General features: G+C 43.3%; 1 protein-coding gene across 5 annotated transcripts; it reads left to right on the top strand.

Moving 5' to 3' along the window:
- Window positions 1-38406: 38406 nt before the first annotated feature.
- Window positions 38407-132368, top strand: LOC147619051 (uncharacterized). 5 transcript variants are annotated; one of them, XM_086774270.1, is made up of 13 exons: window positions 38407-38686; window positions 51927-51998; window positions 70039-70108; window positions 103597-103718; window positions 103868-103916; window positions 104025-104086; window positions 104249-104308; window positions 105656-105779; window positions 111472-111539; window positions 130639-130682; window positions 130780-130843; window positions 130946-131008; window positions 131406-132368. In XM_086774270.1, the coding sequence occupies exons 1-13, from the start codon at window positions 38483-38485 to the stop codon at window positions 131610-131612; spliced, it is 1209 nt and encodes a 402-aa protein (XP_086630396.1). In that variant the 5' UTR covers window positions 38407-38482; the 3' UTR covers window positions 131613-132368. The 5 variants fall into 5 exon arrangements, with proteins under 5 accessions (XP_086630396.1, XP_086630399.1, XP_086630395.1 ...); XM_086774273.1 differs by having other exon boundaries at window positions 104246-104308; window positions 131515-132368; XM_086774269.1 differs by having other exon boundaries at window positions 104246-104308.
- Window positions 132369-144179: the final 11811 nt, after the last annotated feature.

Raw genomic sequence — 144179 nt, 5'->3', positions numbered from 1 at the left:
CCTTACCAGCATATTTGAGCTTCTTCTTTTCGTTTCGCACTCCATACATCAGGACTTTATCCCCAACCTTGATGTCCTTGTCCTTTAGATGGCGATCAAACCATTTTTTCCTCCTATCCTTCTCCACAAGGGCATTGTATACAGCCAATTGTCTTTCTTCATTTAGCCGCTCAAGGATATACAGACGTTCTGCTAAGGGATTACCATCCCAACCTTCTTGAGTAGCAACACGAAGACTTGGAATGACAAATTCCCACGGCATGACTGCTTCTTGGCCATATACCATTTTGAATGGTGTACAATTAATAGCCACTTTGTACGCAGTACGATAGGCCCATAAAGCTGTCGTAAGCTTTAGATCCCAATCCGTGCGATGAGCTTCAACTGTCTTTGTCAAAACAGAGATTAAAGTCTTGTTGGTACTCTCGGCTTGGCCATTCGCTTGCGGATAGTAAGGAGTAGATTTATGATGGGATATCATGAAATTTGTTGTGAGCTCCTTAATCACTTCATTTATAAAATGCGTACCATTGTCGCTCACAAGTTCAAAAGGACAACCGAATCGTGTGATTATATTTTCAAAGAGGAACTTGGCTGTTGTCCTTGCATCTGCCTTACGTGTCGCTTTCGCTTCAGCCCATTTGGTCATATAGTCAGTGGCCACAATAATATAGCGAGATTGTGTGTTTCGGGCCGCTGGACTAATTGGACCTACAAAGTCTAAACCCCACTTTTCAAATGGTTGGTTTACTTTGATCGGATGTAGGGGCATCTGATCTTTCCTCTGCGGTTTCTTGTATCGTTGGCATTCATCGCAACCCTTCACAAAGAGTGATGCATCTTGGAACATAGTGGGCCACCAATACCCTGATTGTAAGATCTTTCGCGCAGTTAAGTCTCCTGAGAAGTGACCACCGGCTACGCCCATATGTGCCTCTTGTAAAATGTATAGATACTCATCCTCTCGGGCACAACGCCTAAGAACGTCATCCTTTCCTCTTTTATAAAGAGTCTCGGCTATCAGGCAATAGGGTTCGCATTCTTTGATCAGCTTTCGAGCTAGATCTTTACGAAGCTCCTTGGGTGGAAAGCCATTAACCAAAAAGTTAACAATCTTCTCACTCCATTCAGGCATTGTCTCCACCATGAACAGGGAAGTGTCAGGTAAGTCATCATCAACCCCTGTAGGAGCCTCACCATTGGGTATGCGAGACAAATGATCAGCCATAACATGTTTCTTGCCAGGTCTCACAACAACCGTGAAATCAAACTCAAGAAGAATCAATAGCCATCGTGTGATTCTTCCTGTGGAGCATGGTTTGTTTACCAGATACAACAATGCTTGATGATCCACATAGAAAACAAACTTGGTGGCAAGGAGGTAATAACGAAATTTCCTTACTGCATATATCATTGCCAACCCTTCTCGCTCCGTAGTGGTGTAGTTCATCTCAGCATCGTTCAACTGGCGACTGGCAAAGCTAATGGGGTAGTCTAGCTTGTGTTCTCCAGGTTGAGTTAACACACACCCAATAGCAAAGTTTGATGCATCAATATGCACATGGAAGAGTAAATCCCAGTTAGGCATTCTCAAGATTGGAGCACTCGCCAAGGCCTTCTTTAATAGCTCATAGGCACGGTCACATTCTTCGGTCCAAATAAACTCGATGAGAAGCTTATACAATGGTCGAGCTATCTCGGCGAAGAAGAGAATAAACCTTCGATAATAACCAACGTGGCCCATAAAGCGTTGGACTCCCTTGTAGTTGGTGGGTGGGGGTAATTCCAGAATGACCTTGATTTTACTCTCATCAGTGGAAATCCCATTTTTGGACACTATATGCCCTAAGATAACTCCGTGTTTAACCCAGAATTGGCATTTGAAAGGATTCAAGGAGATGCGATATAATCTACACCTTTCAAATATTTTTCGTAAACACATCAAGTGCTCGTCCCAAGAGGAATGAACACAAAGATCATCTAAGAAAGCTTCACAGAAGTCCCTTAGATATTCCTTAAAGGCCGTGTTTATCAATCGTTGGAATGTTGCAGGTGCATTGGTCAGGCCAAAAGCCATGACGCGAAAGGCAAACACTCCAAACTCCGTGATAAATGCTGTTTTAGCTTGGTCCTCGTCTGCAATTGTGATCTGATTGTAACCCGAGTACCCATCTAAAAAGCTATATGCCTCCTTGCCTGCCACTCTTTCAAGCACATGTTCAGAATATGGCAAGGGGTAATGATCCCTTCTGGTGGCTGCATTAACCTTTTTGAGATCAACGCACACTTTGAGTTTCCCATTCTTCTTTGGCACGATGACTATCGGAGAAACCCATTCTGAGTGCTCAATTGGGTATATGAATCCACATTTTACCAGCTTTTCAATTTCCTCTTGTACAATCTTTGCGTACTTAGGATTCATTGGGTAGGGACGTTGCTGGACTGGTTTAGCAATGCTAATCATTGGAATCGTGTGTTGCACCACCGAGGGTGGAACACCCTTCATATCATGATATGTCCAAGCAAATATGTCCTTGAATTCTTTAAGAAGCTTCGTAAGTGCAGCTTCTTCCGCCTTGGTGAGGTCTTGAGCAATATAAACTGGTTTAGACTCCTCACCCGGATCTGCTAAGTCTATCTCCTTAACTACCGCAGGGCCATCGTAGACACCGCTACTCCCATTGGTAGGCGTTCGTTGGGCTTTTGTGTAGACTACTTTACGTTCCCTGTGGTGAATGATTTGAAATGCTCGGGTGCGGGGTGTAAGTCTACTGGTTCTTGTTGTGCCCTGTTTTTTTCTTTTAATTCCGCCTCCTTTTGTTGTTGAGCCAACTCTTGGTTTTGCCGCCTTCTTGCAGTACGACTTAGTTTCGGCTTCTCTTCGATTTCTAATTGGGCGACGTCATGAGGTTGCGGAATACACCACATGACACTTTGGAGGTATTGTCCCCAATTATCCGCTATCTTCCGATGAGCATCAATGGCTCCTACATAACTAAGCCATTCTGCAGTGGATCTTTCCTTGTTTATTGCAGTTCGTACATTAGCTCGATAGCGTTGGCGCTTATGTCTCGTTTTCTTCTTACCAAGTTTTTGATTTTTGTTTCTATCCGATTCGGACTCACTTGGTCGATCTTCACTTTCGGATGAACTGCAGGAGGCCACTGTCCTAGGCCTTGAGCACCTTGCTTCCACATTTGGGTGAATATTTGATTCATTTTCTCCATCAGTTTCTTCTTGAGATTCATACTCAGAGTTGCATTGGTCAGAGTCTTCGCTACTTTCAGTGTCGGTGGAGTTTGCCACGTTCTCGCCATCAGGAGTCATGTGCATAACACCTATCATGTTTATTGGCACTAACGGTGGCATATCTTGCCCCTCAGGTGTTACCCAACTTGTGCCTCTATTTCCCCATGTGTCTATGGTTGCCGCTAGGTGTACCCAATCCACGTTATCCGACTCAGTCATACCCGGTAGGACATCCATGTAAGGAGAATCTTTTCCATCATCAGTCTCTTTTTTGCATGTATAGCAATACCTTAATGGGGCGGAGTGAATAGTGGTATCTGATCGATTATCAATGATAACCTTGCTTCCTAAAGGATGCGCACGACCATTCTCAAGATCAACTCGAATGACAGAGTCCTGGAATTGTAGATAGACATGGTTTTTCGACCAGTCATGCACCATTTGTGCTTCCCTCATGAAAGGACGTCCTAAGATCATTTGATATGACATAGGATGCTTGGAGAAATCCATTACAATGAAGGTATGTTTTACCTTGTATCCCAGGACCTTGATCTTGAGGTCCCTTAACATTCCAATAGGTTTGGCTATGGTTCCGTTTGCCATCTTAACCACTATGTTTGTGACTTCGAGGTGAGGCCTTCCCATAGATTCCCAACAGTTTTTAGTCACAATGCTCACTCCAGCACCACCATCAAGGATTCCCTTTAGAGTTAATCCCTTGGTAGTAATGGGGAGGGTGGCATTAGATTCGTCACCTTCAAAGTACTGTCTTAACTTGTTCACAGGTATTTCAACGACCGAATCTTCATCTAGGTTGGGTTGTAGATCCCAATGCTCCCCTTCATCTTGAAGCGTGTCGGGTCTATCAATATTTGCAAATTGTGGTAGCCCCGCCTTTAGTTCTCCATTGAGAAATGCCCGAAGAGCTAAGAATAGCTCAGGATCTCCGTATAATTTGGATATGATCGTGGTTCTGATCTCAGAGGACATGAAATCCATTAGCTTAGACACATTCAACGGTACTTTTCGAGACATCGCCCCTTGACTAGGGACTGGTGAAGATGGAATCACTTTCTCTTCGATGGGGTCAGGCATTCCCTCACTAAACATTCTTTCCAGCAAGAAGGGTGTTTGCCCACTTCCGGATGTTCTATCCTCACTTTCTTCTCGAATGATACTCGGTATAGCTAACGGTTTATGGTTCCTGTGAGGCTGAACTTGCGTAGGAAACACTGTGTCTGGAATTTTGATTTTTCTCGGGTTTGGCTCCAGTTCTCTTTGTGTTTCTTCCACCAAACCCCTTAAGTGTTGCACTTGTTCAATCTCCTCAACTGGGTTTGGGTAAGTTCCAATCTTTTTCTTGAGGGTTTTTGGCCCACGTGGCTTGTCTTGGGGAGTCTCAGTCAGTTTGGGTGGTCGAGAGGGCATTAACTGACTTGGTTGTGGGGCCGAGGAAGTTTCCTTCTGTTTCCCCTTATTTTTGTACTCGCTTGATTCTCCTTCATTGAGCTCCCGAGTGGGTTCCTCCCTTAAGGTAGTGGCTTTGGTCCCCATGGTTTCTATTGAATCGGAATCATCTTCAGGATCATTCATATACACGGGGTCGTCTCCTGTCCCTATGTTAGTCTTTGAACTAGGCTTGGAGCTCGTGGCATTAAGCGATCTCTTCCGCCGTGTTTTCTTTTTCTTTGCCTGAGCGATTGATGCAGTATCCCTTTCTTCAAGAATGTAGTTTTGATTTTGAAGCATTGACCGTGTAACTACATTCGCGGGTACAACGGGTGTGGTTCCTTGTACTTGGTTGGTGACCTCAACCAAATTCAATGGCGTAATCTTGGGTGCATTAGGATTATGTGGACATTGAGCGATCAAATGATCTATGCCACAACGATTACATGTAAGTACCGGCATTCCCGATGTGCTCCCTTGATTTGGTTGCATTTGAGTAGCGATCTTCTGTAGCCTATTAGGGCACTCCGCTACACGATGCGGTCCACCACACTCATAGCATTGAAGAGGTGGTCTCCTCGCCAAGGTATTAAGGTTTTGCCCTCTTGTGGCAAGAGCAGCCGCTTGATATACAGGCTTGACTTGCCCGAAATGATCCTCCATGTAGTACTGGGGAATCATTTCAAACGTATCAATCCCATATGGAGCAGTGGAGTCTATCTCCTCTTCATAGTCCCCACATGCACTATGTGACTCACAACCCATCTGGTTTATTGGGGTAATCCTTGGATGTGGAGGTTGTGGTCCTAGCACTGGCGGTGGTAACGGCACAGACTGGACTACATTCGGATTCCTCGGAACTATGTGTTGTGACGGTTGCTCGATAGGTTGTGCAGGCATTAGCGCGGGTACTTGAGGTGTGTTTGACCAAGCTAGTGGTGCCTGGTTTGCCAACATTCGCTTAAGTGTTAGGCAATCTTTAGATTGATGGCCATACTTACCACATGCATTGCAATTCCCATTGAATTTGACTCTAAATGTGGGACATTCACTCGTGCTATGTGGTCCTAAGCACACCGAACACCATTGTTGCTCTCTCCTTGGGTACATATGGCTATTCTGAGGAGCTCGATTACCCCTAAAGTATTCTTGGAGAGCCTTAGTAAGGTCGGTCACAGACATTTCAGATATCTTGGGCTCCTTGGCAATAGGTTTTACCGTCATTGGCTCGTGCCCAGATACTTGCGAACTAACAGATTTTGTTTCTGAAGACACCTTTTTACCTGCAATCATCAAGTTGTCTTCTAACTGGATTGCATTGGCAGTGACTGCTTCCCACGTTGTAAGACCTCTAATGACTAGGCCATTGTAAATGTCCTCGTGGCGCAATCCTCGGATGAATCTATCGAGGAGTTGGTTGTTATTGAAGCGTTCATCGGGAGTGCAGCGAGAATTTAGATGTTTCAATCGACTTATAAAGTCTCTCACTGACTCCCCTTCCTCGCGTTCAGCTTTTTGGAGTTGAGATGCTACCCCCCAAAGCACACCCTCGCGTATGTATTCTTTCAAGAACAATCTCTTGAGAGTGGGGTAGTGAGTGCGCTCTTCAACCCTTAAGGTTCGATACCAATCTCCGGCCTTCCCACTCAAGGTTAAGCCTAAGGCTTTACACTTGTGCAGCTCATTGTGCTCTTCCAAGGAATCACACACGTGTTCAAAGACTTCAATGTGCTTCCTAACATCCTCGTTACCACTGAAGTTTTGAGTGACCTTAGCCACTTGTACTGCCTTGCTTCTAGGTTCTCTCTCAGGCATACCCCGCATGTTTTCTGCAATGGATCGTCCGATCGTCTGAGCAAATGCTGCGAGATCACCTAAGTGAGTAGGCATAGTTGGTGGAGGCACTTCTGGGATAGACTGGCTGATAGGAGTTGGCGTTGGTCTGAGTAGGTTGGCAAATGACGTAGGATATGATATGTGACTAGGCCTAGCTCCCCTTGGATAATGGTTATGATAAGGCGATCGTGGAGCATACGCCATTGGCATACTAAGAGGCGTAGGAGCTACCTGAGCATGAGTAGCGATAGGTACATAGGGTCGATAGGCACTAGCACGCACTGTTGTAGGTACTGTTCCACTAGGTAGTGGTGTCGTACTAACTACAGCGGTAACAGGTGCACTTTCAGCTATGCTCATCATTGGGGTAGGCATTGCGGATTCCCTAATGGAAAGTTGAGCCAAGGTTGGAAAGCTAAAGTTACTACTCGTGGGCTCAACTTGCATTGAGACTCCTGGCGAAACAACATATGAAGGGTCTATGGGACTCACCGAGGGAGTCTCCAATTGTGATAGGGTTGGTTGTTTGGCCTTGCCCGTATCCAAAAACCTCATAGGGCCAGTGGAAACTAGGTCCACTCCCCTATTTTGCCTCTCAATTTGGATAATTCTATGAATCACCTCACATATCATGTGTTGTTGCTCCTCTAGATTAGTGGCGCTAGATGTAGATCGTAGGACTTCTAACCAACCTACATGGTATGTGTAACCCGTGTATAGGTCCGTTAGAGTCTCTGTGTGTAGATCATATTCCCAATTTTCATTGAGAAATATCCCATCTAGACTTGGTGTGCCAAACGGTTCTCTTGAAGTGGACGCAATGTCACTTCTTATGGATTGGCTTCTAGGGACCTCTACTTTAGGAAGAGCATTGGAATGTGGTAGCTCAGTAGGGACCTCTACTCTTTGGGAGGGTAGGGTCTACATAAGATGTGAATGGCGAATCTACTACCCCTCCCTCCTCATTTACTTCGCTTGTCGCATGTTCAGAGCGTGTAGCTCTACTAAAGGTCTCTATTAGACGACTAAACATGCTAGATCCGGGTTGTGGGGCCCACACTGGCATGTTTTGGCTTGTCTCCTCAGGGTTCTTGGTAGGGTGCCCTTCCATGGCTTCTGAGTCAGAGGATGAGTCACTATCCACTATTCGTGGATCTTGGGTTGCACTCCCTTGGGTTCCAGCCGAAGGCCAAGATGCCAACGTGGAGGGATGGTGTGAGCCTGCGTAGACTGAAACGCTTTCTAGTGGCTCAGACTCCAGCACCCGACCAGAGCGTAGATGCATGTGACGTGGGTACCCTACGTGCGTTGGTAACTACCCTTGAAACTCACACAAGTGGTTTCTTAGGTGTTTCGCACCCCGTTTTTACTTGTTTTTGTGTTGTTTTTAACCCGTTTTTGACCCCCTTACCTACGGTCGAACTTGGACTAGGGCGTGTGATAGCTCGAAACGAGCGTATCGTTTAAAGGGTCCTAGTGTGCTTTACAGCACCGTGTTCGCCTATCTAGAGCTCCTGTAGTCCTCAAAACAGTCCGTTTCCTTTGGGGGAAAAGGGCAAAAGCCTATTTGCTTGTGGAGGAAAGGGTGAGGGCTTTATCCCACATGCTCACTTTACTCCTTGGGGAGTGGGCTACATATAGGGCACAACTTCCCATAAGCTCTCACTTGAGAGAAAGCTATGGAGGCTCACTCTCCTATATATATATATCAAAAGACCGAGACCGAGACCAAGGCCGGGGCGTGGGTCAATTGGGGTTCTTTCTTTTCAAAATTTTTTTCTCCAATTAGAAAATCTTTCCTCTCCACATGTTCGGTTCTTTCTTTGAAAATAAAATTTAATTTTTTGTTTTTTATTTTTTATAATTTTTTTTATTTTTTATTTTCTGTTTTTTTTTTGTGAGATAAGTTTTCTAGGGTTTCCTTAGGGTTCAGCCTTGGCCGCGGTGCAGTTCGCACACACAGCACAGATCTGGGGATTCAGAAATCCCTCTCACACGCGGAAACCAGATAACAGAATGCACGCCCACACGCGGAGCGGAAAAATAACAAAAAGAAACAGAAATGCAGAAGACAACTTGCAGAAACAGAGATTGAAAACCACAGAAACACCACAACAACAACACAGACGCCTTTCCTACAGTAGTGTAAATTAAACTTCACGCAGCAGCAGCCGAGCTGCAAACTGGAGCTTGGTGCAGGGCAACTCCCCGGCAGCGGCGCCAAAAATGTGCGCTTTTGTCGCACAGGTCGTAGCTGGGGACTTGCCGGGCACCGTATGCGAGCCACGGATGGCTGCAAGCATACAACCAGGGAAGGAAGCTCAAAACAGAATGCAAAAGGTGTGTCACTCACCGCTTAACTGCCGCCTTGAAGGATTCCCGCGTCGCAGCCGTGAAGGAGGAGCCGCCGTCGCGCCGCTCTACCGCCTCTCTGCCGCACCGTGCCGCTACACAGTGCTCGATCGCTCTGTCACTCTCTCTCTCTCACACGCAGGAGGAGGAAACCAAAGAGATAAGGCAAGAGCACTCTTGTATTCACAACACATGAGAATGAGGATTTTAGGGTTACATTTGACTCATATAGGTGACTTGGCCGTTCACACTTGGGCGCCCATACATGGCCGGCCGACCCTAACCCTTATCCTACTGATATCCAAGGTGCGCCTCTCATCGGCGATTACCCAATCCCTTCATCCTTAACATATGGTGCCGACAAGCCCGGCCCATGACTCAGAATATTTAAATTAATGACGTAAAATATAGTACGTCGCCATGTCCGCCATGGGTTAACATGGGAAGTATTACCTCCTCCTCTCCCACATTCAAAAACTGTACAATTTTAGGGAGGATTACTGTCTTGCTATAATAGTAGACGGTTGTGAAGCTGCATTCGGTGTTCTGGATGTAGAGAATGAGCACATAAGGATGAATTTCTCGCATTGGACGCAGAAGTGACAGAAAACTTCTTAGAGGCCCCAGAAGCAACGTCCTTGTGCTTTAAAAAAGCCAAGGAGAATGAAGCTTCTCTTCCTTTTTCAGAGGAAGAATTTCAAGCCCTTCAGCATGATATGGGCATTTCTGAGTTTGGCAAGGAACCTGTTCCCGAACTTGACCAAGAAAATGAAGAGGGCTCCATCAACCTTTGGGATGCAACAAAGTTGAAGGACGATGAGAACCAAAAGGTAAATTATTGCTTGTCTGTTGCCTGAATTAATTATTTCTTTAGTTTGTCTGGTTTAATTCTTATTTCTTCGGTCTTTCTTACTTTAGTTTGTTAGCAAGTACTCCAGGGATGCAGAGATTCCACTCCTTACACTGAAATCCCTATCTAGGTATACAAGGTATGCATTTATACCTTATAATATACATAAAGTCATGCTTATAGAGAAGTGTGCTGCCATCCGTATCTTTGGATACGGCCCTAGTTTTTGGCCTTCTCGAGCAGGTTATTTTCTATGTTATTCAATCTATGTCCTAGGTACAAGGGGCTATAGTCGTAAAGAGGTTTTTGTGTTATAGAGGGAAAATGCCTACCGAAGAGGGGGAGCAAGAATAGAAGAGACTCAAGAGCAATTAGCTCTTTTCGTTTTGTAAATATTTTCACTATAAATCTTCAATATAATGGAATGGTGTAGTTATTTTTTATTTTCATTCATGAGTGTGATATTCATTCACTCTATCCTCTTTCCTTTCACAATAATCTGACACTCATCCATTTTCAACACAAAGCTAACTTTGTCACCTTGCATGACAAACAAAATTAAATAAGCTTTGATTTTTCATAGACTTTTTCAACTACTTTGCAAGAGATAAAAGTTACTTACAATTATTAGGTAATCCATAGAATAAGATCATAACTTTCTGAGACATTGTAGATCAACAAATATATTGTTGAACTCGTTGTATAAGGAACCACAATTATTAGGTAATCCATAGAATAAGATCATAACTTTCTGAGACGTTGTAGATCAACAAATATATTGTTGAACTCGTTGTATAAGGAACCACAATACTACCATTGTTGCCTCACCTTTTTCCCCAAGCTCTAATGGTCAGCATATCATTGACACAGTGGTACTCTCCAATCTTACGTTGCACATCTTCATTGCATGTCCTCTTCTTTGCTAATCTTAATCTTCTTGGGGCAGGAAAAATATTTCATGTGATGCCTTGTTTGCAAAGTGTATCTTGCAGTAATTGATGGAGAGCCTGGTATCCTTTTGTGCTTATGCCCACCTCATCGCATGCATTCTGAACTTCCTCAATGCCTAAAATGTTAGTTATATCTTTCATTCTCATTTGCAAGTATATGGCGTACCTTCTTGTAGCATGGATCTCGAACTATCGAAAGAATGTCATGTTTTCTCACGCAGCTACGTAACATATCTCCAATATCATGAGGACCATTATCACAACACACATCTTTAAGAAAGGTCCTGTAATGAACTATCAAAGATTACTTATAGCAACAATATTATATAATGAATTAACAGTTAATGAAAAAAATCAAACAATAGATACACTCTAATAAGAATAACTTATAACCAAAAAGATGAATAGAAAACAAACCTTGATGCATGAATTCTTCGCTTTGAGAGCACCAGCACCAATTGCAAGTGTCTGAATGTTGTTCATTGTCCTCTTTCGCCCTCTGGCTCCCATGGGTGTGCTCTTCATATGCGAGATTGTATCCTATAACTTCAGGATGTGGTCCTCTTTCTCTTTGCCCTCTCTCTATAGCTCTAAAATATTATTCTGTGCAATTTTGAGAGCTTGTTGCACACTACTCAAAGTGACTTGCAAGCTATGAATTTGTGAGTTTAGAAATTGAACCTTCCATGCATCACATATACTTAAGCGTTTGCAATATCCAAGGAGCCCATTTTCACCCTCTCCAACAAAATGAATGAATGAAGGTAGGTCTATGAAAGGTGGAGAGAAATTTGAAGAAGGATCATTAGGATATAAATACCCATCAACCCAAAGATCCACATTACAATGACCCTGATGTCTTCTTTCTTGCTTCTCTTGTGCGTTTAGACATTCTTTTCTGATAGGTGCACATTTATTCAAGATGATGCGAATATGCAAGTCTACCTTCCTCACTCGTGATGAATTTGAGGTGTTTGTTATTTCTGTGAGTGCCATAGTAGACACAATGGAAGATGGTAGATAGCTTAGATCCCAAAGAGAACCTTGAAAGAGAGACCTACTACAATGAGAGAAGGGCTTGGGAGGGAGAGACTCTGAGAGAGAGAGAGAGAGAGAGAGAGAGAGAGAGAGAGAGAGAGAGAGAATCTTTTAGTTGTTGAGTCGGACAGAGAGAAGATGTGATAGTAATCAATGAAGAAAACGGTTTTTAGGTGGGCTTGCTATAAAATATAAATTTTAAATTGCTAGCCTATCCAAAAATTTAAATTTTTATTTTTATTTTTATTTTTTATGCATTTAAAAGTGAAAAAATAAAAAAATGTAAATCTTTTAATGACTATTGATTTAGAATTTGTGGGAACTTCAAAAACGCAATGAAAGTGTATTAAACGAGATTGTCTTTTAATGATTGTTGATATGAAATTTAGAGGGAACTTCAGAAACGCAATGAAAGTGCATTAAATGTGATTGAAAGTTATTTTGAGACAATTATAATTATTTTAAATTGTAATAAAAAATATTTTTTGGGCCCCTATATGGACGAGATTGATCATGTTTTGAGAGTTTTAGTGGCTAGAAAGAGAATACTAAAGTGAAAATCCTAGATAGGGAAAAGTAGAGAGATCCCCTACTTTCGAGGCCAAAAGTAGGCGTTATTATGAGGTTTGTCTCCTTAAGCCTCAGTAAAATTAGTCTTAATTCCTTAAAATTAGGGATCCTTACAAGGCCCTTTTTATGTTCAAATGCCTCCTAATGAACAAGAGATCAGCACCTTTCTAGGCCATGCATGCTTCAAATGTACAAAGCTCACACGAGGATGCTTGTGAGGAGTATGTGCCTCTTTCTCAAGAGGCCTGCAAGGTACAAGGGACACAAGGTTTAATTTCTTTTACTGACATGATGACTACTCCTTCCAAGGGAGCCTAGCAGAGGAAATTAAGTTTGTTGCACCTAAAGAGAATGTGTCATTGCCAGTGCATATCCCATGAATGGAATAGTCTTCTAATATTGCAACAACACACAATATCATACCCAACCAAAGCAATGTTAGTAATGTAAAGAGGCCAAAGGTCAACCCTGTAGTGTGGAATGCTCCTATGACATTCACACTTCTCAAATGATATGAAGAGATCTGGTCACATATTAAGAAGGAGAATTTATAGGCCAAGTACTGGAAGAAACTCTCAAATGCGCTGAGCTTGGAAACAAATTAAACCAGGAATAGAATAGACACTTTGAAGAAATAATATAAGAAAGAAAGATCAAATCAAAACTCTTGTGTAGCAACCCCAACTTCTTGGGAATTCTATGCGGTTTGTGATGTTATGTGGAGTAGTACTCCTAAATGCTCTGGATTGAATGGGACTATTAATATTGAAGTACCAGCAACAACTGATGAATCGCAACAAACCAACAGCAACTAAAATTGCTGAGATGAAGATGAGGAGGATCCACAAGTACATGCAACCAACACAACAGACTGGAGGAGCCATCCCCAGGTGTGGAGCTGATGTAGTCAACTTGGAAGTAGCTTGGAAGGGGTGAAGGAGAAGACGACCAAGGTATCAAAGAAGTCTACCTTGGCCAATCTTGCTTGCACGATGGGCGATGGGTTACAGGGAATGTGTGAGGTTCGAGGTTGAGAAGAAGCATAATGTGACATTGCAACAATTGGAGGAGAATAGAATTGCGTTAGAGGAATGACTCATGCAGATTAGGGAGGAAGAGGAAACCAAATTATAACGAATTGATCTTGCTACTCAATTTGAAATAGCAAAGCTTTTAAGCAAGTCTAGGGAATAGTGATTCAATCCTTTGTCATATCCTTCACTGGTAATAGCATCATTGCTTCAGGCTATTCTCAAATTATTTTCAACGTTGTGCAGATTGCTTGGATCTTCACCATAGGTAACAAGACTCTTGATATAGGTATATAAATATATCTTCCTTATTCACGGAATCCAGATGTGTTTATGTGGCTTATGTTAATGTAGGATTTTAGTATGCTTCAAAGGATGTCTATGTATCGATGCTCATCTACTTTTCCTCATTTGCATGAGTTTGCAATCGTTGGACTAGGTACATGCTTTTTATCAGTTGCCTTACAATGTTTTCCATAATCATAGCATACTTAGAGAAGGAGGGTTGGAGGTATGGGCCGAGAAAGTGGGGTGCTTTCCATGACAAGAGACCTTTTGGCGAGCCATCCACTCCAACATTTGCTCCGAGGCACAATTAGAGAATCAATGCAAGTTCTTCTATGCATATAGAATGTCGTCGTACGAGTCATTTCATGTTTTTCATGCTTTGATAGAGCCTCATTTGTCTTGCTCTAATAATCTAAAGACTATTTGAGACCCCATATCAAGCAAGCTTGCATTAGCAAAATGACACTATGGAGATTAGTGCATGGACATTCATCCACCCTAGCGTGTCCCAATTGTTTGGTGTGGGTGAGTCAAAAATCCATAAGTATATGGGTATAATTATGGATTTCTTGTATACGTGGGAAATGTTCAAGAGACATGGTATTAGTGTACCACGTGGTGATTGTTTCTAGAACATATCATATATGAGTTTTTGAAGCATTGACATCTTTGCCTAACATGTGTGGTGCTATAGATAGTTCTCACACATCAGCTTCAATGGAAGCCGTAAAAAGGTATTTCCCTGCCCAATATATGTGTCGACATGGATTCCCTAGTGTTATACTACAAGGTATTGTAGAATCTGGGAAGATATTCTTAAGTATTGTATGTAATGCTCCGAGGGGGATGCATAACTCAACACACTTTAAAGAGTGTAGGCTTTATGGACGCTTAAAGAGAAGAGAGGTACTTGATGTCCCTAGGTTGCAATTGCAAGGAGAATCCATACGGCCATATATTGTGGGGCAGATTTTGCATATAAGCCCACTGCTTTTTTGGTCAAATCTTATAGGTCAAAGGTTGGAGAACACTTATGAGAGAAAGTACTTTGATAAACATTAGTTAAAGGGCTAAGTTAAGGTAGATAATTCTTTTGGGATCCTAAAAAATCATTGGTGTATTTTAAGGGACTTAAATATGGCCATGCCTTTTGTACCAAAAGTAGTAGCCGCATGTTGTGTAATGCATAATTTTGTGCAGATGCGTGGTGAAGCTAAACCGCAAGATCAATTAAATCCTCATGCAAACGGGGGAGACAGTGGAAGGGCTAGCATGGGGCATCAACAAATCATGGGCATAAGGATGTGAGCTGCCTTGTTCTGTGAGTTCCATTTAAGAGTGCAACAAGGTCATAGGCTAAGCAGGTGATTTTGTTATTTCTAGTTTCAATCTTTGTATTTACTTGTTTCAAACAATTACTGACTTAGGAGTAGGTGGGTGGGAAGCCTCTTGGTCACAGAGTACCAAACATGCTACTTTGGGGTTCAATTCCTGTTAAAGCTTCTGGATCCAAGCTCCTATGGAGATAGTGATGACAAGAATGACTTAATCCTATACTAATTAACATGGTAGATTTGTCAATGGCAGGTGTGGAATCAAGCTAGGAAAATTTTGGCCACAAGTGGGAGCCATGGATAAGATGCTAAAATTTGAGATTAGGGTTAATAAACATGAGATTAGTGGTGAGAAAGTATTGATGTGGGCCTCATGTGGGCTGAGACTTAGCTAATGGTTGTACAAGCTCATGAGGAGAGGGGTGGCTCTGATACCATGTCAAGAGATAGAACATGAATCCTCAAGTATGCATATCTATGGTGGTGTGCTCAACCCTAATCATTGTGATTAAAGAATACTAATCATATGGTGGTGTAGCCTAATTAACAACATAATGAAACTCCTAATGACTTAATGAAGCTTGATTCAAGCACAATTAGGCTACAAGATGGAAACTTGTACTCATAGTAGAGAGGCTTGAGAGCTACTTTTGTTCAATAATTGGAATGACCCTTTTTATATAAGGAGGGTATAGCTCTTACAAATATTCTCATGTGGAAAAATGTCCAAGTGTGATGTGGTTACATGCTCCTGATCTTGGTCCTCTACTCATACCTTACTCTCAATGGGTGGCACCACAAATTTCAACAGTGTGATGAGCCTTGCCCTCGCACAATTGCTCCTGCTACTTCTCAAAGGGTTCAGGGCCAATAGAGCCAGCCTTAAGTCTCTCAAACTACTATTGACCAAAGAAGATGGGATTCATATGATGCACAAGCTTTGGCATTAATTGCCTTGTTAATTAAAAGGTCTATTGTTCCGCACATTCGCTCTTGTAAAACATCCATGCTTGCTTAAAACACTCCATAAATTATGTATCATGCCAAAAATGATGCAAGGATTGCCTTTCTGAGAAGGCAACTTAATAATGAAAATATGCAAGAAAAGGGGTCTATGAACAAACATTTAACAAAATTACAAGACTTGAGAGAGCAACTTTTCAGTATTGAGATGAAGTCATTCCTAAAAAGAATATGATTACCATCACCCTTAACTCATTACTGCCTGAATCTTATCTAGGATTCAATACTTTCCTCTGACTTTCTTTAAGAGGCAATGTAGCTCCTCTTACCTAAATCAAGAGCTTGTTAGCTTATTGTTATAGGAGGAACTGTCTAGAAATAATGTCTCTTAGAGTTTTAGCAATGATCATGCTCTAGCAACCAAGGACAAGGACAAGAAATTTAAGCAAAAGACCAATTGAAATAAAACTTATGAGGCTAAGGGTGATTCCAAAAAACCAAAAAAGGTGACTTGTCAGTATTACAAGAATCCTAGCCATGCAATTGAAAATTGCTTCAAACCTCAAATTAAGGAAAAGAAACAAAGGAGTCTAGCAAGGGTTTCAGTATTTTTGCCTCTAACAATCAAATTTCTAAGAAAGAGGAATCTCCTAATGTTGTTATCTATGAAGACTTCTCACTCATAGGCTGTTTGCACTTATAGGCTGTTTGCACTTATAATCCTAAATAGGATAAATGTCTCAATGCAACTATCGTTTTTAGTTGGTTTCTTGATAGTGGTGCTTCTAAGCACATAACTTCTCAAAGAAGTTTGGCCAAACATATGGAGACTGTGCAAGGTGGTCACACTCTTACGTGTGGCAATAATGCCTCTTACCTAGTCAAAGGTATTAGTCAAATAGAAAAAATAACTTCCAGCAAGCATGGAAGTTTAGGTTGATCAATTTCCTTATGGTAAAAGGATATTAGAAGTTCATCACGCGGGTAATGAAAAGGAGCTGGAGATTGCTGAAGAAAATTTGACTCCTCAGCAAGTGCAAGCATATAAAGCATCATATGAAAAAGCCAAAAAGGTGCTATATTAGTTGTATATTTAGTGTGGCATATCCTATGATTTTGCAAATAGAGGATGCACAAATTCCTAAGGAGGCTTGGGACACCTTAGTGAAGATGTATAGCATAAACACCTAAGCTCGAAAGATACACCTAAAGTAGGATCTGCATAATGTGCCAAGAGGAAAGCTGAGTATAAATGATTATTGGTGAAGGTTAAAGGGCTTGTAGATTCCCTTTCTCCTATTGGATCACAAATAGATGATGATGAGATAATGTATGTGACCTTCAATGGTATGGGCAAAGAATACAATCTGTTTTTGATACCTCATTTCTTGATTTTCAAGAATTGATTGCTCTTCTCATTCATGAGGAGATAAATATTGGGGGAGTTTCATCCTCTAGAAATTTAAATGAGCATGCCTTTTTCTTAAATATAAGTAGAGGCAGAGGAAGATCATCATCCAGAGGCCGATGTGGAGGGCCATTTTGGAAACATAAATCATGGGAAACCACAACAATAATAGGATTCAAATGTACAAATAGGTGGAAGAAACCACTCTAGAGCTAGGGGCTGAGGTGGTTGGTTGGCAAAGAAATCAGAGTGCAAATAGCATAGAGTGTTATTATGTGACAAACTAGGGCACATGTCAAAGGACTACTATAAAAAAGTAGAATGTTTCAGCAAGGTAATTATGCATCATCAAGTAAATAGGGTGGTGATAATAGAAGTGAGCAGTTGTTTTGTGATGTAGCATATGCTCAGTTCCACAACAAGAGATGTGCCAAGATCTAGAGATGTTTGGTATATGGATTTTGGTGCTTTAACCACATGACCAATCTCATGGTGGGTGAGAGTGGTGTTGAGACACACACAAAATGAAAAAACTAGGTTATGTAGAAATAGGTGATAATATTGTGTATCCCATTATACATGATGTTAGTAAAGTGCCATTGTCTATGTAGGATGGCAAAATGAAGTACTTGGCAGATACTTCATATTTAAATATTAATATAAAGAACTCAATTTTTGTTAGAAAGATTGTTAAGCAAGGTCTGCAAGTGCAGTTTAATCCTCAAGGATGTTTTGTGGAAGACTTAAAAAATCGATTTCGCTTGTTGTTAGTTGCAAAGGGTAACCAAAATGACAAGATATTTACTTTGGATGAGAACGTGCCTAAGGTAAAGATAGCCATGTTTCCACAAGGGATATGTGTCATTATAGATATTAATATATGGCACAAGTGCATTGGTTATGTGAATATTTAGTGGTTGAAGTATATGCATGCCCAAAATATTATTGTAGACTTACCAAAGTTTAAGGTTATGGTAGGGCAGAGTATTTCTCCAATGAGTTCTCCTCCAAAAAAATGGTGTTGCAAAAAGAAAAAAAAACAAATTGCAGAAGTGGCACGTACCTTGACATTTGAAAAGAATATGCAAGATTATTTTTGGATAGAAGCAGTAGTAAAACTACTGTGTACATTATGAACAGGACCCCCACTATAGTTGTTCATGGTATGATACCGTAATCGAGAACATGCATATGTGCATGTTCTCGATGAAGTGAGAATAAAGTTGGATCCAAAGATAGAGAAACGCATCTTTATTGAATATACTTTAGAGAATAAAGGTTAGTACGGCAAAATAAGATGTAGATGTAAGAAGTAATGATGGTGCCCCACATGTAGAGTAGTAATCACTTGTGCTTAGTGAACCTAAAGAGTCCTCTAAAACAGTGGATCCAGTGTGATGTAGGTACACATGTATCATGCAAAGGGAAAGAAAAGATAGATCAACCTTTTGTGCTTGATCTGTCAGTATATGTCACTCAAATGTGGATGGTGAGGCAGGTCGAGAACAACCTTAAATGTGCGTGATCTGTCAGTAGGTCACTCACATGTGAATGGTGAGGAAGGTTGAGAATAAATGTAGGTACACATTTATCATGCAAACAGAAAGAAAAGGTAGATCAACCTTTTGTATGTGGATGGTAACTCTAGTGGCTTTGAATATTTCCTTGATGAGGAGCTTAGCATTCTATCAGTGGTTACTCCTCCTTGTGTAAGGACAACCAAGGTTATTTTTTAGGACACTTGGTAATGATCCAATTGTACTTATATCTACAAGGGTTAGATACCATGTTGAGATATGATGGATATACAACCCATCATTATTCTTACATGGTTAAAGCAATACAAGAATTGGAGCCTACTTGTTTTTTGAGTAGACACTTGGAAATAAAAAATGGAAAGATGCCATGAATGAGGAGATGGCAACATTAGATGTAAATGCAACATGGGAGCTAGTACCTTTGCCTAAGGAAAAGAAGGCAATTAGATGTAAGTGGGTATATAAGGTCAAACATAATGCAGATGGATCATTAAAGTAGGTTTAAGGTGAGATTTGTTGCCAAGGGCATTAACTATGAGGAGACATTCAGCCCGTGGTTAGAATGGCAATCGTGTGAGAACTATCAATGCTATGGCTGCAGGGTTGGTCTTTACATCAAATGGATATAAAGAATGATTTCTTGCATGGTGATTTGCAAGAAGAAGTATACATGATATAACCACTAGGTTATAAGAGTGATGCACACCCAGATTTTATGTGCAAGTTATGCAAAGCCTTGTATGGCTTGAAGTAGAGACCCAGAGCATGGTCAAACAAGATCAAGGAGTATCTTGTTACCATTGGATTTCAGATACCTAATGTAGATTTTTCACTTTATGGAAAAAAGACAGATAGAGGAGGGACAATACTATTAGTCATTTATGTGGATGACTTGATTATCATTGGTGATAGTGATGCTGACATACATGATGTCATGAGGCTTTTGAAGAAAAAGTTTGAGATGAAGGATTTGGGTGAGCTACAGTATTTCTTGGGCATAGAGGTGGTTAGATTACCTCATGGCATTTTGTTATTATAGAGACAGTATGGCTTGAACATTTTGTCCAAGTATGGTATGACAGGTTGCAAGCCTATTTCAATGACATTGGAGTAGAACACAAACATTTCTATAGATATAGGTGAGCTTTTGGAGGACCCCACTATGTACTGGCACATAGTAGGTAGCTTGATCTACATGACCATTACTAGGCCAGCCTTGAGCTATGCTATTGGACTTGTGAGTTAGTTTATGTAGGCCCCTCTACGAAGCCACACTTAGATGTAGCTAGACGGATTCACAAGTACATAAAGTCCACAATTGATTATGGAACTTTCTATGAGGCTGGTACAGAGATTTATGAGACTGGACTTTTCTGTGAGGCTAGTACAATGATACAGCTACATGGGTACACAAATATGTTGAAAATACAAGTGAATAGGGTGTGTGCGGGAACAAGCCCTTGGTTAGAGGCTGTAAAAGAGGATGTGTAAATGTGAAAGAACCTGTGAAAAGGTGAGAAGAATCTACTGGGAGAGAATAAAGGGTAGCATGAGAAGATTTAGGAAGTGTGGAGATATTCTGGGAAGTGTGGAGATATTCTGGGAAAAGTGAAGAGGTGGAGAGAATCAGGGAAAAGAGGTGGAGTGAATCATGGAGAAATCAGTGGGATTTGACGCTTGATGTAAACTCTATAAATTGAGGCATTGCCCTAATGAGAATTTGCTGGTTTTTTAGTATCCATGCCTACATTAATCTATTTGCTAATTATCCACTAATTACGTCTTAATTATTTACTAATTACCCACTAATTATATCTTAATTATCCACTAATTAAGTCTTATTTACTAATTACCCACTAATTATGTCTTAATTATTTACTAATTACCTACTAATTACGTCTTAATTATTTACTAATCACTTTGTTAATGATGTTGATTCTAGTGTTTGATCCACCATAGCTCATCACAATGCTCAAATTTCAACATGGTATCAGAGCCATGCCTAGAATCCATCAGGTTTATGAGCCCATTATTAAATTAATCAAGATTAGTAGATAATTAGAAAATAATCAAAATTTTAGTTATTTTTCACTTCACCCCTTCACCCCCAGCCAGTGGAGGAACTCATTCACCTTGCACACTCACAATTAGGTCAAGCCCTTCTAGCACATGGTAGCCAACACATTTCTCTTCAAGCCTATCCAAACAGAAGCGCAAGCGATGAGGGAGAAAGCGATGATTCCGCTGACGCCTTTTTTCTGAGCTGTTTTTGACATTACTACTTCCACAGATCAAAGGTCTCTAATTCCTCTTAGCCCAAGGTGTTTTCAAGCATGCTCTACAAGCTGGTGAAGACAGAAATCAGTTTCATCAAGTCTACAGTGAGATCCAAGCTCTTCATCAAATCTGCAGGTGACTGGTAAAACAGAGATTAAGCTTTCAATATTTGGTCAAATCTTGTGTTTCTATGCTTAATCCTCTACTAGACTCATTGCTATTGATGGCTTTGAAAGCATTTGAGCTCATTTGAAGTCTAAAGCACTAGATCTGGACTCCTCGCATACTCTGTTTTCTGCACACAAAACAGTGGATTAATTTGCTAATTAGTGAATTAATCAGTACTAATCACTATATTTTGGTGCAATTGAGGGTTCAAATTAACCATTAAGTATCTGATACAGATCCCTATAACTTCAGATTGCAATTCGGAGTTGGTTTGATACTCCAACCATTCCGTACAAATTGGTTACCCTTGATTTAATGTAATTTCTGGGAAAATTATGCTGATAAATTTGTGATAATCATCATTTTGCATTTAACCCTTAGTTAATGCCTGTAAATCTCACTCAAAATCAAGATTATTCACAGCCAGAGTTGCATTTGGGAATGTGCATAAGAATGAATGCTATATGCATTATGTATTGGGCACATTGCATCAGTGTAAATATGGGATCAGACACTACCCTTGTCCAGAATAAGGCAAGAGGTAAGACCTCCCACATAAATTTGGGTTTGCATTGCATAATGATACAAGATAAACATCAAAAACCCAAAGGAACTGTCAGCAAATCATTTGAACATGTTGCTCACATGGAGCAAAAAGACCTAACGGACAAGCTCATGGCCCCAGCCATGAAAGAAGAAGAATATCTCTTTCCAAGAGGAAGATCCACACCAAGAAGATCTAAAGGAAGACGTGGACACGAGAAGAGAAGCTGTCCCAAGAAGACTGAAAGAAGAGACGGACGCGTGGAGAGATGCTGCCCCCACGACAAGAAGACTGAAGAAAAGAGAAGATGTGAGGCTCCAAAGAGTGAGGAGCCATGTGAAAATCTCTGAAAGAGAGAGAGAGAGAGAGAGAGAGAGGGAGACCCCATAACCCAATGTAACCTGCCCCAACAAAGTAAAACCACCTCTGAGCCACCGATGATGTAGGCCACGTGGTAGATAGATGTATGTGTGAGCACTTTAGTCAAGGTCGCGGGCACTTATAGTAGCCTTGGACACATAGAGAGAGAGTGTGTCAAGGAATATGGAGTTTAGGGACTTGAGGCCCTGGTCGCAGGTTGTCAAGTAAGAAAGAAACTTGATACAGGGTCCAGGTGTGCTAAGATAACTTGAGGGCTAGTATAATGATACAGCTACATGGGTACACAAATATGTTGAAAATACAAGTGAATAGGGTGTGTGCGGGAACAAGCCCTTGGTTAGAGGCTGTAAAAGAGGATGTGTAAATGTGAAAGAACCTGTGAAAAGGTGAGAAGAATCTACTGGGAGAGAATAAAGGGTAGCATGAGAAGATTTAGGAAGTGTGGAGATATTCTGGGAAGTGTGGAGATATTCTGGGAAAAGTGAAGAGGTGGAGAGAATCAGGGAAAAGAGGTGGAGTGAATCATGGAGAAACCAGTGGGATTTGATGCTTGATGTAAACTCTATAAATTGAGGCATTTCCCTAATGAGAATTTGCTGGTTTTTGAGTATCCATGCCTACATTAATATGTTTGCTAATTACCTACTAATTATGTCTTAATTAGTTGCCAATTACCCACTAATTACATCTTAATTATTTGCTAATCACTTTGTTAATGATATTGATTCTCGTGTTTGATCCACCATAGCTCATCACAATGCTCAAATTTCAACAAAATACTGATTAGGCTGGTAGTGGCACAGATAGAAGATCTACCAATGGCTTTATGTTTTTGTTTGGGAGTGCTGTTGTGAGTTGGAGCAACAAGAAACAACATAAGTTACTTTGTTATGAGTACAAAGACAGAGTACAAGGGGGCTACTATGAAGTGGATGGCTTGGTTTCAAAAGCTACTTCATGATATGGGTAAGCCCATGGATAGGGCCATTTTCATTTATTATGATAACATGAGTAGAATACAATTGGCTAGAAACCTAGTATACCATGCTAGAACAAAGCACAATGAAGGTGCATTATCGCTTTGTGAGGGAGAAGGTTCTAGCAGGTGATGTGGATCTGGTATATGTCAACATAGAGGATCAAAGGTAGCTAACATTTTCATGAAGGCATTGGGCACAGAGAAGCTCCACAAGTTTAAGAGCTTACTAGAGTATAGTGTATGGAGTTGAGCTCGAGGGGGAGTGTTGAGATATCAAGCTCAACTAGTGCTATAGACACTGATTACTTGGAGTACATTATGTGGAGTTGAGCTTCAAGGGGCAATGTTGAGGTATGAAGCGAAAAGTTATACCATTGATTAAACTAGTCGCGTGAATCGCATGATTAAACCATGTTAAATCCCATGATTTATGCAAAAATCGGGCGATTATAAAATTTGAATCATCGATCAAATTAGATTTAAATCGGTGATGAGTTGAAAGAAACGACGATTGATGTAGCGAACTGTTAGGTGATTGTAAAAGTTGGATTGCCGATCAAACTAGACTTGAATCTATGCCACGCTGAATATCAACCATGTGTCAACTCTGAAGCGATGAGTTGACGAAAATGATGATGGATGTAGCTAGCTATCGATGTTGCACCACAAAGTCATCGCGTGAGCGTGGGGAAGAAAGCTCTCTTTTACTGAGCTACTTAAGCTAGATGCACTACTTGTAGATGTTGATAGGGTTATTATAACTACACACACAAAGATGCCTAGTATTGTAATAGGATAAGATCTCCACTATGTCTCTCTTTCTCTCTAGCCTTTTCATTAGGGCATGGGATTTTTGTTGATTTTTTTGAGCCACCCTGTCATCTTGAACTACATTTCTCTTTAATTACAGAGTCATGATTTGGTGTGTAACGGAGTTATACTACACTACACTATGGTTCATGTCATTCTCACAATTTTGCTCTATGCTTTTAGTCTGATTTCTGTATGTTCATCACTTGCTTGTTCACAAGACCCTTCCTTGCCTACACATATTCACAATCGCAAGTCTTATTTGGTAATGATTATGTAGCCATGCTAAAATTGGAGAAACTCGCTACTCTATTAAATGTCAACATAAACTCTAACACAGAGCTTGGATCAAAAAGGTGGGGTCACTCTTAGCAGGGTCTCCTATGGTCATTAACCCCAAGGCCATTGAATAGCTAAAGTGTAGAAGGAGGCCATTGAATAGCTAAAGTGTAGAAGGAGGCCATTGAATAAGTAAAGTGTAGAATAAGTGTAAAAGAATGGGGTTGTCAAGATAAGCATCTCCAAGAGCTTTAGACAAGCATCTCAGGGAGCTTTCCTTCTCTGCCCCTAAGTATGTTCCCACCAAATATTTTCATCTATCAATGGAGGGAGCAATAGACATCCCTTCTACAATCGAGGAGGATATGGAGTGCTACAAGAAAAAATGTTTTGTGAGCCACTATTCTTTACAAATAGTTATAAACGGAGGTGAAGAAACTTAACCCTCATTTGCAAAAACTAAAACGGACCAATATTTATTTTCCTTGCATCAAGGAATTCCTATAGCAAGGCATAGCCCCGAAGACTGTAGCTTTAGGCTAGATAGGAGAAGAAATTTAACAAGAAGAGATAAAGAGAGGAAAGGGATAGCAAGACATGAGGAGGTTGCAAATGGAGATGAAGAACCTTAACCTAGTTTACATAAACCAAAATGGACCAATATTTATTTTTTTCCTTACATTAAGGAATTCCTATAGCATGACAACCCCAAAAATTGTAACTTAGGCCAGAGAGGAGAAGTGATTTAACAATTAAAGATGAAGACAAGAAAGGGATAAGAGGACATAACCCACATCTAGAAGGTCATCACACCACAATAACCTAAGACACAACCCACACCACTGAGGCTCAGATAATTCCAACACACCCCCAAAGCAAAGGTGGTGAGACCTAAATGCAAAATAAGCAACCAACCTCCAACTCCATCACATCACTACACAGAGAGGCGACCTAGCCATGCGTACATCCTATGCCATAACTATTCCCTCAGTCAGCTTATGACCGAAGCTGAGATTATTGCGGTCACCCCCCAACTCATAGCTAGGATAAGACTACATCTTTGCCTTTTATAGCATCAAGTCTTTACAAAATTTTAAAAATACATCCAAAATATGCAGATTCTGGGGGAAAACTGACTCAAAGATAAAAAGAAAATAAAGTAGAGGAAGAATCCCCCTTGATGCTGGCAAAGACCTTTTTGGGTGTCACTTCTAAGTAATGGATGCTTGGGTCATCCTTTTAGGGTCATAAGCCAAGGCAAAAAGCACCCAAAATTGGATGTGTTCATGAAGACATAAATGTCAACACATATATCTTAAAAAAACAGGCATCCATACTGACTTCTGAAGATCCCGTATGCATATCTCCATGAAAGAAGCATAGGATGTATGTAGCCCTTGTGGTTGTCCTAGTAATAAAGACCAAACAACTTTCTTGGCCTTTTTTATTACCATGGTTAAGTAGAAAACTTTCAATTACATCCACCACATTCATTCTCATAACCATCCCATCATATGCATTCTATCCACATTATATCATATCACTTCTATCCACATCATATCTCATTCATACACATCTCATCTCATTCATCCACATCCATCTAATCGTTCACATGTACGACTACTCACATCTATCCATACATTCATATCTATCACTTCACATCCACATATATTCATGTCACATCACATTCTTTCATATACACATCCACATCCATTCTTTCACATACATCCACATCCATTCTTCATATACATATCCATATCCATTCTTCACATACACATTCACATCCATTCTTCACATACACATTCACATCCATTTTCATCATATACACATCCACATCCATCCATTCATTCACATCTATTTGATTCACATCACATCACATCTCATCACATCTATTCACATCACATTACATCCATCCATTCATTCACATCTATCAGATTCACATCGCATCTCATCACATCTATTCACATCACATCTCATTTCTATGCAAGTTTTCAGTTTGATTTTCTTTTGAATACAAGGAGTATTTCTTGAATCAGTATCCCCAAAACTTCTTGATCGGAGTTCTGAATTTCATACCTTTCTAAATTGGTCACACCTTCTTTCCTCAAAACTAACGAAAGAGTTTGGTCTTGGTCATAATCTGATTCAAGGTTCGATTCGGATAAGATTTTTCCTGATCTATCTTTCTCAAAAAGGTTTGATAATTCAGTTACTATTTTACTGATTTTCTTTCTTTGAATATTCACTTAACTGATTTCTAAATTAGTTACGAATTCCAATGAGGAATAGATTAATCATTCATCTGAATATTTCGATCTCGATAGATTTCTTGAATTCTCTTTTTACAATCTGTGTGAATATAAAACGATAGAAATTTCTCTCTTAGAGTATTTAATTATTCATTTATCAAATACTCATAGAATTTAAACATAGAGTTTAAGAGAATTCTAATTTTGATATAAAAATTCTTTATGCATATATTTATGCATAAAAATCAACTTCAGTGGGAATAACTCTTTTATAATAAAAAATCCTTTTATGCATCTATTTATGCATAAAATCAAATTTAATAGGAATAACACTTTTAAAATAAAAAGAATTTCTTTATGCCTCTATTTATGCATAAAAATTAAATTTTATAAAAATAATGCTTTTATAATTGAAAAAATTCCTTTATGCATCTTTCTATGCATAAAAATCAAATTTAATAAGAATAACACTTTTGTAATTAAAAAAATTCCTTCATGCATCTTTCTATGCATAAAAATCAAATTTAATGAGAATAACACTTTTGTAATTAAAAAAAATTTATTTATGCATATATGTAATGCACCCAAACATTTTCAAAAGTGAGACACATCCGGTTTTATGCCTGTTAACTTATGTTTAGGCATCATACCATGTACAACAACTGCCTACAGTTGGGGTCCTATTCATGATTTAGACAATAATTGTGCTACTGTTTCTTCCTAAACATAATGTGGCATATTCTTTTCAGACATCAAGGCACGTGCCACTTCTGCAATGTGCCTATTTTTTCTTTCTACAATACGTTTTTGTACCTGCATGTAAACTGTCTCTTGATTCCCTGCTTTCCCAAGCAATTATTGAATTCATTGGAGAAATACTCTTCCTCACCATCTGAACTTAGGCATTTTATTTGTATGTTTTTTTCCTTCTCAACCAAGACTTTAAATCTCGAAAAGTTAGCAAACACCTCACTTTTCTCCTCCTTGAAATAAACCCACACTTTCCTAGTGTGATCATCAAGGAATGTAATGTAACACCTACAACCTATAATTGTTACAGTCTTGGTCAATCCTCATACATTTGAATGTATAATATCTAATGACCTTGGAATGACAAGCTTTTTCATGTGGAAAAGCATGTTTGCTTACTTATCAAGCTTTTTCATGTGGAAAAGCATGTTTGCCTACTTTTCAAGCTACCATGCTTCACATGCTTTATACATACCATCAACCTTAAACTTTAGCAAACCTGACTTCGGTCATTGTATATTCACATCACCAATGAGCTTGTGCCATATGTCAATATCTATAATGACACTTGTTCCATGCACAAGCATGGCTGCCTTAACCTCAAGCATGTTTACATCCAAAGTAAACATCCTGCCATTTCTATTACCCTTTGCAACCAAGCAACATAATATTTAGAAATGAAGTACATATGCCAAGTACTTCATTTTACCATCCTGCATAGACAATGGCACTTTATCAACATGTGCAATGGGATGCAAAATATCATCACCTGTTTTTACATAACTTGGTTTTTTCAATTTCTACATGTCTCTAAACCACTCACCAAGACTGGTCATGTGGTTAGAAGTGCCAAAATCCACATACCATATATCTTTAGATCCAAGTACATCTCGCATTAATGGAACTAAGCATGTGATGCATCATAAACAACTACTCACACTAGGAAAGTGTGGAAATAAGCATGTGCTATATAGTTGCCTTGCAACTTTCCACTTTTAATGTCATTCTGCTTTTTAAAGTAGTCCTTTTCCATGTGCCCTAGGTTACCATAATAATAGCACTCTATGCTCTATGCACTCTGATTTCTTTGCCCTTGGTTCCTCTGACTCCCCTACCTCTAGACTGGCTTCTTCCACATGTGTATGATTGCGGCTGCTGCTCTGCGAATCATTGGATTGTTGTTGTGGTTTCCATGTTGGCTACCACCTTGGCCGCCTTGACCATGACCTCTATCTCTACCTCTATCTAAATTGGAGTACAAGGCCAATTCTGTTATGTTTTTACTTTTTTATGAAGAAGAGTCCTCATGTGCATATACTTTTATTCTATGATCAGCATAGACACTAAGTCTTGAAAGTTGGGAACATTCTCTCTGACTACAATGGAAGTCTTGAATGGCTTGGAGTCTTTACAAAGCTCATTCACATTGACGCTAACTAAATTATCATCTTCCATCGATAAACTGATAGAACCAAGGGATTCAACAATTCTCTTGATCTTTAAAGCATACTCATTGATAGAAATGCTTTCCTTCTCAACAGCATGTAGCTCTTTGTCTAGCTGTAGTTTCCTTGCCTTTGTGTTGGTCTAGAATATATGTACTAGGTTTCACCATTACAGTTGCTGGAGTGTTGGTATCCTGAATGTGTTCTATCATTATGTCTATGACACTGATTAAAAGCTAATACATGAATTTCCTTGCACCCTGGTTCGAGTCCTTGAATGCCTTTATATCTGCTGGAGTGACATTCTCTTCGGGAAACTCATTATCTCCTTTGACATAGTCCCAAAATCCTTTATCTATCAGGAAATTGGTTATTCTGAACTTCCAAGCATGGAATTTGTTCTTATCTAGCTTAGCAGGGACAACTGGGCTGGCGAGGGACTGTGAGGAAGCCGTCTCAATTGTCACTGGCACGTAAAGCAGCTGTAGAGGTGGCTGGTAGTGCCGAAGACAGGTGCGAAGGGCCGGTACCATAAGAGCCTACGAGGGCTGTGGGCAGGTGACAGAGAAAGTGCCTTGGGTGTTTTGTGTTGGCTACAGTAGAGGTGCTGATGTGTGGGCTGGAGACAAGTGGGGCTCGCCTACGACACTTAGCAGGCAGCAGCTGGACACAAGAGTCGATGGGATGCAGAGGAAGTTGAGGGTTGCTGGTGGGGCACCCTCTGAAGAGAAACAGAGACCGAGAGACAGAGGCTTGGTTGTCAGACGCAAGGGTGAATTCCCTTGGCAGTAAATCCAGCCCCGAGTCTTGGTTTTTGGTGTAACTGTTGAATTTGTTTGAAGTGTGGTGAAAATGGGACTGGATTTCCCAAAGTTTTATGGTGTATGGAACTGTGTATGTTTATGTTGAATGATCATTTGTCTATCGTGGTTTTGAGCTATCTTTCTGGTGTGGGTGGGTGGTGAACAGTGAGAAGTGTTCCAGCCGGTGGTGGCTGGTGGTGCCCCCGCCGTTCGTGTGGTGTTTATCAAAGTTTGGGAGGTGAAGGGCTATAGAGGCGTGGTCTTTTTTCTTTTTATCACCTCACAATTACTATTACACTTGGGGATTTTTCATATTGATAAATGTTTACATTAGGAAAATTTGGGTGCATTTTCTTAAGAAAAGTTAGTCTTTTAGAAAGTTTAAAGAATTGCTTGCATTAGTTGAAACTAAGATAAGAACAAAATCAAATTAGTTTAAAATAAATCGAGGAGGAGAAGTCATGTTTGATGATTCTAGCTTCTGCAAATAAGAAAAAAGGCATAGAGTGACATCTCACCTACTGCCGCACAAGGATCAAAGTTTTGTGGAGATGGAAGGAATCTACTTAAATCCTTTTGGCCTAAGAGGCAATTAACATGGCTATATACATTTTAAAAGGAGTGTAATAAAGGCTACCACAAAGGGATGACTCCCTGATACATAAGAATAGTGTATTATTAAAGTGATAATGATAGAGAAGAATATTGTATAACTTAAGTGATATTAAAGTAATACAATAGATGGCAAAGGCCCACACCCGTGTGCTCCTATAAAGGTAGATTTGATGGATGATTCAGAATTACTAAGATAGAGGTTGTACGCTAGTAGAAGTTAGGAGTAACTCACAGTGATGGACTGATGAACTCTGTGTGTATCTATATAAGTAGGTATACGTAGGGTAAACTCACATTGATGATTAATGAGCTGTCTGGAGAAGGGGGTTAGCCGTATATCTATATAGGCATGTATATACACAATGAACATGAGGTTATGGTCATAGTTAGCTATTCCACCATCCATGATGTAGAATCAGCCCATGAAGATGAACTAGGAAATGCTACAAAGTGTCCCCATCTCCCAAGGTGATCCGGGTTCATCTTGGGCGCCTTGATAGAGCCCACAATGTCAGGATGGGGTATCCAAGAGTAAAGTCTACCTACTCCATGTGTGGACCATTATGAGATAATGGTCTAGTGTATAATGTAGCATGTAGCCTATTTGGTAGTATGTTGAATCTAATCCAAGCCACCTTTAAACCATATGGCCTCCTAGGCCACCTTCTCATGTAAATACTAGTGCTTGGGTTGCTCAACCATGGCTTCTCCTCATAATGGGGGATAATGTGAGGGTAGAGCATTAATATCCACCAACATTAGGACCATGGGTCTTAAAGGGAGGGAGGATACGTGACTTTGGCAACCCTTAGTGTGGCACCGTAATTATGGTAGGACCTGTAAGCAGGCTAACATGTCCTACCCTCATAGTTTTAAGAAAATTCACATTAATTTCACTAAAAAATAGCTAGGCTCACCTAGTTAGCCAAGGAATTTAACTTTGAGGTCTTCTAATGAAACATCACACCCTTATGTACCCCACATCCTTGGGCACACTAATTGTACATTAGTTAGTGAATTTCCCATGATGGATGGATATGCCAAAAGGGCAAGTGATTTTTAGAGAGTGGGATGAATACAATGCTCAGAAGGAGACTTGTTACAACAATAGGGTGTACTTCTTTTTGCTCCTCTTTACAACGAGCTGCACAATCTCCTTCTCATCTTCTAAGAAGAATCTATGTTTCACCAATGGTCAAGTTCTCGTGAGTGCAAAGTTCTTACAAGAACAAGTAGCCCCCATGTCATTCTATGGATTTGAAGCAATAGTAAATATTAGGTCCCAACAAGAGTTGCGTGTCCCTCTAGAGCCTACCTCTAATCGTCAAGGGGAGGAGTTCTATATGCTTAAAGACTCTCTTTTAAATAATTACTCCATAATAGTTGATGCTTCATTAAACTCAAACCCACAACCTATTGCCATATTAGATAGCCCACCCAAAGGACCAACTCAATCAAATGCCCTGACAAGATAACAACAAAACCGGTGCACCAACCTCATCCACAGTTGTAAGAGGAGAGGATAAGAGCATCTTGGAATACCTTTGGAGCATGAAGAAGAGAAACACATTAACAAAGATTTTGTTAAATTTCAAAGAGGTTATCAAGGTCATGGAGATTCCTAGGCAATATAATGGTGATATTTCATTTGAGTTCCCACCAACCATAGGATCATGTGTAGGAATTAACTCCATGGAGAAAAAGTATGATCCCCATTGGTGGTCAAATCCGCAAACCTCCAACATTGCTTTCCCTAGGGTGTGTCGTAGAAGCCATTACCTAGGTAGTTTGAAATGTGTGAATGAGCTTTGCCCATGCCTAAAGAACCATAGGTTCTCAAGCACATCACATTTTAGTTTGAGCATGCTAAAGGCACCGAACAACTAGAGAGGAGTGTAATAATGCATTTGGAAAGCTCCTTTGCCATTACTACTCAATTTCGGCGATGTGCATTACTATATATAATTTCTACATCTATTATATATGCCCTCCGATGAAACCATGAGCCGATTAATGATACACGTCAGTATCCATGAACATAATGTATGGGCAGGCACATCAAAGGCACTAACTAATAGGACAAAGCAAATGGTGTCAAGGGTGTTAGGAGTAGATCGCAATGTCAAGGGGGGCAAGAAAGGTACAAGTGTGTGTGGCAAAAGAAATCGTGATGGCAATCCTAGTGAAAGAAGGTGGTTCCTCACATTTCATTAACCCACTCACCATGACTGGTCATGCAATTAGAGACACCAGAATCTACATAACAAACATCTCCAAATACTAACATATCTCCTGTCATGGAATCGAGCATATGTTGTATCACTCACTTCTGTTATCACCATGTTTACTTAATGATGCATAGTTGCCTTGCTGCAACTTTCCACTTTTGATATCATTCTGCTTTTTATTAGCAATCCTTTGCCATGTGCCCTGGTGTGCCACACTAATAGCACTTTGATTTCTTTGCCAAACACTCACACTATATACTATTTACACTCTGATTTCTTTGCTAACCACCTCGACCTCTTTAGCTATCCTTGCCCCTCCACCCATTTCTTTGCCAAACACCTCACACTATATACTATTTACACTCTGATTTCTTTGCTAACCGCCTCGACCTCTTTAGCTATCCTTGCCCCTCCACCCATTTGTACATTTGAATCCTGTTGTTGCTATTGCCCATGATTGCTATTTTCAAAATGACCTCCATGTTGGCCTCTAGATGATGATCTCCCTTGCTCTCTATCTATATCTAAGTAGAAGGCCTATTCATTTGAATTTCTAGAGGATATTCATCTCCTTGTTGTGGATGAGAAGAGCAAACAGTTCTTGAAAATTATGAAAGTTTTCTCGAACTCTACTGGGGTCTAAAACTAACTGTATTCTTTTCCAAGACCATTCAAGGTCACAGACATCATATCATCATTATCTATTAGTGATCCAATAGAAGTAAGGGAATCTCAAAGCCATTTAGCCTTCACTGATTGATTATTTATACTCAATTTTCCTGTGGTCACATTATGCAGATCCTGCTTTAACTGCATCTTTCGAGCTTGGGTGTTTACACGTGTTGTATATCTTCACCAAGATGTCCTAAGCCTCCTTAGGCATTTTGTATCTTGTATATACACAATCACAGAATCTTACAAGGTGTTTACACGTGTTGTATATCTTCACCAGGATGTCCTAAGCCTCCTTAGGCATTTTGTATCTTGTATATACTTGTATATTATACACAATCACAGAATCTTACAAGGTTTCCTAAGCCTCCTTAGGAATTTTGTATATGCACAATCTCACAATGGTAGACAACTAATACAACACCTTTTTGGCTTTTTCATGCTATGCTTTATATGCTTGCACTTGTTGTGGGGCCGAATTTTCTTCAACAACAATCTCCGGCTCTTTTTCATTAATTGTGATGAACTCCCAATATGTTTTTCCCATAATGAAATTGGTCATTCCGCACTTCCATGCCTATAAGTCTAGCTTTTCACTCACAATCTATGATAGCCTATCAGTCATCTTTACTTACAGCAACTTACTAAACACTGTTTGCAAAAAACTTATACACTTGCAACAAACTTGTAATCTCCAACACTGCGGTACTGTAAACCTATTATAATGCCACTGTATGTGAATCACACATACATTTGCCAACACTTACAACACTTAGATTCTTTGCATAAACTATCCTATAACCAAGTTTCTATTGCAACTATCACCAAACCACAAATTGGGCATATACAGTAAAAATTTGACACTTTCAGAGTGCTAGCAAAAAACTTTTAGAGCTAAAACAGGGCCTGAATTGCGTATGAATCACGTTGAAAAGCATAAAAATTCAATTATCTATATTAACTCAGTTAACTATGTCAATTACACATAATATGGTCTTCTTCCTTCACACATAGTTAACCCAGTTAACTATGTTAACTACACACAATATGATTTTTTTTTAAAACCTAGGAGAATGCCTCAATCTGAGACAACTGTCTACCTGTAGCTCTAACAACCAACAAAGTTGTTGCTCCAAAATGAAATATTCTTAGCCATGTACCGCTTCCTTGCTTGCCTTGTTCTTGCCTCTTAGTTCTCACATGTACTGGAGCTTTGATACTATAAAGAGAATAAAGGGGAGAGGTGTTGAAAATGTGGTGCCTAGGTGCACAAGGAGTATGTATCAAGGGGGGGTGTGTGAAGGTGTGTGAACAGCCTCTAGTAGAGAGGAGATATTTGAGATATTGCTTGGATGAGGTGGCATCAATGGAGTCCACATGAAATGTAACCATTTGGCTATATTAAGAGCCTCAAGTATTGAGAAGAGTGTGCATTCTACCCTATCCAAGTTGTGATCATCTTGCTTTACACTAATCATCCATCATCCTTGTCATTAGCAACATTTCCACACTCTAATCTATGGCTTTCTTCACATTTCACCCACCATATCTCTTCTTTCCATGCCCAAACCCTAGTTTCAAGTTGGTATCAGAGCACTTATAATCCTTGAATCCCCTTCATCATTTTCCCAAAATCATTCACTTGAGGTCTCACACTAATCTCCTCATTAATCTAGCCTCATTAATCTAGCCTTAATATCCATCTTATCCCTTTCAAGCTCTCATGGTAGCCTAACTACCCACTGGTTTTTTCTATCAGTTCTCCCTCCACAAGGCATCTCTCTTCAAACCCTCTTAGAGGGAGCTAGCAAACCTCACGGCGACTCCACAACTCAGAGCAATTAGACGATGGACGCATGTAGCCGATGGCATTAGCAGATAAGTCAAAACTGCTTATTTTATGATTTGGGGGAAATCTTAAGTGTGGCTAGCACAGTGACTTTCACGACCATTCCACTGAGGGGAGGCTGCACCTAGGGGTCCTCTAGAAGCTCACCAGAGGGATTCTCAAACAAGGCAAGGAGCTGTCCACATTGGCTAAAAGAGCAGAGGGTACCCTAGGTGCCATAGCCAAAAGCTTGAGGTATTGTGAAGAAACTTAATTAAAATCTTAATCATAGTACTTCAAGTTTAATGTAGGCACAAGTACAAGTGATCTTTTCGGCTACTCTGAGTTGTTTGGTGGAAGGCTTGCTTAAATACCCTCTTGCATCCATGAACTCATGAGAAATCATGTCCAAGTTGCCTTGAAATGCCTAGATCTCACTAGAGTGAATCCCTTCATTGATGTGTGTATGCATTCCATCATTGATGTACATGAGTTGAGGCATTCTGAAAATTAGTAATGAATGTGGCATGTATGTAAGCATCCTCCATGCTAAGGCAAAGTGGTCATAAGTCTTCTTAAGTCAATCATTGTAAAGTGTAGACAATGCCAAGTACCACTGCATAGATGGGGACTTTGGTAAGACCCCATCATGGCACATGATGAAATCATCAAGTTTAGTGGTATTGGATTCCACACATGGAAGTCAAAGATCATGTATGCACGCATGAAGAAAAATCTATAGGGAATAATTCAAGGGAGGGACACTCAAGCAAGCCTAGGAACTGCATGGAATGAGAAGAATGAGAGGGCCTTGGGACTCATAGCACTTGCATTAGATGATGAGGTCATTCATCATATCACTGAGATTGAGAAGGCCAAGGATGCATGGGAAGAGTTAAACAAGTTGTTTGGTACATAGGCAAAACACTCCAAAGTTCATTTAAGTTCATTTACTCATGCAATTGTATCAACTCAACCTAGGTACTAGCCATGATCTAACAAGTCACATCGACAAGTATAAAAGCATTAAGCAACAGCTTGCCACCATTGACAAGACGCTTGATGATGATGATAAAGCTAAGGCTATTTTGCTTGCTAGCTGTGAAAGGAAAGAAGAGTATGCTAACATAGTTGAAATCTTGTCTAACAACTCTACTCTAACCTTGAATGATGTACAAGCCTCATTGCTTAAACATGAGCAAAAGATGAAAAGCAAATATGAAAATGGAGCGTCCTCATCAAAGGACTTTGGCACTTTATGCTGGTAAAAGGGAATTCAAGCCTAGATGCAATCATTGTGGCAAGTTAGGCCACACATTCAACACATGCAAATTCAAAGATAAACCAAAGCTTGAATGTACGGTGTGTGGGAAACTTGGACACACGGAAAGCAACTACTGGTCAAAGAATCAACCTCAACAAGCGAATGTGATGGAGGCCTCCTTTCCAAAGGAGGATATGGAAGCACTTTCTTGAAGCCATGGAGTTTTCACCTACCCCTTGTATCTTTTTGTATTGTTTCTACCCACTGGCACCGATGATGTAGCCATGGTAGAATGATGTAAAGGCCAAGATGCCTAGTTCATGTGTAAGGCCAAGATGCCTAGTTGTATGCTAGGTTAAGATGCCTATGATGTGTACCTCACACCTAGATGTGTCCTAGATGGCACCAAGGGGGGGTGTTGAAAATGTGGTGCCTAGATGCACAATGAGTATGTATCAAGGGGGGGGTGTGAAGGTGTGTGAACAGTCTCTAGTAGAGGAGATATTTGAGATATTGCTTGGATGAGGTGGCATCAATGGAGTCCACATGATATGTAACCATTTGGCTATATTAAGAGCCTCAAGTAATGAGAAGAAGAGTGTGCATTCTACCCTATCCAAGTCATGATCATCTTGCTTTACACTAATCATCCATCATCCTTGTCATTAGCAACATTTCCATACTCTAATCTATGGCTTTCTTCACATTTCACCCACCATAGCTCTTCTTTCCATGCCCAAACCCTAGTTTCAAGTAGAGGGAGAGCTTGAGTTCTTTATAAGCAAAAATACCCACACAAGAGAGAGAGAGAGACAAGAGAGAGAGAAAGCTTGAGTTCCTTGTAAGCAAAAACACACACACAAGAGAGAGAGTTCCTTACACAGGCAAAAACACACACACAAAAGAGAGATGGATGGCTGAATTTTCTTCTATATTATTCTCTTCTCTACAACATAATCTAAAGAGACAAGAGTATATACTATAAGGAAGAATACTCTCTTACTATAACTTTCAATGGTCGATCCATAGTGTGAACCCTACTATATGAGCTAGCATTATAACTATACTATATTCTAATAATCCAAAGTGGCTATCACACAGCCTGCCATCCCTTGGCGGCATATCAACCATAATCTCACTAACCATGCTAGTGGCACAAGTGTGGATGTTATCACCTAGGTGGGTCATCAATGTCTGTAGGTAGCACTAGTTGAGCTCGATATCTCAACAATTACCACAGCTTTTCTTTGTAATCACATATGCCCCTTCATCATCTCTCTTTATCAAATATAGATGTACCACCACCTCTGTCATGAGAGGAGCGCTTATACAACCAAAAGTTCCACCCTTGCCAATATGGATGTACATATCTTCGACAAACTTAATAAAGCTTAGTACATATCTTACCAATACTTTATAATTCATAATTTTCTTACTTAGCATTAAATAATTTATTCATAATTTAATAATTAAAATTGCATATACAAATTAAAGATTTTATGCGCGCTCCCCCCAACTTAATACATCTTAATTATACTTTATAATTAACATATTCTTAGTTAGCATTAAATAATTCATAATTTTTATAGTTGATCAAATAATTAAAATTGCATATACAATTAAAGACATTCTTTGTCCCAACTGAGTTAGTGTAGTGGTCAAGCTTGTGACTTGTAACCTCTAGGTTATGAGTTCAAGTCCCACTAGGCTCTCTCATGTTATAAAGGGACACCTATGCTTGCTTGATGTGCTTGGTTGCTCGGGCTCTTGCCCCTTGAACACTCGAGTGACTCCTCCTCCTCGGGTGGTGGATCACCCGAGATAGGAGGATCCATACGAGACCCCTCCGCTGTTCCAGCGCCGCTCGACTCATGCGGTGGTCATGGGGGATGCCTAATTCGTGGCTCTTGCTCGATGGTACGTGGCCCTTGCCCGACCATGATAATTGGCTAATTGTTGGAAGGGGAAATCGGCTCCACCCAGTTGAGTGGGCCCCGGGTGTGTACGAAAAAAAAAGACGTTCTTCTCTCTCTCTCTTAATTGTACTTTATATAATTCACATTTTCTTAGTTAAGATTAAATAATAATTGGCTAATTGTTGGAAGGGGAAATCTGCTCCACCCACTTGAGTGGGCCCCGGTGTGTACGGAAAAAAAATTAAAGACGTTCTTCTCTCTCTCTCTTAATTGTACTTTATATAATTCACATTTTCTTAGTTAAGATTAACAATTTTTATAGTTTATTCAGTAAAATTGCATATACAAATTGAAGATTTTATGCGCTCTCTGTTGCAAGCAGGTGGGTGACTGCGCTTGAAAAGAGGCGTGTTATCAGATGTGGAGCGGCACCGTGCTTCCCCGCGTGAGAGCTCTACTGTGGCATCATGGGCGCAGCAGCCTTCGGAGCCCCTCGTACCTCTGTCCACATACAATCTCTTCGCTCCAATTGTTTCCCAGCAAACGCTCCCTCTGCACTACCACGATCGGCGAGTACACTAGCTACCGCAAAATGAATATCGAAGTGGGTGGAACTTTGCAGGTAACCATACTCACCCTGTTTCATTTTCACAATCCCGACCGCAAAAAAATGATGAATGGAATCTTAAGGCAAGGATAATCTCTGGGTGTGCATAGCATAGAGTAAACCTTAAATCAAGGGTAATCTGAAGCATGCCCTTAATCATGTGTATGGCTTAGTGGACATGTGCATACCTCAAGCATGATTAAGGATTTTAATGCAAATAAACCCATGATTAAGGTTAATTTCAGCGGAAAATCAGTTCAAAGTATTCATGGTCAGTGGACAAGGGTACGCCTCAAGCATGCCTCAATGTCAAGGGGAAACTAATTAAGGTATTTGCATGAACAATTCCCAAAGATAAATCAATGAAGGTAATTTCAAGGGATAAGTAAATGGATAAAGGTACACCTCAAGCATGCCGTGATCATGTTATAATCTCAAGGGAGCACTAGTCAAGGTATTTGCATGATCAATTCTCAATGCTTAATCAATGATCAAGGGTAATCTGTTGGAGTAGAAGGTGCAGCCAAATACAAGAAACCCCACACACACACACACTTTTTTTTTTGGTGGAATCATAAGTATATTAGATTTACAAGATGACTATCCAAAGCAGATAGTCCCAAAGTACATCAACTGAAGATGTCAATATAAGACAAATATACATCATGATCTATTTGGCCAACCTGCATGCAATCGAAGAAAGATTGATGCAAGGAGTACCGAAAAAAAGAAAATGCAGAAAAAACCGCATCACCGAAAACTCCATGGTTGCGAACTTTCCATAGTGTCCATAAAGCCCAGTAGCGCACCCATGAGAAGAAAAGAGCGAACTCTGGTCTGGGCAAATGAAGACCAAATAGCCAGAAAAACTTTCCAAATATCATATTTGGAAATCTAGCCCACAGAAGCTGGATGAGAGGAAGAAAAAACTGACGAGAAGAAGGACAGCTCCAAAAAATATGAATGACTGTCTCCCTGGAAGCAGAGCATCTATGGCAAGTGGATGAGGATATATGTCTGCGTGCCAGAAACTGTCCTGAGGGAATAATAGCCAAAAGAACGCGCCACAAAAAGAGCTGTTGTCGAAGAGGAAGCTTCGACTGCCAAAGAGATCGCAATCGTCTTTTCCACCACCAAGATGACCGATGCATATGCTAGAAGAGATCTGCCCGTTCAGAAACCCAAGGCAATGGCAACAAATGTTTATACAGACCAGCAACTGTAATATCAGATAGCCTCAAGGGATGGCATGAAGAATCAAAAGAGGAGATAGTCCAATCTCTCTCGAATTTCCATTAGTGGAATCAGCAAAAAAGGCTGAAGCATCTGAATTATATCACGCCAAAGACGACGATAATGAGGTCCCAAGCCATAATGTGCAGCAGCCTGTGGAAAAGAAAGAGGGGAGCCATCAGGATGGATGACATCTCCCACAGAGGTAACACCCTTTGAGTGGAGAAAATATGAACGCCGGGGTTCTTGCACCGCCAGGGAAACTGTAAATGCTTTGGACCAGCGCGGAGAGAGTTGCCTTGTAAGGAGCCACGACCATTCCATTTTAAATTTGAAAGGACAAGCTTCCAACCAGCAAGTAAGCCAGAAATGAGAGGACAGCCCTTAATTTTGCCAGTAATGTAACCAAGAATAAAATCCCAATGAGTAGGTTGCCAATGGCCAAAAGCCGAAGTCGTCAGATGAAGTAACAAATGATGGATCATCGCTGTCCAAGGCTGAGTGCCTTCTAGAAATTGAAGCATCAGTTTACCTCTGTGGGCAAGAATATGCACCTGTAAATTAAGGATATTCAAGCCTCCATGCATTTTAGGGGTACACAAACGATTTGCCGAAAGCAAGCGTACACTCTTTTTCCCTTGCTTTGACCTCGAGAATATCTCCAAGATGGTGGACATAAATAATTTCAGCTCTCCCTGAGAAAACCTGATGAGAAGAAGGTAGAACTGAATATAGGCAACCAAGATGGATTGGAGAATCCGTAAACGAACATGCAATGGCCATGTTGCAAGTTTCCAGTATTTCAACTTTTTCTTGAGCTTTGCCAAGACCCAATCTGTTTGTTGACGGCGAGTGACTGTCCATCCCAAAGGATATCCCAAATGCCGAATCAAATGAGTGGAGTGAACTATTTCCCCTGGCCATAGCAAATTATGCCACTGTTTTGAATGCAGAGACAACAATTTAGATTTCTGAAAATTGATTTGTAGGCCAGCCGTAAGTGCAAACAAAGAAAGAGCCTGCATCAAAGTAGAGAGATCTTGATCTGTATTGCGAGGAAGAAAAAAAGAATCGTCAGCATATGCCTGAGCAACCAACTAACGTCTATTCTGAATGTCCAATCCATGAAGACTGCCAGTATCAACCAAATGATCTATATAAAGAAGCATGGGATGCGTCGCTATAGCATACAAAAGAGCACTTAAAGGGCATCCCTGCCTAACTGAACGATGCAAAGTCCATGATTCTGAGAGATCTCCTGACAATATACAAGCCGCCTGGCTATCAGCATAAAGCCAGTAAATGATATTCTGCATTTTTTCTGCAAATCCCAAAGCACGCATGGTTTCTTGAATGAACCCCCATTTAATAGTATCAAAAGCCTTAGCAATATCCACTCGCAATAATAAGACATCCTGCTGCGTGTATTTGGCATATTCAATGCCAATATAAGCATTTGCAATGTTATCTGTAATGTGCCTGCGAGGAATAAATCCATACTGTGCAGAATGGAGTCCATCATTCAAGCAACCCTTAATGCGATCGACAACCATTTTACTGATAATCTTGTATATCACCGGCATAAGGGTAATTGGTCTCCAATCTGCCAAAGACTGACATAAGTGTTTTTTAGGCAACAGCTTCACTAATCCTTTTTTCCAGGAAGCTGGCATTTGCCTTGTCTCCCAGGCAATGTTTACCACACGCAGCAAAGGTAATTTGAGGGTGTCCCAATATGCAAGAAAAAATTCAACTGTAAGGCCATCCCATCCTGGAGCTTTCCATCGGCCACAAGACCTGATTGCATCAGACAGTTCTTGTTCAGAGAATTTTGTTTCTAGTTGTTGCGCCTGAGTAGCAGAAAGGATGGGGGATACATGCTGTAATAACCGATGACGTGCATCATACACTTCCATGGCGTGAGAATCATCCTCACCAAATTGAGAGGAGAAATGGGCAACACAAGTCGCAGCCAATTGTGCTCGGGTGGAGGTCCACGTGTCATTTGAAATTAAAGTGCGACATATAGATGCAGCTTTTTTTCTGGAATGTAAACTCTTGAAAAATTCTTTGGAAGAGCAGCCTTTGTCCAAAAGCGCCTGTTGTCGTGCCCGTATTTCCCATTTGACAAGCTTTCGATGATCATTTACCTGAATACAGTGACAAGCTTGACATAAAGAAGTGACTTCAGCCAAAGTTAGGGAGCGAAGATGACTAAGCTCGATTAACGATTGGCATGTTTGCTTAGCATAAGCAACAGTCTGTCTCCAACCTTTCAGATACTGTTTACCATAATCACGGATGACTGATTGCATGCGAGCAATAAAAGCTGTCCATGCATAATCCAAGTCAATGAAAGATTGAGGAAAGAGTGGCTGACAGGCCTCAAGTATCAGTGCTTTGAATGCATCATGCTCCAAGTAACTATTATTGATGATAAGCAACCTTCGAAGTGGCAATCTGTCATCGGGCATGTCGTGCATATGAACTCTGAGCCATAAGGGTACATGATCTGAATATGTAAATGTATAATCCACCCACAATTTGGTCGTGAGAGTATCATAATGAAATGGATCAAGCTGATACCATCGATCCAAGCGAGCTTTGTAAGTGGATTGTGCATTATGTTGGAAGGTATACCCAGGCATCAGAGGCTGAGATTCTTTCCAAAGATCAATCAGATTAAGGGTTGCTACAAAATCTGCCCACGAAGACCTCTCAATAGCAAGCATATGTGTACGACCGGATGTATTATCACCAGGTTGAGGGGCATTATTGAAATCTCCACATATGAATGCTTTCTGTCTCCAAGGGTACAATTTCATTTGTTGCTATATCTGTCCTCTAGCCTGAGAGGATTGGGGTGCATATATTGATGCAAATTCAAAGATTTCACCCTGAATAAAGCACTGCATAACCATCCATCTGCCTTGGAGGTCATTAAATGCCATGACTGGCTGCAAATGATGTTTCACAAGAAAAAGTACACCCGAAAAGGCATGGTGGCCTGCATAAAAAATATCATAACCAGCATAATGGCCTTGCTGTCCAGCGTAGTGATGTTGATTGTGTTTCTGAAGAGCAACGATATCTGGCTGCATACGCTTCAAATATGCCCAAACCATCTTCCACTTTTTAGGGTCACACAAACCCTGTACATTGAGAGTCAAAACTGTGATATATGACATCATATTTATAGTGTATGTACAGTATGAACCAAAAAAGTTCTCAAGCTTGCATTTCCTCCACAGGGTCTACACCCCGATCAGGAGGAGGAATATCTATGAGACGGGTGGCTAGCAAGCTAGCAGCCTCTTCTTCGGGAAACAGAGTGCGACTTGCAGTTACAGTAGCCCTGGTGATGCCAATTCCAGAATTTTCTTCTGGGGTATGCCCACTGGAGGAGGCTCCATTCCAAGTTCTAGAAGGCAAAGGACGCCTGGGGATAATTGTCCTGCGTGGTGGCTGAGAAGTTTCTTGAAGTGTCTTTTCTTTTCCTTTTGGTGAAGAAGTAGAGGGATTAGCCACAGCTACATTCATATTAGAAGAGACTGGCACTTTGCCTTTTTCTTGAGGGATAACAGGAGTCTTTATACTTTTGTTTTTAACCCCTGAAGGACCAGGAGTGTCCTTATTCTGCATTGGGATGGGCAAGGCATCAGGCGGCATCTTATGGAGGACCAGAGGGCATTGAGATGCCATATGTCCAAACTTTTTGCACTCAAAGCATGCGCCTGCAAAAAGACCATGGCAATACATGAACCATCTGTTGTCCATAGAAGAGAGGGGAGTGCTCTAAAAATGTTTGCTTATGGTGCTCATCCACCATAATGACCTCAAAGAAACCTCTTGCCACATAGTGGACTTTGCGAACAAAACAACCACCCAATGTCCGTGTTAACCAATTCCCGACATCAGCAGCAACAGGCATCCTGGCTGGAAAAAAGATAATCACAGCATGCTTCGCATATTCTCGAATGGGATCTATGATTTCATCCACATCCACTGCAAGCCCCACCATAGGAACAGGATCTTTCCAATTCTTGCGTGTATCCTGAAATCCTTCATGCATTACATCATAGATCAGCCCAGCCTCGGGCGTCTCATGCACAGGGTCATCCTGACCCACAGCCTGCTTTTGTTTTTTATGAGCATAAAATTTTGTAGGAGAAGCCATGATGTTCTCTCTCTCTCTCTCTCTCTCTCTCTCTCTCTCTCACACACACACACACACACACACACACACACACACACACACATTGAGAAGCTGATGTACAGAGAGGAGAAACAAAAGGCAGAAATCGACTGGTTACAATAAGCAGACACAAAACACAGGAAGCGAAAAAACGGGTCGCAAGGAACAAGATGAAAGATGCAGAGAGGAGGTCGCAAGTCGTAGATGAGGAGGCAATCAGGTCGCACGTTGAAATCAGGACACACACACGTGAAGCTTATGCAGGCAAGCAGTACGCAGGTGAGAAGCGAGCAGGTCGCTGGCCAGAAGCGAACATGTTCTATCTCACACAAGCGGTACGCAGAGCGAGCAGGTCGCAGGCCAGAAGCGAACAGGTTCTCTCTCACACAAGCGGTACGCAGAGCGAGCAGGTCGCAGGCCAGAGCGAACAGGTTCTCTCTCACACAAGCGGTACGCAGAGCGAGCAGGTCGCAGGTCCACACACACACACACACACAGAGTAAGTCACAGTCATGAGAGTACAACAAGAGGCACACAACTCAATGCTATAGATAATGTGCAAAATACACATAATATGTGAATCCTATAAGTGAAATAAGGGCTGGTTCACATGCATAAGTGCTTAGGGAAAAAACCCCTCTTATTACGGAGGGTAAAAAGTGCCCCGGCAGGTCCTAGAGTTTTCATAGACCACTACCCATGACATAGATGCCTACATAATCTTTAGGGAAAACTTATCAAAGTACTGATGGTCTAGTCCTTTAGGGCAAACCTCAAACTTGCTATGTTTATGCTATGGTTAGGGACAATTTCAAGGGCAAAGTATTCACATGACCAATGGCTAAAGATCAATCAATGGTCAAGGGCAAAAAACTAATTGAAGTGTTCATGGCTTAATGGGCGAGGGTAAGACAATCATTGTGAGGACTTTCTAAATTGAATACAAGAACTAAAGATAATTAGAGAGCAGAAAGCTGAGTTGTTTGCATTGAGACAGAGGCCTTTCTTAAATAGAGACCGAAAGGTTACAAGTGAAGAGACACATCCCTGGGAAGGGGTGTGGCTCTTGAATCAATGGTTATGTCCTTTGGACTTAGAGATGTGTCTTTTAATGAATAGACATGTCCTTCAATAGTGACCCATGTGTAAGGGTGTGACCCTTCACAGGTGTCCTTTCAGTTAATAAGAGATTAAGGAGTAATTAAGGAGAGATCAAGAGAGTTAGTCACAATCGTGACATTCCCTCCCACTTAGAATAAGACTCCGGCTAAGAAGAGACGATTTTCTTTGAAAGAATTTCCGAAGAAGTTCTGGATATTCCTGTAAGTCTTCATCACTTTGCCAAGTAGAGTCGGAATCATTAAGATCTCTCCATTTAACCAAAAATTCTGTAGTGAGCTTATGTCGTGTTTCTTTCTGTCTGACATCAAGAATTGTCTCTGGAATTAAGAGTATGTGTTCATCTTTGATTTCTGGAACATAATCCAAAATATCTAAAACTGGAAAATCACCGTCCACAAACTTCTTGAGCCAAGAATATGAAAAGTTGGATGAATTCTACCTCAAGAAGGTGGTAACTCCAACTTATAACTGAGAGATGAGTTCTTCTTAATAATACAAAAGGGTCCATAATATCTTGGGCGAAGCTTTGGGAAGACTGATTTCACTGTCTTGTATCGATGAGGGGCAATATATAATAATACCAAGTCTCCTTCTTGAAATTCAATGTGACGACGATGCTTATTAGCTGTGCGCTGATATTACTCTTGGACGCTGACCATCTTATCCTTAATTTGTAATAAAATATCTTGCATTTCTTGAATGAGTTGGTCTGCTAAAGCCACTTTATGTTGAAGAACAAAGTTGGCAGGAACAAGGGGAGTATGGCCATAAGCTGCTTGAAAAGGTGTCATTCCAATAGCTGAATGATAATAATTATTATAAGCAAATTTTACCAAAGGTAAATATTCTTCCCATGAAGCTAATCGAGACTGAACATAATGACGCAGCATTTCTTCCAGAATCTGATTAACTCGTTCCGTTTGTCCATCTGTCTGTGGATGATAAGCAGAGATAAAGAGTAAATTTGTACCAAGAGACTTGAATATTGAAGTCCAAAAATGTCCTGTAAACTTTGGATCTCGATCAGAAACTATAGATTTTGGCAATCCATGAAGTTTGAAGATATACTGTATGAACAATATTGCAATATCTGAAGCTTGGGCTGCTTTCTTACATGGAATGAAATGTGCGATTTTAGAAAATCTGTCAACCACCACAAGAATTTGTGTATTGCCTTTAGAAGAATATGGCAATGAAGTGATAAAATCCAAACTAATATTTTCCCAGCGTTCATTGGGAACTGGAAGTGGTTGAAGAAGACCAGCTGGCACTTGTCTGCTAGCTTTTATACGTTGGCACGAGAGACATGCTGTAACAAACTTAATAACATCTTGCTTCATTTGAGGTCAATAGTATGTAGCTATTAAAAGACGATATGTCTTGTTGATGCCTGGGCGTCCAGCATAAGTGATCTCGTGATGTTCTTTCACCAATACTCTTTGAACATGAGTATCATGAGATACACAAATACGGTTTTGACAATATAATAAACCATCCACTATTGTATATGCTCCATAAATCTTCAAGTCGGAAGGAGTTGCATTCTGAGAATTGAGAATTCGAAATGCATTTCCAAAATCACGATCTTTTGAATAACGGTCCTTGAAACTTTGAAGTATATCCATTTCAACTGTAGAAATAGCCAAGACCGAAGCTGGCCGCATACAATTGAGGGCATCCGCAACCACATTGGTAAGACCAGGAATATACTCAATTGTCATATGAAAATTGGCTAAGAATTTGACCCAACGCGCTTACCTAGCATTCATAATTGGCTGCGTGAAGATATATTTCAAAGAATGATGATCTGTTTTCACCACTGAATCCGCACCAAGGAGATAATGTTTCCATGCACGATAGGCATGAACAATAGCTAAAAATTCCTTGTCATATACTGGGTATCTGACTTGAATTGCAAAGTGCTTATGACTGTCAAACGCAATAGCACGTCCTTGTTGCATCAAGACGGCACCAATGGCAATATCAGAAGCATCCGTGTAAACATCAAAGGGGAGAGTAGGGTCAAGAATAGCCATGACAGGAGTTGTTGTCAAAGTTGTCTTTAAATTTTCAAAAGCTTGTGTTGCGGCTTCAGTCCATTTGAATGTAGGAGTGGACTTTAGAAGTTCTGTGAGAGGAGTAGCTATTTCAGAAAATCGATGAACCTTTGTGTGATAGAAGTTGGCAAGTCCCAAGAAAGAACGAACATCATGGATGTTTGTGGAAGTTGGCCAATTGACAATAACCTGTATTTTCTTTGGATCCATGGAAATATCGTCTGCTGAAACAACATGTCCAAGGTACTCCAAGGATGTCTTGAAGAATTCACTTTTGCCTGGATTAATATTAAGAGCATTGTTACGAAGCACCTGGAAAACGATCTTAAGATGTGCCTTGTGTTCTTTCATATTACGACTGAACACTAGGATGTCGTCAAGATAGATAATGACGAACTTGTCCAGAAGAGGACGAAAAGATCATTCATCAGACTCATAAATGTTGCAGGGGCATTGGTTAACCCGAATGGCATGACCAGATACTTGTAATGACCATATTTTGTGCGAAAAGCTGTCTTACATTCATCACCTTCGCGAAAAGCTGTCTTATATTCATCACCTTCGCGAATGCGAATCTGATGATATCCAGACTTAAGATCAATTTTGGAGAAGACCTTTGCATGGAGCAATTGATCAAACAATTCATCAATGCGCAGAAGAGGATACTTATTCTTGATAGTTAACTTATTAAGGGCACGATAGTCGATGCAAAGGCGCATAGACTTATCCTTCTTTTTCACCAAAAGTACTGGAGCTCAAAAAGGGCTGTTGCTTGGTCGAATATATCCTTTCTCCAAAAGTTTAGTAAGTTGTCTCCTGAGATTCCGTAAAAGAAACTCGATATGAAGCACGAGTAGGTGGAGCACTGCTAGGAAGGATATCAATAGCATGGTCGACTGGTCGCCGAGGTGGGAGAACCGCAGGAAGCTTGCGAGGAAAAAGATCCAAGTATGGAGCAAAGAAAGGTTGCCTGAGGTACATCACCTTTTGTATCTATGTCCTCGGGAGGATCGTTGGCTGAATAGACCATTAAAAGTGCTGAGGAACAACCACTCTTGCAGACCCACCATTTCACTTGAAGAGCTGAAAGGGTTGGTGTAGAAGGTTGGTCTCTGATTCCTTCGAGTGCCACAAGCATATCATTTTGAGCAAATTGTATGGAATGGTTCCGGAAACTGATCAGGGGATCATATTGATACAACCATTCTTGACCAAGGATCATATCATAATGTGCCAAATTCATGACTTGGAAATCCAATTTGTCACGATAGTGCTGAATTCAAAAGGAGAGGTGTTTGGCAAAGGTATTACACAAGGATGTGGAACCATCGGCAAGCTCTACTTCATAAACAACAGCACTTGGAGTAGTCCGAATCTTCAATCTCTGAGTCAAGGTGGTTCCCACAAAGTTATTAGAACACCCACTCTCAATGAGCACCTGAATAGGGTGACTGGAAATAGAACCTTGAAGAACCAAAACCTGAGTAGACCGCTGGGGCAAGTGTAAACCTACACCAAATTGTCCAATTACACACAATGTGTATACATACGCGACAAATCGCAGCTGTAATGCCCAATTACATGCTCCAATCTGAAAATCCCCAATTTTTATGCACTCCAATCGCTTCAATGTGCATCTAATTGGCCAATTTTCACAAAAGTCCCAAATTTCTGCAAATGTAAGAGGTTCAATTTGCTGATTTTGACCTCAATTTCGAAAACCCCCAAATTGCAGGCAAAGCAAAATGCCCAATTTTTTCAATTTGTCCTGAAATTGGTAAATTCCCCAAATTGGACCTGCAATTTTTCTTTCAATCTGACTTGCACAGAAGTGCCTGCAAAATCTGCATATGACCTGCACTGGAATGGCTGCAAAATCTGTATTTGTATTTGACCAAAAAATTTGTACAGTGAAATACCTTCAGGCAAGAGCAACAGGCTTGGAGCAGACAGTCGAATATAGTTGACGGTGGGAGCCGGTGGAGCTGTGCAGAGCTGCAGACGGTTGCAGGGCGAGCGGATGACTGTGGGCAGCCGACGGGCCAGTCATAGGCGTGAGAACAGCAGGTGGGCGCTGGAGTCGGCTAGGCGAGCAGGTGTGCTGGAGTCGTGGGCTAGCGAGGAGGTAAGCGGAGTCGTGGGCTAGGCGTGCTGGAGTCGCTAACGATTGCGGACCAGCAGAGGCACTTTAGCTGCAGGTGTGGAAGAGGCGCACGCAACTGTCAAGCCAGGCGCAGGCGAGGCGGCGCTGGAGACCCGGCGGCAGCGGAACAGACAACGTGCGGGCTCTGGGCGGAATGGAGTCGACGGAGGCAGTCTGGCCGGAGCGGAAGGTCGAAGGGTGCACACGACAGTCGACGGCCGGACCAGCCGACGGGGACGGAACGGGTCGACGGTGGGCGACGTCGACGAAGGCCGAGCAGAACGGACGGCGTAGGACGTCCGAAGCAGGAACGACCTGCACATTAGGGTTAGGTGCATGGTAGAGAAGCTCACACAAAGAAATGAGAGAGAGAGAGAGAGAGAGAGCCAAAAGTGTGGTATCCACAAAATGCAAGTCAACCCTTGCATGTGTGCCACATCCATATAATATAGAAGTACAAAATATTATATGTAAGAGTGTCCTTTCACACTTGATGTCCAAGGGGAAAAACCACATGGGAAAAAGTGCCCTTGGTTAAGCCCTGTTCACACATAGCACTACCATAAGTGAGCATATGCCTACAGAGGCTTCAGGGTGACGAGGCTCTGGGGGTTTTTGCTGTTGATGACGCCGTTGGGCTCTAGTAAGAACCATCGGCTGGAGGGTGCGGCATCTGGAAATCCCGAGAGGAGAGGCTATGTATTGGTGAAGTGGCTATAGACCATCTTGTATAATAAGGGCGATCCTCTGGGACTGGGCTCGCACGAGAGTTTGCTAGAGAAGAAGGTACAGGGGTAGGGGCAGCTATTGGTGTCAAGGGTGTATATTCTGGTGTAGAGGGGCGCACCGTGAATGAAGATGGATAAACGTCCTCAGAATAGGTGCAATATTCGTGAAAAATGATGCTACACTCGGGGAGGATAGCGTCCAGATAAGAATGACGCTTGAGTATAAAATAGTAATGATCCAGATCCTGTGCAGAAGTACGAACACAGATCACCCACACGTCGAATTCTCGGAGGTGAGAAGTCGGTGTGGCTATCTGAATGCGGTAATGAGTGGGTTGGAAAAAGGGGGACACACTCACTGGAACAGGGGCTGAGGCCGGTGGAGAAACATGGGTAGGAGAGGGCACTATGGACTGAGAGGGTGTATCCTGTAAATAACTGAAATCATAGGTTTCCTCTGCCATAAGCCATCGGAGAAGAACGTTGGTAGTCCGTCTGTCTTTCGGAGAGGTGTTGTGCCCGAAAAATAATGAAGTGGCAGGTTTTTGAGGTAGAAAAATGCCACACATTAATGTTAACAGGCACAAGGAAAGATCACACTTGAGAATTATGTGGAGAATATCGCCGTTGAGAGTTGCAGAGGCCATGATAACAGAATAATGAAGGACCACAAACTGGGCTGAGCGAACGGCACACCAGGCTGGTGTGCTAAAAAAAAAAAAAGCGTTGGTTGCTAGCCGTGGATTCTCCTTCTTTTTTTTTCTCTCTTGTGAGTGGCGTTGGTCCTTTGGCCGTCGTGTCCTTTTTTTTTGTGCTGGTAAGTTTGGGTGCCATAACCGTTGGCCGTCGTTTCTTTTTTTTTTTTGTTTTGTGCTGGTCGGCCTGGGCGTCGTAGGCTGTTGGTGTGGAAGCCTTAAGTTGTAAGGCTTTAAAGCCTTATGTTGTCATTTTTTCTTTTGCCTTAAAAAAAAACGTTGAATATACGTGTTTTATTGCTAAAACGTCTGACGACGTGTCGAATCAGGGAAGAGGTGGCGACCTTCTACCTTGTTGCCGTTTCCGCCTAGACGAGCCCAAGGATTGACGTATGGGAGTTCAGAAGGAGCAACGATACTCAATGAGGCTCACAGCTAGCCATCCTTTTTTTTGGATAGAAAATTAGGGAAAATGGCTAATCAAGTAAAATTTGATTTAGGGTTTTTGATTTTTAGGGTTAGGGTTAGGGTTTTTTGGATGTGGGCATCCTATAGGTTGGAGCTTGTTTGCTCTGATACCACTATGAGGACTTCCTAGTCTATTAAGACATGATTAAAATTGAATACAAGAACTAAAGATAATTAGAGAGCGGAAAGCTGAGTTGTTTGCATTGAGATAGAGGCCTTTCTTAAATAGAGGGCGAAAGGTTACAAGTGAAGAGACACATCCCTGGGAAGGGGTGTGGCTCTTGAATCAATGGTTATGTCCTTTGGACTTATGTGACCCATGTGTAAGGGTGTGACCCTTCACAGGTGTCCTTTCAGTTAATAAGGGATGAAGGAGTAATTAAGGAGAGATTAAGAGAGTTAGTCACAATCGTGACAATCATATCCTAAACATCAATCAAACTATTCACATAATCATTCAAATATATGCAGCCTCTTTGGAGAGCCCAGCTTTTGGAAAAGTTAAGAGTGGGCAAGGGTAAACATCATCATGCCTCTTATGCATTTATTTTCTTAATGTTGCGTGTGAGCTCGCTCAGTTGATAGCTTTCTGAATACGGTGACACATTGTACAGTTGAATTTGTTGCAAGTGGATGCTGAAGTGGATGTTTGCACAGGGGACAATCTGGAAGAAATCGAACTTAAGGTAACTTGATGGTTTATAACATAATTAATTGAATCGTCGCATTTTGAATGTGTTGCTTTTAAGTCAAATCTGAAAAGTTACATTTGACTTCACCTCTAGTTGTCCAAACTTTTGTAACGTTATCACTTAAAATATCGTTAACCATTTTGATCTACAGAACCTTTTTTTTTTTTTTGGAAGGGGGAAGGTGGGGTGGGGATGAGGGCTGAAGTACTGGGGAGGTGGGTTGGAGATGAGGGGTGAACCTTACTTTATGGTGGTCAGAATGTAAGTCAAGACAAAGGTGTCCCAAGCCTTGATTTACCTCTCTATTGAAGCAGTGTCATGGTAGATCAAGAAGGATAAGTCTCCTAAATTGAATTCTCTTCAGCAATAGTTTTTTCATCACCAGTACCTTCACAAATCAAAGTATGATATAAGTCTTTAGTCCATAGGACAGGCAACCTAGTCCCATTGCAAGGACCAGAAACCAGCTGGTTTGAGTGTTTCATCTTTGGTTAGTACCAAATGTTTGGTGTTATGTAAAGGGATTTGATTTTGCCACTCTTGTCAATGGATTGCCTTTGCCATAGGATTTGGTATTGGTGAATGATTGACTTGAAATTCCCCTCCCTCCTTCTTTCAATCCACAGGTGAATGACTGCAACTGGATTGTCACTGCTTAACCTTGCTAGCAAAGAATGGGTTTATTATTCTTGTGAACCAGTGACTCGGGGCTTATGCTCAAATTTCTGATGTATTGAAAAGGAAGAAACATTGTTGTAGAGCTTTAGCAAACAAGGTCAAGTCATATGTGACTTCCTCGGCTTCATTCCCTGGTTTCCACTTGAACTGCTGCCACCAGAACATGCTTGGTCGGAGACCATTAAATTCGGTTTTTTTAAATTTTTTAAAATCAAAAAAATCCGTACGAATTTGTACGAGTGCGTATGGTATCATACCGTACGGTATTCCGTACGATAAGCCATTGTACGCCGTACGGAAACAACGCTGCTGCATACGTTTTGGAGAGGGGTCATTTTGGATTGGTTCTGCTCGATTTTGGGTGTTTGGGTTGTGTAGTGGCAAAGATTTGGTGTGCAGCAGCATCTATAGTGTCTTCAACAACATCGACCATCATGCTTTTGCCAGTAACACTCTATTCTCTACTCTGTGTTATTTTTCATACACTTTGTAGGTGATTCGGTCGGATGGCAGCCATCCAAGGTTGTATTCAATGAATATTAAATACTTCCAGTGTATTGAAAGAATTTGCATTTGGTAGAAAGTCATGGCTGGCAGTAGTGATGTATTCAACATGTTGTCTGCTGAGGACAAACTTGATGGGACTAACTACCCATTGTGTTCCTATATGATGTGGCCTGTATTGGTTGCTAAAGGCCTTTAGAATGTGGTCAGTGGTAGTGAAACTTGTCTTGTTTCATAACTACCAGTGCAACTAGGTGCTGCAGGTATATCTGAAGTAGAATCTGATATAGATGTGGCTCTTCCACATGCATCACCAGTACCTCCCACAGTTGCTCAAACGAGATGGGATGGAATAGATGCACAGGCGCATGCATTGCTTGCACTTTCTATGAAGCGAAGCATTATTCCTCATATTTGGTCATGTAAGACTTCAAAACAGGCATGGGATGCACTTGCTGCATTATACCAGGTGCGCAATGAAGCACGTATTGCATATTTGCATAAACAGTTGGAGTCTGAGCACATGAATGAGGGAGACTCAATGGACAGTTTCTTGACCAAGATCAAAGATTTTAAGGAGCAGCTTGCTAGTGTGAATGAGATATATCCTGATGGTACATTGGTACCCACAGTTCTCAATGCATTTGGATTCTTATCAGACTCATGATGAAGGGAAATCCAAATGCCCTTACATTTGATGAGCTGGTTTCAGTACTCTTTCAAGAAGAGCAGTCTAGGCAAAATAGATCTAATATGCGAGTTGGTGACCAAGCTTTTGTTGCCAATCAGAAAGGCAAAGCTAAAGCTTCTTCGCATAGTGGCTATAAGCCAAAATCAGAATCCTCAAGTAAGGATGCAAAGAAAGAAGGTGATAAGCCTAAAAAGAAGGGCAAGTGTCACTATTGTAGAAAACCAGGGCACTATATACATGAGTGCAAGAAAAGGCTAGAGAAGGAGAAAAAGAAAGAATTGGGCATGGTTGTGGCTGATGCATCTACACCAAGTGCAGTGTAACATGCGGAAGCTTCGGGGAAGATCGGTAACTTCAATGCTCAGAAATTGGCACACTTTTCGCGACGGAATTAACGCACAAACTGAATGAAGGTGTGCAGAAAATAGAGAGAGAGAGGGAGAGAGGAGAGGACATAGTATTGGGTCCCAAATACCCTCTGTAGGGCCCCCACCACGAATGGTGTATTTGCTTTATTAGAATGATGTAAATCTGAAAAGAAAATACAGAAATCTTGACCTTTCTTGGCTGAGAAATCTCTGCCCTTGACCTGCAGTCCTTCACCCCTTTGCGTTAGCAAGCCCTTGGCTGTCTTGGCCCTTTGGTTGCTTGAGCACTTGGTGAATTATGAGAGAACACAAATGGATTGTGGACTCACCTATTTATACTTCTTCTAATAAGCAGTCGGCCAGTTCTAAACCAAGCGGCCAGCATTAATTCTGTCCCCCCACGACCGAATAATAGCATTAAATGCTAGTTAAATCCTAAAAAAGCTGCGCTTCTTTCCCTTGTTGACTGGGCATCAGGCGCATGATTCAAGATAGGGCTGGGCACTGTTTGTAGACTGGGCAGCCTGTATGGGCTGCCCCATACTTGCCCTTACAGCCATAACTAGGCAGTACAGCCTGTAGGCTTCCCCTAGCCTGCCCTTAGGGCTGTCCTACAACCCCTCCATGGCCGGTGGGTTCAGCGAGGGCCTTCCTGGCCCTCATGGGGGTGGTTTTACACTGTCCCCATGCCCACACCAGTACTTGGGGTAGCCCTATGGGCTGGCCCCTTTCCTATATGCAAACCCTAACTATCTACACAATGATCTGGGATCCAGTACCATACCAGATAATACAGAGAATCACTGTCATCATTCCAGAGGGAGACTCACAGTGCGGATTGGCATTGTTTCATGTGCAGGACAATGCACACCTGACCTTGGACTCCTATGCAGGACAATGCACACCTAACCTCGGATGATTGGGATGGATCCCTGGCTGACTCGTCCTAGATTGGGCTCACATGGGACCAATTTACCATCCCCGGTCCTACACCTTATGTACAGATATGTCGACGTGGCATCCAAGTGCGGGATGCACGTGACATCCCCTTCTGTTTAACTTGACGAAAGCTGCATAGTCTCCAAATAATCCATCAATAATGCCGGATAGTCTTCGAAAAACTCTTTGTCAAGCCATAACGCTTCGTGGGTCCCTCGGTCTTGAAACTTCGTGAGGAACTTTCTGTGTCTTCGGCTTGAGCCATGCTTGAAACGGTGCAGAAGGATCTGTTCTGGAACCATAACTTCTGCTTCATCAATAATATCTGGTTCCGCCTCGTCTTTAACTTGTGAAGGGATCGGAGCTGCATATGGCTTTAACCAACTGACGTGAAACACATCGTGCGTAGACCAACTCGGAGGTAGCTAAACTGCATAGACACCTCATTAATCTTCTTTTGGATGGGAAAATGTCATGACCCTGTGAAAGTGGAACAACATAAGTGTCAACATGGTGGTTGGTGAGCAGGATGCATAATTGGGTGTCCGGACAAAAGTAATGTGTGTGGACAACCCCAAGTGTGAAGGGGGGGACCAAGGTATTAAATTTTCTAAGGTTTATAAACCTTGGGTGGCCCTTAGTTTTTAAAAACTTTAAGGGAGGGCCACTAGGATAATTTTGGAGGGGGGGCTACTCTACTTTTAGAGTACACGCTTCCCTCTCCATCTCTCTCTTGCTTTTTGGAGAAAGGGGACTAGTCGGCTGGTTGTGTGGGGGAGAACACATATAGGCTGGCTGCGTGGAGAAGAAGCGTGAGGAACGCCTGAAGAGAACCGTGTAGGCCAGTACAGAACAGCTGGTGCAAGCTGGTGCAGGTCAGCTGGTACGGATAGCAGGTACAGACATGTACGGTGCAGTCCCGTACAGCTGGTACAGGCGGCAGTGCATCATACAGGCGGCGGTTGCAGGTACTAACCTGTACGAACAGGTGCAGGCGCTTCATACAGGTGGCTGCAGGGCCACTACTGTGCAGGTAGCGCATCGTACAGGCGGCAGTGCATCTTTCAGGCGGCTACAGGCGCAGACCTGTCCAGCAGGTACAGGTGGGTACTGCAGTCCTGTCCAGCAGGTACAGGCGGGGCAGTTCAGTATTGTACAGCTACAGGCGGCGCATCATCAGGTACAGGCGGCGCATAAAAAGGATTGCTGCAAGCACAGATCTGAGGCGGCTGTAGAGGGGGAAAGTACAGACAGGTACACACATGTGCTGCGAGTATAGACCCGTACGGACAAGTGCACACGTGTGATGCAGAGTTGCTGATACAGGCGGCTGCTAGTACAGACTGGTACGGTCAATCCCTCCGGTGCAGAATTGCGCATAAAAGTTGGTAAACTCTGAACATATCTTTCTTTCTTTCTTTCTTTCCACTGGCTTATGTCTACTACAGAGTTGTTTCTTCTGGCCCTTTGTGAGAGGAGGGGTATGGCAGTTTGAAGGGTGGAAACAGAGATTTGACAGTGGATTTGTATTTGGGCTGAGTTTGAAGCCATGAACACGGAACAGCCAGATGCGTGCTCAAGGCTGCCCTGTTATATGGTCTTGGTTGATTAGAGGAAACCACAGTGTGTTGCTTTTGTAGGACACAGATCTGTATGTGAATCCTCTATGCTAAGAGGTCTTGAGGGCTACCAGATTGGACATGCAGGTTTACTTTCCCTGACTGGCTTTATTGTACTCAGTTATACTTTCCATTGAATTTGAATAAAGAAATACCGAAAGGGGCGCCAAGGTTTGGGGCCAATAGGTGCCGATTTCCTTTTATAGTTCTGGAGCATTCTAGCTCCTGCTAATTTGTTATTTGTTTGGACTACAATTGGAAAGGTGACTGCTAGTCTACCGCACTTTGGTTTTCACCAGAGGCCGGTTTCAAGGTTCCGTTGCCGGGACCCATCATCAACTTTCTTAAGGGGGTGAGCTCGTGGTTGTCTCGAGGAAAGTCATTGCTGAAAAATTCAGCAACATGTCGGACACAGAAGATGAATATTTTTATGATGAAGAGGAAGAGCAAGAGGCCTCTCTTGAGAGAAATGAATCTGAGGATATTCTTGCAGGAGAACAGGCTGTAGTAGATGCACAATATGAGGATGTAACACAGCCAGAAGACATGCCTAGTAAAGAGGAAGATGATGCTCAGTTTAAAAATCGTTTGGCAGGTGTAATGGATGTGTTTATACAGCTCACTCAAAGTGAGAAGTTTGCTGAATTTATGAGATCCTGTTCTGAGCCTGAGAAGAAGAAGAAGAAAGTGCGTTCTAAGAACCCACCTCAGGGCAATAGTGGTGCCTTCCCACAGGATCCATCTTTTGGATAGTATCCATCTTTTGGACAGTTTCCGAACATGCAACATACTTTTGGTGCCAACTCACAGAGTTCCTTTTTCGGACAGCCATCTATTCCACAGCAGTCTATGCATCCAGGCTATTTTGGTGGTGGCTCTGTGTTCCAATCCATGACTGGGGGTTATTCTGAGGGAGGCATGGGTATTCCAGGGAATTTTGGAGCTAGTTTTCAGCCTGGTATGCAAGGGAATATGTATGGTGGTATGCAGTCCGGAATGCAAGGAAACATGTTTGGGGGCATGCAGCCCGGAATGCAAGGAAACATGTATGGGGGCGTGCAGCCTGGTATGCATAGTGGTATGTTTGGAAACATGGCTGGAATGTATGGAATGCGAGGTGTGGGAACTGGCAATGTTGATCCTATGATGGGCATGGATTCTGGGGGTAGCAATCTTGTGAAGCCACTTCCATACGATAATCTAACGCCTATGGGTAAGGCGAAGGATTATAAGGAAGGGGGAGCTGCAGTGAAATTTGACACATTCAGTGGGGCCAAAGATAAGCTAAAGGCACTTACCTTTTTACAGCAGTTTGATGCTGCTTTTTCTAGTGGAAATTATACGGAATCCTCTAAGGTGAGAAAAGCTGCGACTTTTCTCAAGGGCAATGCATTGCAATGGTGGTCCACTCTTCTTTTACAGGGCATAGCACTTGCTACTTGGGTACAGTTTAAGGAGGTGTTCTCTTCCGTATGGCTCACATCTACTTTTGAGGTGGATGTAATGACAGCATGGCACAAGTTGGATGCATCAAAGTGTGAAAATCTTGAGGATTATAATAAGAAGTTTTGGGAAGCTTTACTCCCAGTTACTTCCTATCGTGCAGTGCCTTTGTCTGAGCAGGTGGAGAAGTATTGTTGTGGGTTGCCCAAGGAAGTGCGTGACTATTACATAAAGACTCGAGTAACAAATATGTCGCAGATGATAGAGAATGCTATGACAGCAAATGCGTTACTCATTGGGGTCTCATCTGGATTTAACGGAAGTAAAAGCTCAAGCAAGAAATCTGAAAAGTCGGGGCATGCTTTGCGTGATGCAAAAGGGTCTACAGAGAAGCGGTATAAGAAGTTACCAATGCCCAAGAGAACTCCTGAGGAGAGACAGGCTTTGATGGATGCTCGGAAGTGCTTTTACTGTACAGAGGAGGGACATATGTCTTTTAATTGTCCCAAGCGTAAGTCCCAAAATGACTCTGACACTAAAGGGGAGCCCAAGTCTAAGAAACCAAAACCTTCTGCTGGGTTAGTTCCTGATCTTGTTGGGGAACAGCCAGGTGGTGAAGAGACTGAGTTATGCAGAGCATGGGGCAAAGTGAGAGATCAAAATGCCTTGATTTTCTTTGACACAGGTGTTAGAGCTAACTTTATTTCACCGGATTTGGTTGGTCGATTGGGGATCCGTGTAGAGGAGACGGGGCCTTTGTATGAGGCTAATATGGCTTGTCCTGGGTATGCAGAACCCGTTACTCCTATTATTGGGAAGCTCAGGCTTCATGTGCAGGGTTATGTGGACAGTGAGGAGTTCTTCATCATGCCACTTGATGGATGTGATATTTTGTTGGGTATGCCATGGTGCCATAGAGTACATGCGGTGGTGGATACATACAACAGGAAGATTATTTTGACTCATAGAGGGAAAGAGCATATTTTGGATGTAAAGCTTAAAGGGGAATCTGTTCCTATTGTATCAGCTTTGGCAATTTCATCAGTAATGAAAAAGCATCTTTCCGCGTACTTGATTTTTGTAAAGGATGCAAAAGATGATGAGTCTAAATCTAATTTGTCTATGTTAGATAAAGACAGGACTGATTTCTTGCGTGAGTTCCAAGATTTTTTTCCGAGTCATTGCTAGGAGAACTTCCTCCGGAAAGGCCAGAAGATCATGCTATTGATCTAATTCCGGGGAGTACTCCACCAAATAGACCGCCGTACCGCATTAGTGCAGCCCAACAAGAAGAAATTTTAAGTCAGGTACAGGAGTTGTTGAATAAAGGGTTGATCTAGCCTAGCTCATCACCCTTTTGCTCACCTGTCCTCTTGGTGCAAAAGAAGGATGGTTCTTGGCGCATGTGTATAGATTACAGGGCGCTAAACAAGAATACCATCAAGAATCGATTCCCTATTCTGAGGATCGATGACATATTGGACCGCTTACAGGGCTCAACAGTCTTTAGTCGGATAGACTTGAAAAGCGGGTATCATCAGATATGCATTAGACCCGAGGATGTGCATAAGACAGCATTTCGGACCACTTTTGGGTTATATGAGTTCTTAGTTATGCCCTTTGGTTTGACAAATGCGCGTGCCACATTTAACAGGATGATGGACAAGATTTTCCGGCCTCATAGAGCGTTTGTGGGCACATTCTTTGATGATATGATTGTGCATTCACACACTGAGGAGGAGCATAGGAAGCATTTGGCCATTGTGTTTGAAGAACTCCCTCCGGAAGCATAGGCTGGTCATTAATGGCAAGAAGAGTGAGTTCTTCTTGGAAGAGATACACTTCTTGGGGCATATTGTGTCTAAGCATGGTGTCCGTATGGATCCTTCGAAAGTGGAAGCAATTCTTAATTGGCTAGATTTGAGGACCGTGCATGACGTACGCAGCTTTTTGGGATTGTGTTCCTACTACAGGCGGTACATACGATATTTTGCTGAGATTGCTTTGCCCCTTCATGCCTTAACAAAGAAGGCAACTCCGCTAGATGGGCTGATCAGGAAATCACAGCCTTTAAAAAGCTTAAAGAAAAGCTTACTTCGGATCCCGTATTGGTATTACCGGATCTCCGAAAGGCTTTTGTTGTCGAGTGTGATGCATGTGGAAACAACATTGGGGCAGTTCTCATGCAGGAAGGACATGTGATAGCCTATGAGAGTTGTATATTGCAGAATGCCGAGAAGCATTTGCAGGTTTATGAGAAAGAGATGTTGGCTGTAATTCATGCTCTTTCTACATGGAAACACTATTTGCTTGGGGCTGATTTCACTGTGCAGACAGATCATCAGACCTTGCGTTATTTCCTCACGCAAACTAAACTTTCTGAGAAGCATATGCGATGGGCCAATTTTTTGTCTATGTTCCACTTCCAGATTGTGCATGTGGAAGGCAAAAAGAATGTTGTGGCAGATGCTTTGTCACGCAAGCCACAGGTCTCAGCAGTTTCACTTGCTTATCATCATGAGCTTGATGAGATGAAAGAGCAGTATGCCCATGATGAGGATTTTGGAAGGCTTTATGATCAGATGTCTGAGGGTGAGCGGCATGATCATTATACTCTCAGGGATGGTTTTTTGTTGATGCATGGTAGACTGTGTGTTACCAGGCAATTACCACTCAAGGTTATGATTGAAAGTCATGCTCCACCGTATGCAAGTCATAGAGGTATTGATGCCACGGTAAAAGCAGTTGAGACTTTCTTTTATTGGCCGACCTTGAGAAGAGATGTTGATGCTTTTGTTAGGCAATGCATCGTATGTCAGAAGGTGAAGTTTGACCGTCAAAAGACACCAGGGTTACTTCAGCCTTTACCTATTCCAGATAGACCGTGGGTGAAACCGGCCTCTGGTAGAAACCAAAGTGCGGTAGACTAGTAGACACCCTTCCAATTGTAGTCCAAATAAATGACAAATTAACAGGAGCTAGAATGCCTCAGACTGAAAGGAAATCTACACCTGTTGGCCCCAAAGCTTGGCGCCCCTTTCGGTATTTCTTTATTCAAATTCAATGAAATGTATAACTGAGTACAACAAAGCCAGTCCAGGAGAGTAAACCTGCATGTCCAATGTGGCAGCCCTCAAGACCTCTTAGCACAGAGGATTCACACACAGATCTGTGTCCCACAAAAGCAACACACTGTGCTTCCCTCTAGTCAACCAAGACAATTCAAGAGGGCAGCCTTGTGGTCCATGAACATGGTTTCAAACTCAGTTCAAATACACATCCACTGTCCAATCTATGTTTCCACCCTTCAAACTGCCATACCCCTCCTCTCACAAGGGGCTAGATGATACAACTCTGTAGCAGACATAAGCCAGTGGAAAGAAAGAAAGATTGATATGTTCGGAGCTTACCAATTTTAATGCGTGGTTCTGCACCAGAGGGACTGACCGTAACAGTCTGTACTTGCAACAGCCTGTCTTTACTTTTCTCCCTGCAGTTGCGTGACTGATGCATTGATTGTACTCTGATGATGCGCCGCCTGCAGCTGCGTGACTGATGCACTGACTATACTCTGAAGATGCGCCGCCTGCCAACTGTTCAGGACTGAACAGGACTGTACCCGCCTGTACAGGTCTGCAGCACCCGACTGTACCTGAAACCGGCCTCTGGTAGAAACCAAAGTGCGGTAGACTAGCAGTCACCCTTCCACTTGTAGTCCAAATAAGAAACCAAATTAACTGGAGCTAGAGTGCCCCAAAACTGAAATGAAATCGACACCTGTTGGTCCCAAAGCTTGGCGCCCCTTTCGGTATTTCTTTATTCAAATTCAAAGAGATGTAAAGCTGAATACAACAAAACTAGCCAGGAGAATACACCTGTATGTCCAATCTGGCAGCCCACAAGACATCTTAGCACAGAGGATTCACACACAGATTTGTGTCCCACAAAAGCAACACTCTGTGCTTTCCTCTGATGAACCAAGACAATTCAGCAGGGCAACCTTGAGCACACATCTGGCATATCTCATGTACATGGTTCCACAACTCAGTTCACATATACATCCACTGTCCAATCTCTGTTTCCACTCTTTCAATCTGCCATACCCCTCCTCTCACAAGGGGCCAGATAACACAACTCTGCAGAGCAGACATAAGCCAATGGAAAGAAAGAAAGATGGACAAGTTCAGAGCTTACCAATTCAGTGCGTGGTTTTGCACTCGTGGGACCGATCGTACCAATCTGTACTTGCCAAAAACTGTCTGTACTTTTCTCCCTGCAACCACTTGACTGATGCACCAACTAAGCTCTGATAAAGCACTGCCTGCAGCTGGAGATGCGCCGCCTTCTGTTCAGGACTGACAGGTTAGTACCTGCCTGTACTTGTCCGTACAGGCCAGCAATACATGACTGAACCTGTCCGTACAGGACTACGAAATGTGCTGCAGTCGCCTGTATCTGCCCGTACAGGTGTTCGCCTGCTGTACCCGACTGTACCAGCTGGTATAGTTTTGCGCTTGCAATCAGCCGCCTGTGTCAGCTGTCGTACAGCCGCCTGTACTTGCTGTACGGTACCCTGTCTGCTTCACCTGCACGAGCCAGCAATAGAGGAGCAGCCGCCTGCACAGCGCCGCCTGTACCTGCAGCAGTCGACTGTACCTGCTATCAACAGTTCTGTACGGGCAATCTCTTTAGGGAGTGGAGGTGCTACCCCCCTCTTGAGCATCAGGCAATGCTCCAGACCCATGCTCTGCTGAACCTGAATGAGCCGTAACAAGAGTCGGCTCCAACTCAAAGGCATCGAGATAAAGCTGCAAAACCTGAGGTGAATCTGTTAAGTCACCTTCCTCCATCCACTTCGCATCCATCGGTAAATAGTTCTTGAACTTCACAAGATAGCGACGGGAAACTTTACCTCGTACCTTTCTTTCCTTATGTGCCAGTATCTGCACTGGAATAAGAACCACATCAAGTTCCTCAACTTCTGGCTGAGCCTCATCGGATACATCCTCAGGCACATCCCCACGGAAAGGTCTAAGGAGACTCACGTGAAATGCATTGTGAATCCTCCAGTGATCTGGTAGCTTCAAGCGATAGGCCACTTCACCAATCTTTTCCAATACCTGAAAAGGTCCATAATAGCGCATGCTCAACTTAGGGAATAAGCGCTCTTTACCCTTCATCTTCTTGAGCCTAGCCTTTTCAAATCGCAAAAGAACCCAATCACCCAATGCAAACTCTAATGCACGTCTGTGACGGTCTGCTGCTTTCTTTTGCTTCTGCTGAGTTTTCTGGAGTGCCAACTTAACTCTCCGATAAGCTTCATCCATGTTTTCCACATACTGATCAGCCTCAAAGATCTTATCCTTTGTGTGCAAAATGGGTGGTACCTTCTTCCCTCCTTCCACAATCTCAAAAGGCGTCTTGCCCGTCGAGGTAGGGACAGTGTTGTTATATGCAAACTCCACCAAAGGAAGATACTTTTCCCATTGTTGCTTGTGCTCTGACACATAACACTTAAGAAGATCTAACACTGTAGAGTTAGCCTCTTCCGATTGACCATCTGTTTGTGGATGAAATGAAGATGAAAACTTGAGAGTTGTACCCATGTTGTCAAACAACCCTCTCCAGAATAAACTCGTCATCCGTGGATCACGGTCACTAATGATAGACGTAGGCAAGCCATGATACTTGAAGATGTTCGCCATGAACAACTTCACCATATGATCAACTTTGATCGTCTTACGCACAGGAATAAAATGAGCCTGCTTACTGAACCTGCATATGATAGTCCAAATGCCATCATTGCCCGTTTGTGTCCGTGGACGATCAAATATAAAATCCATGGCAATGCTCTCCCAAGGTCTATCTGGAATAGGTCAAGGCTGTAGTAACCCTGGTGTCTTTTGACGGTCAAACTTTACCTTCTGACAAACGATGCATTGCCTAACAAAAGCATCAACATCTCTTCTCAAGGTTGGCCAATAAAAGAAAGTCTCAACTGCTTTTACCGTGGCATCAATATCTCTATGACCTGGATACGGTGGAGCATGACTTTCAATCATAACCTTGAGGCGTAATTGCCTAGTAACACACAGTCTACCATGCATCAACAAAAACCCATCTCTGAGAGTATAGTGCTCATGCCGCTGACCCTCAAACATCTGATCATACAACCTTTCAAAGTCCTCATCATGGGCATACAGCTCTTTCATTTCATCAAGCTCATGATGATAAATAAGTGAAACTGTTGAGACTTGTGGCTTGCGTGACAAAGCATCTGCCACAACATTCTTTTTGCCTTCCACATGCACAATCTGGAAGTGAAACATAGACAAAAAGTTTGCCCATCGCATATGCTTCTCTGAAAGCTTAGTTTGCGTGATGAAATATCGCAATGTCTGATGATCTGTCTGCACAGTGAAATCAGCCCCAAGCAAATAGTGTTTCCATGTAGAAAGAGCATGAATTACAGCCAACATCTCTTTCTCATAAACCTGTAAATGCTTCTCGGCATTCTGCAATATTCGACTCTCATAGGCTATCACATGTCCTTCCTGCATGAGAACTGCCCCAATAATTTCCTGATCAGCCCATCTAAACGGAGTTGCCTTCTTTGTTAAGGCATGAAGGGGCGAATCAATTTCAGCAAAATACCGTATGTACCGCCTGGAATAGGAACACAATCCCAAAAAGCTGCGTACATCATGCACGGTCCTCAAATCTGGCCAAACAAGAATTGCTTCCACCTTCGATGGATCCATATGGACTCCATGCTTAGACACAATACGCCCCAAGAAATACATCTCTTGCAAGAAAAACCCACTCTTCTTGCCATTAATAACCAGCCTATGGTTCCGGAGTTTTGCAAACACAATGGCCAAATGCCTGCTATGCTCCTCCTTAGTTTGTGAATGCACAATCATTTCTTCCCACGAGGAGCTTTCACTTTTTGACAAATGTCACACTCTTGCTTGGGACTGTATCACTTCAGTATATTCAACATAGTTGCTTCATCTCTCTCTCTCTCTCTCTCTCTCTCTCTCTTGCACTCTCTCTCAGCACACTCTAGTGCTTGTTTGCTTCCGCTCTGTGCACTCATTCATGGTATCATCGCTCCCGGTTCAGCGTTAATTTTCCACCCCAGTTAACGTTAACTTTCTGCCCGAGTTTTGCCTCAGTTTTCAGCACCTTCAAATCTGCGTTTTCTTCTCAGTTCTACTGCTGGTCGGCTGGCTTCTTCTGGCGCCTCTCCACTGCAGATTCGGGTCTTCCCTCACTGGTTTGATCTCTGAGATTCCCTTCTTCACATGTCGGCTGCTGCTTTTTAGGGCTGCAACATCTACCTTGCTGTGTTTTCTTCCCTACAGGTGGCTCTTGCAGTTTTTGGTGTTCTGAGTTGAGGATTGGTGGCTTCTGGTACCTGTGGTGGACACTCCTTCCAAGATTGTGTATGTTTCTGAGATTGAGCCCAAGCTCTTGTGATGGTTGCCCCGACTACACTTCATATGTTCTTTGAGTTTGCAAAGTTGGATGGTCCCAACTACACTTTGTGCAAGGTGAAGGTGAAATCAGCCTCGCGTGGCGTGGATCTTTGGGATTGGCTTGTTACACTTGCCAATGCCACCCCTCCCACCCTTGCTTCCGGTGGTGTAACTCAGGCACAGATTGATATTTTGGCAGGCAAATGATCGTCGTGTTTTCTCTTTTTTGATGTTGAATTGTCAGGATTCTGTTCTCTCTCATGTGCGTACAACAGACGCTGCACATGAAGTTTCGAAGGCATTTGCAGATCTTTACGAGATTAAGTCTCCAGGACGGATTTTGGCTTTGGAAAAGCAGCTTATGAACTTGTCAGTTTCTGCCTTTCCATCTTTATCTGCTTTCATCTCGAAGATGAAAGATCTCCGGGACGAGCTTGCTGTTTGTGGCAAGGATATCTCTGCAGAGGATATGGCTATTCGGCTTCTCTCTAAGCTTCCAGAGAGGTTTGATGCTTATTTTCAGTCTCTTGTTTCTTCTCCTCGTCCTCTTCCAGTTACTTGGGAGGAAGTTCTCCCCTCCATTATGCATATTGAGTCTCGCTTTGAAGAGCAGACTGGCACCTCTGGTGGTTCTGATGGAGCTTTGGCTGCACGAGATAAAGGGAAGAATCAACAGAAGAAAGGGAAAGGGGGTTCTGACAAGAACTCCAAGAATAACGACTAGGATAAAGACAAAGACAAAAGCAGATCTTCTAAAAACAAGGACATTGAGTGTCATTATTGTGGCAAGATGTCCCAATGTCACAAGAAGAAGCAGGATGAAGAAGCAAAGAACTCTTCCTCTACAGCGGTGTCTCAGACCAAGAAGGATGATGGTATTCTTCTATTAGCAGGTACTGCTCGTGTACTTGCTCTTGTGACTTCTCAGTCGTGGTCGTGGATTGTGGATAGCGGTGCTACTGCTCACATGACACCCCATCGAGATTGGTTCTAGGACTTCACTGCCAGGACATGCGAGATCACTTTGGGTGATTCTTGTTCCGTGCCAATGCATAGACATGGCACCATCCCCATCTTCCGCTCCTCCAAGGACAAGATGAAGGCCTATGCACTGTTAGGGTTAGGGTTTGGAGATGCTACAAACACAGGCGTGGAGAGCAACAGAGAGAGAACACGACTGCTTGTATATACAGATGATAAAAATGTGAAGTACAATAGCCACATAATAAGTGACCTAAAGAGATGTGTTCACATGTCCGGCCATAAAATGTGCCGGGTGGACCAAAACACTTATAAACTGCTTATAAGTGAAACTAAGCTAAACTGGGGGAAAAAACCTCCACTAACTGAAGTGAAAAGTGCCCCAGTAATCTACTGATGATCACTAGCACTCCTCTGGGTGCATACATAGCATAAAACCCAACAAACCCCCCTGGAGTGATATGTGATTACTGTACATCATCCACCAAAAGGAAACAAATTCAAAGCAGTGCGGAATGCTTCGAATTTCGGACGTGGTAATGCCTTGGTGAAGATGTTTGCCACATTCTGATCTATAGGACAGTAGATCAGACTGATATCGCCTGCTTGGAGTCTCTCCCGAACAAAATGATAGTGAATCTCAATGTGTTTCGTGCGAGCATGAAACACAGGATTCCTGGCCACAGCAATGGCACTCTGACTATCAGTATAGATAGGTGTAGGCTCCTCCACTGAAATATCCATATCAGTCATGAGACGACGCAGCCAAACACACTCAACAGTAGTAGTGTAGGCTGCACTGTACTCTGCCTCACAAGACGAAGTGGCCACTGTGGTCTGTTTCTTGCTTAGCCAAGAAATGCATGAAGAGCCAAGAAAGAAACAATTTCCACTAGTGGAATGTCTGGTATCAAAATCACCAGCCCAATCTGAATCACTGTAAGCGTATAACTGCATGTCACCCCCCTCAGGATAAAGCAATCCAAGAGACAAGGTACCTGCAAATACCGGAATACACGTTTCACAGCTTGCCAATGTGACAACCGTGGGCTCTGCATGAATCTGCTCAACTGAGAAACTGCATACTGAATATCTGGCCGTGTAGTACACAAGTAAATAAGGCACCCAACAGCCTGAGCATATGTAGTGGCATCAAAGGAAATACTGTCATCTTGTAGTGACAGTTTCATCCCAGGCTCCATAGGAGTACTAATAGGCTTGCAATCCTGAAATTTAAACTTCTCCAGAAGTTTAGCAATATACCGAGATTGCAACAACCCAATGCCTCTGTTATCCTGCACAAACTGTATGCCCAAATAGTAGTGTACAAGCCCCAAGTCAGACATGTCAAATGTCTGTTGCAGTATCTCTTTAAAAGCTGTAATTTTGTCATCATTTGATCCCATGAGCAAGAGATCATCTACATAAAGACTGATGACCAGCAGATCTGTCTCTTCTTTCTTTACATACAGAGTGGCTTCTGATGGACTGTTCACAAATCCCTGAGTGAGTAGGAAAGCATCTATTTTTGCATACCAAGCTCGTGGAGCTTGTTTCAAACCATACAAGGCCTTTTTCAGCCTGCATACTTTCCCCTCATGACCATGTTCTGCAAAACCCATGGGTTGATATACATAAACTTCCTCCTCGAGGTCCCCATGTAGGAATGCAGTCTTTATGTCCAACTGGTGAACAACCCAACCACGATGTGCAGCCAATGCAATGACACACCTAAGTGTCGACATACGGGATGTAGGAGCAAATGTCTCCTCATAATCAATGCCCTTCTTCTGTGCATAGCCCTTTGCAACTAGACGGGCTTAGTACCTGTCAATGGACTCATTCAGAACGACCTCATGACACAAAGTTGGCCTTTGTAGAAAAGCCAACCATCACGTATCAAAAAGTGGCATGGTCCTGTGGCATCCAATATCTCTTCTCACCGTGTACTGAATTCCTCGAAATCTGTATACGTGTGCTTGATGTCATCTAGTCCCGTACCAGCGAGGTCGAGTTTAGTGGTCGGAATCAAAGTCACTTGTCCCTTCCTACTCAAAGCATCAGCCACTGGGTTGGCCTTTCCTGGAAGATACTCGATCGTACCACCAAATTGCTGGAAGATCTGGCTCCAGTGGTGCTATCGGTCACTCCATTGTGCACTTGGTATTGTCTGAATCCAACGTAATGCCGGATGGTCAGTGCGAACCTCAATTTCTCGGCCATAAAGAAAATGTTTCCAATGTTTCAAGGCATGAATGACTGCTAGGAGTTCTCGATCGTAGATTGAGTAATTCTTTTTTGCGGGTAGTAACTTACAAGACATGTAAGCTAGTGGATGGTCATTTTGTTGTAATACACCTCCAATTGCGATGTTACTCACATACGCCCAAGATGTTGAAGGGCACCGGCGCCGGCGGTCAGAGATGTCGGAGGGCACTGCGATTGCTCGCTTGATCTGTTGGAACATCTCCTGTACACTCGTGCTTGCTGCCCTAGAAGGACTGCTTGGTGCACTTTGGTCTCAAGTTCTGTCTCGTTGTCGTGGCTCGCCATAGCAGGAAAATGCACTTCCTTTCCATAGCGCAATTTGACCATCCACTATGCGTGTGGGAGACTTCCGGAGGCTGAAAACCAACCATCCTTCAAGGGACGGGAGTCATCGAAAGGGGTGGTCCACCGGAGTCTAGAAACCAGCCACGCAAGCGAGTTTTTTTTTTTGTTTTTTGTTTTTTTTTGTGGGGTGTTTCTGGCTGAATCTTCACACTTGAAGAAGGCTCTAGTACCAATGTAACATGCGGAAGCTTCGTGGTCGAATTGGTAACTTCAATGCTTAGAATTCAGCAATCTCTCTCTCTCTCTCTCTCTCTCTCTCTATTTTCTGCACATCTACTTCAGTTTTGTGCGTTATATTCGTCATGAAAGATTGCTGAATTCTGAGCATTGAAGTTACCGATTCGACCACATGTTACATCATGACACATACATGTGCTGTGGTGATGTCTGTTTTTTCCGGAGGTTGTATCATGAACACAAATGACGGCGAAGTGTTGCAGGATTGTGACTCCTCGCTTCTCTTGCTCATGGCCTGACTTGGATGCCTTGGGCTCTAGAATCCCATATATTGGATGCCTCTGGGCTCTAGAATCCCCATATAGGTTGATGTTTGTTTTTTGTTTTTCTCCTGAGGTCATATTGTGAACAAGAATGATGGCAAGTTGTCGCAAGAGGAATGGCACTCTTTGAAATTCCTCACTTGCACCCCCCCCCCCCCCCCCCCTCCAACAACAACAGCTTTGGATTAAAAAATATTGTTTTCTGGATGTTTTGTAGGCTTGGTGGAAGCACAATATTGATGTGTCAGTTGATTTCAACATAGTCACCCAAAATAACAACTTTGTTTGTAAGTGATCCTCAAGACTAATATAGCATTTTGTAGGTGGTTAATTCTATTCTAACTTCTGGCAAGAAACCCAATATGTGCTTTTTTTTTTCTCAAGTTTAGCAACACTTATTCCAAATCTCATCAGAATTTAAAACAGTAGGGAGGGTTCTCCATCTAGTCATAAAGCATGGCCAAGCATAACAGCATCCAGTCGGCCAATATAAGCAGCCCACAAGCCACGTGTGAAAAGCGATGGCATAAATGTCATTGTGAAAACCGACTTGATTACAACTTGCTATCACTTTACTATATAAAGGCAGGTCATGGGTCATTCATAATCATTCAAAGACAGAGATTGTAGAGTCAAAGTCCAAGGGCATCATGCATGTAGTCTAACAGTTTGGATCCGCCAAGTACATCTCCAAATCAGCGTTTTCCATTAACGCACAGTGAAGGATAGTAAGCATAACTTCAATTCATAGCATTCATAGTTTAGATTTACATTGGATCTATGACAATCATTGTAATTACTCATTCATTCAGTAGTATATAGTAGGAGTAGGTTAGGTAAAGAGTCTCTCTCTTCTCCTTCTCTCTACTTCTCTATGTCATGAGCATGTGATTATTTTATTGCTTTGCGTTAGATATCATTAAGTACGCGTCCGCATAGTAGTCATGTCACATTGGTATCAGAGCATGTCTAGGTCATTCCTAGGAAAAGTTTTGCATTAGTGCTAAGGTTTGCATGTAAATAAGCAAGTTAGGGTTTGCATTTTAGGGTTTGCAAGTAAAATTGGGGTTTGCGTTTTTACATTAAATTAGCCTTTTTGCATCAGTTCGCTCATTGTCAGCATAGTATAGTACTAGAAAGCCAATATTTCAGTCTAGCATGGTTCTAGGGTGTCTTGGATTCATGTAGAAGCCTAGGTTTAGGGCAAAAAAAAAAAAAAAAACCACAAGCGTTTCTTCATGGCAACCATAGAGGATATTTTCGCTTTCATGAAAAGGCAAAGTGAAGCTAGTTGGGCAATGTTCGAACGGGCATCCTAGGAAAGGGAAAAGATTTACCAACAAGCATGTGAAGACCTAGATCGTTGAAGGGAACAAACATGAGGAAGAAACAAGGCAAAGAAGGGAACAACGTGAAGAAAAGCAAGGCAAAGAAGAAAAGACAACAAAAGACGTGAAGAAAAGTATTGGAAAGAAATAAAGAAGCTTTTCACCATGATGAGTCAAAGTACTCAAGTGGAAGCAAGTGTGGTAAAGACCAAGGAAGAGGGCAAGAGTACCACAGTAGAAGACCAAGGACAAAGGGATACCAAAGAGGCACTAGAAACCGTGTTGGATCCGCAAGTCGAGGTCAACCAAGAGGTACAATTGTTTGAGCATGCAGAGCCACAAACAATTCCAGATTCCATGCGAGTTCACGAGATCATTATAGCCATCGAGGAGGTGACAGTTCGTGAGGTTCCCACAGTTATCTCCAAATCCATTGACGAGGAGGAGAAGATAAGTACTTCAGTTGTTGAGGTGTTCATGGAGTCTACCATGCCAATAGTGCTTCCAAAGGCAAAGGGGCAACTTCCATTGCCCGTAGTTCCCAAGGAGATAGTGGTGGAGACACCATATGGGAGATCCAGCCCGCAGTCGAATAGACAGCATTGAGCAAAGGCGCATCATGTGCATCCCAGCTATATGATCAGTAGTCTTGTGACATGGACTGGTATTTCCAGAGGGATGGGAGCTTTGCTAATATGATCAGTAGTTCTTTTGGCAGTGCTAGTGTGATTAGTAGGCCTCGAGGTGTAACGAGTATGATTGGAAACACTGGTGCTTGTGGTCAACTAGTATGACTAGACTCCTCAGTGTGATACATGACTTGAGAAGGGGGGATTTCCTATGTATATTTACATATGCACTTCATTATGTATGTGTAAAGATAAACGATGTATTAGATGCATGCCTTGTTTGCGTGTCCTACATACTTGTTTATGTCCGGTCTCGTAGCGCTGGGGATGCCCAGGACTACTGGCTACGAGACTGTTTGGATGCCTTTGCTTGTTGATTTGTGATTGGCTTTTTGTAGGCACCAAAATTGGCCGTTGAAACGCTCAAAAATCATGATTAAGGCTTGGTTATATTTTTATAAGGTGGAGTATTCACACCCACATTAAAAAACGGGTGTGAACACCCAATGGGCACACAAGCATTTAAGTCATTTGGAAGTGAAGGACTTGTGTTTTATTTTTTTATTAATTTTTTTTCCGGGAAAAAGATCCTTCAATTAGTTAAAAAGAAAACAGCTCTACAAAGGGCTAAATACAACCACGAAGGGCTAAATACAAACTCGCCTCATATAAGGGCGGGAAACAAGTGATCATAAGGGGGAGAGATGCTTCTCCTCCGGTTGGCCGCTCTATGAGGAGAAGGCTATCTCATACAGGGGGCGGGGGGGGGGGGGTGGGGGGGGGACAACCACTCAGGTGGTCTGTAGTGCCAAATGGGGTCGCTGCCTCTATCTGTGAGGAAAGGGCCAGGCCTCCATAGTCTCAAGAAGGCTTCCCGCTGCTTCCGCATGCGGTTAGAACCTCCTTGCAGCTTCCCCCACTGACCACGAAGGGTGTGAATGATGTCAAGCCATTGCTCCTGATGGTCTTAGCCGGCGGAGTGGGTACCCTTGATGGCCTTGCTACATCTAGCACACCAGATGTTCCAGCTGCTATCATGCTATGCTACTGCAAATCTCCCAGCGCTGGCGTGACTGGTACCGTTGCAATACGATGGTGGGAGACCTGAAGGGCATAGCCTCCCCCATCCTTCTCGTAAGTCTTGACCCGGTGGCCCAAGCGACAGTACCCCAAGTGATAATCTGAGACGATGCCCTGTCCATAACAGAGATGTGGAGAATCTGCTGCCAAATCTTCTGAGCCTTCAGGCAATCCCAAAGGCAATGTCGGTGAGACTTCTGGGGGTGGCCGCACCTCGGGCAAGCTGCTGGCCGTCCTCCGACTGCCAGCCAAGTATCCACTGCCAGACTCCTGTGTGCCGTCAACCAGAGGAAGAGAGTGATCTTCCTCGGCCGAAAGCTGTCCCAAAGCCTCTTCTATAAATTTGAAAGGAAGCGTTGTGATAGGCCCTAAGACTGCCAGTGTGCTGCTGTTGCCAGTGTGCCATCTATCTCCGACATCTGGTTCCTACGGCCGAGCCTCGCTGTATATGCAAAAAAAGGGGCATCCACCCGATATGTAGGATCATGCCACATCCACTCTCCAGGGTCCCACTGCAACCGCGTGAGAGGTCGGCACTCCCAAATCGATAACTACCAAAATCTCTTCTGGCCACCTTGGCCGGTGCTGGATCTCTGTGCCATGCACGTGCCCGAAAACCAATCACCCTCACCCTGTGCAAGGTGCAGCCTCTGAAATCCTCCAAGGGGTGCTCTGATCTCTCTAATTTGCCATGTAATCCAATAGAAAATGTGAGCAGACAACTGTCCTCATCTGCTCCATAGACCGCCACGAGAATATTGTGTCGGTGAACACGCCTAGCCATATCGGGAGGGTCGGGTCTGGAATAGGAGTCAGCCACGCCGGAGGAATAGTTGAGTCAATGTCGATGTTGAGCTTGTCTCTACCCGGATCCTTGTCAGACCTCTCTCCTGCTCCTCTTGAGGTAACTGCCTGTGTGCAACCCAATCTCCAAGAGACCTGGCTGGTCCCATGCTCAAGGCGCCCCAGGATATGTGCAGTCGGGCCCCTAGCATGTGGCCACTGGGTAAACGGATTAGGGGATTCTAGATCAAAGGCTGTCGAAGTTGCTCCTCTAAGGCCACTGGAACAATCTGTTTGAGGGCTGGCCTGAGATGATCCCAAGCACGGAGTAGACTGGTTACGAATCTATCCTCAAAGGCAGGACTAAAACCACGGGCTCGCATCTCTGTGAAGATCCATCTAGTACTCTGTGGCATAGTACCAAAAAAACCTATTTCTAGCTTTCGAAACCTTGAAACGTCGAAACGGTTTTTAAAAACCTCGAAACCTCTCCAGAACGGCAATTTCGCCCAAATTTCAAGTTTAGTTTTTTTTTCCCTTCGATTTTTCTAAGATTTTTTTACTTTTGTTTTTCTTCCATATCCTCCTCATCCTCTTCCTTCCCTCCTCTTCTCCTGCCTCCCTCCTTCCTTTTTCATCTTTTGCTACTTCTTTCACTTCTTCTCCTCCTTCCTTCATTCTCTTCTTCTCTCCTCTTCATCTTCCTTCCTCTTCTTCTCCCTTGCTCTTCTTCTCCTTTTCTCCTATTCTCCTCTCTTCTTTCCCCTTTTTTCTTCATACACCATCCTTCAATGTCTTAAATCTTTCCCAATTTCTACCTTCTCTTCTTTAATTGCTTACGAGTCCTTGATTAAACCATTTGTGGCATCTAATCACGCAAAATTGCCATAATGCCTCACCAAAGTAAGGATGGTTTCCTGAGATGTGTGAGAACACACCATTTTTTCATCATTACACACTGTTTTTGGATGGCTACTATAAGTTCTTTAGATATTTATACTTTATGAAATTTTTTATTTTTCGAAACCTCGCGATTTCTTAGCCAAGGGACGAAACCTTTCGAAACAAAACCCCAAAAACCTCGAAACAAAAAAAACCTCGAAACGTTTCTTGTGACTATGCTCTACGGCCACGGGCCTCCAAGGCTCGGAGTGCAAGCTGAAATCCGGGCCAAGAGGAAATCCTTCCAAGGCTCACCACCGGGTTGGAGTCCTTTGACAATCAACTTGCCCAACAGGGCACGACTTTGTATAGCTGGATCAATGAGACCTAGCTCCCCTCTGCTACGTGTATGAATGATCACTCTCCATGCCACCTTGGCCATTGCTGGCCTCCCATCACTTCCGGCCCACAAGAAGTTCCGGATCAAATGCTGTACCTAGCCAATACAAGCTTGAGAAAGGGCCCAACACGAGGTGATGTACCACATGGTGGCAAGCAGTATCTGGTTCGCCACCACCGCTCTGCTTGCTAGGGATAGCCTCGCCGAGCTCCAGTATAGAAGCTTCTTCCGAATACTCAGAAGAAGCGGAGCGAGCTGGTGCTCGGGAGAGATATCAATGCCAACTTGGTAGTCGAGGTATCGAACTAGAGTGCCCCTCGAGATCCACTGGAAAGCCTCAGCTGGTTGCCAAGTTGGGGTGGGTGCTGAGCCTACCCAAAAACCACACGACCTGTGCTAGTTAATCTATGCTGCTGATGCACGACAGAAAATCTCTATCGCCTCCACGAATCTCTGGAGACTCCCCAACATCTCCAGCAAGGTAGGTTGCTGTGTCGTTTGCAAACTCTGAGTCTAGTAGCTCCTCCTGTGTGCGGAGGGGAAGGCGCAATCCTTGAAGTCCAGTCTCTTGGGTGGAGAGAAAACGACTCATGGCCTCGGCGACAAATAGAAAGAGGTACGGTGCCAGAGGACAGCCCTGTTGAACCAAGCGGGAAAGGGGGAATCTGTCACCTCGGGCTCCCTGAATGAGAACTTGGCTGTGAGATGCTGAATAAAGTCCTGAGACTCCACGAATCCACTCCATGGCAAATCTCATCCAGCTCATAGTGCCCTCTAGAAATCTCCAATCCACCTTATCATACGCTTTCTCAAAGTCAAGGAGTAGCACAATGAGGTCCTGCTGTCGCATCCTGGCTGAAGCAGTCTCCTCCCAAAAGGTAAAGATGTTGTCCAGAATACTTCGATCCTGAACAAAACCGGTCTTAGTGTCATGGATCGAGTCTGGGAGGGAAGGCTGAAGTGGCTTGCTGATGGCCTTGGCCAAAATCTCTTAGGCCGTCCCTAGAAGGGTGATGGGTCTCCATTGCCGGATCTCCAATCTATCACCACCCTCCTTGGGAATCAAATGTATCAAGCCCTCTGTGAGCCTCTCTAGCATGGCACTTGTGAGCATAATCTCATTGAAGGCAACGCGAAGGCCACCTTCCATGAGGTCCCAATGGCGAAGAAAGAAAGAAGCAGGAAGCCCAACCGCCCCTGGGTAATGCCTTCACCGCCCCCGCCAGCTCCTTTGCTGTGAAAGGTGTCAATAAGAAAGACCGAAGAGAGGGGGGAACCACCTCTCTTGTGCGTCTCCAGACTATCTCGCGTGCATCCATCACCTAGGGGGATAATGGGGCACCAGTGAGAAGAGACCGGAATAAATCCGTGGCGATGGCTCTCACCTGTGGGGGATGGAAAACAATAACTCCATCCTGGCCACGTAGCCTACGAATACTGTCTCTCCTCCTGTGAGGGCCGGCTATCTCAAAGAAGTCTCCAGTAACTCTGTCACCGGCCTGAGTCCAGAAGGAGGCTCTGGCATGGTATGTATACTCCACCCTTCTCTCCTCAATGGATTGAATCTCCGTGCGGGCAATAGCGATGTGACTCTCAATCACGGGCTGCTCGGGGAACTCTCCTGAAGACGCTGTAAAGAGGCTAGGCCCCTCCTTAGACTCCTCTCATGCTCCTGAAATCCCTCCTATCTCCTCTGGGCTGCCTCTTGTAAGAAAATACTGACCTCCCCAAGGCCCTCATCCAAAGTGCACGCTGTAGATCCTGAGGAAAGGTCCAGACCCGCCCATATTTGTTCAATCCGGCTACAAATCTCGGGGTCTTGAATGAGGCTGTCTGGAATCGTGGAGCTCGCATGTATGTCATGCCTCCATGGGTCCTCTAGGGACAGAATAACTAGGGCATGATCTGAAAATGTAGTGCCTGCCAGAATACCAACCATGCCTCCACGGCTGCAAGCCCACTCGTCAACATAAAACCTGTCCAGCCGAGAGAGGTTGGGGCCAGTGCTCTACCTATCCGATTGAGAAAAGCTAGGAATCCCAGGGCTGCGCCCAAACTCTGGAAGATGCCAAGGGTCCTGTCCCCTAAGAATCAGTTTCATCTCCTCCCATGCAGAGTACTGCCACCTCCCATGCAGAATCAGTTTCTGTCCTCTGCTGCCTCTATCATGTTGAAGTCACCGCCCATGCACCAAAAAACAGCATGGGGAAGGGCTTGTCGGACAATGCTCCAAAAGATAGCTCTACCTGCAGCCGCATTCGGGGCATAAATTTTGAGGAAGGCAACACTATCCTCTCCAATCAGAATGGTAACCCACTGAGCATGTCCTAGAACTATGACTCCAGATCTTGTCACAGACAGTTGCTCACTGACAGAGAGACACATTCCTCCTCCCTGCGTCCCTGAAGGGCTGAAGGATGGAGACCAAAAAGTATGACTCCTGCCTCGTAGAATCTTTCCGCAGCGGCGGGTACGCCCCTTAGTAAGATGGTGCTCCGGAAGGAAAAGAATGTTGATAGATCCCCCCACCATAGCTCGATGCAGCTCTGCTCTAAGGACGCCTCGTCTCTAAAAGCACTGAGGCCCCCCTAAGCCTTGAATGTTCCATCAGACAATCCTCATATCAATCTCTATGTGAGGCGGAACTACCGGAACTGCCCTCCGCTCGAAGAGTCCTAGGTGCGGGCTTGGACGGGGAATAGTCACAATCTGTCCTGGTGTGGAGTTGCGCCAAGTGGGCGTGGATCATGCCCTCCATGTACTGCCACTTTGCCTGAGCGCGAGAGTATGCATACTCCGTGCTCCAACGATCACAATGGAGGTATCTGTAAGAAGGGGGGAGATGTACTGCGAGAGAGGTATGCATGAACACAAAAAGAAGCACCTCCAGGCTAGAGGTCACCATCTCCCATCCCTGGTCTCTGTGTGCTAATCCACCAAGCTCCATCCTGGCCAAAGGCCATAGATGAGTAAGAACGTCAGTGATCCGGATATCCTACGCTCAAGGGGAAAGAGAAGATTATCGCGCCATCCTCTGGCGTAGAGGGTCTGGAGTGGTGGAAGACCCCACACATATCCGAATAGGAGCTACGGTCTCCTCGAACGTGGCTGTCCCTTCCATCGGAAGACACCGTAAGAAAATATAATCCATAGGCTGCCCCAAGATCTTGGGGGGGCCGCCTAGAGACTCAGGTGGGAGAGCCCTCATTGGTGAGGAGAGTTGTTACGAGGCGCGCCTCTAACGGTTAGAGGCGTTCAAGGCGTACGACTGCCTGATCGAGGCGTCCACATTTTTTTATTTTTTACTTTTTATTTATTTTTTGGTTGGCTGGTTTGAGTCTTTAGACGGGGGCTTTAAGGGCCCAAGGCAGCCCCTCTCACACACACACACTCTCTCTCCCTCATTCTCTCCCTCCCTCCCTTAAGCCTTTCTCAAGACCCAAAGTTGAAAGTTCAAACTTCAAACACACTAGGATGATGATGTTCTTTATACCCACTTTTGGAGCTCTCTCTATACTCTACCGGTTCATTTCAATTCATTTCATTTTACTTTGTACCCTTGAATCTTGATGATGTATCCAGATGATGATGATGGACTATTTTGGTCTCATAGGTCATTTTGGCCTTTTGCAAACGTTTAATACAGCTTTCTTTCTTTCACACACACACTCTCTCTCCCTCCCTCAAGGCTCATACATACACACACTCTCTCTCTCTCTCTCTCTCTCTCTCTCTCTCTCTCTCTCTCTCTCTCTCTCAACTTTCACTATATATATATATATATATATATATATATATATATATATATAGTGAAAGTACGTGGCGGGTATGGTACGTGCCTCAAAAGACTCGTATTTTTAGAGACGTTAGAGGCGTGTTAGAGGTGTCTGTTATATATATATACATATATATATATGTATATGTATATATATATATACATATACATATATATATATGTATATGTATATGTATATATATATATATATATATATACATATACATATATATATGTATATGTATATATATATATACATATATATGTATATGTATATGTATATATATATATATATATATATATATATATATATATATATATATATGTATGTATATATATATGTATATGTATATGTATATGTATATGTATGTATATATGTATGTGTATGTGTATGTATATGTATATGTATATGTATATGTATATGTATATATATATGTATATGTATATGTATATATATATATATATATGTATATGTATATATGTATATGTATATGTATATATATATATATATATATATATATATATATATATGTATATGTATATATATGTATATGTATATATATGTATATGTATATATATGTATATGTATATATATATAACAGACACCTCTAACACGCCTCTAACGTCTCTAAAAATACGAGTCTTTTGAGGCACGTACCATACCCGCCACGTACCAAACGCCTCTGACGCCTCTAACAACCTTGCTAGTGAAGCTGCAATGGTCATCTCCACCGGCTCTGAGAAACGATGAATCAGGCGGCGAATGGTACTTGCCGGCTGTCTCCTCTCTGGGTTAGGGGTTGCAGAGGGCCGACGGGAATGCTTTGGAGAGGTGGAGGGGGGGGATCATAGGCATTGAGAAAGAGGAAGGGGCAAATGGAGCGACTGCGGGAAGAGTCGGAGGCAAGGGTGGGGGAGTGGGAGGGGGAGTGGGAGTGGGAAGGCGGAGAGGCTGGAGAGGGATGTTGTTGAGAGGTATCCATCGGAGAGGAAGGCTCGATGAAGGTCAACTTGCCCCACTGGGCACTGAAGGCCAGAGGAGAAGTCACGACGAGGAATCGGCCGCCACCGGGAGGGGGGGGGGACCCTCTCCGTGTGACTGGAGGGGGTCCGCCGTCTGCGGGCAGGTGCTATGATAAGTGCTCGAAACGGTTCTTAGATAGAACTGAATCGTCCTGCATGTTGCCAGCCTGGCGTGCACGGCGGCGACGCTCAGCTTTGGTGCTCGGCTGGCAAACAAGGCAGGGGCCAACCGTCTGCCACTCTCCGGCTGATGGGTCATCCATGGTCGGAACCTAGTGCACCGCGGCCTGGGAACCTACTCCTCCCTCGACCCCCTGATGAGGATCTGAGTGGGAAGTAGGTGGGGGCACCACCGCCCGGGGGCGGTCGCCTAGTTTGACGCCAAGGGCAAACTCTGGCCAGATGACCCATCTGTCTACAAATAAAGCATTGGCGTGCAAGGTTGGAATACTCCACTCGTTGCATAATGGGATCGCCCCGAAGACTGGGAATAGATATCATGTGAGGCACAGAATCCGGCGAGGCAATACAAATGCGGAGAGATGGAATCCCCGCTGCTCGTGCGAGGACCGAGGCAGGGAGGGGGGGGGGGGTTTGTGTTCCATCACTCTCCCGATGGCACCACTAATCACTGGGAGAAGAGGAAGGTATTCCTTCCTGAGGCCTGAAAAGCAGACTGTCACGGCGGGAAAGCTTGAAACTCCAGCCACGTGGGTAAGTGTTGGAGCCATCGCATGCTTACACCATGGTGGTGGACGTGGGGAAAGGAATATGGCTGCTAGCGATGAATTGGGCACCAACTGACTCTTTCGCACACCGACGCGGAGAAGCATTGGAAGCAGCCAGAAACATTTCATGCTTTTTCTCTCTTACTCTCAGCCGGTGGACTGAAGCGAAAGGACCCCTTCTCTCTCTCTCTCTCTCTCTCTCTCTCTCTCTCTCTCTCTCGCACTCGGTGGATTTGAAGACATGTATGGCTGACCGCGAAAAAGACATCACAGAAATGCAAAACACTTTGGAATCATGTAAGGCAAAAGTGGCTGCAGGTGAGAAGGAAATGCATTCATGGGCTGAAATTGCCAGTGCCACAAAGAAACAAATTGAGGAAGTCAACCCATGGATTGAAGCAGTAAAAAAACAGAAGGATACACTAGTCAATAAAGTAGAGGTGATGAATGCTACATTGGAAGAGGAAGCCAAGAGACGGGCACGTGCCTTACATGTACGTGTAGTTGGGTGGGAAGATAAGGGAAATCCTCAAGAGGATGCAAAAGCTCTTGCAACAAAAATTGGAGCCACTGATGTACCCATTACTGGAGCATGGCGAGTAGGCAGGGATGAAACCAGGGCGAAGATATTGATCATCAGGTTTGGTGACTTGGAGAAGAAGAAGGCCTTCCTCTCCAAAAGGATGGCCCTTAAGGGGGAAAAGATTTACTTGGATGAGGACCTTACACTGGCACAGATAGCACACCGGAAGGAACACATGCCGCGTGTGCTTGAGGCAAGTGAAACCGGCCTCTGGTAAAAACCAAAGTGCGGTAGACTAGCAGTCACCCTTCCACTTGTAGTCCAAATAAATAACGAAATTAACTGGAGCTAGAATGCCCCAAAACTGAAAAGAAATCGACACCTGTTGGCCCCAAAGCTTGGCGCCCCTTTCGGTATTTCTTTATTCAAATTCAATGAGATGTAAAACTGAGTACAACAAAGCCAGCCAGGAGAATAAACCTGTATGTCCAATTTGGCAGCCCTCAAGACCTCTTAGCACAGAGGATTCACACACAGATCTGTGTCCCACAAAAGCAACACACTGTGCTTCCCTCTGATCAACCAAGACAATTCAGCAGGGCAGCCTTGAGCACACATCTGGCATATTCCATGAACATGGTTCCACAACTCAATTCAAATATACATCCACTGTCCAGTCTCTGTTTCCACCCTTCAAACTGCCATACCCCTCCTCTCACAAGGGGCCAGATGACACAACTCTGCAGCAGCAGACATAAGCCAGTGGAAAGAAAGAAAGATGGACAAGTTCAGAGCTTACCAATTCAATGTGTGGTTCTGCACCCGTGAGACTGATCGTACCAGTCTGTACTTGACAAAGACTGTCTGTACTTTCCTCCCTGCAACCACTTGACTGATGCACCAACTACGCTCTGACAAAGCACCGCCTGCAACTAGAGATGCGCCACCTGCAATCTGTTCAGGACTAAACATATTACGGAAGCTGGCTGTACCTGTCCGTACAGGTCAGCAGTACCTGACTGTACCTGTCCGTACAGGAATGTACGGATTGTACCTGCAGTCGCCTGAACCTGCCCGCCTGCTGTTTGTACCCTGGTCGCCTGCGCCGCCTGAACCAGATGCTGCTCAGCAGTCTGTACCTGCTGTTGTACAGCAACGCCTGCAACCTGTTATGTACCGCCGCCAACAGTACGGACTGTACTAGCTGTCCGTACCTGCCTGCGCCGCCTGACCCTGCAGCAGCCGATTGTACGGGCAGCCTCCACTAGTGCTGCACGGCCTGCCTCCACGTGGACTGTACAGCCTGCCTGTATGCAGCCAAAAACCAGCAGCCAGTCAACCATGTTTTTCTTCTCCTCCACGCACGTATCTTGCACGCCTTCCCAAAAGCAAGAGAGAGAGAGAGAGATGAGAGAGGCGTGTACCAAAAGTGGAGTTGCCCCTCTCTCCAAAAATATCCTAAGCCCCTTTCTCAAGTTATATTAAACTTCTAAGGGTCACTTATGCCTAGGGGCCACCCATGGTTAGAACATTAAAAATATTAATGTTTTTGGTTCCCCTTCACACTTGAAGATGTCCACACATCATAACATTTGTCTGGGCACCCCAAATATGAATCATTTAATATTTGTCTTACTCACCAACCACCATGCCCACACTTGTGCTGTTCCATTTTCACAGGGTCATGACATAGCCCCCTCTTGAAAAATGGCAAGCGTCCTCGATGGCAATCTGGTGATACAGCAAGATGTCCAAAGTGAAATATAGCCAACATCTCTTTCTCGTAAACCTGTAAATGCTTCTCGGCACCCTGTAATATTCGACTCTCATAGGCTATCACATGTCCTTCCTGCATGAGAACTGCCCCGATGCTGTTTCCACATGCATCAAGCCTTTCGGAGGTCCGGTAATACCAATACTGGATCCGAAGTAAGCTTTTCTTTAAGCTTTTTAAAGGCTGTAATTTCCTGATCAGCCCATCTAAACGGAGTTGCCTTCTTTGTTAAGGCATTAAGGGGTGAAGCAATTTCAGCAAAATACCGTATGTACCGCCTATAATAGAAACACAATCCCAAAAAGCTGTGTACATCATGCACGGTCCTCAAATCTGGTCAATTAAGAATTGCTTCCACCTTCGAAGGATCCATATGGACTCCATGCTTAGACACAATATGCCCCAAGCAGTGTATCTCTTGCAAGAAAAACTCACTCTTCTTTGCCATTAATGACCAGCCTATGGTTCCGGAGTTCGTCAAACACAATGGCCAAATGCCTTCTATGCTCCTCCTCAGTGTGTGAATGCACAATCATATCATCAAAGAATGTGCCCACAAGCGCTCTATGAGGCCGGAAAATCCTGTCCATCATTCTGTTAAATGTGGTAGGTGCATTTGTCAAACCAAAGGGCATAACCAAGAACTCATATAACCCAAAAGTGGTTCGAAATGCTGTCTTATGCACATCCTCGGGTCTAATACGTATCTGATGATACCCGCTTTTCAAGTCAATCCGACTAAAGACCGTGGAGCCCTGTAAGCGGTCCAAAATGTCATCGATCCTCAGAATGGGGAATCGATTCTTGATGGTATTCTTGTTCAGCGTCCTGTAATCAATACACATGCGCCAAGGACCATCTTTCTTTTGCACTAAGAGTACATGTGAGCAAAAGGGTGATGAGCTAGGCTGTATCAACCCTTTATTCAACAGCTCCTGTACCTGACTCATAATTTCTTCTTGTTGGGCTGCACTAACACGGTACGGCGGTCTATTTGGTGGAGTACTACCCGGAATTAGATCAATCGCATGATCTTTTGGCCTTTCCGGAGGAAGTTCTCCTGGCAATTACTCGGAAAAACAATCTTGGAACTCAGATAAGAAATCAGTCCTGCCCTTATCTAACGTAGACAAATTAGATTTAGACTCATCATCTGTTGCATCCTTTACAAAAATCAAGTACGCGGAAAGATGCTTTTTCATTATTGATGAAATTGCCGAAGCTGATACAATAGGAACAGATTTCCCTTTAAGCTTTACATCCAAAACATGTTCTTTCCCTCTATGAGTCAAAGTAATCTTCCTATTGTACGTATCCACCACCGCATGTACTCTATGGCACCATGGCATACCCAACAAAACATCACATCCATCAAGTGGCATGATGAAAAATTCTTCGCTGTCCACATAACCCTACAAATGAAGCCAGAGCTTCCCAATAATAGGAGTGACGGGTTCTGCATACCCAAGACAAGCCATGTTAGCCTCATATAAAGGCCCCATCTCCTCTGCACGGATCCCCAATTGGCCAGCCAAATCCGGTGAAATAAAGTTAGCTCTAGCACATGTGTCAAAGAAAATCAAGGCATTTTGATCTCTCACTTTGTCCCATGCCTTGCACAACTCAGTCTGTTCACCACCTGGCTGTTCCCCAACAAGATCAAGAACTAACCCTGCAGAAGGTTTTGGTTTCTTTGACTTGGGCTCCCCTTTGGTGTCAAAGTCCTTTTGGGACTTTCTCTTAGGACAATTAAAAGACATATGTCCTTCCTCTGTACAATAAAAACATTTCCGAGCATCCATCAAAGCCTGTCTCTCCTCAGGAGTTCTCTTGGGCATTGGCAACTTCTTATACTGCTTCTCTGTAGACCCTTTTGCATCACGTGAAGCATGCCCTGACTTTTCAGATTTCTTGCTTGAGTTCTTACTGCCTTTAAATCAAGATGAGACTCCAGTGAGTAACGCATTTGCTGTCATAGCATTCTCTATCATTTGTGACATATTTGTTACTCGAGTCTTTATGCAATAGTCACGCACTTCCTTGGGCAGCCCACAACAATACTTCTCCACCTGCTTAGACAGAGGCACTGTACGATACTGGGAGTAAAGCTTCCCAAAACTTCTTATTATAATCTTCAAGATTTTCACACTTTGATGCATCCAACTTGTGCCATGCTGTCATTACATCGATGTCAAAAGTAGATGTGAGCCATACGGAAGAGAACACCTGTTTAAATTTTACCCAAGTAGATGGTGCTATGCCCTGCAGAAGAAGAGTAGACCACCACTGCAATGCATTGCCTTTGAGAAAAGTCGCAGATTTTCTCACCTTAGAGGACTCCGTGTAATTACCACCAGAAAAAGCAGCATCAAACTGTTGTAAAAAGGTAAGTGCCTTTAGTTTATCTATGGCCCCACTGAATGTATCAAATTTCACAGTAGCTCCCCCTTCCTTATAATCCTTTGCCTTACCCATAGGGGTTAGATTATCATAAGGAAGTGGCTTCACAAGATTGCTACCCCCTGCATTCATGCCCATCATAGGGTCAACATTACCAATTCCCACACCTGGCATGCCATACATTCCAACCATGTTTCCAAACATACCACTATGCATACCGGGCTGCATGCCCCCATACATATTTCCTTGCATTCCAGGTTGCATGCCCCCAAACATGTTTCCTTGCATTCCGGACTGCATTCCACCATACATATTCCCTTGCATACCAGGCTGAAAATTAGCTCCAAAAGTCCCTGGCATACCCATGCCTCCCTGAGGATAACCCCCAGTCATGGATTGGAACACAGGGCCACCACCAAAATAACTTGGATGCATAGTCTGCTGAGGAATAGATGGCTGTCCGAAGAAGGAACTCTGTGAGTTAGCACCAAAAGCATGTTGCATGTTCGGAAACTGTCCAAAAGATGGATCCTGTGGGAAGGCACCACTATTGCCCTGAGGTGGGTTCTTAGAACGCACTTTCTTCTTCTTTTTTTCAGGCTCAGAACGGGATCTCATAAATTCAGCAAACTTCTCACTTCGTGTGAGGTGCATAAACACATCCATTACACCTGTCAAACGATTTTTAAACTGAGCATCATCTTCCTCTTTACTAGGCATATCTTCTGGCTGTGTTACATCCTCATATTGTTCATCATCTGCAGCCTGTTCTCTTGCAAGAATATCCTCAGATTCATTTCTCTCAGGAGAGGTCGCTTGCTCTTCCTCTTCATTATAAAAATATTCATCTTCTGTGTCTGACATGCTGCTGAATTTTTTAGCAATGACTTTTCTCGAGGCAACCACGAGCTCACCCCCTTAAGAAAGTTGATGATGGGTCCCGGCAACGGAACCTTCAAACCGGCCTCTGGTAAAAACCAAAGTGCGGTAGACTAGTAGTCACCCTTCCACTTGTAGTCCAAATAAATAACGAAATTAACTGAAGCTAGAATGCCCCAAAACTGAAATGAAATCGACACCTGTTGGCCCCAAAGCTTGGCGCCCCTTTCGGTATCTCTTTATTCAAATTCAATGAGATGTAAAACTGAGTACAACAAAGCCAGCCAGGAGAATAAACCTGTATGTCCAATCTGGCAGCCCTCAAGACCTCTTAGCACAGAGGATTCACACACAGATCTGTGTCCCACAAAAGCAACACACTGTGCTTCCCTCTGATCAACCAAGACAATTCAGCAGGGCAGCCTTGAGCACACATCTGGCATATTCCATGAACATGGTTCCACAACTCAGTTCAAATATACATCCACTGTCCAGTCTCTGTTTCCACCCTTCAAACTGCCATACCCCTCCTCTCACAAGGGGCCAGATGACACAACTCTGCAGCAGCAGACATAAGCCAGTGGAAAGAAAGAAAGATGGACAAGTTCAGAGCTTACCAATTCAATGGGTGGTTCTGCACCCGTGAGACTGATCGTACCAGTCTGTACTTGACAAAGACTGTCTGTACTTTCCTCCCTGCAACCACTTGACTGATGCACAATTTACGCTTTGACAAAGCACCGCCTGCAGCTAGAGATGCACCACCTGCAATCTGGACTGAACAGTACGGAAGCCAACTGTACCTGTCCGTACAAGTCAGCAGTACCTGACTGTACCTCTCCGTACAGGACTGCACCTGTCCGTACAGGTCAGCAGTACCTGACTGTACCTGTCCGTACAGGACTGTACGGATTGTACCTGCAGTCACCTGATCCTGCATGCCTGCTGTCTGTACCCTGGTCGCCTGCGCCGCCTGAACGAGATATTGCTCAGCAGTCTGTACCTATTGTCGTACATGAGCGCCTGCAACCTGTTATGTACCGCCGCCAACAGTACAGACTGTACTAGCTGTCCGTACCTGCCTGCGCCACCTGACCCTGCAGAGCAGCCGACTGTACTTGCAGTAGCCGATTGTACGGGCAGCCTCCACTAGTGCTGTACGGCCTGCCTCCACGTGGACTGTACAGCCTGCCTGTATGCAGCCAGAAACCAGCAGCCAGTCGACCACGTTTTCCTTCTCCTCCACGCACGTATCTTGCACGCCTTCCCAAAAGCGAGAGAGAGAGAGAGAGAGAGAGAGAGAGAGAGAGAGAGAGAGAGAGAGAGAGGCGTGTACCAAAAGTGGAGTTGCCCCTCTCTCCAAAAATATCCTAAGCCCCTTTCTCAAGTTTATTAAACTTCTAAGGGTCACTTATGCCTAGGGGCCACCCATGGTTAGAACATTAAAAATATTATGTTCTTGGTCCCCCTTCACATTTGAAGATGTCCACACATCATAACATTTGTCCGGGCACCCCAAATATGAATCATTTAATATTTGTCTTGCTCACCAACCACCATGCCCACACTTGTGCTGTTCCATTTTCACAGGGTCATGACAGCAAGGAAAGAGGGAAAATGGGCGGTATACAGAGATGGCCGAGTCATCATTACGGAGAGGAGGCCCGCTTGACGGTGCGCGGCCTATGAGACCTTGCGATTCACGGTGTGGAATTGCAACGGAGCCCTTAGAACAGATGCAGGATACTTTGAGGATACTTTCAGACACAGTGATATTGCTATGTATACGGAGACCCATCAGTGCACAAACAAGAGGCTTCCTGACGTCCAGGGTTATAGCCCTCAGCCACGCACAGTGGGAGGTACCAGAGGATCTAGAGGAGTGGCAATATTTTACAGGGAGGAGCTTCGTGACAAAATACATGTGGTACATAGAGATTCAGATGCGAGGTACATGTGGGTCCAAATATGTAGAGAGAGGCTCCGCGGGCTATATGTGGCGGTATGCTACTTTCCCCCAACCCACTCCAGGTTTGCACCATCAGGAGACACTAACATGAAATGTTTCGTCCGTTTCGTCATTTCGAAGGTTTCGTTTCGTTTCGTCTGTTTTGGACGAAACGCAAAGGTTTCGAAATGACACTTCTTATATATATATATATATATATATATATATATATATATATATATATATATATATATATATATATATATATACCAAATTTATAACATATACCAAATCAACTTGAACATAAAAGAGAGGTAACAGGTTCAAAATAGTTTCTTAAGCTAGAATTTAATTCAAGCCATTATTAGAAGCATGAAATCAAAGAGCCTAGATTCATCATTCAAGTAAGATTCAAGACTCAAGACAAAGAATGTATCTACGAGGTCAAATCACATGATAGTCCAAAGTTCAGTCACTAAAATCTCAATGTCAATAGTCAAATACAAAACCTAAGATCTCAAAATAAGTAGTTGCCAACTAGCAGGTGCTAGCATCATGCATGGAAAATCAAAAATCCTAAACCACTTGCGAGTTGCTACTATAAGCTCTTGCCATCACTATCTGTATCTAAATCACTATTATGGAAGAAGTCCTCTACCTCCCCGACCCTTGCCACTATCTCCTCGGAAGAAACACTAGTATGACCAATGGTCGTAAGAGTCTCCATAGCTCGGCCACGGCCACCTCGTCATATGTATGTGCGTAGAGTAGAGAAAGTGTCATTTGCTGCACTCAAGGGTGCGTCATCTACTGCAATCAAGGGTGCACTAGTGAATACTCGTGCAATTGCCCTTGATTGTGCACGAGTGACGCGTTGAAAGCGTTCCTCGTCCTCCCGAAGAAAACATAGGCCATGTCCTCGTTCATACGCCTCTGGATAAATGATATATCAATGTGCTTCCCTTGCTCAAGGCCAAGCTCCAGCTTCCTAAGAACTTCAGGATCGACTTCCTTCACCTTTCACTGTAAACTATCTCCTCCATGACCATGGGCAGTGGTGTTTGAGCCTTTAAGTCACTCCAAGAGGCGAAGATTGGCATTTACATACACCAATCTATCAAGTTGAGATGTGCTCAACCTGTAACAAATTTAAATTGTTAGCTAGTTGATGTGATATAATCACACATGAAGTCCAGAATTATGATTAAATTTTATTTTTACCTATTTCTTTTCTTGGTATGTATATTAGCATATATACTTTATATGCGCTCAGCCGCTCCACTAGTACAATCCTGAGAAAGAACTCGAAGAGCCAATGCGTGCAAAGTGGGAGTGAGACGTCCATTTATTTCCCACCACGATATAGCGAATCTCCGCTGCTCCGATCTCATGGCCACATCACGCATGAACTGATCTCGATCATGGATGTAGAGGATAGACTCCTCTTCAATCCTACAAGATGGCATTGCTAGTTAGTCATTGCAAGAATGTGACATGGCTTAAAGATAAGAGAAGCATGAGTTATTGCAAGAATATGACATGCTTACTTAGCTTGCTTCCCCGAGAGAAAGATCCTATCCACATAGGATGTCCAACCACTCACAAGAATACGGTTGGACCACTGTTGTTGATCCTTGTATAAAGGATGCAACATGTAAGAAACCATGTGAATTGGTTTATGAAACCAATTTCATCTGTCGGTCCAAATCCGGCGTAGATCATCCACCGAACAAATTCTTGCTCAATATAGATTCTATCTAATTGAAAATGTGAATAAGATATGATAATGCGGCAAGCCACTTGCAAGTAATACTAGTAGTTAAAAAAGTTGCATACCTCATTTGAAAGGCATCGACAATTTACCATACTTTCCTTGAGCCTATGCATGTAGTGGTAGAGTAGGCTCATTATACTTCCTTCAACAATGGTGCAATGGTTGTCTTTATAGATGCCGCTTCCTCCCAAAAATCACTATCCAAGATGTAGGAAGAAATAGTGCGAGCCTCCACTTTGCGGCTTCCTCCCCAAGCCTCCCACTCTTCATTACAAACAAGCCGCCTAAGTGCATCCTTTGTTTGTGCCATCCTAATTATATCATCAAGCAATTAAATCTCAAGTAAGTATTAAGATTACAAAATGAGAATTGAAATACGAATGAAGTCTCCAAAAAAGCTAGCCACTTATAGGCTTACCTTTGAAGAACGAGAAAAAGATAGCCAAATCTCATCTTTGAAGGTTTCACGAGATCATACTTGCATATAGCTTTAAAGAGAGCTAGTGCTTGAGTCTTCCTTGTAATGAATCTAATGATTTGTGTGGCCTTATCAAGTGTAGAGTGTACCCACTCTAGCTTTGCAATGTCCTCCATCATCAAATCCAAAGAATGGAATGCACATGGAGTCAAACAATGGAATGATAATCTCTCTCCACAAATTCACCCATCTTGGCACAATTGGAGCCATTGTCTGTGATAACTTGGACCACATTTTGTGGCCCAATCTCCTCAATGGCCTGCCTAATGTGACCATAAATCCACTCCCCAGTAATACTCAAGCCAGGAGCAGATGTATCAACGACACGCAACAATGTCGTGCCAGCACAAGATGATACCAAAATATTTATCATGTAGTGGCGCCGCTGACCATAGAAAAACCATGCATTAGAGAAAGAGAAGAGCTCATAAATTTATGAAGTTCAAACCTTTATGAAAGATTTTCATAAAACATTGACATGAAGCATAGTTGTCGAGAGTTGAGACTTGGTAGTTTATGACTCACCGTTTCACTCCATCCATCTGATACTATGTTGCAACCATAACGCTGCCAAACAAGCTCTCAATCTGATGAGCTCATCCTCAATCTGTCTCACTTGATCGGTCAAGTGAGTAGTCCTCAAAGACTTAGCATTCACTGGATGTAAGCCTGTAGCTCCCGTGGCGACAGCAGCTGCCACAAGTGCACTATAAAACTTTTGGTATGCTGGGCAACGAGCTATATGAAAGGCGAGGTAGCATTGATAAAAGAAACGATGTTCAGCAATTTGGGCCTCTTGCTTCAACTTTGGAGCATAGCTAGCAGGCATAGCATTTAATGGTTAATTTCACTAGTCATGGACAAGAATTACTAGCTAACAGATAGCATATTAGAACCAAGTAGCAGCATATAATTACTACATAAGCAGCCCATAGTTCCCTTGCATAAATCATCTCATTCCACAAGTATTCAGCAAAGCATTCAAGTGAACATGTGTGCTTAAGATCCCTAGGGTTCTTGGAGCATACGAATCAGCCTGAAGCACTCCGTGCTTCAGTCCAAGGCAGCATAGAAGATCCTCTCATCTTCAGCCAGCATGTGTGCATATGCTCAGCAATTCTGGATTTGCATAAGTGGCTTCATACAGTCTTCTTGGATCAGCATATGGACCAGCCTGCGTTTGGTCTTCCTCATCCTTGCGTTTGGCAATCCACAACCATCATTCACATCATTGTACAAAGTTCTCCAAAGTAATACAAGCAAATACTCCTGCTTGCAAGGGGGGGACCCTTAAGTGGGTAATTGGGACCATAGTAACATAAAAACGCGTTTCGTCCAGTCGAAACGCAACGAAACGTTTCTGTCACAAAATGTTTCGAAACAGGACGAAACACGGGCATCGAAACGGTGTTTCGCCCAACTTGATACTAAGGGAAAAAAACGGGCGATTTCCCCCCCCCCCTTTTGCTTCACTTCTTCGCGCATCCTTGCCTTGTTTCGGGTTCCCTGCTCGCTGCCGCATCGTCTCCTCCACGCCTCCACACTTCCTTCGCTTCTTCTCCTCCACGCCTCCTCTTCCTTTCTCTTCCTTCGCTTCTTCTCCTCCACGCCTCCTCTTCCCTCTTCCTTTTCCTCCTCTTTCTCTCCTTTTCTTGCCTTCTCACCTCCCTCCCTTTTCTCCTCTTCCCTACCAACTTGCTTCTTTCCTCCTCTCTCTCTCTCCTATTCTTACCCAAATTTTGAAAATACCAAAAAATCTACTCCCAAAATCATGAATTTCACAATATCTTCCCCAATCTCTCATTACTTTGGCATTTTCATGCTCAATTTCTGAAATTTTCAGAAATTTCTGAAGTATCTCCCCCAATCTCTCATTAATTTGGGCATTTTCATGCTCAATTTCTGAAATTTTCAGAAATTTCTTAAGTATCTTCCCCAATCTCTAATTAACTTGGGCATTTTCACGCTTAATTTCTGAAATTTCCAGAAATTTCAGATTTGAGAGCCTTCAATTGCAAGTCCCAACCCTTCCCCATCATGGCTCCTCGCAAATCCCCTAATACGCGTGACATTTGGGGCGATTCAATGCTCATTCACAAGTATGGGACATCCGGCACAAAATGTGTGGTTTGCAAGTTTTGTGGAGAAGTTCAACGAGGAGCTGCAACCCGTGTGAAGGCACACTACACATGGGAAAAGTCACAAGGAACACATGGGTGCACTCATGTTCCAGAAGGTGTCTTTCTTGCCTATGGCGGTTCACCATCAAAGTTTCCAAAAATACGAGCACTTCTCCATTTGCCTTTGCCTCCGGAGGTCATCAATGCAAAGGTGGAAATGAGATGCTGGTCGATTGACATTTAATGATGGTTAACTGTACCATTTTTTCCCCACCATGTCCTTTCCTCTTGCTCCTGCACCATCTCTCTCTCTCTTTCCAGCTTCTTCAGATTTGAAGGTTGCAGCCTTTGACACTTCACAAGAGGAGTTTTAACACTGAGGATGGCTTCAAACACATTCACCATTCCACAGTTGGAGAAAGAGTCCGAGTTCACCAGCTCCAATTATCCCCAATGGAAGGATGCCATCTTTAACCTTGAGGTGGGCCTTGATCTTTGGTGGTTCGTCGATGGTACTACTCCAAAGCCCAACCCCACAACTAGCTCACCACAGACTATTAATTCTTGGACCGGCATGGATCTTCGGGCTCGTACAGTCATATCCTACAACTTGAACCAACCATATTTATCGGAATATTTCGGTATGGATAAAGCTGCCCAAACCTCTAAGGAATTATGGGATGCACTTGCAGCCTGTTTTCAGAGGAACACTTAATAATTGCAAGCTTTTAAAAGCCCAACTCAATGAGCTGAAGGTTACCGAGATGGATGATGTCATGGCCAAAGTGCAAGAACTCAAGAAGATCCGTCAACAACAAGCCATCTTGGGTGTCCGAATTCCCGATGATGACTTTGTCATTGAGTTGCTGGGCAAACTTCCTCCATCTTATCAATCCTTTAAGGACATTTCGCCCTATTCTTCCCCCAGGGGATTCGGTGATTGGCATGCTTCAGGACAAGCTCAATCTCATGAAGATATCTGACTCTTCCCCTACTGAGTTAGATTTTTCAGCCAAAAGGAATCCCAAGTGGCAACCCAAAGGAGATATTAAAAACGGCAGCAAATCCAAGGAGGAGTTTGCTTTAGGCTCCAAGGATAAAGATAAAGGGAAAGAAAAGGGCAAATCTATAGAGAGGAAATGCCACTACTGTGGCAAGCTTGGTCATCTTCAGCCCGATTGCTTCAAGAAGAAGAGAGACGAGGAGAAAAAGTCAAAGAAATGGACTCTAACAACAAAGAATCCAAACCCAAAAACAAAGATGTGGTCTTTGTTCTAGTTGTAGAGTGCACCTCATCCTTTGAGGAGCGGAGTACTACCCCTCCCGAGGACTGGATTGTGGATTCCGGGACTACTTCCCACATGACTCACAACAAGGATATCTTGGAGGACACTCTGTCTCTTTGTAGGTCTGACTCGCAAACAATCAACCTGTTGATACACCGATTATGAGTAAATTCCTCTAGTCACTCCTTGGGGGAGGCCCTAGTGCTTGGAGAATGTCCTTTATGTTCTGAAATCCAAAAACTTACTTTCCATCTCTAAGATAGCCCAAAAAGGCTATGGCTTATACTTCGATGATCAAGTTTTGGAGATCATTCACAGAGATTCTCACAGGATTATTGCTTGGGGCATTCAAGAGGGTGGTCTTTCACCAGTTTTTAGGAGGAACCCAATTTTGATCATTCTCATATGTTCCAACTTCTAGCCTCTCATCAAGCTCTTCTCACAAAGGAGGATACTACTCTTTGGCATGCCCGTTATGGGCATCTTCCCTTCTCTTCATTGGATCTTCTTGTCTCCCGCCACATGGTGGAAGGCTTGCCTTGACTACCTCGGATGTCTAGCATCTGTCCAGCTTGTCTTCAAGGCAAGCAACATCGGGATTCATTTCCACAAGAGGCCTCTTTCAGGGCTTTTACCGCTCTGCAGCTTGTCCATATGGATTTGAGCGGACCTATGACTACAGTCACACCTGGAGGAGCCAGATATTTTTTCTTATTGGTGGATGATTTCTCCAAGAAGGTCTGTTTCTTATTGGTGGATGATATTTTTTCTTATTGGTGGATGATATTTTTTCTTATTGTTGGATGATTTCTTATTGGTGGATGATTTCTCCAAGAAGGTCTGTTTCTTTTTCTTGTCCCAGAAATCACAGATACTTACAAAGTTCAAAGAATGGGTTGCTATGGTGGAGGCCGACACTAGCCTCAAAGTGTGCTCCGACAATGGTGGTGAATGTACTTCTTGAGCATTCACTAGCTTTTGTACTAATCAAGGCATATAGAGACAGTTTTCTACTCCCCACACTCCTCAACAGAACGGGGTAGTAGAATGGAAGAGTGGTTGAGGAGGGCTCGATCTCTTCTTTTTCATTCTCAGCTTCCTCAAAAGTTTTGGGCTGAAGCAATTAACACTGTTGTGTACATCATCAACCATTCCCTTGCAAAGGTGGTCGATTTGAAGACTCCAGAGGAGGCATATTTTGGGAAAAAGCCATCAGTTTCTCATTTTCATGTTTTTGGATGTGATGCTCATGTATGTGTTCCAGATACTCATCAGACGATGTTTGATCCCAAATCCACCAAAATTATCTTTGTTGGCTATAGCGAACACTTTTGGGATCTCAACAAGGAGAAAGTTTATTATCTCGAGACGTGCGCTTTGATGAATCCCCGGAGACTTCGAGAACCCCGGACCCAATCGGCACCTTCACCAACTCCTTCCTTGGTTCTTATCTCTCCTCCGCCTTCGCCGAGTCCCTCTCCCCCTCCGCATTGGCTTCACTCTACATTGCAGGATTCTCAAGTCTCTTCTCCGACCATTTATTAGTCTGGGATTGCTTCATCCGGATTGAGGAGATCTACCAGATTACAACCCCAGAGTGCTGGCATGCTTATAGTTAATTTTGCATTGATGACTTCCTTGATGCATCATGTGGAGCCTTCTACACCAAAGGAGGCCTTACAAATTCCCAAGTGGCAGCTTGTGATGGAGGCGGAAATGGGTGCCATTAACAGAAATGAGACATGGGAACTTGTTCCCCGCCCTTCTCATAAGAAGGTTATTGGTGTCAAATGGACTTATAAAGTGAAGTTTCTTGCCGATGGTTCACTCGACAAATATAAAGCCCACTTGGTGGCTAAGGGCTCTGCCCAAAACGAAGGCGAGGACTTCTCAGAGACTTTTTCGGGACCTTCAGGAGGAAATATGTGTTGCGAAACCCCTAGGCTTTATCCGTGATGGTTTCGAGGACCATGTTTATCTTCTGCAGAAAGCTCCTTATGGCCTTAAACAGGCACCTAGGGCGTGGTACCAAAAGATTGATACCTTCTTTCTTTCTCATTCCTTTGAGAGAACTCCTGCAGATAGTAACCTTTATGTTTTGATAGAGGAGGATGACATTGTGATTATCATTTTGTATGTTGATTATCTTATTCTTATTGGATCCGACACCAACCGCATTGCTATGATTATGGATCTTCTAAGTCATACCTTTGAGATGACTAATCTTGGTCTACTTCACTACTTTCTTGGCATGGAGGTCTAGTAGTGCCCACAAGGGATATTTCTCTCTCAACAAAAATACGCTTCTTAGATTTTGGAGAGGTTTGGTATGAAGGACTGCCGCTCATTATCTTGCCCTATGTACCCAAATTAGAAGTTGAGTAAAAACGACGACTCTCCACCCTATCATGATCCTACTCAGTGGAGAGAGCTCGTCGGCTTGCTTATTCATCGCACCATGACTAGGCGTGATCTTGCTTACAACGTTAGAGTCCTAAGTTAGTTTCGTTTAGCACCACATACTTCTCATTGGCAGCCTGTTGTTCGTGTTCTCAGATATATACAAGACACCTTGACACATGGGATTTCATATGGCTCTAGTCTTGATTTGGTCGGATATTCAGATTCTAACTAGGTAGGTGATCCAGATACCCGGAGGTCTACTATGGGCTATTGTTACTTACTTGGTACCGGACTTATTTCTTGGCAAACGAGGAAGTTGCCTACAGTCGCCGCTTCTTCAACCAAAGCAGAGTATCATACTTACTTTGAAACAGTCAAAGAACTTATGTGGCTTCATCAACTGCTTGATCATCTTCATTTCCTTCCTCTAATGCCTACCGTTGTCTACTTCGATAGTCAGAGTACCATGGCTCTTGTACGGAACCCGGTCTTCCATTCAAAGTCCATGCACATTGCCATTCATTATCATATGGTTTGTGACTACTTGGCGCGCAGTACCTTAACAGTGGAGTATTGTCCTGCTAGGGACAATGTGGTGGACATCTTCATGAAGGCGCTTTCTAGACCAACTTTGGATCACTTACTTCCCCGCGCAGGTATCAGTCCTCTTTAGTGGAGTTGGAGGGGTCATAGTTGTTTCTCATACCGGTACAAACCCATTCGTACCGTACGGTTCGTACGGTACGATATCGTATGATATCGTACAGTATGAGTTTTTTTTTTCTCCCCCATTTTTTTTTTTGAAAAAAAAATCCAAATGCTTAAAAAAAATATAGAAACCCTGCTTAACGAAGATCCCAAATGCTCGCAATACTTCGCAACCTTCGTGTGCACTCAGTATTCCATATGGCGTTGTTGAGAGACCTAAAAAATCTGGCAAGGTAGATTGGTAGTGTACACTTGATTGGTAGGATGAGAGAATCTTGCTACATCACTTGGAGATCCCTGGTATAGGTAGGCTAGACAGTTAGATTCTCAAGTTATGTATGAGGGAGAAGAGTTGGACATGGCCATTTTGATCTAGAGAGGAGTCCCTAAACCTATCACCCTAGATGCACTGCTCATATTTGTGCAAGGACGGTTCCTTAGTCATAAACGCTACACTGGGAGACCTTTGGTATTGCATTACCCATCCAGGTTCTTTTTTGGAGACAATCGGGAGATCCAACTGGGAGAGACACATATCCATGTTCTGGTTCCTCAAGCACTGTAGACTCCTTCCCTTCCAACCTTCCCTCACATTCAAGCTTGAAGCTCCATAGGTTGTAAGTGTTAAAAAAAAACCGTATTTTATCGTACGGTATCCGAAAATTTCATATCGTACCAAAAATTTCTGTACGGTATCGTATCGTACGGTATCGTATTTTCGTACCATGACAACTATGGGAGGGGTCATCTACATTGTTTTGGGTGCTTTCTTGTTGTTCGTGCACCTTCATGTTTTTTTGGGATTTTTTTTCATATTTTTGGCACCGTTTTTTTATCATGCTCCACATGATGCTCCAGTCGGCTTGTTTTATGCTGGCTGACTGGGCTCTTCAAGTGCTATATAAGAATGGCCTCTGGTCTCATTTGTAATAACTCATTATTACCTTTTTTTGGGATCTTGGTTGCACTTACGGTGTGCCTTGTGCTACCTACTCTAGCTTTGAAACCACCTTTTGGTGAATATAATTTCCTTCACTTCCTGTGCATCCTTTATTTGTGAAGATATGTTTTCTTTCACTGTTTGGCACTATGTCAGGCAATACGACTTGAGAACATCAAATGCCAGCTGATTATATATATCTCTCTGGCCATATGGATGGAATGCAGTGAACAATCGTAACTTGCCCCAAGGTTGTCAAATAATGCTCTCTAGAAATTTGAAGTAAACTTGGGATCCCTGTTAGATGTACTGAACCGGTCAACAATTGTCATGCATTATGTGTTCTTGGATCCAAATGTTGTTGGAAGGGGTCCTACAAAATTCATGCTGATATCTTGGAAAAGTTCTTTTGGAATTGGCAAAGGCTATAGCAACCCTACGTGCTTTATATGAGGAACCCTAACCTTTTGGCAAATCTGACATGATTGGACATGCTGATAGACATCCCTTTCTTATTTTTGGCCAATAAAATGAATGCTTTCCTCCGATGTACTATTGATACCGCAGTGACGTGCGACAAGAGAGTCATGGACATCATGACAAAGTGTCTGTCACTTTTACCCTAGTATGCATAGCTTGTTCTTGTAAAACAACCAGCCATCCTGGATGGTATAGTGATCAGGTTCTGACTGAAGGGCCAATCTATATTGAGTCCAGAATGCCTTCATACTGTCGAAATCCTTTTCTTGTATTTCGAGCACATTGGACTCAAGAGGTCAAGTTTGAATGGTACCTTTGTGACTTAGAGCATTGGCAATGAGGGTATTTTTTCCAGGGATGTATTTGATCATACCTCCCAACTGTTAGAAAATCTGACTCCACTTGGCTTGTTTGTCACTCCATTGGGCACTAGGCACGGTTTGCAGCCATTTAAGTGCCTGATGATCCGTCTTAACTCTGAATTCCCTCTTGTCATCTGAGATACCACACCGTGGTGCCTCTAGCGATACATTGGAAGGCATCAACTGGGTGCTAGGTCAAGGTGGGGAGGGTCCCACCTAAAATCCAAGCAATTGAAGGACTAGGCCCTAGGTGTCACATGCGGAAGCATTAGGTAGTCTTATTTTTGTTAGCAGCCATCTCTTGTCTGTAACGGCCTCTGTTGTGGGTGTGCCCACCCAATTAGGTGTATCTCCATTTTTCCCTATTTTTCCATGTATTTTTTCGATTTTTTTGGGTCGTGGGGGGGCTATCTGTTGCTGGCCGACTGGATGTGTTGCTGTCGGCTGTTTACAGATCTGGCCGAGTGAGTGATCACGTGGCTGACTATGTCAATGCTGGCTGACTGCCTTTTTTCTGGTCGTGAGCATTCAGGGCTGCGGTCGGCCTGTTTTGGGCTGGCCGACCAGCAGCCCAAGGCCATACATATATGTGGCCTTGCCCCCCACACACAGTCATTGGGTATTGTACCGGATCTTGTATATAGAGCAGAGTTCATACAACTCTCTCTTCTGCGTTTTCTCTCCTTCACACAGTCTTGTGTTTTCAGGCTGGTGGTTCTCTTGTGTTTGCTCATCTTCATCGTGGTGTCTTGCTATGTTGTGCTCTCAGTTGTTTGTCTCATATCCACTGCGTATTCTGACAATTTCAGCCCTAAGCACTGCATAGGAACTCTTGATGCAAGAACAACCAACATAGACAAAGAAGAGAGCGAGAGAGAGATGGCTATGTATTCAGTATATTCATATAGTACAAAAAGGTACATCATTCTGTGGCCTTTGGCCTTCCCAAAAAGGAAACATAATGCCTAATCTATGACCTAACGCGTTGAGGAGTGAGATATCCAACAATGAGCAATGAGATGCCTTTTATAGGCTCTTGTGAGAACTAATCAATTGGCTGACCTGTTGTCAGCCAGTTCCATGGGGACAAAAAAATTATGATGCTGCCGACTGGAAGTACCCGTCCTCCAACACCTGGCCGATAGGGTTTTGGTCCACCTCTAGCCCTCCTTAAGCTTGTGACAGCTGCTATTGCTCCAAATTCTGATGTTTTATCTGCTGCAAATCAGGGATTAGTCTGGGATTAAGTATGTCCATGTGCATGCACATGACATTGCTTGCTATGTCCGCCCTTTAGTCGGTGTGTTCGATCCTATTTCTGGCCTTTTGACTGTGTGCCCCCTGCACACATGAGCTATCTGGTACATAAATTACAAAACAGCGCCTTCATGGAAAAAAATGCAAACCTGATTGAAAAAGCTGATGACGATGGGATTTTGCGATGGATATCCATGCTCTTATCAGAAAAAATTTTTGCAGCCTTTCTTCTGTCAAAACCTGATGCTTTGATGCCAATGTAACATGGGTGCTGCTGAGAAGGACTATACTTTGATGAATGGAATTCAGCACCTTCAATCTTGATGATGAATAGCACAATATGAAGAGGATAGAGTGCTGAGAGAGAGAGAGAGGAAGAGAAAACACAATATTGGGTCCCAAATACCCTCTGAAGGTCCACGAATGGTGTGTTTGCGTTATTGCTGAATGTGTAGAGGACTGACTGGCTGGGTGTAAACCATAGTAACATGGAACGTCATTCCATGGCCTTGGGAACGAGGGAACACGTTCCATATCTTGTGCCGTTGCTGTTCCCGTTCCGCAAATGTGCATCCTTGGATAAAGGCATTCTGGGTCTAATTTTTGAGTAAATGAGAATTTTTGTAATTTTCTATGATCATATCATATCATATGAGAGTGGTGTATGACCTTGCATCTAATAGGCTTGGCAATATATGCCCTTGCAACTCCTTAGCTTGCAAATGGTAGCCATATGGTGATGACATGTCGTTCCCATTTTCTTTCTAGGTTCCTGTTCCCGTTCTAGAACAGCCCCCCGTTCCATCTGTCCGTTCTTGTTCCATGTGACTATGCGGTAAACAGCCTGTAGATGACTTGGAGAACTTCTTGCTGGGTATGCACGTGACATTTGATTGGCAATTTTGGGGATTAGTATATTAACATTTTCAGTGGAAGTAATAATTGTAGGGATCGGGCACTAGGAGATGCATTTAATAAGTTTCTACAAGGTGGCACCATGGAAGACGCACTCGGTATTTTATTCAAGTAATCTTGTAACGTACTATGGGCCGCATTTGGTTTCTCCACCTGAGAAGATGAGCCAGAGCTGGTGAATGATGGGGTTTTTCTAGAGATCCTTCTGCTAGAACAGGTGATTTTTCATTAGTACAAGAGCTCATCTTGCGGGGAGGAACTTCATTATCTCCTCAAGTTGAAGGGTCATGATCAGTTCAGGGACAAGTCTTGCGTGTTATTGCAAAGCTTATCAGGAGGCCATGCAGTTGAGGACAGCTGGAGTTCCAGAGGGGGAGAGTGTGAGACACCTGCAGAGTTCGATCACATTTAGCAGAGCCCAGGCCATGTTTAGGCAGCCTCCATAAGGGACAGGCTGCCCATGGGATCTCAGGAAGTTCTGAAGCATGCGTTTGATGGCTGGAAGCAGCAGATCTACAGCCCGCCATTGGGTGGACTGGCATGGGGGGTTCTTGCACTTGGGGAATATCTGCCTTTTGAACTTTGGTCACATTTTGGATTCATACCAATAGTTGTTGATAATCTTTTGTACACATAGCTTTTACTCTCAGAATCACTATAGAGATTAGCTAGTTGGATATTGGGACTGTTTGTGTTTGTGTATTTCAATTGGTGTGTGTGTGTGTGTGTGTGTGTGTGTGTGTGTGTGTGTGTGTGTGTAGAAGCTCTCAGCGGCGCCTGCTCGACCTGCCCGCCCGGCTCGCCTGCTCGCCTGGCTCGCCTGACCTACTCGCCCCCTTCTGTGTGTGCAAGTGTGGTGAGGTGCGTGGTTCCTGAACTTTATCGGGCCTGCTTCCTAGATTGTGTCGCCCCTCCAGCCCTTATCGTCTATCAGCCCCTTTTCCTCTCTTCTGTGTCCTGTGTGCGCCTGCACGAATGTGTGTGTGTGTGTGTGTAGTGTGTGTGTTTATGCGCTTCTTCTTGTCAGTTCTTCGCACGCCATCCTCTCTCCCCGTGCAGCTTCGCCTTCCTTTTCAGGTTCAGTTCGCATCTGCAGATTTTCTACAGTTCGAAATCAGTTTCAGAATTCCAGTGTACAAAGCTTTTTTTGATTCGCATCAGCTCAGCAGTCAGTTTCAGCATTCCAGCAAATAGAGCTTCTTTTTGATTCGCATCAGCAGAAATTTTTTAGGCTACTGTATACAGCATACAGCTTTCATAATTAAAAAAAAAGTTGCTTGGCAGTGTTGTACAGACTTTACTCTTGCAATTATGTCTGAGACTGTTGTGACCTATGCTCGCCGGGATAATGCTGCAGACAATAACAAGAGGCAGCATACTGCAATTGAATCTGTCACCATGATTAAGTAAGATTCGTCGGATGCACAGTTTGTTTATGAGGCTTTATGCGAGGACTTTGTAGACAGTCGTGTCAAATGGAAGGACCCGCCTCCTTCTTTCAGTTATAAGATTAAATTGCCGACGATTGTGTCTCCTCTGCTTAGATACTCAGAGAAAGGGATTATCCTCTTCTTTCCGGGCAAAATGCCTTCTGCGCAAGAAGTAGCTCAATGGATTCAGTCCATTCTAGGTGGACCCTTTGTAGATGGAGTTCACTTTGCAGCAAGGGGTTTTTATGATGTATTATTGTCTGATGGTCAATATAAGCAGCAGATGCTTGAAACTTCTCCCCTTATGTTTGGTATACAGTTGGTACATGTGTTACCTTGGTCCCCGACCAAGGACTATCAGTCCTTGATTAGGCATCGTTGTCCTGTTTGGGTCGAGGTCGTGGATTTGGTGGCCATGTGCTTTCTTTTGTGGTTGTCGCCAGGAAATTTGGTATGGGGATGCATTATAGATCAATCTAGCAGCTTATTCGAGAGCTTCTTGCTCCTTTTAAACCAATTGCAGATTTGGATCGTTCTGATCGTTTGGTTGATTGGAGCCTTAAAAGAGAACAACCTGCACGAGGCCCTTTATCAATGGCTAAAGTGTCGGTTCATTCGATATATCATCTCTTGTTGCCTGCCTCTTGGGTTCAAGAACATGCGAATAAGATTTGGCATCTTCATAAAAGTCAGGCTTGGTGGAAACAGCGGCTTCATTCTCTTTGGAAATGCAGTCTTCCTTTGAAAAGTAGACTTTTTTTATGGAGATGCTTGATTGGAGTCTTGCCAGTCGGCCTTTTCTTGGCTAGGCGACTTTTGGCACCTTCAACTTGTCATAGTTGTGGTGCTTCTCAAGAGACAGTCTTTCATCTTTTGTGGAGTTGTCCTCTCACCAGGACTTTATTGGATCGGATTGCTGCACGTTTGAGAGCCCGCTTCCGACAAGCACCCTTTGGGAAATACTTTTGGATCTTCGGTCTTCTCCCTTCACCCCTTAGATCCTATAAAGTCTTCTTTGATTGGGTTCGCTATTGGGCTTTATGGACTACCTGGTAGTCTCGCAACAGGATAGTTTTTGCTGGGCCTCATTTGGATGCTTACTCATTCTTCCGTTCCTCTCTTCAGCAATCTTTATATGACTGTCTCTCTCTTCATGAGATTGACTCATCTCTGTATGCTCTTTTTACAGATTGTTTTTTAGATGTTTAACTATGTTCACACTGAACATAGTGAACACTCTAGTAGTCTCCCTTGTATATGGTCTTTTTGGTGGGTTTTCCTTGTTTTGAGGTTTCCCACCTGTAATTAATGACATGAAGCTTTACAAAAAAAAAAAAGTTTGTGTATTTCAAGTCTTCAGCTGTCATAATCCCTCTGTTAAACACTTGCATTTGGCGTAATAGTCTTACACCAATACTATGTACTAATTTTTCATACTTGTTTCATAATCAACACGTACTTCCACTGCAGGCGTTGATCTGCAATACAATGAAAAAAAAGCTTTTCTGCGAAAGCTGGGGGCTGTCATACCTGGAAGATGGTGCAACCTTCTCCTTGAGAGTGGCAAGGGTCACGTGACAATCCAGAACATGGTTTGTTTGATACAGAGCTTTCCCTGTAGTGCTGTTGTTTTCAGTGCTTGATTGTAAGAGGTGTTTGATTGAAAAGTGAATGCAATCTTGATATGGGAGTAATTAAGGGAATGAAAGGAGAGCTTTAAATTCAACATCTATGTATGTAGAAAGAGGCTAATATAAATATCACGACAACTGGTGGTGGTGTTACCCTTGGTGAGTGGTCTATGCTACTAGTGCTTTTCCTTTATAAAGGTTAACCACTTGGAGAATTGAAAAAGATTAGAGGGGATTTGTTTTAAAGAAGCTTTCTGTGTTTCTCAGGGGAGTTGCGTGGAAATGAAGCCTTTATTAAGTCCAATGGGGGATTTGTCACAGCTAGATTGGTAAATTCCATTTTTACTAGTGTTTTTTTTAATTGGTCAACAATTTATGATGTTTTTTTGTGGGAAATATGCTATTTAGTTTTAGTGTGGCCAGCGGATATAGGCTGGTGGTATCAAACCCATGTCCTTGCCCTGAGAGGGGAAATCCTTTACCATCAGCAGGCTACACAACCGTGGACAGTGTTTATGATGTTTTTCAACACGATTTCAAAAAAAGAAAAGGTACAAGTATTGTTGTATTAAAAAAGAGGATTCTTTAACAAAAACTTTTATTCCACATTTGAGGAGGAGGCTGCAAGGGTATGAGGCATGATCCATGTAGGAAAGCCCTACTTTCAGATGTGGAGATAAATGGATGAGGCTAAGCATATTGTTGAATGACACCAAAGGTGCCACTAGAAGTCCTACAGTGTGCATGGAGCTAGGAGTACCTTCAATATGTAACCATAGTTCCACTGCTCATGCATGTTTGTGATGCGAGTCTATAGATCTCTTCTCTAGATCTCAGAAAAAGTCAAATGTAGCATGATACTTCCTCGTAATCCTAGCTCCATGCAAATTTCACATTGTGAGGTTTTCGTCCAAGTTGCGGCTAGTTGATATTTTGTTAATTCTTTCTATCTTTAGTGGTGCATATGCCCTATCAACTACCTTTTGTTGTAATAATTCTTTCTATTTGTTATGACCCCTTAGTGCTAAGCTTCATTATGGCTGAGTCTGCCTTGCATCTCCGGAGCTCTGACAGAAACTCAGTACACAGTACTTTGTATGAATGTATGCTCTTATGTGTGTGTGTGTGCGCGTGGGGGGGGGGGGGGGTGCATGGGAGCATATCTTGATACGAATTTCTATACCCACTATTGGGCACTAATGACATTAGTGGAGATGGTGTAGTATCTAGTCCATACTATGCATGATGGAGTTGATGGTTTCTTGTCTTGTGGATGACTACCATGAGGTTATAAATTGCACTTTCTTATAAGGTGAATTTGGGCATGTTCTTGGATTCATGCATAGCTACATGCGTCAGCTGTAAGGGTTAAATGTACCCCTAAAGTCTTTGCTCTTCTATGCCTCCACAATGAGCTCTCATGTGAAACCCTAGGTGGTATTGTTTGTTGTCTCGTGATCTATGTGTCATGTCTCTATCTAGCCATCAGTGGACGACTGGTCCCGGGTCTTGGATATCTCATCTCATAGAGGAATGCGGGGAGCCTTAAAGTATGGATTTGGTATGGTGGACTTCTTTTTAGGTTAAAGAGGAAGCCATTATTTGTTACCCGGGGTTTGACTCCATGGCTCATGGATTTAGTTTTTAATTGTTGACTCAAAGATATGCAGCTTGCATCATGTTACGGTTGAGCATACAGCTACCTTGGGCCCTTTTCAAACCTTTTCAGCATGTGGGTACCTCATGCTCTCTTGAAACCTTATCATTGGTGTGAGATCGTTTTTTACCAGCAGAATTTCATACATTCTTTTGCAATCAATGATATGTTGTGTTGCTTAATGTTATGCTTGCTTAAAAAATGTCGGTGTTAATGTTGAATTTTTTAAACGATGACACAGATTTCTGCAGTTCTTGAATTGAAAACTGGTGGTGGCAACCTCTCCTTGAAGAAGGCTATTGGAACAGCAATGCGGATAGATACTGGTGGCGGCGACATGGTCATTGGTTCTGCCTATGGAGAGGGTAAGGCAGCACGTATGCTCTGTGTACTCATAGTATAGTGCAGCCTAAATCCTACCTTAATGTCTTGAAGACTTGGACAGGAAGCAGAAACAAGACAGGTACCTAAACTTATTTACTATATTGTTGAGGAGAAACACAAGCAACTTAGATGCTTAAACTTCTCAATTATATTGTTGAGCTAAATCTCTATTTACAAAGCCTGCCAAGATGACTCAAGGTTGAAGTCTGGAGAAAACCAAACCCCTACTGTAGACTATTCCCTCGACAAAACCCAAATTGCACCAGAGCCTCTGTCTGAAGAACAAATGAGGAAAGAGGAAACTTGCTGATGACGATTGGGGCTGTTGCTGCACATGGGGGTGCTCCCGATCCGAGGAAGAGAAGTGGGTTGGTGGGCTGCGGGCTCCAGTTGCAAGAATGAGGAGAGAAGGGGGTTGGAGTCCCCTTTTAGGAAGGCACGTGCGCGCGCGCGCCCCCCCCCCCCCCCCCTCCCTTCTCCCGCCCCTCCAAAAAAAAAAGAGCTTGCGAACCTGGTTGTATGATCTGATCAGGTAAAAAGCTGCCTATACCATTCTAGCCAGCCAGTTCAGGCCTGGCCCTTCCACACCAGGCCACTTGCTGCCTGGCCTATCCACAGAGGTCCAAGGGTGCCGATGATCTTGTCTGCTCGCCCATGGTTGTTGCCGGCTACCTGTGGTTGCTGTCCAGTGGCTTACACATTTGACCCGGGCTAGGTGGTGGACCATCATCTGATGGAGGTGTGTCACGCATGGAGGTTTCTCATAAAGTATGGAAGAGGTGTACAATAGTTGCCCAAGATGCTTAGCAATTTATAGACTTTCCAACAAGTTACAAAGCATAGTAACATATCATTACATCATGTTTCAAACGGTGCATATACTACAGGATCTCACCGCTGCTCGTAAGCAAAAGCCACGGCTACAGATGATTTACCCTTTTCTTTGGTTTTCACCTTTCCTTCACAGTCAAGTCAACCAAGAAATCCCAACAAGGAACCCCTCTGCAGAATGGATAGTACAATGAGGAATGTTAGGATCTATGTCAAAAAAGGAATGAATCATCATCAAGGACACGTCTATTCAAAGAGACACATCTATTGATCAAAGGACACATCTCTACTACGTCCAAAGGACATAACTATTCATTCAAGAGTCACACCCTTTCGTCAAGGATGTGCTTCTTCATTTGTACCTATTCAGGCCCTATTTAAGAAGGCCTTGTGTATCAATGCGAACAACATAGCTTTCTGCTCTAAGCATCTTTACTTTCAATTTTATATGTGGAATCATGTCTTAGCCAGAGATTGAAGATGAATATATAATTTTGATTCCAGAGAAAATTCTTGATGTTTGACCTAAAGAAACCGGTCAGAGGATTATTACAGAATGCTTTTACAATGGAAAGATTTAGATGATTCAGATTCAACTTGGCAAAGTGATGAAGGTCTACAACAATACACGGAATAACTTCAAGAGTTCTTTAGTCAACAACAATCACTTATGTAACCCTGTATCTTATTTTAAATGGGATTGATTAGTCTTTAATCATTGAAAGGACACTAGTGAAGGGTCACAACTTGTCACATGGGTCATCACCAAAGGACATGTCTATTCAAAGAGACACATTTGTTGATCAAAGGACACATCTCTACGTCCAAAGGACATAACTATTCATTCAAGAGTCCCATCCTTTCGTCAGGGATGTGCCTCTTTGTTTGTACCTATTCAGGTCCTATTTAAGAAGACCTTGTGTATCAATGTGAACAATACAACTTTCCGCTCTAAGCATCTTTACTTTTTGTCGCGAGTCAAGATGAACAACGGGGAGAATGAACTTCTCCTCCAGCTGGCCGCTTTAGGAGGACAAGGCTATCTCATACAATGGGGGGGAGGGGGAACTAACCACATAGGTGGTCTATAATGCCAAGTGGACTCGCTAAGTGGGCTGTTTGTAAGAAAGGGACCGTTCCACTAGATCCTGAGGAAGGCCTCCCGACACTTCCTCATGCCGTTTGAGCCGCCCAAAGCTGCTCCCACTGACTTCGGAGGGTATGAATGATATCAAGGCAGATGCTCCGGATAGACTTCGTTGGTGGGGTGAGGGTGCCTTCAATGGCTTGGCTAGTCCCCCACCTTCCTCCTCATACAATATGATGATCACAGCGTCAGTGGCTCAAACAAGAGTGCCCCACGTAACAATATGGGCGGGAACCCGATCCATAGTGAAAATGCGTAGGATCCTATGCCAGACTTGCTTGGCCTCTGGGCAATCCCAAAGACAATGACATTGAGACTCCCAAGGATGGCCACATCTCTGATATAATGTTGGTTTGTCCCCAATGGCCAACCAAGTGCCAATTGCTAAGCTCCTATGAGCCAGTTGCTACTCCCACATGAAAAGAGTGACCTTCCACGGCCGAAAGCTGTCCCACTGCCACTTCCAGAAATCTACGAGAAAGTGCGGTGGGAGGACTTGGGACTGCCAATGTGCTGTTGCTGAATCCTGTGGTCCAGGTGTGCAGTGTAAGCAAAGAAGGGTGTACCACAAGGTCACCACGAAACATTTCACTATCGAAATGAAATGATGTTGAAACGATTTATTTTGGAACAAAAACGTTTCAACACCAGGTACGTGGACAATGAAACGTTGGACCGAAACGATCATATACATAAAATGTGAAGGTGTTGGCCAATAGTTATAAGATGATATTACCATATTTATCATCAGTTTACAAAGAAGACATATAAAAGAGAAGAGAAAAGAAAAAATAGGATGAAAGAAGGAAAGAGAGAATTATAAAAGCTAAAAAGCACACAAAATCACAACCTTTTTTCCACATGAAACGATACAGTTCCAATGTGCACATGAAACGTTTCAACACTAAAACGTGAAATGAGTTTCAAAGCCATCGAAACAAGTTTCATGGTGACCATGGTGTACCACGCAAATTCTCTCTGTCCTGTGGATCTTGCCATGTTCACTTTCAGGGTCCCACTGGAGACTCATAATAGGCCGGCCCTCCCACATCCATAGCCACCATAGTCTCTCTCGGGCCACCTTGGGAGGTGGAAGGTCGATGTGCCACTCATGTGTGTGAAAACCAATCACCTTCACCCTTTGCAAGGTGCATCCCCTAAGGTCCTCTAAAGGAGTCTCTGATCTCTCCAGTCTGCCATGAAGCCCAATAGAGAAGGTGAGTAAGCGGAGTACTCGTCCGCACCATGAACTGCTAGGGGTATATGGTGCCTGGTGAACACTTCCAACCACTGCGGAGGAGAAGGATCTGGTATCGGGGCCAGCCACTCCGGAGGGATGGAAGAGTTGATGTCGAGGCTAAGTCGGTCTCTGCTCGGGATCCCAATAAGGCCTCTCTCCTAAGCCTCTGGGGGAAGTTGTTTGAATGCAAGCCAATCTCCAAGTGAGCTAGTAGGACCCGTACTCAAGGCTCCTCATGATACGTGTGGGCGAAGCCCGGAGCATGTGACCACCAGGCAGATGGACCATAGGATTCTAGATCGGAGGTTTGCCGGAGCCGCTCCTCAGAGGCTAGTGGAGCTGATTGTTGTTGCAGGCCCGGCCTGAGATGATCCCAAGCACGCAAGAGACTAGTTTCAAAAGTGTCCTCAAATGTGGGCTAAAGCCACGTGCCCGCATCTCTGTGAAGATCCATCTCGTGCTCTGAGGCCAAGGGCCCCCAGGATCGGAGTGCAGATGGAGATCCTAGCCAGGAGGAGCAGGGAGGCATTAGTTGACGTCGGGTGGTGGCATCAGATCCCCCGTCATTTCTACTCCCAACTTCTCTCGGCTGACCCACCCTTAGCTCTTCGGGTTGAGGCTTGTGACAGGTGTTGGCACAACATGAGATCCGACTTACAGACATCTCTAGACTAGCCAGTTTCAGTTGACAAGCTTGAGTAGGCTCTTCAGCCTCTTCCCCTCTGGAAGTGTCTAGGCGAGGATGGGTTTCCCTCTTCAAGCATCACTGATCTCATGAAGGCTGGCTTGTGGGCGGCCTTCAATGAGGTCATGTGGACAGGTGTTCTTCTGGAGAGGCCTGTAGAGGACCTCATCCACATGATTCCCGAGGGGGGTGACAGGCTCAAGGTTCGATAGTGGTGCCTCGTCACTCTCTTTGTTGCAGCTTACAAAATCCTTGCAAAGGCGGTCAATCTTTGACTCCAACCTCACCTCCCTGACCTTATCCGGGGCGCCGGGGGGGGGGGGGGGGGGGGGGGGGGGGGGGGTGGGGGGGGAGCATGTGTAGGAGGGAGGGGTGTGGAATCAAAAGAGGGGGGGAGGAGGTAGGGCGAGGCCTGCTAGTGGGGAGCTCGAACTAATACTCATGTATCCAGGCATAAACCCTTGCCTGCTTGCAGCCCTCTCATCGCATGTTCCTCTCAAACTCTGTCTTATTTGATTTGGCAGTGGGCACCACATATTTAAATTTATATTTTAAATAGGAAAATGCTACATTGTGAGTGTTGTATGGTGAAGGGATTAACGTCATGAAAGTGTGATCATATTGTCTTCTTGTCCTCCAGAAAAGTGATAGAAACTCAGTATGGTGGTTTATCTATAAACATTTGTTCAATTAGACAGAGACTGCTTGAAGGCACAGCAGGCCTAGTGGCAAATTCTGTGTCTGCTTACTTTGGACCCAGGGACCACCTGGGTTGTCATTTGGAGGACCATTGTGTGTTGCACAGGTGTGGACTAGCACTCTTCTATGATGAGGGTAGCAAGGGTCTTGCTCAGCTCACCCAATTTTGGATCACCACCATCGGTGCCATTGTTGTTCTAGTGACACCCTGGACCCCTAGATCCATACTGATGAATAGCATTGGGAACTTTTCACCATCATCGCCGCTTGGCGTATATGGCGGGCTTTGGATTGAAGCTAACAAGGGTGCAGCCACCACGCTAGGGGAGACCATTTGCTTTATTTGGACAGATAACATTCACAATCTGTGGGGGCATTTGGAACACCTAGGGGTGATTCGGAGAGCATGCAGCAGTACTGGCCAGCCTTCTTCCGCACTAGGAGCCCAGCCAGCCATAGAGGCATCCCCTCCTGTTTTTCCCACCTTGAACATTCTACCTCCTCATCTCCTCCAAGGGTTGTAGTCTGCTAGCGAGCAGGTGCTTTTCTTTCTACAAATAGATGGATCTTTTCTTTTGGGGGAAAAAAGGTGGGCATCGCCTTATGCACAAACATGCACCTACTGTTGGGCACTATTGACGTGAGTGGGAATAGCACGTAGTTTATGCAATGCCTGATGGAGTTAATGATTGGAAAATTTGTGAAAAGATTCTCAGTCGCACTTAAGGGAAATAAGATAAACTTTCCATTGGTATCCCTTCGTGTCTTTAACACCTAGGAAAGGCTAGGATGTATCGTTTGTTTGAATGGTTGTGCTATTTATGGTATCATTACAAAAGATGTCGTGCACTTTTTTAATTCATTAAGGAGTTTGATTTTTCTTTTGAGGGGTGACTATCTTTTTTTTTTTTAGCTTGGGGGGAGGGGGATGGTGGGCAGCAGTTGGGGGACTGATCCTTGTTTTATGTATTAACATAAGTCTATGTTTTGCACAAGGAAAAAAATATTTTCCAACTGTTTGGATGTTCAAAACAAGAACCTGATTGTTTGTGTGTTTGTGTGGATTCATAGATGTTAAACTCACATCCGGAGGTGGTTGCATAGAGATAAAGCATATTCAAGCGCACCAAATGGCTTGTGTAAGTTTTTTGTTATGTGTGAAAACATGTGTCACACTTAACTTGTTTGTAACCCAGGTTGTCTGTAAGCACAGTGTTTGCAAGTCCTTAGATCTTTGCTTTTATGAACAATATAGGATGGGTCCTTTAGAGAGCCGATCTAAGGTGTATGTTACCTTTATGCTCCCTTAGCATGCCTGTTCAGCAGGGCACACTAGTGAAACTGATTGCTTTTGGCATGGCAACATCTTAGACCTGTCTTTCTGGAGCGAAATAATACCCTCCCTCCCCCTCCAAAAAAAATGAAAGCTAACTCTCTTGTTCAAGCAACACGTAGGTTGGGTAAAGCTATAAAAAGGGCCTTTCTGCCCTATAATATATATAATTTGCTAGGACCATCTCTGTGGTTGAAACTGATTGCTTTTTGCATGGCAACATCTTAGACCTGCCTTTCTGGAGCGAAATAATACCCTCCCTCCCCCTCCAAAAAAATGAAAGCTAAATCTGTCTTGTTCAAGCAACAGAGGTTGGGTAAAGCTATAAAAAGGGCCTTTCTGCCCTATAATATATATACTTTGCTAGGACCATCTCTGTGGTGGATCTTCTTTGAGTAGGCATTTTTAAACATGTTTTACTCTAGGGCTGAGGTAACTTACCATTTTTAGAAAGTTTTCTTGCGGATCTCTCATAGGATTTGAATTTGAAAGCTGACTTCTTAACCGTGCACTAGTACATTTTTTTCCTTAGCTCCCTGTGTTTTGATTGATTTGGGCACGAGGCAGTGGACCTAGTAGATAATCTACAAGATAGGGACGTAGAAGTTGTCCATCCAAACAAAGAGATAGGGGATGCACCTCTATGGCTAAAGGAACCCAACCACAACCACAAACGATTCTAGTCAAGGATATGAGCACCCCTATGCATCTTGTTCATGGCTTCCACCATAAACAAGCAAAGGAAAGGGTGAGAGGGCATCCCCGGTGAACTGACCTAGAGATGGAGAAGCACTTCCCTCACTCCCCCTAGAGGAGAACCTGGCTGTGTGTTGCTGAGTAAAGGGTGTATACCCTCCAAACCCAAGCCTCTTCAAGAAGCCCATCCACAGCATTCTGTCTTTGAGGAAGGAGCATTGCTGGGTCTTGTTGAGAGTTGTTAGCTGCCACAGTGGCCTCCGAGAAAACTGTCATTGATAAAGCCTGTTTGGATGCCTTGAATGATAAGGCTATGCCAAGATCTTATATGTAATGCCAAGAAGGGTTATGGAGCATAGGTTGGATCAAACACTGAATAAATCCATTGACAAATAATTCAAGTAATAAGTATAAGGCAAATATCAAATGAACACCAAAGCTTGAAACTCTAATCAAGATAATCATCATATAGGCAAAGGCTGGATCACAAGTCTAGTGTAAACTAGGGGATTTATCTTGATACAAAGTCTTTGCATGGGCTTTTTCTAGATTGTCCTTCATTGCACCACCCAACTGGACTTTTTCCATTGCCACCTGGCACCTACACATCCACGTGTTCCACCTTCATGTGGCGCTAAGTGACTTTCATCACTTACAAATAGCCTTAGAACATTCAATCATACACACATGAATACTGTCACCATTTGGTCCCTTCACCAGTCTTCACCAGTGTTTCACACAGTGAGCGGAACCAAGGTGTGAACGGGGATTTTCCACAGAAGAAAGCTGGAGCATTTGCTAGCAAAGTTTGGCCTAAAAGATGGCTATGCAGCGTGAGCACCATGGGATTTTTATCAATAAGGTGACTTATAATATTTATAAGTCGGTGTTTTCACACATCATTAATGTCAATAAAGTGACTTATAATATTTATAAGTCGGTGTTTTTGCACATCATTAATGTCAATAAAGTGACTTATAATATTTATAAGTTGACTCTGTGAAAGTAGGGATCGGGGCTGTTTTTAAAGAGGCGCATCCCTCTGGAGCCTTCTCTCTGTCTCTCTCTCTCTCTCCTGTTGGCCGAATGCAGTTTGTTCTCTCTCCTCTCTCTTGCGCTGGCCATACACCAGATTTTGGGCTGTTTTCAGCAGGTCGACTCCTCCCAGGGCAGCCATAGAGCTGGTTGACTTCTTCCAAGGCAGCCTCATGGCTGGTCGATTCCTCCTAGAGCCTGACAGGGCTGGTCGACTCATTTCTGGGCAGATTTGGGACTATTTTTGGGGCTGATTTAAGAGCTCTTCTGGGCTGATTTAAGGCTCTGTTTTGGGGTTGATTTGGCACGGAGTTCGGGGCTGTTTTGGGCTTCGTACTTGGCTGCTTTATGGACAGTTTATGGGCTGATTATGGGACTGTTTTAAGACAGTTTTTCAGATGGCTTTTGGTGCTATGTTTGTATCTTGGCACTAGATAGTTATCCAGGCAAGATATGTGCTGATGCTTTGTGGAAAATCTGGTGTTGTATGCACCCGCACCTTGGTATCTTGTAAAAGCTTTTGTGTGAATAAAGAAGTTCTTACGGGGGCCAGCCATTCTGGCACAGTGCAGTGTTATTGTATTATTTATGGTTCTTCTGCTGTGTTATCATGCTCTTTCTCTGGTATTTGAAGTGTTGGTCTATTATTGTTCCGGGTTTCCCCTGCTAGTGACAAATACATAGAGTTATTTTGGCCCCCCTTGATATATGGACATTTGAATGGTAGGAAAGAAAAGGTGGTTTAATGTGGTTGCCAACCTTAGTGCATAGATCCTTCTGTGCACAAACCCTACAACCTAGCGATAGGTGTGAAGATTTAATAATCCTAGATCCCTCCATGTACAGATCCTACGATCCAACTATAGCTGTGAAGGATTTCAAATGCAAGCAAAGTTTTATTTCCAGGTGTCAGCTTATCAGAGTCTGCACCCATCCATGGAGGCCGTTCGGTCAGATCAGAGGACCTACAGTCCAAGGCAGTCTAGGGTTCAGTGCAGAAAATGCAGATGCCTATGAAGTGGACCTGAAACACAGAGAAAGAAGAGAGGTTTGGAAGAGACGGGTGTGATGTCTGTTTGTCCTCCTCATCCAGTAAGGTCGGGCTACCATCGTTGGATGCAGAATTTGCCCGCAGAAGCAGTGCTACTTCTTGCACCTAAAGTAGCGTCCTGTGCTAGTCCCAAGATGTGACTGCCAGATTGTACAGATCGGCTAGGATGTGTTTGTGCTGATGTTGTTCCAATCCTTGCTGTGCAGGATCGGCTAGGATGTGTTTGTGCTGATGTTGCTCCAATTCTTGCTGTGCAGGATCGGAGGATTTGTAGATTTGAATAAACTTCTGTGGTTTTTCTCTGTTGATGGGCATCCGCAAATTGTTCTTTGTCATAATCCTCTGCCAGCCTCGTCAGACATTGGGCCGCAAAATCCAAGTTGTTCCTTTGCAACATTGGTCTTGAGCTTGTGCTTGCCTTTTCGTTCTGCATTTCTGCTTGCATTTCCAGAATTTTGTGCTGAAGCTCTTTCACTTGTGCATCCACTGGTAGGGGTTGTGCAAACACAATTTTTGTCTAAGGCAGATGTCAAATTTTTTATCTTTTCATTGGCCTCAAGCAGATTTGCATGGGTCTTTCTCTGACTGCTCTCTAACTGTGTATAGCCCTGCTGCCCTTGTTCTGAGGAGTCATGTTTCAGCAGTGGCCAATGTGATTTGCAGTTTTAGTGCATCCGCTGCTTCGTTGGCCTCTTTTGCTTCAGACTCCTTTTTCTGCAGTACCTGCCGCATGAATACCAGTTCTTTGCGGACTTCTTTTGGAAAGTGCCTTGGTTTATCTTCCAGCTGCTTCTTGAGGTTTTCTCATCCTGTAGATAGCCCGACAGCTTCCTTGGCCTTAGCCTCCACAGTATGCTGCATGTCTTGCACCTGTTTCTGCAGCTCCTGAAGTGCTCTTCTTTAGTGTTTGGAGTTCTTTTTCCTTTTACACGGGTTGTTGGCGACTTCGTGCCCCTCCTTCACTTTATCGGATAGCTGAATATTTTGAGCAGTTAGCTTATCCACTGTTTTGAATACTTTCTGATGTTCTGCTTCAAGGTTGTCATATTCCTATTTGAGTTCTTCACATTCTGCTTGATGCGTAGCATTCTTGTTTGTGGTGATTTCCAGCTGCTGCTCTATGACCCGAATATGATCTCGCACGTGTGATGGAGTCATATTGTCTAGTGCTGTTGCTCGGACTATTTCTTTCTTTGTCTTCCTGTGGCTGTATTAAAGATTTTCCCATGGTAATTACTCTCCTGGTTTTTTCTTTTTCTGCCTCAAGGCTTTTCTGCTTATCTCGGATCTGCCCTTGCAGCTCTTGCAGGGTTTGGCTTCCACTTGCAGGTTGTTGGTTTCCTCACCACCGGATCCTCCGGCTCCTTGGTGTTGCTGCTGACTGCTTGATGGTTGTTCAATTGATCCCTTGGGCTCTCCGGATCCTCCATCATTTCCATCTTTGTTTTGTTGTGGTGGCATGAGCAATGGCTTGCATGTGGGAGCAGGTAGGGCCATGTTGTCCTTGATTAGCTTTATGTTCTCCCAGCATGCTCTCTGTGTCGTTGTGACTTCTTGTTTCCACACCTGCATCATCTCCACGGGCATTTGTACTACATTGATGTCTTCAACTTCATCCTCTACCTTTTGGATCCGCAGTGCTTGCCCTGGGTGGTGAACAATTCTCTTATGTGTGCTTCTGCTGCTTGCTCCACATTTCGGAACATTTTTGTGGCATGGTCAGCTTTTTTTGTTGCTCTTTCTGCATATGTCGTCATCTGCGTTTTGGCTTTTCTTAGCTATTGGTGGAGCTCATTATTTGTATCTTTTGGTTCATAAACATCCGCCTCCATCTCATTTTCCTTGTTGATGTGGTATGCTCCTCTGTTTTCCAACAATGTTACTCTCTGCTGCAGCTATAACAAGTCCTTTTATTGAGTTGCTGCCTCTGCAGCCTTTGCTTCTGCTTCATCCGCTTTTCTTCTGAGCAGTTGTACTTGCTCCTCTAAACTGTGGACACGAACTTATTTGTCTGCACTCTCTAAGTGTTCCAAAATGGTGCTTGCGGCTGTTTGTAGTGCCTGCAACACAGCCTGAGATGCCTCTCTGCGGTTGGTGAGGAGTTGCTGCGCCAGTTGTTGTAATGCTAAACTGGATGTTGGATTTATTCGGGCGGTGGCTGCGCCTGAGTTGCTCATGCTGCATTTGTATGCATCTGTGGGCATGTTGCACTTCACACGTGGGGAGTGGATCTACCACTTGCTCCTCTTTATCTTGTTGGTTTTTGGGGTGGACCTTATGTAGGACATTCTTGCCAATGTCTGCCATCTTGGTCTTCTGTTGTTCTTTCTCCTCTTGCAGCTTGGTCGTCTTTGGTTTATGTGTGGCAATGTTGTCCAGTCAAGCAACCTTTTGCCAGCAGATGGGTTGGGATTTGGACAGGCCTGCATCCTCTGCACCTATGGAGAGGAGGGTTGGGTGTCTGAGCTTTTTCTGCTTTTATTTCTTAGATGACTCCCCTCTCTCCTCCTAGCTGCATTGCATGCTTTCTGTCTCCTCTTCTTCCTCTTCATCGGACTTAGAGTGTCCCCCCATGGAAGCGAATTTTTGGGCTTGAGTCATCATGTTCCTTGAGACTATGGCTGCCCAGTTAACCTTCTCCCCCATTTCTGATGCCTTCAGCAAGTTGTAGTTTGATTTGCTCATGTTAGCGTTTTTTGCTAGCAGACATACCATATCAAGGTAGAATCTCTTTTGTTCTTGGCGAGCTTGGCTTTTTTCTTTGGAGACAGTACTCCCGAGTCCCTACCTACCTTCTTTAGCTCCGAGGCAATAGTCTTTCCAGCGGTCTGCACCTTGCTATTCTTGGCCATCTCTACCAACTTCTGCTTCCAAATTATCTTGCATTTTTTCCAATATACTCCAGCCAAGTCGATGAGTCCAGTCCTCTCCAGCCATGGATGATGGGGGCGGTTTGGGGTCCAGCAGTGAGTTTGATGGTTTAAACTCTATGAGCTTGCCTGTCACCATGGTTGCAGCTACAGAAGGGAGTGAAATCTTGTGCAAAAGCGCAAGCAAAGTGAGCTATTGTGCAAAGAAAGAGTCTGAAAGACTTTTACCTTCTTGCACATTGATATCGAACCATTGTTTACTTGATGTGATGCGTGATTTGCTATCTTCCTTGATGAGTGTGTGGATTGGGTTACGGGTAGTAGCTCTAACAAGGGGATCAAAGCCCACGTTTATTTCCTTCATGATGAGGGTGCGACATAAGAGGCTTCCTATAATTATCATGCTCAGGCCTAGATGTGAACCTATTGTTTGCCGTTTCCATGCCAAAAATAGAAAAGGTTTTGCCACATCATCACTTTTGGCTCATCTATTTTTAACTGCACTATTTGCCTGCATGTGGTTTTGCCCTTGCATGGTACACTCCCACCGTCAGATTGTTGACCGGCCCATGATATGGCTTTAGTTTGAATCCATTGATTGCTTTTGGTAGTGGCATGCCATCTGGTGAAGTCAGACTGAATGTGCCCTGCGCTAGTGTTCCAGTTATCTGATATTTTCCAGTCCATCTGAGCTTCAGTTTTCTAGGATGCAGACCCATTCTTGAGTTGAACACCAACACCCAGTCACCTTTCTAAAAGAGTTTGTATTTTGTATTTCCGTCCACCCATGTCTATGCTACATCGATTGATCTGGGAAAAGCCGCTCCTGCACTGCCACTCTTATGCTTGGCACTAGGAACTCCATGGGCACAAGAGCTTCCAGCCCATACACCAATTTGAACGGTGTGTGTCCAATTCTGACCTTGTATATGCCCGTAGTGTGGAGTGCAGCTTTTGACCCCTATATGTTTGATTTTCGTTGACAATCTTCTGTTAACAATCCAAAAATGGGATTGATCATGGTGAAGGACATAGATTAAGCAACATATTAAGGTGGATTAAACCACACTAAAAACTCCATGAGAAAGAGAGAGATTGCACACTCAATACTCAATTCTATTCACTCAACACTTAATTCTATTCACTTGCATATCACAATGAACCATACAATGATATAGGCTTTCTAGCCTTATCCCACTTTACACATCATCATCCATGTGGCACTCCCTTTTCCACTCTTTTGGTCAACACTCACACACCATACAATATTACATGTGGCATTCCTATCTCACCACAATATCTTGCACCTCTAGGGTGCTTTCACACATACACACAACACCACGATTACATCTCTCAACACCTCCTCTTAATCGAGGTGTTCCACAACTTACCCATCACCCATCACCCATATCAATGAAGCATTGCACAACCGCAATCGCTCTACCTCTCAACACTCCCCCTCAATGATACATTGGAGTGTCCATCAACCAATCATGTGTGCGCGTGTCTACCATCTTAGACACCTAGTCCATTTTGAGCCGACTCGCTCACAGCGGAACCACTGAGTCCGATTTCAACATGGAAGTTCGGGTGGGAACCAACCCATGCACATGCACCTCACACATGCATCGCTTATGCACACATCACACGACAACCATTTCGAGCTTCTCGGTGAGCTCAGGTACGTTACCCTCACACCATGGATGATTACAAAAATTTCCGTTTTGAGCATGCATGCTCGTGGACGTTTGTCCATCATCATGTTTGGGTGAAAAAATCAAAAATTACAAAGCCTTTTTGGCCAAAGCCGGGCAGCGGACCCAAGTGTGTGTGAACGTCTTCTAAAAAGGTTTTTAAAAAATCAGTTGTGTGTGAATGAGGTTTAATAAGGTAATTTTTTAAAGCCTTATCTTTGAACCTTATCTTGCTCAAGGGCTCACATTTGTTTTAATTATTATTATTTTTTAAAAAAAATCCTTTGAAATGTCTGCACGACTGCGCGTTGAATGCGCTTCTATGCGCCGACGAGCCCATTTCTGTAGTCGACGGATTTCCTGACACACAAAGGGTCTTCTTCTCCTTCCTCTCGACTGCTTCTGCACAGCAGCTATGGCGGGTACCGCCCCTGTGTGCGGGTCACGCTCTCTCCTCGGCTACCTCTGCAACAGCTATGGCGGGTACCGCCCTTCTGTGTACGAGTCTGCGCCTCTGATGGTTCTTGATTGCTTTAACCTACGCCAGCTTCCTCCTGGCCATAAGTTCCACTAGGCGTACTTTTGCGCTTCCATTTTGTTATTCGCTTTTCTCTCCAACTAGCTGCTGGCGATGGTGGATCGCCTATCGGTTCCTCTTGTCTTTCTCTCTCCTGCTACTGTCACCGGAGGTCGCCACAACAGCCCAGCCGCCTTAGCGTCAGTCAGCCAACTTCAGTCGGTCTGACACGCTGGCTTTTCTTAAAGCTTCATTGCTTTGCTCCTCTACTACCTATTATCTGTCTGCTGCTTTGCAAATGCTCTTCTACAGCTAATGCCTTAGCAGAGATGCGAGCAGCTTCCTCTTTCAGAGAGTTCTCACTTCAGACTCATGCTTTGCCCTTTCTTTTTCCATTTGTACTCTCAAGACATCTGTGCTGTGGAAGTTGTCCTTCATTCGCTCTTCCATTGCTCTGCTCCTAGCATCTACTATTTCCTTGTAGGCGTTCTGTTGCTGAATTATCTCCGCTTTTGAAAGATGCAGCTCTCCATGCTACAATCATGTCTTTAATTTGCCTCAACAAACCTCCCACTTGAGGTTTACACACAGCCATCCAAATGGCCTTCAAGAGCTCCCCAATTTGAGCTCTAACATGCATCTCCTTCTTGTTTCAGTCTCTTTGCCTCTTCTAAACCTCTCTCATTGAGGTTTCTCCCATAGCCATCAACATGGCCTTTCATGAGCTCCAATATGAACTCCATATATATAGCATGCTCTTCCATATGCATGCCAACATCTTCAAGATTGCCTCTTCACAAGTTTCTCAAATGAAACCATAGGTGCATAACCAAAAAATGAATGCTCCAATAGCATCCACAACCAGCTCATCTTTCATGAGCAATGCCCTTCAAGCATGCTCCATTATGAGCTACAAATCAGCCCATCACAGCTTGCCATCATTGAGCATTTTCCATGCTCAAAACCAAAACTTTGAGGCAAAACTTCACAAAACCAACCTTCTTGAGGCATAATCAGCAACATATCTTCTCTTGGCAACTTCTCCTTGACGATGATGAAGACTCCATAGAATTCATAATGCTGAAATCTCCATTTTCAGCTTCCTTGATGATGAGCAGGTTTTCCATGTTGCAAAAATCCCATTTGCAACTCTCTTGGGCAGCTTCTATGCAACCTCCTTATTGCAAATCTCCTCTCAAATCCTCACAAATGCAAATCTAAATGATAATATGAGTGTGCATAATTTTTTTTTCATAATAAACTAAAAATAATGCTTAATCAAATGAACACATAAACAAGCTAATATACATAATAAACACCATGACCAAGAGCCCACCCAAGCTCTGATACCATGTTAACAATCCAAAAATGGGATTGATCATGGTGAAGGACATAGATTAAGCAACATATTAAGATGGATTAAACCACACTAAAAACTCCATGAGAAAGAGAGAGAGATTGCACACTCAATACTCAATTCTATTCACTCAACACTTAATTCTATTCACTTGCATATCACAATGAACCATACAATGATATAGGCTTTCTAGCCTTATCCCACTTTACACATCATCATCCATGTGGCACTCCCTTTTCCACTCTTTTGGTCAACACTCACACACCATACAATATTACATGTGGCATTCCTATCTCACCACAATATCTTGCACCTCTAGGGTGCTTTCACACATACACACAACACCACGATTACATCTCTCAACACCTCCTCTTAAATTGCACAACCGCAATCGCTCTACCTCTCAACACTCCCCCTCAATGATACATTGGAGTGTCCATCAACCAATCATGTGTGCGCGTGTCTACCATCTTAGACACCTAGTCCATTTTGAGCCGACTCGCTCACAGCGGAACCACTGAGTCCGATTTCAACATGGAAGTTCGGGTGGGAACCAACCCATGCGCATGCACCTCACACATGCATCGCTTATGCACACATCACACGACAACCATTTCGAGCTTCTCGGTGAGCTCAGGTACGTTACCCTCACACCATGGATGATTACAAAAATTTCCGTTTTGAGCATGCATGCTCGTGGACGTTTGTCCATCATCATGTTTGGGTGAAAAAATCAAAAATTACAAAGCCTTTTTGGCCAAAGCCGGGCAGCGGACCCAAGTGTGTGTGAACGTCTTCTAAAAAGGTTTTTAAAAAATCAGTTGTGTGTGAATGAGGTTTAATAAGGTAATTTTTTAAAGCCTTATCTTTGAACCTTATCTTGCTCAAGGGCTCACATTTGTTTTAATTATTATTATTTTTTAAAAAAAATCCTTTGAAATGTCTGCACGACTGCGCGTTGAATGCGCTTCTATGCGCCGACGAGCCCATTTCTGTAGTCGACGGATTTCCTGACACACAAAGGGTCTTCTTCTCCTTCCTCTCGACTGCTTCTGCACAGCAGCTATGGCGGGTACCGCCCCTGTGTGCGGGTCACGCTCTCTCCTCGGCTACCTCTGCAACAGCTATGGCGGGTACCGCCCTTCTGTGTACGAGTCTGCGCCTCTGATGGTTCTTGATTGCTTTAACCTACGCCAGCTTCCTCCTGGCCATAAGTTCCACTAGGCGTACTTTTGCGCTTCCATTTTGTTATTCGCTTTTCTCTCCAACTAGCTGCTGGCGATGGTGGATTGCCTATCGGTTCCTCTTGTCTTTCTCTCTCCTGCTACTGTCACCGGAGGTCGCCACAACAGCCCAGCCGCCTTAGCGTCAGTCAGCCAACTTCAGTCGGTCTGACACGTTGGCTTTTCTTAAAGCTTCATTGCTTTGCTCCTCTACTACCTATTATCTGTCTGCTGCTTTGCAAATGCTCTTCTACAGCTAATGCCTTAGCAGAGATGCGAGCAGCTTCCTCTTTCAGAGAGTTCTCACTTCAGACTCATGCTTTGCCCTTTCTTTTTCCATTTGTACTCTCAAGACATCTGTGCTGTGGAAGTTGTCCTTCATTCGCTCTTCCATTGCTCTGCTCCTAGCATCTACTATTTCCTTGTAGGCGTTCTGTTGCTGAATCATCTCCGCTTTTGAAAGATGCAGCTCTCCATGCTACAATCATGTCTTTAATTTGCCTCAACAAACCTCCCACTTGAGGTTTACACACAGCCATCCAAATGGCCTTCAAGAGCTCCCCAATTTGAGCTCTAACATGCATCTCCTTCTTGTTTCAGTCTCTTTGCCTCTTCTAAACCTCTCTCATTGAGGTTTCTCCCATAGCCATCAACATGGCCTTTCATGAGCTACTCCATATATATAGCATGCTCTTCCATATGCATGCCAACATCTTCAAGGTTGCCTCTTCACAAGTTTCTCAAATGAAACCATAGGTGCATAACCAAAAAATGAATGCTCCAATAGCATCCACAACCAGCTCATCTTTCCTGAGCAATGCCCTTCAAGCATGCTCCATTATGAGCTACAAATCAGCCCATCACAGCTTGCCATCATTGAGCATTTTCCATGCTCAAAACCAAAACTTTGAGGCAAAACTTCACAAAACCAACCTTCTTGAGGCATAATCAGCAACATATCTTCTCTTGGCAACTTCTCCTTGACGATGATGAAGACTCCATAGCCTTCATAATGCTGAAATCTCCATTTTCAGCTTCCTTGATGATGAGCAGGTTTTCCATGTTGCAAAAATCTCATTTGCAACTCTCTTGGGCAGCTTCTATGCAACCTCCTTATTGCAAATCTCCTCTCAAATCCTCACAAATGCAAATCTAAATGATAATATGAGTGTGCATAATTTTTTTTTCATAATAAACTGAAAATAATGCTTAATCAAATGAACACATAAACAAGCTAATATACATAATAAACACCATGACCAAGAGCCCACCCAAGCTCTGATACCATGTTAACAATCCAAAAATGGGATTGATCATGGTGAAGGACATAGATTAAGCAACATATTAAGATGGATTAAACCACACTAAAAACTCCATGAGAAAGAGAGAGAGATTGCACACTCAATACTCAATTCTATTCACTCAACACTTAATTCTATTCACTTGCATATCACAATGAACCATACAATGATATAGGCTTTCTAGCCTTATCCCACTTTACACATCATCATCCATGTGGCACTCCCTTTTCCACTCTTTTGGTCAACACTCACACACCATACAATATTACATGTGGCATTCCTATCTCACCACAATATCTTGCACCTCTAGGGTGCTTTCACACATACACACAACACCACGATTACATCTCTCAACACCTCCTCTTAATCGAGGTGTTCCACAGCTTACCCATCACCCATCACCCATATCAATGAAGCATTGCACAACCGCAATCGCTCTACCTCTCAACACTCCCCCTCAATGATACATTGGAGTGTCCATCAACCAATCATGTGTGCGCGTGTCTACCATCTTAGACACCTAGTCCATTTTGAGCCGACTCGCTCACAGCGGAACCATTGAGTCCGATTTCAACATGGAAGTTCGGGTGGGAACCAACCCATGCGCATGCACCTCACACATGCATCGCTTATGCACACATCACACGACAACCATTTCGAGCTTCTCGGTGAGCTCAGGTACGTTACCCTCACACCATGGATGATTACAAAAATTTCCGTTTTGAGCATGCATGCTCGTGGACGTTTGTCCATCATCATGTTTGGGTGAAAAAATCAAAAATTACAAAGCCTTTTTGGCCAAAGCCGGGCAGCGGACCCAAGTGTGTGTGAACGTCTTCTAAAAAGGTTTTTAAAAAATCAGTTGTGTGTGAATGAGGTTTAATAAGGTAATTTTTTAAAGCCTTATCTTTGAACCTTATCTTGCTCAAGGGCTCACATTTGTTTTAATTATTATTATTTTTTAAAAAAAATCCTTTGAAATGTCTGCACGACTGCGCGTTGAATGCGCTTCTATGCGCCGACGAGCCCATTTCTGTAGTCGACGGATTTCCTGACACACAAAGGGTCTTCTTCTCCTTCCTCTCGACTGCTTCTGCACAGCAGCTATGGCGGGTACCGCCCTTGTGTGCGGGTCACGCTCTCTCCTCGGCTACCTCTGCAACAGCTATGGCGGGTACCGCCCTTCTGTGTACGAGTCTGCGCCTCTGATGGTTCTTGATTGCTTTAACCTACGCCAGCTTCCTCCTGGCCATAAGTTCCACTAGGCGTACTTTTGCGCTTCCATTTTGTTATTCGCTTTTCTCTCCAACTAGCTGCTGGCGATGGTGGATCGCCTATCGGTTCCTCTTGTCTTTCTCTCTCCTGCTACTGTCACCGGAGGTCGCCACAACAGCCCAGCCGCCTTAGCGTCAGTCAGCCAACTTCAGTCGGTCTGACACGCTGGCTTTTCTTAAAGCTTCATTGCTTTGCTCCTCTACTACCTATTATCTGTCTGCTGCTTTGCAAATGCTCTTCTACAGCTAATGCCTTAGCAGAGATGCGAGCAGCTTCCTCTTTCAGAGAGTTCTCACTTCAGACTCATGCTTTGCCCTTTCTTTTTCCATTTGTACTCTCAAGACATCTGTGCTGTGGAAGTTGTCCTTCATTCGCTCTTCCATTGCTCTGCTTCTAGCATCTACTATTTCCTTGTAGGCGTTCTGTTGCTGAATCATCTCCACTTTTGAAAGATGCATGCTACAATCATGTCTTTAATTTGCCTCAACAAACCTCCCACTTGAGGTTTACACACAGCCATCCAAATGGCCTTCAGGAGCTCCCCAATTTGAGCTCTAACATGCATCTCCTTCTTGTTTCAGTCTCTTTGCCTCTTCTAAACCTCTCTCATTGAGGTTTCTCCCATAGCCATCACCATGGCCTTTCATGAGCTCCAATATGAACTCCATATATATAGCATGCTCTTCCATATGCATGCCAACATCTTCAAGGTTGCCTCTTCACAAGTTTCTCAAATGAAACCATAGGTGCATAACCAAAAAATGAATGCTCCAATAGCATCCACAACCAGCTCATCTTTCATGAGCAATGCCCTTCAAGCATGCTCCATTATGAGCTACAAATCAGCCCATCACAGCTTGCCATCATTGAGCATTTTCCATGCTCAAAACCAAAACTTTGAGGCAAAACTTCACAAAACCAACCTTCTTGAGGCATAATCAGCAACATATCTTCTCTTGGCAACTTCTCCTTGACGATGATGAAGACTCCATAGCCTTCATAATGCTGAAATCTCCATTTTCAGCTTCCTTGATGATGAGCAGGTTTTCCATGTTGCAAAAATCCCATTTGCAACTCTCTTGGGCAGCTTCTATGCAACCTCCTTATTGCAAATCTCCTCTCAAATCCTCACAAATGCAAATCTAAATGATAATATGAGTGTGCATAATTTTTTTTTCATAATAAACTGAAAATAATGCTTAATCAAATGAACACATAAACAAGCTAATATACATAATAAACACCATGACCAAGAGCCCACCCAAGCTCTGATACCATGTTAACAATCCAAAAATGGGATTGATCATGGTGAAGGACATAGATTAAGCAACATATTAAGATGGATTAAACCACACTAAAAACTCCATGAGAAAGAGAGAGAGATTGCACACTCAATACTCAATTCTATTCACTCAACACTTAATTCTATTCACTTGCATATCACAATGAACCATACAATGATATAGGCTTTCTAGCCTTATCCCACTTTACACATCATCATCCATGTGGCACTCCCTTTTCCACTCTTTTGGTCAACACTCACACACCATACAATATTACATGTGGCATTCCTATCTCACCACAATATCTTGCACCTCTAGGGTGCTTTCACACATACACACAACACCACGATTACATCTCTCAACACCTCCTCTTAATCGAGGTGTTCCACAGCTTACCCATCACCCATCACCCATATCAATGAAGCATTGCACAACCGCAATCGCTCTACCTCTCAACACTCCCCCTCAATGATACATTGGAGTGTCCATCAACCAATCATGTGTGCGCGTGTCTACCATCTTAGACACCTAGTCCATTTTGAGCCGACTCGCTCACAGCGGAACCATTGAGTCCGATTTCAACATGGAAGTTCGGGTGGGAACCAACCCATGCGCATGCACCTCACACATGCATCGCTTATGCACACATCACACGACCACCATTTCGAGCTTCTCGGTGAGCTCAGGTACGTTACCCTCACACCATGGATGATTACAAAAATTTCCGTTTTGAGCATGCATGCTCGTGGACGTTTGTCCATCATCATGTTTGGGTGAAAAAATCAAAAATTACAAAGCCTTTTTGGCCAAAGCCGGGCAGCGGACCCAAGTGTGTGTGAACGTCTTCTAAAAAGGTTTTTAAAAAATCAGTTGTGTGTGAATGAGGTTTAATAAGGTAATTTTTTAAAGCCTTATCTTTGAAGCTTATCTTGCTCAAGGGCTCACATTTGTTTTAATTATTATTATTTTTAAAAAAAAATCCTTTGAAATGTCTGCACGACTGCGCGTTGAATGCGCTTCTATGCGCCGACGAGCCCATTTCTGTAGTCGACGGATTTCCTGACACACAAAGGGTCTTCTTCTCCTTCCTCTCGACTGCTTCTGCACAGCAGCTATGGCGGGTACCGCCCCTGTGTGCGGGTCACGCTCTCTCCTCGGCTACCTCTGCAACAGCTATGGCGGGTACCGCCCTTCTGTGTACGAGTCTGCGCCTCTGATGGTTCTTGATTACTTTAACCTACGCCAGCTTCCTCCTGGCCATAAGTTCCACTAGGCGTACTTTTGCGCTTCCATTTTGTTATTCGCTTTTCTCTCCAACTAGCTGCTGGCGATGGTGGATCGCCTATCGGTTCCTCTTGTCTTTCTCTCTCCTGCTACTGTCACCGGAGGTCGCCACAACAGCCAGCCGCCTTAGCGTCAGTCAACCAACTTCAGTCGGTCTGACACGCTGGCTTTTCTTAAGCTTCATTGCTTTGCTCCTCTACTACCTATTATCTGTCTGCTGCTTTGCAAATGCTCTTCTACAGCTAATGCCTTAGCAGAGATGCGAGCAGCTTCCTCTTTCAGAGAGTTCTCACTTCAGACTCATGCTTTGCCCTTTCTTTTTCCATTTGTACTCTCAAGACATCTGTGCTGTGGAAGTTGTCCTTCATTCGCTCTTCCATTGCTCTGCTCCTAGCATCTACTATTTCCTTGTAGGCGTTCTGTTGCTGAATCATCTCCGCTTTTGAAAGATGCAGCTCTCCATGCTACAATCATGTCTTTAATTTGCCTCAACAAACCTCCCACTTGAGGTTTACACACAGCCATCCAAATGGCCTTCAAGAGCTCCCCAATTTGAGCTCTAACATGCATCTCCTTCTTGTTTCAGTCTCTTTGCCTCTTCTAAACCTCTCTCATTGAGGTTTCTCCCATAGCCATCAACATGGCCTTTCATGAGCTCCAATATGAACTCCATATATATAGCATGCTCTTCCATATGCATGCCAACATCTTCAAGGTTGCCTCTTCACAAGTTTCTCAAATGAAACCATAGGTGCATAACCAAAAAATGAATGCTCCAATAGCTTCCACAACCAGCTCATCTTTCATGAGCAATGCCCTTCAAGCATGCTCCATTATGAGCTACAAATCAGCCCATCACAGCTTGCCATCATTGAGCATTTTCCATGCTCAAAACCAAAACTTTGAGACAAAACTTCACAAAACCAACCTTCTTGAGGCATAATCAGCAACATATCTTCTCTTGGCAACTTCTCCTTGACGATGATGAAGACTCCATAGCCTTCATAATGCTGAAATCTCCATTTTCAGCTTCCTTGATGATGAGCAGGTTTTCCATGTTGCAAAAATCCCATTTGCAACTCTCTTGGGCAGCTTCTATGCAACCTCCTTATTGCAAATCTCCTCTCAAATCCTCACAAATGCAAATCTAAATGATAATATGAGTGTGCATAATTTTTTTTTCATAATAAACTGAAAATAATGTTTAATCAAATGAACACATAAACAAGCTAATATACATAATAAACACCATGACCAAGAGCCCACCCAAGCTCTGATACCATGTTAACAATCCAAAAATGGGATTGATCATGGTGAAGGACATAGATTAAGCAACATATTAAGATGGATTAAACCACACTAAAAACTCCATGAGAAAGAGAGAGAGATTGCACACTCAATACTCAATTCTATTCACTCAACACTTAATTCTATTCACTTGCATATCACAATGAACCATACAATGATATAGGCTTTCTAGCCTTATCCCACTTTACACATCATCATCCATGTGGCACTCCTTTTTCCACTCTTTTGGTCAACACTCACACACCATACAATATTACATGTGGCATTCCTATCTCACCACAATATCTTGCACCTCTAGGGTGCTTTCACACATACACACAACACCACGATTACATCTCTCAACATCTTCTTCAATATTTTCAACAAGACGTGAGTAGTGGATTCTGCCTACCCATTGCACTGTGGATAGTAGATTGTTGATTTTTTGTGTTTGACCATGTGTTTGGCCATGAGCTCAGATATCACATCATCATTGAGGAAATGTTCTTCTTGGTCATTTACCAGATCTACTGGGCATCCAAACCTTGTCAATATATTCTCATGCAAAATCTTTGTCAGTGAATTGGCTGAATTGTCCCCGAGGATCTTTTGCTCTACCCACTTGGTGCGGTAGTCCATTGCAACCAAGATTTTAGCAATTTCTTGTCCGCTGAACTGCAGAGTGAGCTGCAGGGTCGATTTTGCTGATAAATCTAATCCGCACCTCATGAATGCTCCAAGTGGTGGAATGGGATTATGCAGCATTCTGTCTACTGCAGTTGGTTATCCCAACCTTTGACACATATTACACTTGCTTGGCAAAATCCCAAGCATCCTTCAGCACAGTTGGCCAATATAGGCCGGCTTGCATTATCTTCTTCCCTATGATATCACCAGCCACTTGTGCCCTGATGAGCTTCCATCAGTATGGCTTGCTGATCAGGCACATATCTGCGGAGTATTTGATCTACTCCATGAAAACATTTTTAGTGTATCTTCTTGCGCTGATGCCTTGTCATTCTTTTAGGAAGAATGTCTTGCTGCAGAAAGGTCAGCATATCATAATATCATTTACCTTCATACTGGTGGACAGTTGCTGCAAATATTTATGTATCTGTTGGATGATCCGACACCCCAGATTCTGCACTGTCCAATCTGGATAGGAAGTTTGCCACTACATGCTCACTTCCTACGGCGTGTGCTAATGTGAAATCAAACTCTTGTAGGAGTAACATCCACATACCCAATTTGCCCATTAAATTTGGCTTGTTGACTATATACAACAAGTGGTGTTTGAATTTGACTCACTATTCGCTACTCTCTGCTCACTAACTGACTACTTACTAACTGTGTCTAAGTTTGCACAGGTCGCCTATACGTCTACACCTGTCAGTCATATTCAAGATCCTAATGGATTGATGATTACGAAGTATTGTACAAAGTAGTGGGTACATGGGCTGCTGCCATGGTGGTGGTGTTATGGTCGGCCATGTGGCTGGACTGGCACTGCCAGAGTCTGTTAAGGGGTGGGCGGCCGTCCGACCACTTCATGAGGTGTGGCGGCACTTCGGGTTAAGGTTGGATCCCACATATCAGCACTGTGGTTCTTTTCTCCTTTTGGACCTTAGAAAATCCTTAAAAGGGTTTGAGCTTGTCCCATGCACGCTCTGGCCTTGTCTGAAAGGGATGAGAAGGCAGAAGTGGTGCCCATTATGTTGGAAGGTGAAGGCTGGGAGTAGTGTAGCGCTATGCCAATGCACACTCAATAGTGATGTTCAGCTTGGACAGAATCTGGATTGGGATCCACTGCTAGAAGGATTGCTTGATTAGGCTGTGAGTGCAATCACAGAGGAGCGTGGGAGGCCCTCGTTGATCCTCTAGTGTGGGCCGTTCAATGCCTGCAAGAGGTCCTTGTTAAAGCATACTCACTTTCTCTTGGTTCTGTCCTGAAGTTTAATGTTGCAGGTTATCATTTACAATATCCTGTTGGCCGTTCAGTCACCATAAATAGTCTTGATTGTGTTTTAATCAGGTGTCAAGTGATGGCGGGCATGTACAAATCAATGGGTTAGATGGGTAAGAGACTCAAAACTCTTTTGATTGATATGTTTTAGAAGCAATAATTCTTCTTTTTAATCAACCTCTGTTTCTGTTGTTTGAACCTCTGAAACAGGAATGCTGAGATTTCGTCTGGCGGGGGCAATGTCCAACTACAACTCCTAGCAAATGCAAAAGAGGTATGCCTGTATGGGACTCAGGATTCACTTCTCACAAGAAGCCAGAAAAAGAGACTCCATATCCAATATCTGTGTATCTCACTTTTTCTTTGAATGCTTCAGATCAAGATCGATGCAGGTGTCGGAGAAGTTACTCTCTATCTGTCTTCAGAGCATGACATTAAGGTACAGCACCCTTGGGTCATCTTTTCAACTTGTGTGTGTGTGTGTGTGTGTGTGTGTTTTGGTTTACCAATGCAGTTTTATGTCTTCATGTTTGACAATCAAAGGCCGTTTGAAGCTATTCCTCTTTATAAATTGGTTATTTCAGGTTAAAATACAAATAGAGGGAGTTAGACTTTATAAACAATTTATATGTTTAAATAGAGTGTGCTTATCATATTCGAAGGTAGAATTAAATTCACTTGTTATACCCCTAGTACTACAAAAAATATCATGCATAAAATATTTATTTAAAGTTTTATTGGAAGATAACATAGGGGAGGGATCATGTCTGCACGAGTCCGCTTGTTTAGGAATAATGCACTGCCTGTCCTTGTGTTTGTTACTTGATGCATGCCAGGTGGAGCATGCTGAAAATGGGAAATTGCATTCTGTGCAAGGATTTGATGGTGAGCTTTGCTCATCATGTGGGAGCTCTAACATGAGTCAAGTAATGGAGGGGCATGCAGGATGCAGAGTTATTATTTCCAGTTCTGGGAGTATGATAACCAGAAAGAGAAACTGGCTAGAAGCAGTCATGCAATCAACCTCTTCCAAGACCGTTTAGAACTTGCACAAAAGGATGCCACATGCTTAAGAGTCAGGGGCCAAAACCAATGGCGGCTAGTTATGCTCTGCAACACAGCAGCCATTGAACCTTCAGGAAGCTGCAAAATGGTGGCAATCACCTCTTGGAAGGGGAGGATGCTGTTTTATTGCATGGACTTTACTCTTCTGTAGCGCACTGCTAATCTCTTCAAAAGCTCTTTAGGTGGCAGTCAATGCATTTATGAATAATGCTCTCAACCTCACCCCTAAACCGTGCACTCTTCTCATAGTTATGGTATACAAAAAGAGTGTCGAAGCAGCATCCTTGAAGCTGGCGGCTTAGCATTAGTGGATGATGCTGAAGAACTAGATCAGGGTAGGACAAGCCTGTCATGATACTCACACATTGATTTTTCACCTTGAAATGAAAAACAAGGCAGAAAGTACATGCTTTGCAGAGTTGTACATCAGTGCTTTGGTTTGAATCCTTGTGCTTGTGCAAGGTTAACTAAGAAACTGGACAAACCCTTTTATGGGATCTTCCACAAACTAATGGTAAATCTCTACATTATGCCATTTGAGTGAATTTTAAAAATTGATTGGCTTTGTAGATTCAAATTAATACTCTTTGTAAAAGAACCAATTTGGAATTGCCTTTTTTCTTTTTTTCATGTGGACCCTCAAAAGGGGATTTGTTTGGCCCCTTACTATAAGATTCCTCGTCCGGCAAGCGAGAGGAACTAACACTAATTTGAACAGTTATCTCCTTACTGCACTACATGAGTGACCATTTGATTGTATGGATATCCCAAGAGTTCGTTGATTTGTGAAAGATTTCCCTTCTAGATGTACTTTCATGTACTTTTCATTCTACTTGCTATTGATGTTCTCCACTGAGGTGGATTGATTGTTTGGATGTGCTAGGCCAATGTGACAATTTTGAGAAATATATGGATGCATTTTACCTTAGGCACTCTTAATTGTGTAACAAACTTTTATATTGAGAGTGTACTTTGGGTGATAAGACTCAAAGATTCCTAGATAGAGAATCTCAAATTCTTTAGATTTTTACCTTGGTATTGAGATTCAAAGCTTTTTGCTAAATTTAAAAATGTTTTTAGACTATCAAGAAGTCGGTGAGAGGCTATGTGACTTGTCAAGGGGTTGATGATATTTTGGATGAGAGATTTGTTCAAGAGGTCACTTGGACTACACATATTGGATATTTGGGGATAAATCTAGGGTGTTGATTTGATTGGCCTCATCCTTATGAGGTGAGCTTTTAGGGGAGGAAGTATGTTACAACCTTGGCATGGACTCATTCAGGAATAATGTCTATAGATATTGGATATTTAGGGATAACTCAAGGGGTTGATTTGACATCCTTATGGAGCTGAGTTTTTAAGGGAAGGAGTATGTCAAGACCTTGGCTTGGACTCGTTAAGGGAGGAAGTATGCATGGACTCGTTAAGGGTTATAGTTAATTTTCTATGGTTCATGCAAGATGTGGCATGGCAGAGCATTTGGATTATGGAGAGTCAATTCATAATCCTAAAAAATTAGGGTTAATCATATGTAGACTACTATTTTATTCATATCAAATTAAACTAGTTGTTTTATTTAAAACAACATTTTTTAAATTCAATAAATGTTCAATGATCCATGCCTAAAATAAACTCGGTGATATTTATAACTAAGTTGAGAATAACGTAATTGAAACGATATTTCCTATATTTGACTTCTAAACTAAGTGTGACTAGGCCAATTATGTCATGTCATCAATGTAACTAGTAACCATTTATTCAAACCACTCATCAAGCCATGCTTAGCACCATGGAAGCTTAGTTTCAATGTCTCTTATACATTCGCATAAAGCCCCTTTGTAACCACTTGTCTACAAGTTCCTTTTCCCATCCTTTATGGTGATTAAAACTACAAAAAATTTCTTAATTTCAAAGGATGGTTACCATTTATCCTCTATAATGATAGTGGAAAGGAGGGGACTTCATTTTCTTTTATGCCAAGGAACATTTTACACCAAAAAAAAAAAAACTCACATTGTTCGCCTATTGTGTTAATCAAGGGACTTGAGGTTTTACAAAAAAATCTTGATTAAAGGCCCAATGCTTTATGCTAGGCAAGGCAAATAATATTTTGCATAAAGTCACGAACTCAAAAGGAGTTGAAAAAACGAAAAAGAAACTTGGCCTTCACGTGAGCAAGTTTTAATGGATACTCTTGATCTAAAAGTGAAACACTCCCAAAGCTCGAAAAGCTTTCACTAACATGAGACTCATGTTAAGATCAAGTGAAACATTCCCAAAGCTAGTAAAGCTTTCACTAACATGAGACTTATGCTAAGATCAACTCTTAACTAATTTTCAAGCATATGTTCAACCAAATCAAGCATTTGTCCAACACAGATACATCAGTGAAGAAATAACATGAACGCAGAAGGGTTTAGGTCGCCTCTTGCCACCCAATTGTAGGCTTGAATCAAGAAATATTGTAAACCACCCTCGAGCTAGAAACTAGGCAACCCTAGCTGTAGCACCTTTAGATAAGGCGCACGTGTCTCATACCATGTACCCCCTAGTCTTGGGGGGTTGTCACTAGGTGTGCATAGCAAGTGGGCTATGCCAAGGCGGGCTTTCTTTGGAAGCCCTTCTCATGAGATCAAAATCACAATGACTGGTGTTCAAATGAGCAAAGAAAGCCCTAATCATGAGATCAAAAACACAATGAGTTGTGTCCGAATGAGCAAAGAAAGCCCTTCCCATGAGATCAAAATCACAATGAGTTGTGTCCGAATGAGCAAAGAAAGCCCTTCCCATGAGATCAAAATCACAATGGCTTGTGTCCAAATGAGCAAAGAAAGCCCTTGCCATGAGATCAAAATCACAATGAGTTGTGTCCAAATGAGCAAAGAAAGTCCTTCCCATGAGATCAAAATCACAATGGCTTGTGTCCAAATGAGTTGAGCCATGGCTTTTATAGCTGCAAGGTGTGCTTACTTTACACCTTGATAAACCCTAACTATTGTTGTACGACTCCCAAAAATGCTACCCACATCATATGAATGTGGGACATAACAAAAAGGACCCATGCTCTTTGCTCTTTGCTCTTTGCTCTTTGCTCTTTGCTCCTTGCATGTGATGTAAATTGGAAGAAAATGTCACACCGGTGGATCTAATTATATAAAAGAGAAATTTTCACTTTCCTTTTTGCTTTAACCTTGTTTGAAAGATTTTGTTCAAAATACGCGGGGTTAAATATAAGAGTTGCATGCTTCAACGCAGAACTATGGAATTTTGGGAGTAAAATGACCCAGGTATTGGCCAAAAGAAAGAGTTATAAGCAACATATTATTATATAAGTTAAGAGAATTCTTCCATCCAAAATGCCATCAAGGCTCTATAAAAAGTTACTTGTTACCTATCTTTGATGATGCAGTCAAAAGGTAGGGCATAGCCGAGTGAATAAGGCGGCGACTTTTCTCCCCTCGACGTAGGTTCGATTCTTTCTAAGACCAATATGAGGATGGGTAAGAGGCTGTCGAACTAAGAGACTTTGACATGCATGGTATGGGCATACACTATAGTGGATATAGGGCCACATGGTCTATGGATTTGATATGGTAGGGGCTGTAGAAAGTAAGATATAAGTGAGCAAAGAGGACTCATAATGCACCTTGCATATGAGTGTGGTCTTGGACCGATATGAGGATGGGTCAAAGGCTCTCGAACCTAGGAGACATTGGCATGTATGGTATGGACATACATGATAGTGGATCGAGGGCCTCACATGGTCTATGGATTTGATAGGCTTGCATGAGTGTTTGTTCTAGCTCAACTCTCCATGTGCTCAGGGGTCGTCTAGAGTTGTTGGGCCTATGGTTATCTCGGTGATATGGTTGCTTCTAATCTATAGTTTTTTGTATCCTCTAGCATGCTTTAGGTGGGAGTCTAGGGCTTTAGATGTAGGTTGCAATCATGGGACTATTGGTGATATGGTGGATATTGATCTCTATGTTTTTGTTATCTATGATATGATTTTAGTAATTGTCCCAAGACTTCAGACATAGATTACAAGAGTCTAGGACTTCATTATGTAGATTCTAATTGTAGGCTTATCTTGGTTGGTAAGAGTGTTAGGGTAATAGTAGTTCTTGATGTAACTTTCAATACCATCTTGACTTGTTTAGATGCCCATTTATGTCCTGCAAATTGATGACAAAGTGTCTCAAGAACATCTCTCTCAACCCTCAGTGTAGTCACAAAAATATTAATGCTCGTGTGCATGTAGCAGTGTGCTAGACCGAATGAGCGTATGCCATACGATATGTCCATCATTGGTGCATAGCTCTATGAGGAGCATTGATTTCCAATAGCCCCCCTTAATTTTCACATGTAGGTGAACTACATCTTTGGTCTAAAGTCAAGTTAATGAAGATATCACTCCAGAAGATCTCTCCCAAGAGCCTTCATGAAGTTATCCTTACAATTCTTCATTGTATACCATCTTGACCTCATTTATTGATGATGAGCTTATGGACAAAGTGATATTGAATCTCAATGTTATTGCGTGAGCATGGAACACATGATTCTTTGCAAGTGCCATGCAACTTTGGTTGTCGTGCTACAACTCCATTGGCTACTCTTATAATGATTCCATGTCCTCAAAGATCCTCCTCAAGAAAACTGCTTCATCAGAAGCAAATCATGTTACTTTCTACTGCCTTTGTTTTGAGAGCGCAAGAATAGGCTACATTTTAGTGATCCAAAGAAAATCACTTTAGATCCAAAAGACAAATAGTAACATGCTACTGCCATCTACATCACCCACCCAATAAGCTAGTCAAGGTCTTTCTCAAAGAGAAGGCAATGTCATATTCCTATGTACCTTTGACGTATTTAACATTCATATCCTTGCCTTCTCCAATGATTCTCTTGGTGCTTATTTGAAAACCTCTCCTAATATACCAACTGCAAAGTTGATTTCCGATCATATGTTACACAAGAAGATTAGACTTCTAAGAAGCCTCTTGTACAATGAACATCCACCAAAGGAGATATGTCTTCTAACAAGCCTCTCATACAATGAACATCCATCAAAGAAGAAGTGTCTTTGAATGACAACCTCACATCAACCTCAAGGTGCCAATTTTTATTTTTTTTTTCAGAAAGGAGACTTCTATTAAGTATGAAAAAAATTTACAAAATGTAGATTTCACACCAAGCAAGGTGGAGATCTCAACCAATCAGGAGCCCTGTGCTGCCACCAATAGGGTCCCAAATGAGAGGATGTGAAAAAGATACCAATGTCCCACTCTCTTATAAACTGGTCGCGCTTCCTCTCCGCCCGTAGCCCTCAAAGATCCCTAGATTCTGGCCCAAGTAGCCATAATGGTGTGAATAATATCACTCCAAATCCTGCAAAGACACTGAGAAACAAGAGCGGGAGTACCCTCAATGGCCTCTGTGCATCTAGCCTTCCAGATATTCCAGGCTGAGATGCTAGCAATAATCTCCCAAGAGCTGTCTAACCTCTATGCCGGAGGGACAAAGTGTGAAAGTGGCAAATCCTGAAGACAACACTGCCGAGCAACTCCTTGCCTAACCATAATGGCCAAGCTCCTGTCAGTCGCCTCGAATCTCAGCTGAGGCCCAAACTATGTCAACCAAATGATAGAACCAAAAGAAATGAGAGCATCCCTCTTAATCCTACCAAAGAGGTGTGCAATCGCAGACCAAACCCTCTATGCTTCCTTGCATTCCCATAAACAATGGTAAACTGACTCTGAAACTCGTGCACATCTAGGGCATGCTGGGCAAGCACCAGTAAAACAAACCTCCACTGATTGGTGGCCAGACCACCATGAAGAGAAACCCAGATAAAGGAGGAAATGTGTGGCTTGGGACACTCTGAATGTGTCCGAAGATAAGATGTCTGGCATTCCGCACTGTATAACTGAAAAAAGGCATGCTTTTCAAAGGGTTACAAGCATCCTTCCACTCCCACTCACCGGGGTCCCAATGCAAATGTCTGATAGGGCAGCCACCATACAACCAAAGGCTAACACTCTCTGTGATCATCCCGGGGGGGGGGGGGGGGGTCAACAAAGATGTGCTTCCCTAACCTGCCAACAACTCTGACTGGACAAATTTGGGGGGCCCTCAATAAGGTCCTGCACGTCACATCTCTCCAGCTACCATCCATCCTGTACAGAAAAAAAGATCGGTACATCATCCTCCTAGGCAAGGGGAGACCCATAACCTAAAGAGGAACACTTATCCCCCCAGAGAGAACCCCAAACCAAGAATGATGACGACCTTCCAAGAAAGATCCAGTAATCCAGTGGTTGGGAATGGCTACAAATCAATCTGTGCAATCCTCCGGCTAGAGCCTCTCAAATGCTGCGTGAAATCCAATCTCTGCACCTCGGTGAGGCTCTAAAACCTCTTCCAAGCCAGCACTGTGGGGCATAGGGTCTCCCAGCCAGCCCAAAGAATATGCATAGCTTCCCCAAGAGGCCTACCATGCACATCTAAGATTAAATCATTCCACAGAATGGGTTGCCAATTAACTTCCTCCGCTGAACGCGGGGGGATGTGTACCAAAAAACTCCTCAGGCAATCCCACGCCCCCGTAGGAGGGACCTAACCAGGGGGGATGAAGGGGAGCGGTGAATTGCATCCGAAAAAATAAAGTGTGAGCTGAGAGTCCAGTCACCTTCGCGAACAGGGACACACTTCGTAATCTGTTGCATGAGAAAGTCCTTCCACGGCTCACTGCCTGGAAGAAAGCCCCTAACAACAAGCTTACAAAGCAAAGCCTTACATTGCACCTCAGGGTCAATGATATTCAATCCCCCTTCCTGCTTAGGCCTGATAATGGTTTCCCAAGCAACTCTAGCCTTGGTGTGTGCATTTCCATCAAGCCCTGACCAAAGAAAGTTTCGAATAAGGCGACGAAACTGGCCAATGCAACCCTTATGAAAAATCCAGCACGAAGCGATAAACCAAGCCAGGGCTAGCAAAACTTGGTTAACCACCAAAGCTCTAGAGGCCAAGTCGAGCTTCCTTCTACTCCAGTGATGAAGTTTGCTTTTAATGCTTAAGAGCACTGGAGCAAACTGTTGTGCAGGGGAGATGTCAACGTCCACCTGACAACCAAGGTATCTAGCAGAGCATCCTCTCTCAATCCAAGTAAAACCAACATCTGTACCCCAATTTGCAAGAGGAGAATCACTGATCCAAAAACCAACTGACTTGTGCCAATTGATAGTAGCTCCTGCTGCCAAACAAAAGGCCTCCAAGGCTGTCTGGAAAGCACATAGACAAGCATGTGAAGCCTCAAGGAACAACGTCGTATCATCTGCTAATTCAGAGTGCAAAAACTCTTCCTCCATGCATAAAGGCAGCCTGAGACCCACAACACCAGGGGTCAGCCCAAAGAAACCTGCTCATAGCCTCAGCTACAATGAGGTACAGTAAAGGGGTGAGGGGACAGCCGCCCTGCCTCACTGAACGGGAAATCTGAAAACGCTCACCGCGCCCCCCACAGGCTAAAACAGTGCTATGAGCCTCTCTATATAGGCAGGACACCCCTCTGATCCAGTTTTGGGAAAACCCCATGTGTGCCATAGTGCCCTCCAAAAAATTCCAATCCACTCTGTCATAAGCTTTTTCAAAATCAAGAAAAAGAATGGCAAGAGACTGCTAACTAGACTTTGCCCACTCGATAGCTTCCCAGAAAGAAAAGATGTTATCAAATATACTCCTTCCTTGGAGGAATCCATTTTGGGTATCATGGATAGTCCTTTGGAGAATCGGCTGCAACCTTATATTCAACGCTTTAGCTAAGATTTTATATGCAGATCCAAGGAGGGTGATGGGCCTCCATTTCTTGATGTCAGTCTTGTCCCCACTCTTGGGGATAAGGTGAATCATCCCCTCCGTGAGGTATGGCAACATCATACCCGACAACCACATTTCCTGAAGGGCAATAGTGATAGCATCTCCAATATGATCCCAAAAAAGAATAAAGAAGGCGGGAGAAAGACCATCATCCCCTGGGCATCAACCATTGGAAAGAGCATGCAGTGCGTGAAGGAATTCATCCTTCGAGAAAGGAGCATCGAGGGAAGAACACATAGCATCTGTAATGAGCCTGGACATGCGCTCCCAAACTTTCTGTCGTGCCACATCTCTCTGAGGAGAGGACACCTCTGCAGTCAACAAAGCGATTAAAATGTGAAGCAATACCCCTCACCTTATCAGGCTCAATATATGAACCTCACCTTGTGAATCCTACAAGTACCTCACAAAATCCCTGCTATGGGAAGGCCTATGTGCTGAAAAAAACTCTTTGTTGCATCTACCACCCATCTGAGTCCAAAAAGCCTCGTTCGCATCATGAAACGCGAACTGAGCCCTCCTGTCCATGGCCAACTGCAACTCTGCTCTAACTGTGGTCAAGAGGTCTGTAATCCAAGACGCATGTGGATGCTTTTCATGTTCCCTCTGAAGAGAAGCAATCCTATGCCTAATAGCTCTCTCCTTGTCCAGAGCCTCCTTCTTCTTGGACAAGGCAGTGCTATGATAATGATGGTTGGTCCTCTCAAGAGCTAGCGCAATATTATGAGACGAGAATCAGGACCGTCACAAGATCTCCATATCTCTCTGATCTCAAGGGAGATTTCAGCATCTAGATAAAGAGAGTCAAGGATACGCACACAAGGAGAGGCCGAGCGAGCCCTAGGCTCCCTGAGACACAAAACGACGGGGCAATGATCGGATTTGGTGGTGCCAGGATAATAGCAATGGTGCCTCCTCTGTCCAAGGACCAATCATCCACATAAAACCTGTCCAAACGTGCAAAGATGCTCTCATCCCTGCTCCTGCGGTTATGCGAAGAGAAAGATAAGGAATTTGGCCTTCTCTGGAAGTCATCCTCAGTCCAACAATCCCTGCCAAAAAAGGAAAGCGTGAACCTCTCCCATGAGGTTCACTCCTCCAAAGGGTGTAAACCCCCTTCGCATCCACCCTTCTTGTCACAGAAGGTTGCTCAACCATATTAAAATCTCCTCCCACTATCCAATGATCAACCTGGGGAGGAATGACATTTGTAATGGTGTCCCAAAAGGCCACCCTTCACCTCTCACATTAGGTGCATAAATGTTCAAGATTCCCAATTTCTGACCCTCATGCATGATCAAGATCCACTGCACTCGAGCAGGGATGATAACACCGTTGCCCAATAACATGAGGCATAACAGATGCTGCCACTAAAATGCAAACACCCCCTCTAGTCCCAACTGTCGAGGACCAGAAGGTGTGGCCAGAAAGCATCTTACCAGTTTTGCCACACTGAGATCTATCCAATTTGTGTTCCTGCAACAAAAGAACATCCATAGACCCTCCTGTAATAGCAGGGTGAAGTTGGTCCTTCAGAAGGCACTTCCTACCCCACGGGTGGGAAGCCCTCCAAGGCCCTGAACATTCAATGAGACGATTCTCATGGAAGAGAAGAGGGTTTAACCCCCGATCTAAGAAGACGATGGGCAACCTGAGGATGCCTCTCATAATGCTGGAGGACGGGAAAATCCACGGGGCAAAGTCCACTGACATGCCCTTGTCCGAGGCCCTGCACAGTACCTGCATATGTACAAGAAACTTGTTCGCCCTGCGGGGCATCAAGGACAATGGCATCATGTTGAAAATTCTGCAATACATGATCCCCACTGCGCTGAAAATCCTGCATATCGCCCTCTCCAAGCAGAGAGGACTCAACAAAATCATCCTAATCTGAGATATCATCTCTCTGTAAGGATGCATCAGCTGACACATCCCTCTGACTAGAAACATCATCTATTTGTACATGATCCGAGGAGGCCTTCCCATTAATCGCACCAGGGGGCGGACGTGAGAGACAACTCGCCACACCTGGCGGACTGAAGGACGGGAAGGAACCAAGGGAGGTGGCACCTGAGAAGCACGCTTTACGAGGCCTCCTACGACCTCGAGCCTGAGGGCAATCTCAAGCAAAGTGACCCTGTTGGTGACAAACCCGGCACTAATCGGGTTTACCTGCAATCTCCATACGTTGCTTCAAAGGGCCACAAGGGCCGAGAAGAAGGGCCGGGAAGCAAAACATAGTCCTCAAAGAGCTCAATGTCACGAGCAAGAACCATGACCCTGGGGACAGCATCCGCCGAGGCAATGACCCCCTAGGCAAAAGATGTCGGCAAGGCATGGAGGGGGAGCACTTGAAGAACCAGCCCAAAGGCAGACCCGATGGCCTCTAACATAGGCCAATATGCACGAGGAAGACCTGGGAATCTGAGAGTAATTGAGAAACGGTTCCGGTCTTCAACAGGGTCAAAATAGCTGGAGTAGGGAAGAAAGAATATCTTCCTCAGGCCCAATGGTAAAGGGCTGCCCTTCAAAACCTCTGAGGCTGCGTCCTTAGAATCAAAATCCACTTGGAAGGAACCTCTTCCAAGCAGCCTGACATCTCGAAAGTGTGGAGCAAGGTCGGAGGGCAGAGCCGCCAGGACCCAATCCTAAGCCTAGAGACGGGATGGGTGATCCAAAGATTCTGGCAATGAGGGTCGTTTTGGAGTCTTTCTCTATTTCGGTGTAGAGGACCGCGAGCTCGGCTTCGGAAAAAACAATGGTTCGCTCGGCCGAGAGAGATTGATTAGCCATGATGCTAAAAAGGCGGACTTGAACCCGGATGAGGAGCAATCCGAACCAAGGGGAAGAGGCGGGCAAGGAAGCGGAGGAAAGGAAGGGAGGGTGGAAAAGGGCAAAAAAGAAAAAAGAAAATAAAATTTTTTTAAAAAAAGAAGTAGAAGAAAAGAAAAGAAAAAAGAAAAAAGAGGAGAAAAAGAAGACGAAGAAGAAGAAAAAAAAACCAGGCAAACAAAGAAGGGCGGGGGAAGGGTAGCGCAACAAAGGCTACACAGAATGGAGGAGGCGGAGGAAGGAGGGGAGGCAACAGGAGAAGAAGGGCTAGGGAAGGGCAACGCAACAAGGGCTGCGTAGAATGGAGGAGGCGGAGGAAGGAGGGGAGGCGAACAAGGAGAGCAAGAGGGGATGGGGCGCAGACAGGAGATAGCAGCGAGAGGAAGAGGGGCGGGCAGAAGCAAGGGCGAACAACGGGATAGGAAGGAAGGGGGGCGGAGGAAGGAAGGGGGTGACACAGACGTCAGAAGGCGGAGGATCAGGGAGCTCGCAGGTCTTCAGCATGCCGTTACTTCAGAGCATCTAGCTTTTGGCATCGGTCCTCAAGGTGCCAATTGACTTCCACTCACACCCATGCCAAATGACTTCGATACCTTTCTAGTATACTTTTACTCAGAGATGAAGATATTGTCTAATTGCTTCTTAAATTAAATCCCCAAACCAAAATGCATGAGCCGAAGATTTATCATTTCAAACTCTTTGTTCAACAACTCCTTTGTCTATGAGATTCTCTTTATGAGATCTCTTCCATATCATCTCGAATACATGTATATGATAATGTACTTGTTGTCGTGCTCAAAACATGCAAATTTGCATAAGCATTGGTAGTGTTATTCGTTGGTACAAATTTGCATTTGAGGGGATTTCGGTAAAAGACCAATAATGCTTACAATGTAAGTATTGGTAGTGTTATTCATTGGTACCATACTTGGGGGCCCCGTATAGTGCCTTGCATATCGTGCAAACTTTATCATTTGAATCGAGGATCACAAATCCAAGTGATTTCTTAACTTATGCCTCCTTTTTAGATTCCCATCATGTAAAGTAACCTTCAAGTCCATTTGCATACCCCACTTGTGGTGGTAGGTCTTGGATGATGTTTATCATTGTCAATCTAGCTGTGGGGGAAAATATCTATTAAAAAAAGTTAATCTTTGACTTTGTGCAAATCTTTGGCCACTAGTTCAGCCTTGTACTTTTCCAATGGTCCATCAAAGCAACGCTTGGGTTCACAGGTGCATGCCTATATTAACCTCTAGGTGGGACTAGGTTTCGGGGGGTGGGAGAGTGTTATAGGTGGGGTGGATTTGTTGGGGTTGGGTGCTTATAGAGCTAGGCTAGGCACAATGTTGGCAACCTTTGATAGTGTCCTCAACACTAAACTAAACATAAAGCTACTAAAGGTGCTCATAGAGCTAGGCTAGGCACAATGTTGGCAACCTTTGATAGTGTCCCCAACACTAAACTAAACATAAAGCTAAAGGTCCTTGACACAACTTTCAAACTTGTTTGGACTTGTTTGGCTGCTGTTAGTGCCTGAGCTGTCAGTAATTACCCTTTACTTACTCTTTGGTAGCAATCAAGGTTGAAGCTTTTGAACCTTAAAGGCATGTTTACACAAGTGCCTTGGTAGTTATATGCACCCAAATGATCTCTTGGGCAAAGGAGTAGTTATATGTACCCAAATGATCTCTTGGGCAAAGGAGTAGTTTTTCACGCTGCATGAGCAGTTAGTTGTTATCTTCCTGCTGTTGTACTGTGTGTTTTTGGGACTTGTAGTTTGATGATGATGAATACAAGATAGCAGTACCTTTGATTCTCTGTGTTGTGATGTT

The sequence above is a fragment of the Cibotium barometz genome, chromosome 34, assembly GCF_041138505.1.
Source record: "Cibotium barometz isolate CiBa-2024 chromosome 34, ASM4113850v1, whole genome shotgun sequence".
Lineage (NCBI taxonomy): Eukaryota > Viridiplantae > Streptophyta > Polypodiopsida > Cyatheales > Cibotiaceae > Cibotium > Cibotium barometz.
The sequence above is the reverse complement of the archived record's forward strand: the minus strand, read 5'-3'. Positions and strand labels throughout refer to the sequence as shown.

What these genes read in the sequence shown, in the direction of transcription:
- LOC147619051 (XM_086774269.1), top strand. Translation starts at nt 38,483, where the DNA reads ATGTGGAGCGGCACCGTGCTTCCCCGCGTGAGAGCTCTACTGTGGCAT. An exon ending in CCAAAATAACAACTTTGTTT is followed by an intron (nt 70,109 to 103,596) that starts GTAAGTGATCCT and finishes CTTCCACTGCAG; the next exon opens with GCGTTGATCTGCAATACAAT. An exon ending in AAGCGCACCAAATGGCTTGT is followed by an intron (nt 111,540 to 130,638) that starts GTAAGTTTTTTG and finishes TGTTTTAATCAG; the next exon opens with GTGTCAAGTGATGGCGGGCA.